Below are 122,154 nucleotides of genomic sequence, written 5' to 3'. Positions count from 1 at the left end.
TGAATGTTCTGCTACAACATTTTAATGCGCTCCCTGCTTCTCCCTGCTGCTTTGTTTCTGGGCTCCTTGTGCCCTCTCACACTTGTTTATCTCCAGGGAGTCCTGTTATCTCCTTGTGGTTCAGCTCCCTCACGTATAAATAAGGATGATATTTAAGGATACCCCACAATCCTTAATGAGTATTTAGTAATGGTGTCAGTAATTTAGTGCCAGTAAGGCGAAGCATGAGGCTGGAGCCCATGCTCCTGAACCTCCCAGATTCAGGAGGCAGCACCTCGTTCCCTCTGGTGAAGGCACTTGCACAGGCCACACCGCAGGTGCACATGGTCCCTAGGCCAGGCGCGGCTTTCTGTCTGCCCACCTCACCTGGGAATCCTGCTTCTGGTAGCACAACAGGGGCCAGAGAGGCTATGAGAAGACTTGGTGGTGGGAGAAGCAGGACTGGAGGTGCAGGAATATCCCCAGGCCACACTGCTCCTCATGTATGGCAGCGCAGGGGCAGGGTGGAAGGAGGCCCTGTGGAGGGGTCACATCTCGGGTGGCTTGTGCAATGCTGCGGGGCTTTGGAGGAGAACCAGAGGGCATGCACGAGCACCAGCCCCCCTTGTACAGCTATTTGAGTAGCAGAGGTCCTAGCCCAGCAGTCCTGAGAGTTGTGCTTGAAGGTTCTCAGATAGGCCCTACTTCTACCTCATGCCACATCCCAAACAAGACAGACCAGGCTTTCCCCTCCACCTTACTTGGTTATTTCCTCCCCAAAGATTTTGTCTTGGTCTCTAGTGCTCATTCTTCAGGCTGCCTTAATTTAATATCCCAGTCCTTCATCTTCCTTTTTATCTCACAAATACATTCGCTAACACATCATCCATCCCTGAGCCTAGAAAACAAGACAAGTAACTTCCACCCACCAGAGAAATCCATACTTGTTCTATGACTCAATCTCTTCTGCTTCCTACCGAATGTTTGAAAACTGAGGCCCCCTATATTTTGTCTCTGAAAGCTGTGCAGCTTCCAGAAAAGCAGCTTTTCCAGGTTCTGGCAAGATACGTCACCAGCTGCACAGGACCATGAGGAGAAGCACCCAACTGTGGTTCACCTCTCCACCTGCTCTCCATCCTTCCTCCTTTCCCAACCCCTCTCACAGCCCCACACTCCAAGCCTCCCAGCATCCTTGCTCAGACATCTCCACCCTTCTTAGGGCCCTCTGCATTGCAGCTGTGTCCTAGACAAACGGCAATTTGGTGAACCCTCACCAGCTCCCTGATACCCATGCATTTGGGATTTCTCACACATTCCCTCCTGCCCCCAACCCTTTTAGGCTTCTTCCTGAGTCCCTGACTGTCCCAGGGGAAGTCCCTTTGAGGAAGCCAGTAACAAGCTGGGGAAACATCCTGCACAAAAGCTGTTCATTCGAAGTTATTCATTATTCAGGAAAATGAGTAACATTCCTACAGTGAAAAGAATCAGGTTAAAGTTCCCACAGAAAAGACGCCCAAGAAATACTCAAGCAGTAAGAGAAAAGGGATGCAAAATAACTATCCAGCTACATAGCAGCACCTGTTGTCTGCTAGTGTGCAAAGAGATGATGGAGGTCTGGAGAAGGAAAAATTTCCTTGAAGGCCACTGCCTAAAAACTGGTGGGAACATGCTTCAAGAGCTTGGAGCTGGTGCACCTTGTGTTGTCTCCTCGCACAAAGCTTGTGCAATATCACAGTTCTGGTCTGTGCACATTCCATCCTATTTTCCTATTAAACAAGGCCTGTGCTTTCACACAGCTGATAAGGAGACACCGCGGGACACCCCTCAGGCTGGGAACATCTCAGCATGCAGGGTTACAAGATGGCCAGAAGGATTGGCCAAGGAATGACCCAGCAACATACTTCCTAAAAGTACCTTTAACTCATGTGCACTCTGAAGTAAATCCTTTTAGTTATTCTGATGTCACATGGAAGCTGTTTTGCTTCCAGATCGGGAGATAAAAATGACTTAAAGCTTGAAACCCTAAAAACAAACACACCTCATCTTATATTATAACCAGGCAAGTCCACCTGAATGTGCATGTGTCTTTATATTATATACTATCCTACAAAGCGTGGCCTCCCATGAGAGGCACCTGATCATGGAGCTGAGCCTCCTGACACCACCCACAACCAAAGCAGTAACTGGCAGCAGCCAACACCTTGCTGGGAGCTATGAGAGGTCTGTAACAACAGCTCGTGAGGGTATGCCTGCCATTCCCCGATGCAACACAGATTCTCAGTAACTGCAAATTTATAACCTGTTAAGACTTATTGCCTCTTAAAGCATCTTAAAGGAGGGGGAATGATGACCCAAGAACATGCGAATGAGCCCAGACTTCTCCAGTTTCTTCACTTCTTCCAAACTGTATCAATACTAAGAGGTAGAGCAAGAAGTTTTAGCTGCGTAGAAACTCTATATAAAGTATGAAAGCTCAGAAAGCCAAAAGCCTGCATGGCTGGTGGCTGAAACATTTTCTGTCCTTTAAAGGATGCTGATCACTAGTTTCTGTGAGGGCTTAGGGCCAAGACCCACGCTGTTAACCTTGTTGATCAAGCTCACACCTTTGGTGAACCTGGATATATTCAGCCCACTGCTGTCACCACCAGGTTCTTGGAAATTAATTTCCAGGACAGTTACTTATTTGTGTTTGCTCCTTAGAGCTCCCCAAAATATCCCTCATGTATCACAGCTCTTTTTTTTTTTTCTCAACAATTTACATCCCTGTTTAGTTTAACGCTGTAAAGCCATATGACCAAACTGACACTTGCTGAATAAATATGCTTAATTGTGTAATCCCACAGAACAAAGCAGAGGCTTTGCCTTGAAGTAAGCAGGTCAGAGCAAACAGGAAAGGAGAATAATTTGGCTGTGAGTATTTTAGAAGCCAGGGGAGATCTGGGGCTGGCACATGGTCAGGAGGAGAGAGGAGTTGTAAGAAGCAGCCAGATTTCACTTCCAGCAGGCAGGGGAGGGCTCCAACACCCTTCATCATGCACAAGTGAGCTGGACTGCCTTGCAGAAGTGACTATGCTTATAAAAAATAAAGCTGTACCTAAACAGTCTATAGACATATGGTTCAACCTCAAACATAACCCCAGGGAGAGGAGCCCAAAGCACATAGGTGCAGGTTGTATTTCAGGCCATAGCTACAACAGGTCTTTTGCAAGACTCCGTTTCTCTCTGCACCATCTCCATTGTTGCTGCTTCCCTCAGCACTGCAAGGGGAATAAAGCTACAGAAATCAGGGCTAGCATTGCCTCTACTATTAAGAATGTTAACATAAAATTGCTATTCGAGGTTGCTCCCATAGTCACAGTTGCTGGCAGAGGCAGGAGGACATCAGCCACTGCTTCATTTTTTGAGCCACCACAATACAACAAATGCTTTTGGGGACCTCCAAAACCCAAGAAGGAAAGAGTCTCACAATAACTTTATCATCCTGCAAGAATATTGCATACAAAAAGCAAAGCAAGCTCTTTTAAAAAAAAAAAAAAAAAAAGTGAAGCTATCAAAACAGTCAAGCACTGCTGACTCCCACCATGAACTAACCAGGTGCATACCTTGCATTGACCCTCCACACAAGGCAGAGCTCCACCAGCAGGTACCAGACTCCTCTGTCCTCCTCCCCATGCCCTGTAGGATCCATTTTGCTCCAGGGCACGTCTATTCACCACACAACCTCCTTCCTAGAGCTCTCCTCTCCCTCCCAGCCAGCTGGACTAAGTGACCTGCAGTCTGCAGCCCAGCCTCACGGCTCAGCTTGCTTCCTCCACCACAGCCTGCGCTAATAAGCAGCTCATCAGCACCCTGCAAAAGCAAGGGCCCCTCCAGTGACAGCGAGCACTGGGGACTGGCCAAAGAGCATCTGCCTTTCTTCATACCTGCAGCAGATTAAAGGGGATCCAGGCCTTTCAGGTTTTACTTCAATAGCTGTGAAGCCACTGCAGCCTTCAAGCGTGATAACAGCAGGAAAACATGAGCATGGGTCTTACAGGTAGCAACAAACACAGGATGAAGTTTTCCTCAAGCCAAATTACACCCAGGTGGGTGCAGAGGTCACCTGTGCTCCCAGTGGGCAGCAGATATGTTACTCGCTGACCACAGCCCACAGGTAATAGCTTCAAGATGCATGAGAGGAAGCATGATCTTGGGAATTTTACTGCCATGCAATTCCTGTGGTATTCATTTGACAAAGCTAACTCCATTGCATCCTAACCTACAGTTTGCAGTGTTCCAGGAGAGTTACTTGGATCAAAGTAAAGGGAGACAGCAAAATTGTGTCTGCTGGAAGAGGACAAAGCAGCAGCAAGGAACCAGAACCAAAGCTGGAACCCAGCTCTCTCGCTGCCGTGTTTAATGATCTGGGACAAATGCTTGCATCTCCCCTTTTCAACAGGGATTGCTGAGAAAGTGAAGATACGTTTTTGTCTGATGCTCTGAAATCTTAGTCATCCACTGAATCACTTGAAATGTCAATGAAACCTCCCTCTACTGCAGCGTGTGTGTGTGCACAGTGCCTTAAGAACAAGGATGTGTTTGTGGAAACATGAACTACAATTTCATCTTCTGCATGACATGCAATTGCGCCTTGGCAAGCATTCAGGAGGCAGACAATATGCCCCTTTCCTAACAGTACATTTATTGCTTTGCCTGAAACCTAATGGTAGAAGATTACTACAGGACCCCAAACCACTGTTTCCTGCAGTAACCTGTTTGCTGTTCAGAGCCAATTTACCCGAGTTGGCTTCTCTGACCTGTTTGATTATCTCCTCTCTAACCTTAAACAATCCAGCAGGATTTTCATTGTGATCTGAGACTGAGGCAAGAGAGAAAAAAAGTCTCTTCCCCAGGCAAGCTCAAAAGAATCCAGCTGCCAGCTCCCTCATGGCAAAGAGCTTCCTTCTCCTTGCTTGTACTCAAATGGGGTTCTCACAGCATTCATGGTTATTAGCCCATAGTTAAAATCAGTTGCAGAGCAGAGTCGTACCTAGGCTATCCCACCCTGCTTCAGTTTCAGTTTTGCATATACAGTAAGAAACACCACCTGAAATATTCAACCACATGTGTTTGCATGTGAGTTGTTGCTACTTGAAATTAGACAGTCTTTCGGAAAGTTAAACTCACAAAGATGCTATGAGAATATTATATTTTTTTGCTGTAACACCCTCAGTTAGAACATCTCCTTGGTTTGGCATTGCTGTCAGGAGTATTTTTCGCTTTATAGCACAATAAGTCATGTCAGAGAGCTTTCCTTTTCACTCAGCATTACAATGTGCTGCGTGGTCAAATTGGACCCTGGAGCAGAACGTGCTGGGTTAGTGGGCAGCTCTGTGCCTTTCACATGCAATGTATTGCTTTTGTAGGTGCTGAATTGCTTTTTCCAGTCCTTATAAGTTTCCCCTCTAGGTCACTTTCTATTAATTGCTACTTCAGAAGTTTGTTGTACTTGGTAAATTCAATGCTCCTTCCCAGGCACTACTGTGGCAGCTTGTTGACCAAAGTCCTTCTCCCCACTCAGGACATGCACAGAAACAAGCCTCCATAGGAGAACCCCATGTTGGAAGCAGACATCATCCCTGCTCTGCATATGATGATCATATGCCATATTCAGACTCCTTGCAACAATGCCTGAAACAGGCTTATGAGCTCAGGAAAGGGATGCAGAACTGCCCATTCTTCCAGAAGCAGAAATTGAAAACAAGGCTCCATCCATGAAGAACTGACAGGCAGAGGTGGGTGCAGCACGCCTACCTCTTTGATCCTCCCTTCTTGCTCTAGAAGCTTGCTCCGATTGCCGTGCCAGTGGCCAGAGGACCAGGGCTGTTCCTGTGAGATCCCCAACAGGAAGCAAAGCAAAGGGCATTGCCTTGAGTGCCAACGGGTGGAGAAGTGAACCAGGTCCTACAAAGGGATGAGTCAGTGTTTTCCCAGCTCCTGAAAGCTAACACGCAGGAAAAAATATCACCGAATGCTGAACATCAAACTGAAAGCCAAAGCCGAGCTCTGTGAAGCCCTTCTAGGACAAAATGCACCCTGCCCAGAAGCAGGGAGAGGAAGGGAAGGATGAGAGGTGTCCACACCCGCAGTGGGCTGAGGAGGAATGGGGCTTCTCTGGGCAGGAGGGACTACTTAGATCCTTTTGCTCACATAGGGACCTGGCCCCCTTCCCCTCCCTGTTTCAGCAATTTTTGCGAGTGCTGAGCTGCACTTAAGAATTGCCAAGAATTTAGCGTCTTTCTTTTTGTGGCCTCTGCTACTCCCCTCAATTTACAAGGAAGCAAAGAAAAGTAACCATCACACACACCATGGCAGCAAAGCCCTGCTTCACTGCATTTTAGCAAAGATTCCATACAGTATTAAAAGTACACTTTATTTTCTGTACAGTTCTCATCCAAATCTCCAGGCAATGTCCATTGTGTGCCCATAAAAAGTTACAGATAGCTCTATTGCCATGAGACAGTAACTGTCCCAAAAACTGTCCGTGAGGGACACAGAGTGACAGCCATCAGTCAAGTGCTGATGCTGCTTTCTGGATGTGGGGAGGATGGTGGGAAGGAGGGAGAGGGGAGGCAGTTCTGCTCTGCAGCTGAGTCTCAAGCAAACAGAGCTATGGACTGCTCCTCGGGGACCAGGATACACCCCCCCAGTTCATATCATCGTTCATGCTTAGTGTTCAAGTCGTTGCGCTCAAGGGTCACCCCATTTCCATTCCGTGTCACCTCCTTCCTGTTCCAGTCCTTTTCCATGTAAAATTCAGCTAACACGGGGCAGTGGTCCGAAGCCACCCCGCCCCAGGACCAGTTATCAGGGATCCATGGGTTTGTGAGACCTTCTCGCACAACAGCCCAGTGGCCTGCATGAAAAAGAATTGCAGAGAAAAAAGATTAATGTGGAAGGGATGTCGGGATTTAAACATTTCCACAAGCTTGCAAAAGAACTAGTCAGTATGCCCAATAATTGAAGGCAGCCTCACCAGTAGCCGTAGGAAGTCACTACACACCAAGTGATAGCCCTCACATTCAACACGCACCGCTGACCGCACACAGGTTATAACACCTAACCAGAAACTCTACCTGTGAAAACCTTTTTCAAGCTGCGGCTGATCCAGATGTTGTCCAGTGACTTGGATCCTTGAGGGTTCTTTGTGCTGATATTGGTGAAGGTACTTGAAGGGACCAAGTGATGGAACTTCTCTTTCCTCAGTATGTCGTGGTCACTGCTGTCGGGAGCCTGGTTAAAATCTCCCAGGATGATCACGTCTTTTTCTCCTGGAAAACAAGAAAAATGGAAAGAAAAAAATAAATGAATGGAAGTAATGGATATCCGCTCCTTAAATTCAAGAAGGGGAGATAACGGAAGGAGGAACTATACAAATACTTTGTAGCAAAGCTGACTTTACTCTGAACTACTGAAAGTAATGCTGTTTAAAGCCTTTTTCACTGGCTGTTTACTCATGGCCCTTCTGTTCAGGACAATAAAAACCATCCAGTATGTGTTTCTTGTTTGTTTCTAAATATTATCTTGATTATACTGGCATCCTTTGCCTGCTGCTCACAGACAATGACAAATTCAAAGACTAGCATTTCTGGTCTTAGAGGCTTTTATAAATCTGTGACTTTGTAAGCTTATTTTTTTCTTCTTCTGCAAGATATACATATTGGCTCCAACCTGCCCTGACATTTTCTTTTTATAGCTTTCCTGTAAGAGTCAAGGATATTTTTGTGATAATTCCTGGAAGACACAGTCTTTTGCTAGTATAATATCAGAGCCCCGAAAGTGCAGTGCTCCTTCTAAGCCTGTGCAATGAAGAAATGTCAAAGAAGAAGCCTGAGTAGCAGCCTGCAGTCCTGATAGCAGAAGATTAGTTCACAAACCACACAGACACTCACTGGCTATAGAAGCTTTCATTCTCCCAGATGGCTGAAGAGATACTATTTAACTTCTGATGTCTTCAAATTTGGCTAGGGCTGAATTTCCAAAAAAAAACATGGAAATGACTTGAAATGCTCATCCAAAAATCCTATCTTTCTGTGGAAATATGATTACCTCACTTATATTTTATTTCCAATCCTAATTGAATGAGAAAGGAAACACTGGACCTTAATTTTATATCCATAGCATGTGCTCTTCAGAGCTCCACAACTGTAGACAGAGATATCCCAGCTGTGCACCAGGTAAGAGGAGAATGAACATGCCCCAGTGCTCGTCTCAAACCCCTGCCAGAAAGGTGCGATGAACTCCAGGACTGTGCTAGCTGAGAGAAGACACTGCTGCAATGCTGAGCTTGGTACTGGGGAAGGAGAAAGCTGCAACAAGGATGCACAAATGCACCAAAAATTATAACAGAGCTGACTTCAGAGAAGAAAACTATAATTCTCTGTAAGCCCCTTTGCTTCTTTGCTTTCTGGGGTTGAAGTGTGGAGGGAGAGGGGTGGACCAAGTGATTGCTCTACCATATGCATCTCTCATGGATAAAGCTATTTGTTGTCTGCTGTTGCTGTAGAAGTAGCTAGCCAGGAGAGGGAGCACAAGTTAAACAACAAAATCTATTGCACTCTGCTTCCAGTGCTTCAAGCAGGGATTGGGAGAGGGCAGGAGTGCAGAGAGATTGATGGCTTATGACTTACAAACAAACAAACAAACAAAAAAAACTTTAAAACATGATGCTTGCTAGGATGCAGAGGGGTGATGAAAAAATAATGAAACTACTTGTGGTTTTTCTGCCCTTTGCAAGCCACAAATCATACTGAACATGACATGATATTTAAATATTATTCTACAAAGTGTTGGTGGCAGTGACTTACCCACCTCTAGAAGAAATAAAAAACAAACCTAAACCCAAGTTATTTTAAGCTCCATCAAAACCCAAATGAAAATCGGTGCTTGTCTAATGGGGAAGGACCAAATCCCCTGGAGGGAATTGGTTTCCTCTCATGACCTGAATAAAGTGCTTGAATGGTGCCTCCAAAATGTCACCCTACACCTTTACAGCTCACATCTTGGCCAGATGGGCTTCCCTTCCTGCATGATGCTGAGCAGTATGCTTGCTGGGAGCTGGCAGTTTTGCATGCATCTCACTGCAAAAAACCCAAGATCTCTCACTTGCCAGGCCCAGGATGATGAACCTGATGACATTACGCCCGGGTGCCACGAGGCTGCAAGGAAATTGCATCACAGGGCAACCGTAACTGGCTGCTCAGATGTGACCATGCCGCTGCAGTCCTTCCGGACTAATGCTTGCTTAATGGCCAAGGCAGCAGTTGGCTTCTGCCATGTTCTCAGCGTGGCGATATAAAGCAGTAAGGCCACTCTAGAAAGCTCCAGAGCATATCCTTAATGCAGATTACAAATGGCAGGCAGCCAGGAATCCTAGCAACAACACCTCGATCCTGCACGAAATACATTTCCTTTAGCAAATCCTCCAGCCTTACGTGAAAAATATATTAAAAAATCATAATCACAAGTGGAAATTTTAACTGACTGCTCAGTTCTGAACAATTTAAAAATAGCAGAGGATAAAACAACCAACACCTAGACATGTCTGTGGAAGCAGGTACAAAGTCAGTCTGGAGTATGCACAGGAAATGAATCACTGTATTCTTCACTGTTTTAAATTTTCTCATGCAGAACAGCTAAGCATAAAATCCTAATGCAACATAAAGTGGACAGAGATGGAATAGATGGGGTGCAGCAACCATTAGAAGCTGAAACCCAGTTTGCCAGCACATCACCGAGGGAAAGGGTCACTTCTGGTCCCCTCTGCCAGAAGCTTCTGGGGTTCCACATCGCTGCAAATCCCTGGAAGAAAGGCTGTGCAGCCCGCCTGCGCTGGGCAGAAAAAGCAGATGACACCAGTGATTGTCTAGATAACCGCCAGCTGCATTTCCCCTCATCCTGACTCGCTACTTCTGCCAGTTCCTATGACAGCAATACCGCGAGCAGCAGCCCTGCAGTTTCAGTCTGATCTGCCTCCCGTTGCCCCTGACGGACACCAAGCAGCCAGAGCAAAGGAAACAAACCTGTCCGGGTCCTTCTGGGTGTGCCCCAGAAAAGAAAAGCCCTGCCTTAACTCTGGTCCCCTTTGTGGCAGTGGCTGAGCACTGCTGCAGGGGCACCAGCCCGCACATCTGATCAGCTGCGTGCCGCTGCAAGCAGCTGAGGGACTTCCAGTCCACAGAGACAAAGGCAACCACCTGCAGAAAGTCTGCGGTGTTGAATTCTGCTGTTCTGCAGGAACTGTGAAACCCTCCTTTGTTTCACAGCAGTCCAAAGAGACCCCTGTAGGACACTTTCCCCAGACTTCCCCATGTCCTTAATCAGTCCCCTAATGAACCAAACAGCACACCCTTAAACACCCAAATCCTTCCTGAAGAGAGTGAAAACCAGATCATGAGAAGGATGTGACAGCACGTCAGCTGGTAAGATTCCACCTCTCAAAGGTCTTCTAAGCCTAGTCCCTGATGCATGGGTAATCTATGCAATATGGACAAGCCAGATGGGAGAAAATAACTAAGCCAACACCCTGATCCCTGGGTCCAGCACATCCAGGATGGCGTCTTTGTGGCCATGGTCATCACAGTGAAGACAGGTGGAATGCTTGAGAGAAGGCAGAAGGGTTGCTGCTGAGTTAGCTACTAGCAGCAAACAGACACTGAGTCCCTCTGGTGCTGCTGAAGGGAAAGAAGAAGGGAAAAGAGATGCCAGGATCCGCTTGTCTGATGGGAGAAATATGAGGACACCACTGCTCTGGGGAATGGAGACATTACACGAAACTGTGCATGATAACTACATTTCCTTGGATGCTCACGTGCCCCTTTCTAAGAATGAAAGACAGCAAATAAGGTGCCTGTTAGCAAAATGGGATCAGAAACTCACACTTACTGGAGTAGTCACAGGAAAATCAGTCTTAACCATATTTTATGGATTGATTTGGGAAAAAAAATGAAGGATGGCAGTAATTTTAAGCATGACATTGATTTTGGCAGGGTAATTCAATACTGAAAATAACGTGAAAAACCATTTGTTTATGAAACAAGACCTGCACACCACAAGTTTGGAAGAATTTGAAGCTCTTCTTCTGTGACAGATTAAGTCAAGAACAAATACATTCCGGTAACATGCCCACCATATGAAAATAAAAACACAAACTAAAAAGAAACCCTAATGTCAACAGTCTAAATTTAGATGCAGCGGAAATGCAACTCTGTTGACTTTGGAAGTGCTACACATTTATCCGTGTCCTGATTCAGCCTTCTGGGATTAAACAAATGATCCTTTTGTTTGCCTTCATCCTTTTCATTTTCAAGGTATGTGGATAAATACTTAAATTCATAACACTTAAAAATAGCTCTGACAGGACTCTTGCAGCTTAAAAGGAAAAACAATAGAACATGTATAAAAACTGTAAATACTTCTTGCATTAGGATTTTAATGCTTCCAAGTGACCAACCTTGCCAAACTGTGCAAAGTGGAAAACATGAGTATAACCTTGTAACCCTTTTGTGTCTTTGTTAAGCAGTAAGCAAAGGGCTAGATTTTTCTATTCCTATGAAAAGATCACCAATATAAACACCACTTTGTATCTGAAACCTGCTGTTCTGCTCCACAGGAAACAGTTTAATCTGCAAGCCTCAGAATAAGAAGCAATTCTTAGAAATGAAGCAAAGAATTTCAGCTGTCTATTAAATTGCTCAAGTTGAGATCTAAATTCTGGTGTCCCTCATCTTGGTGTAAAACCAGAGCAACTTACCTGAAAACAACAGGATTATTCTGCATATTACACCCATGTACGAAAGCTAGTTTCTGGTCTCTTTTCTCATTAGCAGGCACCTTCTGACTTGCACTGAGTTTTCCAAAATACATCCAAATATCCAACAATAAACATAGAACCAAATTCTTTTGGAAAAAAAAAAAAGGCAGATGTCTTTTTCTTTTTTTTTTTTTTTTTTTGGCTGAACTTCCTCTAACACTACCATAAAATCACAAGGAGTTTCACTTGAAAAGTGGAGTCAAAGCCAGTAGGAAACCCTTTTCTATTTGCATTAATTATAATAGATTAAAAGGTAATCAACAGAGAAAAAACACATTTGCCACACTGTGAAGCATTCAAATAAAGGTAAAGACAATCTAAAGTTGATGAGGATATTTTTGAAACCTGCACTAAGACAGTTATATATATATTTTAAATTCTTCTTGATTAGGCAAGATGACCAGTGTGCGTGTGCTAACTGGAAGGAAGACAACATCGTACCTTTCAGAGTCTCCTGCAAAGTCTGTGCAAAGGTTGCTAGTTTGTGGCTGTCGTGGTTCTTCCCTGTATTCTCCCCTGCTGCAGATGCCAAGGCCAGGTGAAGGTTAACCAGTGTCAGATCATTCTTCCCAAACTGGGGGAGCAAGGAGCGAAATCAATAAAGGGCAAGGAAGGTCACAAAGCAAAGCCATACACCTATTCCACATACTTTCAGTACTAAATCCTGGTGACTAGGACCCACTTTGCTCTGCACACAGTGTATTTTGTTTTGTCTTGGTGTTTTGGGAAGACAGGGAACACATTTTGCACCTCTTCTTGCAACAGCCTAATATCCTTACAGTTCTGGGGAAACTGATTTTTGTAAGCATGCAGCTTCTTTCCACAGCAGTTGCAGTGAGAAGCTGACTGCAAAACCAGTTGTTAATACGCTATGAATAATGTCGTCATCATTACATGGACTAATTACTACTCTCCTATGATTGGCCTTGGCCTGTCACAGAGATTAGCCATGAAAAATAATGCATCTTGAATTGGGCAGTTGGCTTCCTGCAATCTTCTTGTCACCTTCTGGGACTCACTTTATTGTGTGGCACAAATAATACTTACTCCTAATTTAACTTGTCTATATTTATTAGAAACTTCTCTCAAAGCATTACCAGAGATGTCAAATTCCCCAAACCAGAACTCTCCATCACAGCCTGTGTGGAGAAGGAGGCTGTATGTTCACTCAAGCATATGCAGAACAGCTTGGAAAGAGTCAGTTTCCAAAATGCATGGGTTTCTTGTACACAGGTACAGCCTAGTGAAAAAGCTTTAAAATGGAAACTCTACACTATGCCAGTGATGTAAGAGATCAGCCCGAGCCTCTCAGGAGCACAAAACCTTCTGTAAACATCCATTCTGCCTACACTCACCCCATCTCCACCCCTGATGTATGGCACTGACCAGAACCACAGAGCTGTGGTTGCACGCTGCTGGATACTCACCTCTTGAAAAGCCAGAGCAAGTGACTGGTGACTTCTGTCACTCTATCAGACTGCAGACACTACCAAAGATCCCCCCAACATACCCAAATGCTCCCTTGCAGCATGGCTCCCTCCCACAGGAGCAGGGGGAAGGAATGATCCTGGTGATCCACCCTACCTATCAAGGCCCACTAAGCACCTGATTTTAATCAAGCCATGAAAAACTGTTGATTTGATGAAATGGATTAGTCTCATGCAAGTTTTTATCTGTTAGTAGACTGTGCCTCTTTCCAGCTTCTTGTCCAAAATTTTTAAATAAAAGCTCATCTCTGCAAGGGTCCATCAGCACAAATAAGTTACCTTGAAACGTGCAAGATATGGGTGAGGATACGAGTGCTTCCCATTGCCATTAGTCTGTACATTCTCCTGAGAAGAGGCATCTTTCAGCTCAATGCCAGCTGTTGTATCCCAGAGGAACCCAGAGTATTCAACTCTCTGCAATTAAAGCAAGAGAAGAGGAAAAAAAAAAAAAAGATGGTAAAAACAAAATGTTCTGCCCAAATGCAGTCTCCTAGATGAAACTTTCACCCAAATGCCTCAGTCTCAGTCTCACTGCTGGTATTGGAGTGGCGTACATCACTCCCAAAATATGCAGAGGTGGGGAAAAGTTTCTACCCAGGCCTGGCACCTGCTGAGGGTAGGAAGTCTACCTTGCTGTGCACAGGTGTAAGGGAGAAACAGCACCCTAGATTATCCGTAGGAGATAACAAGAACAGGAGGAAAAGCTCCTTTATTTTGCCCTGGCCAAAACCCCCACAAGATGTGGGAGGGACAGGCAGTCCCAATGGCTTCACTGAAAGCCGAGCACACCGAGTTGAAATGCACATTGCTTGGCTACTCACAGCCACTCGCACTTGCGCGTTGGCTATCAGACAACCAGGTAACCTGAGCACTGCGTGCTCCAGCCAACAATTTAATAAGCTGTTTTATCTTACACAGGTAGAGCGCATTCAGGACTGCTGCAGCAGTGAGAGCTAAAGCTGCAGCCTCCTGTGTGCATGTGTGGACTGATACACGTCCCTCATTTCCTGCTGTTCCAGGCAAGGAATCCAATTCTTCTCGGTGTGGTCAATAATAAGGTAGCTTGTTGCCCATAAGAAAATAAGGATTTTTTTTTTTGTCTTACCCTGAGCAGGAGCCTATGTCCCCAGCATCGTATCTCTGCTAGTGGCAGACATTTACAGGAAGAGCATAAGGGAAGCTGGGGGGTGTAGAGGCTGATGTTTGCCCTGACAGGCTCTTCCCAGCACCAGCACACTGCTGCAAGCCATCTTTTCCCGTTCCTTCTCTCCACACCATACACGATTTTACAGACTTCTGTCGTCACCAGCTAAAAATATCCAGGCTCGTTCAGCCTCTTGGCACAACATCTGGTCTAGACCTCTCAGCCCTGTCAATCTTCTCTCTCTCTTTTGCAGCTCAAGTGCTTCATGTTCAGTTCTCTGCTCCTTTCATCCCAGTGTCTATCATCCTTCATGCTTTTTTGGACTACTTGGGACCATGGCATTCCCAGAAAGCTGTCCGCCCTCATTACACCAGCAGCAGTATCTAATTCAAAGCCTGTCAAGCCTCTCCTCTCATCACACAGACAGGATTTGCCTTGGTATCATTCAAACCTGTTTCTCTTAGTGAATCATAGTTAAATCCATCTCAAGGAAAAGTTTTCCATTTCAGCTGCAAAAAAACAAGTATTATATGCTCTGCTGTCTTCCACTGAGCCTTGAAAGAAAGTATTAAGGTTGGCTAAAATCTTTTGGTAGCCCATTTAGCGAGTTTTAGACTTGAAACTGGTGGAATAATTTTGTCAGTATTTTAATGTCTGAAAACTGAGTAGGCTACAAGAAAAGATGTAGAAGAATAAAACAGATGTCAGCAGCCCCCCTCTATTCCCTAGCTCCAGATTTTCCATCAACCCAGTGGCCATTATCAGTGTTTGGTAGAAGGCCAAATGACTGGGATGAGTGGGAGCACAAACCTATGCACCAACCACTATTTTGCCTTATTTAGCCCTGCAGAGAGTCTCGAGATCACTTTGTGCCAAAGATGTGATATATTCAGAGTACCACTGCATTATTTCATTGCATTGTGTTTGTGTACACAACGTTCAAACCTAATGAACCCATCAACTAACCTACGGGGTAGAAAAGGCTTTTTGGCTTAGTGTAGGGTGCTGTAGCATAGCCAGATTTCCCTTCTGTAAAAGCACCTAAAAGGAAGAGTCAGTAAATAACATTTCTATTCTTAGTTTGGCCACAGATTTCTCCCATAATCTGGGGAATCCTTCATCCTTACATCCCTACCAGTAAAGCAAAGTACATGATGATTTTTAGTTACTCAGTCCACAGTCAAAACTTTCATTGCTATCTCTGGAAACACAAGATTCAAGAATGAATCGACTAAGGACTCCGGATTCAACACAGAAACTCTGAGACAATTACTAATCATTGTTGGAAAAAAAGACAAAGCAAAGGGAACAACTTTGCACAATTTCACATATCGGTTTAAATTCCGTGCTCTAATGATCTGGTGTAAGAAGAGGTTCCAAAGTAAAGCTTCCAGCCAGGAACAAAATGCTCTGAAGGGGATTTGCTGTCTGCATTGGAAGTAGAAGTGTTGTTCTGAATTGTGTAAAGCTTTGGACCCATTCAGACCCTTAGTCTTTCTATTGGTAGGTACAGGACAATTCTTGTGGTGCTCAGGTGTTTTCTGTTGTTGTTGTTGTTCATGTTTTATATCCTTAGCACCCCTGAAGGGAAAGCGAGAGATCTCCCTTGGGAGAGACCACCTTTGGGTACCATTAGTAGAATTCAGCCCCATATAGCTATACCTTGAATATTGTCAAGGGTAGAAGGCACAACCCTCACCACCTTGTAAATTAGTACCTTGTTGCAGTACGTATATATATTCCCATGACAGACGATGCTGCAGGGAAAAGCCTAGTGCAGCAAGTTGCTGATTTTCAATAGAGTCCAAGGCATATTTCAAAGATACTTGTATGGCACTTTAGGGAATGTGCAAGATAAGCTCCTCTGCCAGAGGAGGAGAACATGCTGAGCAGCTCCTCTGTAGGCTCTTCATTTGTAAATTAGAAAAACTGGAAGCTCTTCCAAATTCCAGCCAGTGCTGTATAACAGAGCAAGCTCAGCTGACCAGCAGAAAAAAATCAGAAGTACTGCAGCATGTCAGGGGCAAAACAATGGGCTCTTTCCTTGTCCTAAAGTGTAGCCTTTTTTCTGTATTTCTGTACTGTTTTTACCTGTTATACTTCCCCCAAACACATGGACACCTTCCTCCTTAAAAGTATCCCATGGACAGGGGAAAACAACTCTTCCAAATAATCAATAGCACAGTCAAACTGAATGCCATATGAAGAATCAGCTTTAAAAAAAAAAAAAAAAAAAGTTGCAAACCTTGCCAAAAAGATTAAGAATATGTCCTTGGTTAAAGGGAAAAAAATTGAAGCAAAAGTTCAAACGTAGGGATTAATGTACCTTATGTAGCTGGCCCGAGGGCTTTTCGGAAACAACACCCTTCCAACATCCTCTAGGGCCCTTCCACTTGCGGATGTTTGGCAGCGTCGGCTGGTTCAGCTCCATACAAAACTAGAGAGAGAGACAGAAAAAAAAAAAAAAAAAGATAAGCTTCCTAGGGCTTTAAAAAACCCTGCAAAAAAGCACGCAAAGAGGCATTGATAAGATACGCTGTGGAATACAGGCTATAGTCTCTATTGAAATGTTAAATGAAAGCCCAGCTACAAATCTGAGGTCAAGGAAGCTGCACCAGTGTATGCTAGCTACAAAACTTAAGCTCTAATTTTTCAGCAGCACAATAGCCTAGGCCAGCCCTGGAAGGGGAAGCTGGCTAACCCAGAAAGAACAAAAGCACACTGAGCAGACATGAGGAACGCAAAACTTATGCCCCCCAAGGTTTGCGCCGGAGGTGGTCTGGGACCCATCCCAGGGACTCATCATTATTTGGAGACTGGGTTAAAACGGCGCAAACATGGCAAGCAGAACATATTCTAAAAGTGCCTATGTTTCTTCCTTGGGCTCTTTCCCCCCCGAAGTGCTGTTGGGAGAGCAGCAGGGGGGCTGCCGGGGGCAGGAAGCCCCCATGTAGCAGGGCTGGCTGCTCTCCAGTGCCCACATCACCCTCAGCCACGGGGATGAAGCCAAAGGAAGGGCGGAGGACAGACCCGACAGCCAGCACTCGGCTGACAAAATGATTTTGGGGTGTCACGGCAAACGCTTCAATGGCTCAAAAGCCGTTTGTAAAAAAGCAATGAGTCAGTGTGGTGAAGGCAAGGAAGCTGAGAGCTCAGGCTAAGAAACCTCAAACAAGCTAATGTGTTCGAGGGCACACTGCGGGTACTTCAAGGGATGATAAAGGAAGGAGAACCTCAGTGCTACAGGGCACATTTCAACATCTGCATTTCAATGAGCAAGTAATAAACTACTGGCATAAAACACATACCAGACACAAACCCTGTAAACTGCTGCAGGAGCTCTGTGCAACATTTCCAGCCTTTCTGGAGATGCTGGCAATAGAAATGCTGCCGCTTCACATGGCATTTTGCAGCTGTGCATGTACAACATACATGCTGTAATACCACCATATGCACCATACGCTGCTGTATTGTGGTATGACAGATGCTTTATGGATGCTTGAGACTCCCTGTGCAGAAAGGGATCGGCTGCACATTTTCACACATAGCAGATCTTTCTGGTGCTCCCCAGAGATGTTGGTCGTCCTGGACATTGCTGTACAGCCACAGAACTTGGACACATTTACATTGCCAAGCATATGGTCAGAGCTATAAAGACTGTGCAATAACACCCAACAGATCAAGGGTACTGGGACTGTGGACACCATGGAAAAGACCCCACATCCACTTGGCTAAAGTCTTGCCAATGAAATTAAATGAATTAAAAAAAAAAAAAAAGACTATGCCTTGGAAAACCTGGAGCCCCTTTATACAGATGCTATGAAATACTTTTTGCCAGAGGGTTCAGAATAAAGCTTAATAGGAGGAGCTAGAGCCCTCTGCAAAGCTACTGTCAGGTCAAGACAAACCCCAGCTGGATGCTGGCAGGGATACCAGGCATCAGCACACCCTGGCTGGGCAGAAGTGCGTGCACACAGCAGCTGTGGCTTCAGGGAAAGAAGCTATTAAAAAGTAATCACTGTGAAACAGTAAGAGACTTTCGATGTGCATTTTCTTTTTTTTTTTTTTTAATTTATCTGACACTGGAAGAGCTGCACTGAAACAGAGGTTTTCACAGTGAAAGAACATCTTCAGACAAGAGCTTGTAACCAAAATGTCAGCCCAACAGAAGCAGCGATTTAACAAAGAAGGATTTCAAGGCAAACGATAACCTCCTGTACACAGTGATGGTTCTCTGTGGTGGGTCATGCTTCTGGCCAAACACAGTTTGAAGAACTGTAGTGCTAATCTGCATGGATATAAACGTTTCTGATGTGGGTATCAGCAAAGGATGGGACAGCTGTTCTCCATACTGGAACAGGGAATGGCTACCCCCTTTCCAACTTACCAATTGTTCTTATTCACATGTCTATTTCACCTTTTGTTTCAAAAAGAAAAATCAAACCCTGCTCTTTTACTAACTGCCTTGTCTGTAAATTCAGTATCCTGGATGCTGAAGCTGTAAGCATTTACCTCTAAAACACATACAACCCAAAAAGAAATCTTTCTTGTCTTGAAAAGCCAAGAGGCATTTCACACTCAAAAGAGAAAATGTCTGGCACATCCTGTAAGAAACTTTTCTGAAAAGTAGAGATTTGTTGGAGCTTCTTATTCAAGATGCTGCGTACTGCATCACTGCTTGTTATATAGCTTCAAGCAGTGCTAAGGCTGTGCTGGTTTATTAAACAACGAGGCACACAGGGCACTTGCACAGCCTGAGAACCGAGCTCTGCTCTGGACTGAAGGCTAGGTGAAATCATTAACACACACACAGTAAGTCATGGCAGTAATAATTATCATTCCTGATATTGTTCTGCTGACTTTAAACTGCACACATTTGCTGAATGAGTTTTCTAACATTTAAATAACTTAAATCAGCAACCATGAGGAAAAAATGAAGTTAGGAGTTCTACTGTAAACCAACAAAAGAGTTAACTTATCACTGGGTTGCAGCTGCCTAGTGGACAGCACAAAGGATATAGCAGGGCTGAATAAATACTACAGAAACCATCGCTTTATTAAAAAGAACATCTGCAATCAACTAGTTTGAATATTTTCTTTCCTCCAAATTGATTTCCTTAAGGCCCTGACTTAACTTTGCTCAAAGAAAAAGATGACAAATAAGATTATATGGTTTGTTCAGAAAAAGGCATCAGCCTGCTCTGGGTGTTTGGTCTGGTGCTCTGCTCTGGTTGTTTTAGCAATTGAGAGCATCCCCTACAGCAGCTGACTTTAATTTGTGCCCATTTTTCAGGGCTTACAGGCACACAGATTTTGAAGCTCTTGTGGAGTACTTGCTTAGGTCACATGCTCTGATGAAGTGAGAAGGGCATTTCTTATATCACATTGTTCTGCCCACAAAGCCCAAGAGCAAACACGATTACAGTTTCCCTTGTACAGTAAAAATCTACAGACAAGCTCATGGCCTACATTGGGCATGAAAAAACATCCTTTCTTCTTTTGCAAAGTTAGATCTGTATCAATCCTTTTGGGGAGCTTTTTCTCATGTGGTATAGAAAAATCAAAATGAAAATTTAAATCAGAACATTTTCCCCAAAAATCCTCATAAGGAATAAAGGTCTAGCTTTTTTTTTTTTTTTCCTCAAGAGCCTTTCAGATTGCAAGTTTCCTGAAATGAAATCAGCTTTCTTTATTAAATCCTGTACATAACCGAGTCAAAACTCAAACAGATACTGCAATATCAACAACACAAGGGCCCTTTTACAGACTCCCCCTGTATCATACCTATGCCTTTGTGGTCTCTCTTGCAGCTCAGTGCTAAGTGTTTTTGGATAAGCAGTGCCTCCAGGGTGTGGGAATGCGGCAGCACGCAGGCTCCAGTCACACTCTAGGTAAAAAGCTGTCTGCCCCTGAAAGGTGACCCCCCTGCAACAGCCACCTGCCTGCTGCCAGCATGTGAAGTGCAAGGAGTTAATGAGAGCCACCACTCCCAGAACTGGGGCAAGCCCCATGGCCTTTGCTCGTCTTCAACCCATCATTTACCCAAGAAGGGAGGATTCAAAGACGTAACTGCTCTCCGTTTCCCCTGATAAGGAGCCCGTGCCGACTGCTCCTGGCCTCTCCAGAAGCAGACAGGTACAGGAACGAGCTTACACAGGGCAGCTGGAAGAAGCTGAGGAAACACACATTAGAGTAGGAACAGGAGAGGGAAGGCACAGTGTCTTGGACTAATTTGGAAGTAAGGAGAAGAACGCATGTTGGGCTGGCACATGCTGGGGATCGTAAGGAATTACAGACTCCCTATCACCTCATGCCCCTCCCCAGGGCGCTCTAAGCACTGCCAGCAGCAGTAACTATTTGTGCATTAATTAAGGTTAACTCTCTTCCAGTGCAGTAACTCTGCACGCTACAAGAACTGCCAGCAAGCAGCCGGCAGTAACCCACAGGCAGATCTCACATCCTGTTGTTCAGGGTGCCCTGGGTAATCTTTGCTTTCTTTTGAGGTGCTGTTTGTGCAGCCACTCCAAAATCAGGCAGAGTAGGCCTGACAGGCACAACACCACTCCATGCACACAGCTTGCCCCATCAGGTGTAACTTCTACAGTACAAGTGCTGGGGACCACACCGAGATGGGGACCTCCTTTGAGGTGAGCATCCTTTGCCTGAAAAGAGGTTGCACTACTCCTTTACACACTTAGGAAATCAAAGGTGACCCAGGAAAACAATGCCTTAGGGCAAGATGTAAAAAGCTAGATGTAAAGCTAGATGTAATTGTGCGTTTCTTATCAGCCAGTGACTCCTCGTCTGTAGATATTTTAATTTCAGACCTGGAGTCAGAGCACAGGCTGTAAAGAGAGTGAGGAAAGGAGGAACTGTAAGGAGGAGCTTCCAGTGTTAGCACATTATTATGGCACAGTATGCCTTGTCTCAGTGCAGTAATCATCGCCTGAACTTTAGAAAGGCACTCAAGGCAATTAAATGTTTATTTTGTTTAATTACCACAAATGCTTTCAGGCCAAAAGGACACTGCATTAAATGTAAATAACAACTTACTTCTTCAAAGCAAAGATGATTTTAGTTCCACTTAACAAGGAGGAGAGAAGAGAGCTTAGGGAATAAACATTCTATTTCTGAATGTTAAATATGCACAGTTCTTTTATTTTTAACAGGCACTAGGGGGAGCAACTTTAATGAGTACAGGAGATGCATATGAAACTTCTATCAGTTCCTTAGCATTTCACATATGTTAAGAGATGGCACATTAGTAAAGATTTGACATCTCTGTGGTGAAAGTGACTTGGAGTATGAGTTCTGAAGAGCACAGGAGCTGGCAATAGCTGAAAAGGAGACTTTCACCAGCAAAAACAACAAAAAGATGTATAACTATACAATTAGGTCAAAATTCTCCACCTTTTTCAAAGCCCACCTACCCTCTCCAAACCTGATTCTTCTGGCAACAAAACTCCCATCCTGAAACATGATCTAAAATATTCCAGATAGAAGATGCAACAAAACTGACAATGGCTTCACGAGACCATCTGGTGCTGGCACTATTAATCCATCCTTCAATATATACTTCCACTGGGTACTCTATATAACCTAAAAATGTTCCTAGAATTAAATGCACGCCATCCTTTCTTTTCTTTATAAATCCAAGAGTGGACTGTATTTCTATTTCCAACTGAAAAAGCAGACTTGAGAACCTACAAACCTTATCCAATCAACCATCTACAGGACACAGCTACAGCTGGTGCTCCCTAATCGAGCTTGATCCAGAAAGCTGAGAGCAGAAACATTGAGAACATTTTTGAAATCAACACCTTCAGTTTTCACTTAAAGCGCCCTGATTTGACACTGATGCTCCTAAAGAAAAAGAGCATTTTGTTAGATCATGTTTGAGATGAGGAAGAAGCAGAGTTAGTGGGGGGAGATCTTTGTGGTGGTTGTATTTTCCTGGACTCACTGCTGAGGCTGGGGTAAGAAAACAGGTCAGGGCTGCAGGAGAAAAGCACTTGGCATCCACATCCCCGCAGGCAAGAGCAGCTAAGCAAAAGGACACAGAGGAGCATCAGGCCTTGCGGTTGTGTCTGGGTTTTGAATAATCAAACATAACTGCAGGGAAGGAAGTGTTATTATGGCTATAGCCTAAAACAGAATCAACACTGGATCCTATTTCCTACTGACAACAGCATAGTCTCAGGCCTTCCTTGCTTGTTTGCCTTACACTGAAGTGTATCCATATCCTGTTTGCAGAGGTAGCCAAAAATTCTGGACAAAAACAAGTAGATGAACACAAACACTGGTGTGGGGGATGCACTTGCAGATGAACCACATAAATAGTGCAGAGGAAATAGAGGTGGTCCTGTGTTAAGCTATAATGTTTTATACATGCCCATTCAATTAGTCCCTTCCAGGAAGACCTCATGAAACGTTTCATAATATTTATTGATTGTGTTCTTCGAGTATTGATATTACATAAAGGCAAATAAAACTTGGCAGGTGGAAGACAGCTAGACCGATAATTATTAGTGTTCCCAAAGGAGAATAAAACTCCACAGGCAACAGAGATCTCAGACATATCAATACATTTCCTTTTGGAAAAGATTTCTCTTTCTCCCTCTTGAGAATAATTCTACAATGAAGATGTCAGTGAGGAAATATATATTTTTTTTAAAGTGTGGTTTATAGAAGCCAAGTTATAAAGTTTAGGAGAAAAATTCTGTGACGGAAGTAAAGATAAGGAACAAATCTACTGAAAATGTCACAGAGACAGAACTACTCTTGGCAAGGTTATCGACCCGTCCTGTCATGTTAGCGTGCCCTGTTTGCACTGTGTCATTGAGACCTGACATTCTTTACTTACTGGTTTGTCGCTCTGGGAGCTAAAATAAAACATTGATGATTGAGTAAATGCTGTCATTCTCCACACTTTTCACAAACATTATATCTAATGAATCCTTCAAATGGCTCCATCACGAGCAGCAAGACTGAGGCAGAGCCCTTCAGCACCAACCATTCAGCCAAACCCCCTAACCAGCACCTGGCTTCACACATAAAGCTGCACCTGCAGGCACAACCATCACCTCTTTGTGTTTGTGCAGACTATGGGCACAGAAAGCTCATTTGTTGTGACAACATGCACATACAAACATGGACATGTTGGTAAATATGAGAGCTCCCTCCTGACTAGATGTAATGGGAGTTTTTCATCAGCCAGTTTCCATCACCTGGCACCGGCTGTTCAATCCATTCCCACTCTCCCAGTTAGGTACCCAGGGCTTCCTCTTGCAAAGGGGATGCTGGGGGCAAGCCAAGAGAAGACAATGAGTTCAGAAATGCAGGTTATACCTGTCCTTTTCCAGTCTCCTGAACACAGACCACATGGTGGCAAGCAGATGACTTTTTCTGCTTGGGATCCCAAGTCGTGGCCTGTCATAAGGGAGGCACCTACAGCTTTTCCATCAGTTTGAGCATAGCTCAGTGGTGCCTGGAAAATGTGCTGCTTCTTAGACATCAACCCAGTATTTCTGACAGACACCCATGAAGGAAGGATTTCCTTCTTCTGAGGATCAGATTCTTCGCTTCCAAATGAGTGCTTCAAGCACCATGTCAAGGACTGGAGAGCAAACATCTACCAGCCTGCAGCCTCGCTGCCCAGCGAGGTGATTCTTGTCCTGAACTCCAGGCTTTGCTGCAAAGACCATTTCTAAGCTTATTACACAAGAAAGGAAACCTCCTGGATTGAACTCCTCAGAGGAGACAGGATGAGGAAGGCACGTTTTTCAAGCCAAGCTATGTGCAGGCACAGGCTAGAAACTGAAGTGCTGAGATTGGGGTCATTCTGGGCATAACTCTCGTTACCAGAGGAACACTAGAGCAAACCATTAAAGGACTCTCAGTCTTTAAAACAAAACACATCACCCTCACAACAGGTATCTGAGTCCCTTAAGGAATCTGGCCACATTTTGAGCCAGCCCATGGATTTGAACCAAACTGGAACACGAGGCTCCCTTCTGCAGCTGCTGTGTTACTCACCCATTGTAATTTATGAATGTGCGGGAAATAATTATGCTGATAAACTTAACATTATCTCAATTATCAAAAGTGTGTAATGATTTGTTTCCATACACGAACCTGTTTGAACCAAAGCAAATTTTTTTTCTGTTAGGTTTTACAGGATCAGTTGGGGAGTGGTAGGAGCATAAGTTTGCACTCCCAAGTGATTTGTTTTCCTTTCTGAGCACTTATTTTGGAAAAAATCAACCATGAGTTTCTACACTGTCCTCCCAGATGAGCTCACCACAGTCACCCAACTGCTTATTTTTTTGTAATACCTGAGAGGAAATTACATTCTTTATCTTTGATTATATGATTTTAAAAAAAGGATTGTAGCCCATAAAAACAGTTCTATGCTCGTCTTTTAATCATGGTGTTCCTGGGACAACAATTTAGATCATTCACTGGCACCTTCATCTAGCTTCATTCCAAACAAAAGTTATTATTTATATAAACAATGTCTTTTTATAGGGCTTGAAAAGGAAGACACGGAAACCTTTGGTGCAGAACAGTGAAACAACAACTGAAAGACGGAACTATCATAACACACTTTAAGTGCCAGGGACTCTATTAAAAAATCACAGGATGCTCGACTACCTATTGTCAAAATGGGCTATGAAACATCTTTCAGCCAGGCTGCCATTTCATGGGAAACAGTCTTCACGTATTTGGTAGAAATATAGGCTGTCTTTTAGTTACGAAAGAGAACACCCATATTGGCCAACCTGTGTGTAGGAGCAGTTTTATGGGTTTTCAATTTCTCACATTTCCATTATACGCTGAGCTTTTTCCTTGTACTTCATGGGACAGACCCATTTTGCAAAGACATTTCCTGAAGACTTCTTTTCCTACCCTTGAGCGCTTTTTTTAAAACATAATACCGGAATTGAGGCTCAAGAGCTTGTCAAGGATGGTCCATAAAGCCTTGCAATTAATTCAAATGAGTGTTTTAGTCTGCGTAAGTAGGCAGTATAATCATTAACAGCAATAATAGCATGCTAAGGGAGCTAATATGGTACAAAGAAGAATAAAAAAAGAAACCTTCATGATTACAAGCGTACCTTTTTCATCGAGCTGCTTTAACAAGAGATGAGTGGATGAGTTCAAGCAGTTTTCCTATATTGTTATAAAGCTGTCTGCTCAAGCAGTTGGCTGTGCTAAAATCATAGCCACAACACAGTTGAATTATTTACTTGTTACCATATTGTCTGCTGTAAACGTTCAGTTGCTTTTTCACATTTTTTCCCAATCTCATTATTTCCAAATGAAGAAGACAAGTTTCATCTTGCTGCCACTTCAGCCATCAGAAAAAAGCAGATGCACCTCTCAGGGAACACAGACGTATGCTTAGGAAAGTATTACTGACATTATTAAAGCAACGACGGCTCAGATTTTTGTCTTTTTTGGGAGATACTATACGTGTACTACTATAGACAGTGCCTCAAGCAGTGACCAATATAGAGCTCCAAGTCTTTCACAAGGTAAGGTATTGTATGCTCAGCCAGAGCACGTGTACTTCATTTTGTACCACCACAGCCACCACTCTGCAGGGCCACAGCTTGCCCAGCAAATGTTTGGAAAGCTAAACTGCATGCTCATTTGGATTAGATATAAGGCACCAGATAACCACAAGTCAGTAGCTGTCTGGGAACCCTTCTTTTATTTTTAGTTCCTTGGCTAAAAATAAAAATGGCCCCCCATTTAGTGAGCCAATGCTTTTGTCATGCAACTGGGAAGCTCTGTGGTGTGGTGCAAGACCATAATACGTGACAAGGACCTTACTCATCCTGCACTCACTGGGACTACATAAGGTGAAAATCAATTCATCAGAACCCAGCCCTTAACACAGAAGGCAAATAAAAAATCAGCCTATGAAACATGAGACCCAGGAGTGATAAGAACTGGTTTCTTGTTCACCAATTAAAAATAAACAAACCAAGCCAGAGAGCTATTTGCCACGATCTGAGTCTCCTTACCTGCACACTGCCTTGAGCCAAAGGAAAGGAGTATGGGAAAAAATGTGCTAATACAAAGGAAGAACAAAACCAAAGGGGAATGGGGAAATCATACAGTTTTGAGGGTTATTAATCAAGGAAAGCTGCTTAAACACATAACGTAACTAAGTCTCACTCTGCCACACTGGTAAAGTCTACTCATTTCCAGAAATGCAAGTAAAGTGTTGAGGTTTTTGTCTTTTCTTTTTTTTTTTTTTTTTTTTTTTAACTTTTGGGATATACGTGGAGGTAAAGATGAACTGGACTGTGCTGATGTGTAGAATGAGAAGGAATAAAAGCAGCGTGTTATGAGAACTTCACTGACAAAAAGGAAAATCGAACGGCCCTCATTATTACAAGACCACAATTTGGACACCTCCTCTACAGAGACTTTCATCAAAAACTGTAATTCACAGGGCATTTTACTTCCATCCATTTTTTTCCTACTGTTAGAATACTGTTTTCCCCAGCTGATTTACATCTCTGTTTAGAGGAAGCATTCTTTCCCATGATAAGAATACAAAAACAAGGAAGAGAAATGTAATATGACTCACAACCATTGCCAGTCTCAAATATAATTCCTTCAGGCATCGATTACACTACATTACAGGACACTGTGCCACCTTCTCTAAAGCTATTTATATCTGTCTTGTATCCTATTCCATTACTTCTTTCTTGGATGCTTATTATTAGGAGGATCACTTACAGGCATTAGGACATGTAATCTCACCTTTTTTTTAATCTCATACACTTTTTCTAAATTATTTTTCACACGTCTACTCCTTAATTTAAGGAGTCTGATTTGACATTCACTCCACTCTGAAACAGCACATTCTTTATTTAAAGGTTTGCATGAGTAATAGATGGTCTACTGTCTTCTACCAGTAGCACCTTTTCAACTGAGTCCAGGAGACTGCCCTCAAACCCTGACCAAAGCTCTGCTCAAACAGATGCAATGTACTCTGGCTCTCTGTAGGGAGCAAATGAATTACTTAATCCACATAAATAAACAAAAAATGATTTAGGCTGATATTACAAAACTTTTGCTGCCATGCCAATGTATTAAAAAGTAGGGGAAAAAAAAACACAGACAAAAAGAACTTTCCTCAAAACTGCTGACTGCTCAGAACTGGTCCTGTTCTATGAACTGGCTTTGTCTTCTACCATCTTATAGAAGAAAGACAGGAAAAATCAACAGATTAAGGACTCTTCATATTACTTCTACCACCCACAAACTGAAGTTAAACACATGCTAGCGTTTGTAAGTACACATTTTTTGTTTCTCCTTGGTCTGGAAGTACAGAGAATGATTTTACTAATGAATAAGTTTAGCTTCTGTCCAGGGACAGAATTAGATACCTACCGCAAACAAACAAAAAAACAACAACAATAATAACAAAAGCCAATTAATATAATGAGCAATCTCCATACCACTAGTTCCTAGAGACACACAGCCACGCTTTGGGGGAGAGTAACAGTGCCACTCCTAAATGACATTTTAAGAGCAACCCATGCTCTCCGTGGCTCCCAGTGATGTGTACAGCATTGTTTCATGAGAAATAAGATGGGAAATGCAACTAGAGAAAAAAATCCAACCAAGATCAAATAAACCAGTGATATAAGTAGGTTTGAGCCTGTGCTTCCTATGCTGCAGAACACATTTCATTTATACCCATATGAAGTCTGGGTGGGGCTTATGCCCTCCCCAGGAATCATTCTGACAAAATCCATGGCTTCTGGCTCTATCCAGCTGAAAATGGTTCAATGGCATAGGTACAATAACAGGTTACTTCCCTTTACCCTGAGATTTCTGGACCCAGGGGATGAGGGGTAAGTAAAAGACTGCGCCCTTGGGTATTACCTGCACTCAGATAAAGAAGCAAGAGAAAGGAAAGAGAAATAGAGGGAACCATAGGAAGGATGTTGGAGAAAAGAGGGTAAGTAATAGAGAATAATGTGAGAAAAGAATTAAAATAAACTCAGCCAGACAATTTGGCTCTCTGTTGGAATAATCTCCTTTTACTGGGAGCAGTCAATCACTGCCTCCTCGGTGGCTCCAACGGAACAGGGCAGGAGTACCAACCCCAGCTGATGAATCACGAAGTTGAATTAGACAAAGGGTACACAGGGAGGCTTGGCTCCCCCTCTCCTCTCTAGGAATGGGGAACAGAAAAATGAGGCAGCAAAAGGGCTGGAAGAGACTGAACAAAGGTCCTGAGTGAGTCAGTGGCAAGTCTCCTATAGGAGACTTCAGTGGCAGCTCCCAGGCTTGTGCAGGCCAGAACCCAAGGCGTAATGTTTGCCTGCAAGGGCAGCATTTACTGCACGACCAGCCACTCTGTGCGTTTGCCACGGTGATGGGCCAGATAAATGTCCTTGGGTGACCAGCTGCTCCATGTCAAGGCACATTACAGTGCCATTTCAACTGCCCTAGCAAGTGGACACAAAAATATTTATATCCATGCAAGCAAGAAGCCATGTGCCTATGCTTACCCATGCAAATGGAAAACAGGACCTCTCTTCCGAACACCACAAAACTCCTAGGGATAACCTTTCACAAATAAACAACCTGCCCTGCTCTGAGAGGGATTTTATAAAGAACAGAGATTACAATGGGTTTAATCACGATTAAACACTGATCTGGCTCAATCTACTCAAAAGCAGACAAAAGATAAATAAAAACCTCCAGCAGATGCATTTCATACTGGAAATTCTGGAACCTCAATTGACGTCATACTTTTTATGTTCAGATAATATCTGGAGGAAACAGTACACTGGATCAAGAAAACAAAAGCAAATTTCTAGTTAAAATTCTTCATGTGCTGTGTAGAAAGGCAAATGCAACATCAGGGAATGCTGTAGTGTTTTATAAACTCATTTTTCACAGTAGCTGAAATGCTGCTGTTAGAGTGACGCAACTGGAAAGAAACAAATTCTCCTTTTTGCCCTGATCTCTTGGGTCTTATCCTGTAAAAGTGGACATTACTCACTGTGCTCACCACTCAAAGGCATTTTGGTGATGCGACCGATAGCCCAGCTGAAGTGCACACAGCACTTATACACCAATGCACGCAGGAAAACAAGCAGAAGGAGTTGGAAGCCACAGTGCAATTAGAAAACTATGATCTAATTGCTATCATGGAAATGTGATGATACAAATCACACAGCTGGAACACTTGAATCGGGGGCCACAAGCTTTACAGAAGAGATAGGCAGGGAAGAAAGGGGGCGGGGGAGTGTTGCCCTCTGTGTTAAGACACGGATAGATTGCGAAGAGCTGCCTCTGAGAAACAGCCATGGACAGGATGAGAGCTTGTGGGTAAAAGTTAAGGCTGGACCACCAGAGGATGGGGTCTGCTAAAGGCTGCCTGGCCGAGGGGAGCCTGTTGCTGAGGCCTTCCTGCTTCAGCTACAAGAAGCGTCACGCTCGCAGGCTCTCATCCTGATGGGGACCTTGACCCCTGGATGTCTGCTGGGAAAGCAGCACAGCAGGCCGCGAGCAGCCCAGGAGACTCCTGCGGTGCACTAACGGTAACCTCAAGGCCCAGGTTTGTGGCAAACCAACTAGAGGAGAAGCATTGCTGGGCCTGGTGCTCCCCAACAGACAAACTCGTTAATGAGGCTGAGACTGGAGGCAGCCTGGGCTGCAGCGACCACACCATGGCTGAGTTTGTGATCTTAAGAAATATGGGTCCAGCAAAGAGTGAAGTCAGGACCATGAACTTTAGAAGAGTGAAATTCCAGTCATTTAAATAATTCCTGGGACACTGTCCTTAGGGACAGAGGAACTGGTCAGAACTGGCAACTCTTTAAGGGCACTTGGAGTGCAAGAGCTCTCAATCCTCATGTGTAAGAAATCAAGAAGGGAAGGCAGGAAACCGGGATGGCTGTACAAGAACCTGCTGGGCAAACTGAGGCACAAGAAGGAAATGCACAGGCAGTGGAAGCAGGGACATGTGGCCTGGGAAGATGTGCAGAGATGGGATCAGGAAAGCCAAGGCATGGATGGAACTGAGCTTGGCAAGGACTGCAAAGAATAACAAGAAGGGATTCTGTAGGTACATTGCTCAGAAAAGAAGGAGCAAGGAGAGTGTGCCCCCTCTGATGGATGAGAAGGCAGAACTGGTAATGACAGACATGGAGAAGGCTGAGGTACTCGACAACTTCTTTGCCTCGGTCTTCACTGCTGGTCAGGCTTCCCACACCTCTCATTTCCCTGAACCTGTAGATGGGGGCTGGGGTGCAAAGTCCCACCCAAGTGAAGAGCAAGTGAAGAGCAGATTCAAGACCACCTGATGAAACTGAACAGCTACAAGTCTATGGGGCCTGATGCCATGCATCCCAGGGTCCTGAGGGAACTGGCTGATGTAGTTGCCAAGCCACTCTCCATCATATTTGAAAAATCATGGCAGTCAGGTGAAGTCCCCAATGACTAGAAAAAGGGAAACATCACTCACTGTTTTAAAAAGGGTAGAAAGGAGGACCTGGGGAACTACAGACCAGTGAGCCTCACCTCTGTGCCAGCGAAGATCATGGAACAGATCCTCCTGGAAACAATGTCAAGGCACATGCATGACAAGGAGGTGATCCAAGACAGCCAGCACAGCTTCACTAAGGGCAAATCATGCCTGACCAAGCTAGTGGCCTTCTGTGATGGAGTGACTACATCAGTCAACAAGGGGAGACCGACCAACGTCATCTACCTGGACTTGGCAGTACAGATCCAAGGCTGACTGCAGTTAATGGAAGCATCCCTACCAGTTTCAGTTTGGTCTCCAACTCTGCATCTGCCTTAAGTTTTGCTTTTACTGAAATAAATACTGTGAAGGTTTCTGTTCACCTTCAAGTCTCCTGTGCAGACCATATATATACATGGTGTGCTGGGATGGTTTATCACAAACTAAAGAATGAAGTAAACGTCCCCTGTAGTGGACACACAAAATATGCAGAAGTACAGAGCACTCCACCTCAAGTGTAGAGAGAGAACACCTTCACCACTTCCTTTTAAACATACAGGTTGGAGGAACACCTAACACAAACTGAAGTATCTCTGCTGAAATTTAGCAAAAGTGAACTAATTTACTACAGCTGAGAACGTGGCCCCAGATTTTTGTCAGTGGTGTGTTTGCTCTTATTGTGAAGAGAACATACCACGTCTGCAGCAAAACAAAGACAGAAGTATTCTGAGGACAACTCTCCCTACACATTCTGCTGGCATCAAGCATCAGTGACAGCATTGTTTTGGCATACTTGTTGCATAGGGAAAGGCATGACAGATTTAAACACTAGAACAGAAACCGATGTGAAATGTCACCTGGCTAAGCAGATCAACTTGTTAATTACCTAAACAGATTTATTTTTTAACTATAAAAACAGCATGTTTCTCAGGAAAATTATTTTTTCCCCTTTGCCAAATAAATGCAATTAACACTTGCCAAGTACTCTGGAGTTCTTCATCTGCAATTAAGGACTTCACAAAATTAGACTGGGTAAAGCATTCAAAAACACCTTGGAGCAATAGTGACCCTGGAGGTCTCTCCCAGAGCTGTGCTCCTAGAAGAGGAAATGATGCTTCTTATGGGATCTTCTACATGCTTCTACAATTGCCAGCACACCTGTGTACTCAAAACATTTTTCTCTGAAGCCTGGGTGGCCTTGAACCCTACTGGGAATGAGGCTGTCACAGAGGTGAGCCATCACTTGGCATCTCACCGCCTGCGTTTGTAGCTGCCCCTGGCAGCAGCGGCACTTCTGAAGCAGAGGAATGCGAGCACGTCAGCAACACTGTCCTGTGACAGCCAGGGTGAGCTGGGTTAGGAAGCAAACATCCTCACCCATGCCATGCAAGGTACCTGCTGGAATGGTCTGACAGAATACGGCCAAAATAAACACAAACAAGCCTGTCTTCGACCCAGAATTTTCTCCAACTAAAGATGACTCTTGTTCTTGTTGTGTGACCTGGTTCCATTTCACTGAGTCCATTGATTATTTTCCTGTTTGCATTAATGGCATGCTGGGGTGCATACAGGTGCCAGCAGCACCCCAGAGAAACAAACACCCAATGAGCAGCACCAAGGCTCAGACAACTTTGTCGAGAGCCAGGATCTATAATTAAACCCTGTCAATCATCCCTTCTGTCTTGTCAACTCTGGATGTAAATGCAACAAATCATGGTAGATCTTTGGCTTAAGGGACCACTTGGCCAAATTTGCCCTGACACACATCAGGACTTTGAAAATTAAACAAACAGTATTTGCATAACACAAAACTTCTCACAGTGAGATAATTTTCAGTGGCCAATGTGGGAAAAACATATGAAGATAACGAACTATATAAGACTATGTATAACATAATTGATTTTTTTTTCCATAAATAACAGATATACCACTTTTGAACTCAACTGCAGCACCCCACTAAGAGCACAAAGCCTCCTGCAAAATACCTGGGGGGGGGGGGCTGCCACCTTCTTCAGACCCCAGCAGTTCAGTAGCAGCTCCCAGACTGCTTGCAAGCTGCCGGAGCTTCAACAGCCTGCTGCTTCACGTGCCTCCCCTCCCAGCCCGTAATAACATTGCAAACAGATAACAGCAAACTGTGTTTTGCAGTGCCAGATCATTTTCTTATGCTGTCTGAAGACCCTGAGGACACTTGCTACACATGCACTTCACTGTGATTTGATTTAATGGAGCTACTCTGCAGTACAAACACTTATGTGAGCCCAGAAGTCTTTTCAGAAGACACTGTTGTTCATCAATGTGTTTTTACTCATTTTGAGTTTTCATGCGAGTATCAAAAATATGTAACATCACTTGCAAAGCTGAGTACTGAATTTTAGAAATAAACAGGTTACAAAATTTTGAAACCATCATATATAACTGTAGTCAAGGAAATATGATATTCTATAAAGTGTTGTACAGGAAAAACACATTTAGGTTATTATGTCCATAGATAGCTTAAAGATTTTTTCCCTTGAAAGTACAGAAGATCAATCTTGTAATGAATATTACAATATTATTTAATAATATCCTGTATTCCTGCAATACAATACAGATTAATGATTTATGAATACAAAATTCAGCACATATTTTCAAGCCTGATTTTGGAAGCAGGCAGGACAAGGAATTTTTTTCTAGCCTACTTTTTTTCTTCCTTTATTTAACAAATAAAGACAGCCAATTTCTTTGAACTTACATAATTCCACACTGTTGTTTTCCAGAGGGCTAAACAGGCTTTTTAATTTCTTTAAGCTTGGCATTGTATGAAAGTAGATATCAAATATTCAGAGAGCTCAGTTTAGAATGATCATTTTTCTGATGCAGAGCTTTTCTGAAGAGCTTCCTGCAAAGCTACAAACAATGGCAAAAACAGCAATTCCCACCAGGTTGACGTCACTCTCTGGCCAAGCCTTGTTTTAGGAGGCCTTGGGCCAAAGGGAGGTTCATGCCTGACAAAAACGTGAGAAATTTATAGGGTATGAGATATCAGAGAAGCTGACTACTGCAAACAACTATAATTAACCTATTTTGCAAAAGGAGTGTTTATGAACCTTGTCTTCTTCACATGTAAAAAGCCACAGTATCACCTTCCTAGCCCTCTGTCACTACCGTTTAACAAAATCCAGCTACTTCTGTCAAAATCAAAGTTGCCCAAAGCCAATGAAAAGCTCAGTATGGCTCCTCCTCGATGCACTGAGCGCTTGCTGTTTGCAATTCCTGTTATCCCCAAGAGGGCTGACGGATGGCAGGTCCCTCACCTCCTCAAATACCCAAGCATAAAGCAGCTCCCTGGTGCAGACATGAGGAAAGCTCAGACTGACATATCATGCACTCGGCTGGTGTCATTAGGGCGGACACGGAGCACATTGAGCAGCCAGCTGCTCTGATCCTTTATCACTAAGTTAAACCACATTTCTTTTCCAAGGCACCTTCTTCCATTCTCTGTGTTCAAACGGGGCTCCTGAGACGCTCTTCCTTCTTCAGACATTCATTCTTGTCAGTTCAAATCATCTACCTCTCCAAGCTGTTAGCAAGGATTGATTTCGGGAAAGCCGATATGGGCAGACTAGAGGCATTGCTTATTCCAAGTCCATTTTAAAATCAGAAAACACCAAAAGCATGCAGTCAACTTCGACAAAATGTCACCCCCCTGACTTCATGTCCTATGCAGCTAGAAAGAGGTACCCCATGAAAATCCACGAAGTTAAGAAGCCCTGCTAACACAGAGGACTTTATGAGTTCCGGTGAATTATTACTGTTGTATTACATATATTTTTAAATACCTTTTCCAGTGCTTCTCTATCGACCAGCTCCTGCACAGCCAAAAGCTTGATACTGCAAGAAAAAAACACACAAGAGAAAAAAAGAATCAATCACACCATTGCAAGCATAACAGAAACACAAGTAAGAGCAGAACTGAAGTTCTCTTCTTATTTTCTCACCTCAAAGAAGTTTATAGAAGTATAGATAAAAAAACCACTCAGGATATAATAAACTAAAGAAAGAGAGAAACAGTATTACTTTGCTTGATTTAGCTGTTCCAAAAAGATTTTCTGCTTTCCGCTTTACGAGCATATCTGAATTCACTTTACAGAGAGCCTGCATTTATCATTACGTTTTTAATACCCCAAATTAATACTGAAGGACCTTCTGAATGATGAGCACAGGGAAAGAATCTAAACATTTCTATCATTTTTAGTCAGCTCTGTTCTTCAGTATCAACAGGTTTCAATGAGTCTCACAATAGTCATTCCAGGGAATTTACTGTATTATAGATGAGGTACTGTACCTAAGGCATCCCAGCTAAAGAAATTTGAGGGAGATAGGAGGGAAACATACATAACTGAAAGTAGGGTGAATAGACAGTAATCAATAATCATTGTCCTTGTAAAGCCACTTGCTAAGCAAACCCAAATTTCTTCATTTACTGAATCATTTCTCTATAGGCTAAACTCTGCTCACTGAATTGCATTCCTTTCAACACGACTCAGTTACCCAAGTAGGATTTTGCCCTGTAAGACAGTTAACTCAGGTAAAATCACTTCTAAATCAAGGTATGTAAAAGAACCTTGTTCCACTTCTGCACTTTCATGATCGGTTTAATGAGTAATCATAAATTACCCACTCTTCTTCAACTTCAGTTACTTGCACGTGTCCCCAGTTACTGCAAAAGCCCAATCCTTTCCAGGCTAAGGAATTTCAGGAAGAGATTTTATTGCATCCCCACCAAGCTGAAAGACTCCCAGGATGGGTAGGAGCCTGAAAGCAGATGAAACTGTAGAGATGTTCTACTACCAAGTACATTTAACTAAAACATAAGAGCACAGCAGGAGGAGGGCCTATTGAACATTACCCATTCTTTTTCAGTCACTGTAGACTTTTAAATCCATTCCATGCTGAACTTACCACTTCAGTCTTTTCCATTACAAAACAACATTTTTTTTCCCACCAACAGATGCATGACTTAGGTAATGACCTCCGTTACCCAGTCTTAAAACTCGTCGTTTAGCATATTATACTTACAGTCCTGAGGATAACTTCCTTTACTCAGAGATACACAAACATTTGTGTTGCAGTGGAAGAGTCAAATGATGCATACAAATATTGTTTAAATTACTCTCATGACTCTAGACAGACACAGGACAGTAAAAAGCTCCTATTCAATACTGTGCGCATAGCTGATGTAGCAGTCTGTCAAAGGATTTACTTTGCCGTGTACTACAAGAAGTTTTATCAGCCGTTCCAAACCTCAGAGCAATGTTGAATAATTCTTGAACATCCACCAATATTCTGGTACATTAATTATGTATGTCCATCCCGTAACGGCAGTCAGCAAAACATAGCTTTGGTCGTGTCCTTCTACTGTATTACAATGCTTTCCATTACAAGTATTCACAGCCTTAAACCGTAAACACGCATGTGCTTTCACTTTAATGTACTTCCAGTTTTCAGATGTCTTCAAAAGCATCATAAAAAGCCTACATCCAATGAATTATGAATAGCCCCTGGCTGTGCATTCCCAGTCTGTAGAGCCTATTATTGCTAAGACAAAGAGTGTTAGAGATGGTTCAGAAAACAAAGGGACAATCAGGAAGAAAAGGTACTCCACTGAAGTAGAACTGCCACAGTAGCAAGGTGCACACGATCTGTCATGGCATGGAGAACACCCTACGCCGCACATACACATGCCAGCAGGACGGGAAGGGGCTCAGGGAAAGCACAAAGCCGACACAAGGCGAAGTCTGCTGCAAAGACTGTTTCAAGCCCCTACGTGCGTAGTGAAAGCTAACATTTTGCCATTCCCTTTCACAAGCTGTACAACAGTGTCTTTTTAATTATGCAAATTACTTTTGTGTTTTCCTTTTGAAGCCAGCAGTTGCATGAGACTTTGAACACTTCATCATCAAAAGGTAGAAAATATCCATTGAGATTGCTGACGCTTCTACCAATTTACCGATCTATTTTACCAACATTAATTATCTGACACTCAATAGCTGCAGAAGAAAGATGAAGCAGACTGCCAAAATGCAAACACTGTTTTCATTTGAGATCATCATCTTATTGTACACCCCTATCCTCATTGCCATTTACAGCAATAAAACCCCACAAGAATTCCTTCAGCTGGCATGCTTTTATTTAAAACAAAGTATACTGAGTTACAGAAAAACAAGTGATAAAGAAGGGAGCATGAATCCTTTTCACTTTACCTCATTATATTTACAGGGATACTGTCCTCCTGCTCAGAGGTGAAGAGACCCCCACAAAACATTTACATCCTGCAGAGATACTGGATATACAGGGCCAGAATCAAATCTGAATTAAACTCTGTTACACGATTTGCAATAACAGTTTTCGTGGCCTGTGCGCTTGACTCCTGCTGAGAAAAAGACTTTCCTCTACTGTTCTAAACTTACAGAGATCAATGTTTTCCCCGTATTTTCCTAACGGTCCTCGCTGTTTTCCACTCAGGCGTCACCTTCATACAGCCAGCCACAAGACACTTGTTTCCTTGAAGCACCGGCACCGATGCTGCCTCTGCCCCTGGGTTACAGTTCACTGCCTGGAAAATTGCTCTCGATAGCCATTTATTTACTGCTCTCTCTTCCAGCGACTCCAAGCAATTGTATGTGCTACTTCATGCAATGTTGGCTGAGAAATGCAGCTTCTTTTAAAGCTGCTGCTTTGGGGGTTTAACGCTTTGGAAAAAAAAAATCATGCTGCTTATTTCAGCTATTATTTTTATCCTACAAGTAGTGAAAGCAGCACGCACCCACATACACTGTTTGTGGCTTATGCGTTTGCTGAGGATTTCAGAGTACAAGGGAAAATGGCTACTTAGCACCTGGGGGACAGCTGATAACACAGAAATGCGAAGACAGGTACTGAAGGATGATGCCGAAGCCAGAGCTGTCTGTACAATGCTACGTTTATGTGCTCTGTTTACATACCCTGTTGTCATTTCTTTCAGCCTCACCTGCGGTATGTGAACAGTAACTCATAAATGAAGTTGTAGAAAAACGTATTTCCTCAAGAAACCTTTTGGTTACCCGCTCTAACCCACCAGCTTTCAAGAACACCGTTAACAAAGCTGTACTGCAAGTAACCATACCGACATGATGAAAGAGTGCCTGGTTGTATCCGAATCTGTATTAAAAGTACTTACAGACTCAATTACTTTCCACAATCTATTTTAAAAAGCTACTGAAATTAATATCCTTGCACCCCAGCACACTCAAGATACTTGAAAGCATGCAGCAATCAGGATGAAGAACTCTCCTACAGCAGTAAAAATATGCAAACATGATGTGCTGTCAAGGAAACACGTGACTTCTTTTTTCTATTTGGCCGCGGGTGACACACAGCATTTTCTCTCTAAGGGAATTCCTTCAGGCTTCCAGAAGATTAGTCATAGTGCTGAGTGAATGCCTATAGCTACAGAGCATTTCTACTCCTCAGGGCAGAGTTGCAATCCTTCCCTAAAAGTATTCAACTTCAAAACAAGTAGCATTGGGTTTCTCTCTCTAATCCCATGTACCCCACTGCAGGAATAATTAAAGCCTTCTTAGCAATCCTTAGCACTACTGCAAACTTGCTGACAGGTTCCTTGCTGGTTGGGGCATTCCTGTTCACCATGAGCCACCATCACATATTTGCACAGCCCTTCACCTCCCAGTTTGAGCTCTTCACCTCCCACTGCCCCCAAGTCCCACTTGCTCTTGGCATGAGCACAGTGACCTGCACCTGCTGAGCCGACCACACTCTGGAGGTGAGGTCCCCATTCATTGCAGAGCCTGGTGGTTTCAGGAAAAAGGGAAAGAGGAGGGAGTGAGGAAGAGCAAGTTGGGTGATCGCAGAGTCCTTGAAGTGTTTAACACATCACAGCATCCTGCAGAAGCAACTAGGTGCTGTGAAGGTAAAGCAGCAAGTCACCACCAGAAGGGTGGCACTGCCGGAGCCTGCACCTGAGCTCCCCATGCCGCATTATCCTGCAAACAGTCAGTGCACGGTGAGTCTCCAGGTGTGCCAGCACAGCCAAATCTGTTACTGCTTTGCTTTTCTGTTTCAGCTGCCAGCCTCCATAACCAGCTCGGAGCAGCAGAGCTCCCTGGCCAGCCAGCACTGGTTGCCTCCCTCCCGCTTGTGGGTCCATTAGAGCACACAGCTCAGGGCGAGTAATGATCCTCTGCAGTCATTTCTGCTTTCAGCACCAGCCCACTCACTGAGCTGGGTTTCTCATCTGGCAGTAACGTGAACTGAGAACTGATCTCAGTTTGCTTTGCAAGCTTATAAACCTTTGCTTGGGGCCCGAGGTTTTCCAAAAACCTCATGCTCCATATCAGACCATAAGCCTGAATAAAGCTAACATCATCAAGAAACGCTATATGGCTTCTCTTAGTTCTCTGGCTCCTTCTTCAGCATACAGCTGTACCAAATCCCACTTCATCTAGAATCACAGACATTATTATAAATAGCCTATGCAAAAACCACTCGAGCACAAACAATTATTTTAAGCATTATTAAATCATTCCCTCCTCCCTCCCATAAAATTTTCCTGTTTGTTCTTAAGATTAGATCCCACAACCATGGTCCATGGAGAAGTTTTATGGGTGATTTACATATCCTAGAATCAATCCTTTTTAAGCACCCAGAATAAATGCTTATAATGAAGTGCTTGATGACAGACTCACATTGGGGTTAATGCAAATGAATAGTCCAAGACACCCCTCCCGGCCTCCATCATCAAATCTGTATGCTAAAATTGCTTTTGCATATGTACACAAACTGACCTTACTCATAAATCAGTCCTGGGGTAAGAGACACACATGAGAGTCAAAAAATAAAAAACAGAATGAAAAAAAACACAGCTCAGCTGTGCTAACAGCCCTTGGTACCTGGAGGGGGCTGACTACTGAAGCGCTCCCCATCAGCCACCCACTCGCAGCTGTGGTCCCAGGGCTTGACTTGAGTCCCCAGGTCCCTGCCAAAACAGCATGCTCTGACTCATCTCCATCCAGGCCAGCCTGCAGCCCCAGCACTTCCTTTGGTGCTCGCCAGATGACAGGGTGAATAATGAGGAGGGTGGTGGTGCTTATGGGCTGTGGAAGTGGCTGCTGCAATTATGAGTTTACTGTGATGGTCATGAGAGGGGAGCACAACCCCACTGCAGCCAGCTGCTGACAGTGCGATGCTAGGGACCGTGATGAACTGGGTTTTAATTGTTTTAAATACAGACAGAAGCAGAGGCAATGACTGCATGCTTCTTTGGTAACGGTGGGGAGAGATAACAGCCAAAAAGTGGCACACAAACAAACAAACAAAAAACACAACAGTACCAACAAAAGCAGGCAGAAGAAAGAAAAAAAAGCACGCTTAATGACTTTGATCCTCATAAACTTCCTCCATCTACCCATATGAAGTCTGACAGGGAAATAAAATCAGTTTCTCCTTTTCCACTAAAATCATCTGTGTCTTCTCAATCACTCCTTAAATGGAGGGAAAATTTGTGCCTGCTGCCATGTCTAATGGCTGCTGGAAGCCACCAGAGAGCTCGTGAAATACACCGACAGCCCTGGATGGGAGTACCATGCCATATTGCTTGGAGACTAGCCACCAGGTAATGGCACAACAAAACGACTTGGAAGAGTCTCAGGAAAAAGTATTTTTACAGTAAGGAGAAATTAGGATAAAACCTGCGAGCCACATTTTCTTTTATAGATATACACATGTACACACACCCATCTATTCAGGGGTATTCTCTCGCAGTTTCTTATTTTGGATGAAAGCAGCTGTTCTTTGATGCCTTGGTCACCATTGATTTGCCTGCACAAAGGTTTAAAATCAAAAAGCACATCAAGGCTCTGCAGCTGGGAACACAACCAGGAGTAAATGGAAGGAGCAGAGAAGTTGAAATCCATCAGGCAAATTGCCAGCCTAATGCCTGCTGGACAAATGCTGCTCCCCCGATGTTTGCATTCGCGAATCCTGTTACGTTGCGTGAGTGGCTGGAGTATTTGTTACAGAGAGAAAGGAAACTGTAATGGAACTAAAAGGGGGAAAACATGAATTATGGATGCTTAGTACTGAGCATTAAAGGGTGAAACAGCAGCATCTGAGAAGCAGCAACAGACTGGAGAAAAAGTAAGTAGTTTAGTGCTTTTTTTTTTCTTTTTTTTTTTTTTTTCCAGCGATTCCCTGGGTCCCATGGTGCCCTCAATCCTCTCTTGCATGCAGCTCTCTCCTTGCCATTCTCTTTCCTACATCTGCAGTAAAACAGAGATGGGGCCATCATTTTGTAGGACCAATGTACTTTATATCAAGGGTCTGATTTAGGCTTAACTGATGCTTTGGTTTCAGCATAGCTATGCTGTTGCAATAGATGATTCATAAACCCTGGTCTGCATGTACTCCCAAAGCACGAGTGCAAAAACAGAAAGTTGCAAGAGCAAACTTCTTCCTGGCTCTCTGGAAGGCAGTAAGACATGCTTGCACAATGACCCAAACCACAACCAGCAGCAGAAAGCACGAATGCCCACGTGTAACAGAATCATGGACTGCTTGAGGTGGGAAGGGACTTCTGGAGGCCAACAGGCCCAATGCCCCTGGCTCAGGCAGGGCCGCCTGGAGCATGTTGCCCATGACCATGTCTACGTGGCTTTTGAAGATGTCCAAAGAGGAGACTCCACAACCTCTCTGGGCAGCCTGTGCCAGTGCTCTGTCACCTGCACATTAAAGAAGTGCTTCCTGATGTTTACACAGAAGCTTCCGGAAGTTTAAGATGGAAAATGAGACTTGCAAGTCTTCTTTACCTCCTCTAGGGAATGCCCATTCCAAGCTCTCTCTGAAGGGACAAAATCTGTGCTGCCACGGGCATTTCTTATGTCAGTAAGAGAGCAGGTCCTGCCTTACAGGGAGGGGAAGAGGCTCCAGATCCATTAGCACCAAGGCAGAATGGCTGGATCATGATCCAAGCTACAGAAGTAGAGCTTGTGCACCCAGAGGTCTGTCTCTATTTCCAGTGATAACAAATTGTTGGCAGAAAATACATTACTACGCCTTGTAGTATAGTGTGCTGTTACAATAAAGGTGAGATTCACCACAAAATTAAGAGGGGAGCTGATCAAAAATCCTGAGTTCTCTGTGACTTTAAAGATAATAATGTCCATAGTAATATCATTCTTTTCTTGTCCATCTATCCAGAAAAGGTATCTTCTGAATTGTGAGACACTGATGCTCAACAAAAATTATAGGCTTCTCTGTTGTAGAGGGGATTAAGACCAGCAGGGAAGATCTTATTTACCTTATCCTCCAGATAAAGGATTACATCTCAGACATTATTCTTTCCTTTTCTGGAAAAGGGGGAATGAGACTGGACATCATCAATTCATTTCCACTTGCGTAAAATCTCTCTTTCTGAAGATTCCCTCAAACTTTTAAACCTGCGGAAGTTACAGAAGGAGCATCCTTTTGGGTGCACGCAGCAGACGTGTGGACAGAAGTACTCTACTTTCATTATGTTCACACATTTGCTATCCTACCTCAACTCAGAGTGTGGAGTACTGAACACATGAGCCCAGAGCTAACTGCACTTTCCAGAAACTCTTTGTTTGCTAAGTTAGAGGCCATCCTACAGACTTTTCTTCTGCTGCCATCTTATTTTTTCCTATTCTTCCCCAACTCTTTCTCCGCAAGCTGGTGCAATGCCAGGATAGTGGTAGCAGTAATAAAAGTAAGCGTTATGGAAGGTTTCCAAAGTCCTTGGAAGAGATGTTGGTTATTAAGGGCTGAGATACATTGCACTTGATTAAACAGAACCAAACCTGATTCCTGAGACGCAAAGGTTAATTAGACAAATGGCTCAAAAGGATCAATCTGTTCTAACTCATTACTTGTTGATTTTTTTTTTAATTCTAAAAGAGAGTTTAAAATAGACTAGGCAGTTGAAAACAACCCCCAAACTCCCAAAAACATGAGATCAAACCATGGAAGGCCTCAGACTGCCAGTAACTCAGTGATTATAGAGTAGTAGCCTAGTGAATAAAGAGCAAGCAAATCAAATACATATATTAAATTATACTGAACACAGCAATCTTGTCACCATGTATCTTCTAGCAGGGACCAGGTGCAGACACTGGCAATGCAGATTAACTTCCAAAATCATTCAAAACTCAGGGTGGGCAATCCAGGAGGCTTCTCTGTCACCACTTCCACCTACTCCTTCACGCATTACTCCTGTGCCAAGGACTTGACTACACGATAATTCAGGCAGCACAAGGGAATACTACTGCAAGTCAGAAAAACAATCTGATGACAGTCATATTTACTCATGAAAAATACACACGTTATTTCAACTCCTCTGTGTCAACTTGCTTCTGGCGAACAGTAAACCAAAAAAAGTTGCCCATATTAAGAAAAGGGAGAGTGTGGCTTTTAGTTTCATTTGTATTGTGGTAAAATGTATTCTCCCTCTTCCATATTGCATTTCTCACTATATTTAGCTAGGAATAATAATGTCTCCCTTCAAAGTGGTTTGCCTTATATCCAGTCGTTTTGATACTACAGAAAATGCTTTGTACAATGTTCACAGTTTTAGGATTATTACTATTTTTAAAAAACTTTTCAAAGCAAGTCTGTTTCCTTGTAACTCTGCAGGAAGACACAGGCTTACAAAGAGTGTTGTGTTTGTGGCAACATTGATTTCTTCTGAGTCATTAAAACTGGACATGGGCAAATTACTTAACTTGCACTGAATTATTCAAATCTGTCCAACAAGGGAGGAGACCAAGATTTAAAACAAAAATTAGAAGCTCATAAAATCAGAGGTGACTTAGAGCTTCCAAATATAGGCATTATATTATGGTGTAAGTGGTGTCTGGCATTTGGCTCTTTTTCTGGATCTTCTGAATCATTCCCTGCTTGGGTAGGGCCTCTTCGTTCCAGAAACAGCACCTTTTCCAATCTAATCTCACCTTACTGCAGCAGTGGAAAAACTGACTAGTCCTTAATTAAACCAAACTGGCCTCTTTGGGAGAGGGCATAACAATATGCTATCGTTCTGCCACGAAGAACAAAGCTACCAATAAAATGTGGGGGGCTTGGGATGCAAAGCAATTAACAGGGACTCTATTTGAAGAATTTACCTTTGTGTCTCTGCAAAAGGGAGTTAAACCTGGGAAGCAATAAAATGTGTTTTGAAAGAATTTGCCTTCCTTACTCCAGAAGGTATGTGAAACATATGCTATCAACCTCTTATGTTAAAGTTTCTATTGCCTCCTTATTCACTCTCTGAAACTTAAGGCAATATTACCTTCTCATACGTGCATATGTATGCCCATTTAAAGACCTTACAAAGGCACCCACTGGAAGCCAGATCATCTTGTTAAATGGAGGCCCCAGAACAACGTATGGTTGGTGGTACGTGACCCAGAATCAGCTGGTGGTATCCGAGTGCCTGTAAAGTTTAGCATGGCCTTACACAAAGAGTATTGAAGCTTCCTGGCTGAATCTGAATATAGAACTTCAAAGTCTTTTGTAATACGCTCTTAACAAAGACATTGACCCTAAAAAAGTTGGCTCCTACTTTTAAGAGGCTGGCAGAGCTCCACAACAATCGTGCATTTCATATGAGTATTTTATTCAGAATACTTTACACCAAACTAGAATTGGTTAAGCGGTGGAAAGGCTGAACACCAGGGATTAAAACAGGAGCACGTACGCAGGAGGTGCTCAGAGAAATGCCATGAAGTTGCTGAGGAGAGGCACTGTGATGAGGGGAAAGAAGCACTACAGAAATCAAGAGCAATGCTTCAGTCGAGTGTATTTTCCTCTACAGCTTTTTCATGAGCAGTTTCTGTTGTCTTACAAATTCAAAGACATTTCCAGAGAAGGGATAAAATATAGTGTGTCATTACAGCAGGTAGAGAATAAAGCAGAAAATGCATTAGCAGACAGACTGTATGTCTTAAGGATTTCCCACTGTATGGCTAAAAGCCCAATGGACTTTATAGTGTGGAGCTCAGGGAGCTCACAACATGACTTCGATGCTACAGTGCCCTGCAAGAGCATGAGGCAGGCCTCCAGCACCCACAGACTTTCCTCAACCCCTGTATTTTTTTCACCATCCTTCCAAAAATCTGCATACTGCACCAGAAGCCATTTTGGCTTCTTCAGTGATATTAAGGAAATGAACAGTAAGGCACGGGAATTAGCAATCATAAAGTGTTTGCTTAAGCGGTCAGGAGGTACTCTAAAAATATACATACACATATGCAGGCATATACATGCCTCAAGATCATCGTGGCAGTTTACTAACACCAGCATCAAAACCAGACATTTAAAGCAAGAAAGAAGCACAAATACAAATGGAAGTATTTCTCAGTCTCAGATAACTCCATTCCTTCTGTTTCCAGCACAGTCACCACCCGCGGGCCTGACCAGTAAGGTCTCATCCACAACCTGTATCGGGTACGATTAAGACAAATAACTGCGAATCTACCAGGTCTCCTGACAGAATAACACTCCTGCATTCTTGCCCTGGTGAAAGGCTCTGGTGCAGGCCTAGCCTAACAATATAAAGTTTCCACTTCAATGGAGCTCAGCGTGTCAGTCAGCACATCTATCTCTGGCACAACAAACACGGATGGTGGCAGGATCGACTGCTGACAACTGGGTTGTTCTTCTTATAGCATCTATACCATATGGTGGAAAAAGGGACGCGATAGACAAGACTTCCTCAAAACTGTTGTTTGGCTAGCCCACTTTCCTTAAAAAACAAAACAAAACAAAACAAAAAAATTTGTACCCAAGATTTGAAGGCATACGAACAGGCATGCATCCTCCTAAAACTGAGGTCAACTGCACATTCCGAAATGTGAAGTAAAGAAATTAGAAACTGTCAAAAGAAGCAGGCAGAGGGAGCAAAGGCAAAAAAAAAAAAAAAAAAAAAAGTTTCCCATACCAGCAAAGACAGAAAGACAGCACTCCTCTGTTTTGCAGGCACCCAAGCCTTTGACATCCAGACACGCCATTGAAGACAACTAAATTAGACAACTCACAACTGGAGTTGGTATCAAATCATCCTGAGTTTTGCTTCCACAGAAGCTACACACTAAGGTCACCAGAAAAGCTAAGGCTGTTGTAGTCAGAAAATAACCATCAGATGATGCTGAGGTTACATCTGCAAGAGCCCACAGAAAGCACAAATGAGATAAGAAAACCAACTGCCACAAAAAGGTGAGAAGCTAAAAGCCAAGAATTAATTACAAAAGTATCCTACCAGCTTCATCTACAACATAGCATGATACTGCAGCGAAGTGGAGAAAGGAGCCTATGGGGCATTGGGAGTGTCATTTATAATGTTTACCCAAATGGCAATCCAGTCGGGCTTTCTATCAGTCCGGTTATTTTCCCTGTAACGATGGCTCTGAAGAGCGACAGGGGCTCCACGAGGCTCAAGCCTCAGGTTAGCCAAAAGCCACAGCCTCACATAGCCTTTGCCCCGAGTATCAGAGTAATGCAGAAAGGTTTTAACCCCCCAGGGGATGCATCACATATCTGTAACTCTAACCCTGGCGAGAATGTAATCCTTCCTCTGCTCTCAAAGTCAGGCAAATGGCTGACTCAGTACTCTCCCAGACAACTGCTTTCTTCCACGAAGCATCTGCTCGGTTTGCTGGCAGGATTTTCCAGCAGAGCTATACTAAGCAGAAGGGACAGACCACTCAACACTCAAAAAGAAAGCACACAACAAATGTATAACAGAGCATGTTACGGCCTATTTCACAGAGTACTACCATTCACTTTTCCCTACTGCATCCTAGAAAATTCCTGGAAACTGTGTGTAGTGCAGAGAAGAATCTTCCATCAACCAAATCCTGAATTTCTGTCTCCAGTAGTACCACAAACACAGAAACATTGGTCAGAAGGGGCCATCTGAGGCAGCAAGCCCCTCAAAGTCACTACTATCACGAGGAACTGTCCTGAGGTCAGCTGTGGCCTCACCCAGTTGAGTCTTGAGAACCTCCAAAAATCATAGAATCATAGAATCATAGAATATCCTGAGTTGGAAGGGACCCTTAAGGATCATCAAGTCCAACTCTTGATACCGCACAGGTCTACCCAAAAGTTCAGACCATGTGACTAAGTGCACAGTCCAATCTCTTCTTAAATTCAGACAGGCTCGGTGCAGTGACCACTTCCCTGGGGAGCCTGTTCCAGTGTGCAACCACCCTCTCTGTGAAGAACCCCCTCCTGATGTCGAGCCTAAATTTCCCCTGCCTCAGCTTAACCCCGTTCCCGCGGGTCCTGTCACTGGTGTTAATGTAAATGTGAGTAAATGTGAGTAAATGTGAGTAAATGTGAGTAAATGTGAGACACTACGGCCTTGAGATAACCTCTTCCAGTGTTGCACCAGTTTCTGAGTGAGGAAGCCAACCGCCCGCTTGTAATAAAGCAAGGGACTATTTCACCCACAGTGCTGGGATATGGGTTTCTTGTTGAGCTTCATAAGGCTTCTGTTGGCCCAGTCATGTTTCTCCAGGATCTTCTGGATTGAAGGGTTACCATCTGCCACTGTAGCCACTCCCCTGAACTACACACTGTTATACAGCATAAAAATGTATTACTCATTATAAAGGACAATTACCCTGCGTAGTAAATACATAGTACAATAACAGTCTTTAGTGACATAGGAATAGCTTTATCTGACTAGACAGATGAGTCAAGTAATATACTTTTTCCCCCTGACAATGACCAGTCTCTTCAAAGGACGTTGAGACACACAGTAAAGAAGCCAAGCAGCTTTTCCACTTCCCCCTGCCCCATCCCCATCCCACATAACGGGATGTCACCGCTGTCCATATACCCTTCTCATCTGTTGGCTCCCAAGCTTCCTGGTCAGTGAGCTGCTGTTCAGACTGAAGTTGCTCTCCATGGAAGATTTCCCACGTGAAACTTTTCACTGGCAAATGCTACAGAGGGGATGTGTCACCCACCAGGAAACCACAGTCACGTCACACCCGAGGAACAAGGGGGTTGCCTAAGCATTTATTTCAGCTTCTCCTGAGCTCCTGAGCAGTAACGCATTTTCTGGCATGGACTTATTAATGTGCCATATTAAGAATTCCCTTGAAGCAAGCACAGCTGAAAGTTTTTCCCTTATTCTAATATGCACGTAGGAAATAGCACAGTTGAGTAACTTTACATTCACTTATCACGGCAATCTTTTTTGTTCTAGTATCTCATGACTTTGAGACCAGCATGAACCTCATCAGTGGAAGAGCCTCATTAAAATGACCTGAAAAAAAAAATATGACCTGAAAGTAAAATGTAAAGTTGATCTCATGGAGGGTATCATTGAAAGTGTTAAGTTGTGGAATATTTATATGTGGAATAACAAGTTTCAAATTAGGAGTGTCATATGGGTACCTAACCAGCTTATGTTGCTAGCATTAATGGGTGCTGTCACAAAAGCGGATTAACCATCCTTCAGTCAACGACTGCATAAAAGGCGTGTACAATGGGACATGTAGTAACTGCTTTCCTGGAGTTGAAGACTGTGCATGGGAGCAAGGCAGCTCATGGTTTCTTCTTGGTCAACACAGTGGTGGTTCTCCACCACAGCTCAGACAGACTGTCATCAATCTGGGGACCTTGTGAGGATAGAACAGCTATGAAACCAGGACCACATGTAGTTTTTAGTACAATTTATGCTAGCTCAAGGGCATCAGTCATGACCTCCCCACTTTTTTTTAAGACAAATACAATTGCTGTATTTGTCACAGCAATAAAAAAAGCTTAACACACCGCAGTGTCAGTCTCCAAGCGATCCAATCTGATAAGCTATCGCACCGTGCAAGGAAATGGGTGGTGTGGCCAGGCCTTGACGGAGTACAGCAGAGCCACTTAGCAACACAACACAACCTCTCAGCACTGCCAGGCATCCCATTCCCCACTCTAGGATCATGTCTGCCCTCCTGGAAGAGCCACGTGGCACAGCCCTGACCCCCCAAAAGGAGCATCAGCACATGCTGGACCAGGCACCGAAGAACATAATGTGGCAGACCTGTCCCCAGGTCCCTTCCCTGCCACCGAGCAGCTTTCCTGACAGGGTGTTTTCAAGTTGGAGCCTTTACACGCTGCGACCTGTGCATCTCCACGTGGTTCACCAAGGTGGCAAGCAGCACGGCCCCCAGCACGTATGGCTGGGTGGCCAGAGCACAGTCTGACTTTCTCTTGAAACTGCAGATAAAATGGGTTAAGCAGTCACCACTCCCAATCAGTAAGCCACGTTCAGCAGCTGTTTAAGTGAAGCCAATTTACTTCACAGACAGGCAGCTCCCAGATTAACCTGGATCAGCACTGGGCACTGAGAAAGAGGAACAAACAGCTACAGGGAGGATCTCAGAAACACATGTTTCTTAAGCAATGCTGAGAATATGCCTGAAGCTGCAGAGAAGTGAAGACACTTGTCCAATATCACATCAGAGAAGAGACGGAGATGGGACAGATCCAGAGAGGCTACAAACCCAAGCCATCCCCTTCTCCTTTTAGACCACTTCAATTTTTAATGTTTTGTTTAGACATTTCACAGCATATGAAAGTATATACATTATGTAAGTGCTAATTATATAGTGCAAATGACTCCTACTTCAGATTTAAGGGAAGCTTTAATGCAATATCCATTACTTCAGCATTTACTCTTTACTACTTGGGTCATTGGTTTGATTTTTTAATAGCCTCTGTGTTCCCCTACCCGCCCCCCCCCTTTTTTTTTTAATTTGGACAAATATTTCCTAGCTATAACTCTGGCTACAATTTCGGGCAAATGCTGGTTTGTAAGGAGTTTTTAAGGTGGAGGAATCAGGGGATGTCAAATGAACAGAAACCTAATGCATCTTTGGCACTACTCAAAAATGGGGCACGTGAAACTCAAAACTTAAAACTACATGAGACATAGAGCTAAACTTAAGTTTCCTGTGAAGACCTAGCCATTGCTGGTAGTTACTTTTCAGAATAAGTCTAGCAGAACCAGGTTCATTTCATTGGACAGGTTTGGCTGACATTCAGCACATGGTTGACCAGTGCTAGGTTAGAAGCACGGGAAAGCACTAGCAAAAACCATGGTCTCCCTCTCAGAAAGGCTCAGGCAGGCAGCAGCAGTTTTAGGCTGCCTCTTTCTTAAAGTGTGTCAAATAAATCCCCAAACACTGAACAGCTACAGCTTAGTCTTAAAAGGTCATGCACTATTTAAAAATAAAAAAAAAAAAAATTAAAAACAGGATAAAATAAAACCCAAAGCAGAGCACCTAAGGAATCACACAGGCTGGGAGGACTGCAATCAACATTCATTTCATTAGGCAGCTATGGAGAAACATGGACACCTACGAACTGCCATTGGGGCTCAAATTCATACAGCATGCTTTCTCCGTACATAAGCAGGGCACAGCCACATAAACAGCTACTACAAAAATCTGTAAAAATGACCACTGCATGAATTACAGAGGACTATGCCTATGGGGGAATTTGCTCTCACCGGCTGGTTTGTGGGTGGTTTAAGCTCTAAAGCAAGGAGCACTTGTCATATCTGCTTCACCAGGTGTGTAACAAGGGACAATAGCTGTGACTGTGCTGGCAGCTCTGTCACTAAAGGTTTTCTTCTAGAGCAGACACAAGTGAACTTCAAAGCAAAACCCCAAATCCTAATTTTGAAAGGCTGAGGTGTTGTTTTTCTGTTTGTTTTTAAAAATAAAATAAAATAAAGCCTCTCAGAGGGCCACAAAAAGAAGACTTTGCTGCACACATGATTCTTGCCATCTTCTGTGCCTCGCTCACGCTGCATATCACAAATGCTTCAGGTGCTTTGGATCCAGACTGCTGTGAACCCTGAGCAGAGTGAACTCACTGAACTGAAGTAACCCCCTGCCGGCAAGGATCCAGCCAGACATCTTTGGGGTTACTAGGATTCATGTTCAAAGAAGAGAAATGCTGTCTCTCTAATAAAAATAAAAATTGCCAAAGGCACGTCTCAGCATTCGGTCGGATATTATGTGGTTGGGATTGCATTGCCACAGGATTTAATAAGAGGAAGTTCTCTTATCTCCCTTGGTTAGGCAGAAAAAAGAACCCCACCAACAAAAAACATGTCTTTTCAGCTTTAAAGAGAAAAGAGAAAAGCAGCTGTCATCACACAACCTCTGTATTAGTGGAAGTACGAGAGGAAAATAAAGTGCCTGGCATTACACAAGTCTTAGCAGTGTAAGAAAGGTTAATAGAGTTTATTGGACTTCTAATAGGGATAATTATAGCATTTCTGCACAGCCCGTATGCATCAAAAAGGTAATTTCATTTGTTTTCCTATTTATTCTTCCATGACTAAATTCAAGGCTTTCTACCTCCAAAATCATTTTCATTCATGAGCCAATTACCAATTCCCTTCACCATTTACTTTGACAAAACAAAGAATTTTTATGCAGCTGTGTAGCATATATAAAGGTACAGAAGATTCAAGACACAGCTACACGTTAATTTCTCCAACGGTATGTCTTTTGTTTTAGTCTTGGTGGCCAGAACATCCAAAGAGAAGGAAAACCTCCATGCCTTATTCTGCTGTTAGAGAGTCCACGGAGTAGCATTTTGTGGGGGTGCTGTCTCCATGCCAGGCTGGCTGCTCTTCGAGCAAAGTGCCAGCAGGGCTTGGGACTTGGTGGTGGCTGGAATGTCCTGACATGGACCAAGTGCAACGGCTAACGTTGTGACAGGAGGAGGAGGAAGGAGATGGCAGGCCCAAGGGGATGGTCCTTAGAGGATATGGCAACAACTCTGTCATACAACAGACCTGGCTGTGGCTCCTTGGATGTTCGCTGTCTTTCAATAGTTTAAACAAAAAAAAAAATTATTCAAATGTTAACTCTGCTATGGTCTATGTACGTGAAATAATAATAAAAAAAAAATCATCCCTTCCCCTGTGCCTTGAACCCCAGTACTCGGGGAAAGACCAGCCAAGTCACCAAGCCTGAAGGGGAAGAAGAAGAAGAAAAAAAAAAAAAAGGAAAAAAGGCAAAAATGTCATCATTCAGGAGTACTTCACTGAAGGAAAAAGCTGAGGACAAGATTGCAATTCGGCATCTCACTCTGAATAAGGTCATCTTGAATTGACACCATCCTCTGGGAAAGGAGCTCAGGAAAATGAGCATGTAGTGACACAGGAAGAAGAAGGCTATGTGAAAGAAGGCTACAAAGAGAAAAGACAGTCATCATCCGTTCCTCTTTCAGGAAGACAAGAGGAGATGACAATGCACGTAACAGCTCAAGATGCAATCACACAGAAAAATGTTAAGAACAGCTTTCCCAGAAAAGCAAAGTGTAAGAAGGGAGCCGAAAGGAGCATTTCAAACTTTCCTTTTGCTGTTCGAAGAAGAGCAAGAATACGTCAGGCACAAACTTTACTCTTAGCTCTGAAGCACGGTTTAACAGTTGAGATGGACAGATAAAGCAGTGCTTGGAAAACTAGGATGGGTTATCACAGGAGCACATCCTCAACACGGGTGCTTCCCTTTCCCCTACAGAGGGCTGGGGACACATTCCTCTTTCCCACAGCCCCAAAGAGCAGTGGAAGAATCACAGAACGGCTCGGGTTGGAAGGGACCTTAAGGATCATCTAACTCCAACCCCCCGCCATAGGCAGGGATGCCACCCACGAGATCAGGTTGGCCAAGGCCCCATCCAGCCTGGCCTTGAACACCTCCAGGGATGGGGCATCCACAGCTTCTCTGGGCAACCTGTCCCAGTGCCACACCACCCTCACAGCAAAGGATTTCTTCCTAATGTCTGATCTAAATCTACCCTCTTTCAGCTTAAAATCCCCTTTAGATAGGACTCCTCATCCTATCACTGCCTATGGCTACATCCTGCCTTCCCAATGGCTGAAGAAGGGCAGAGCCCGTGGGCCGAGCAGGCAAACAGCCACCAGCAACTGCTCGCCTCCTGCCTAGCAAAGAAACCTGGACTATTTGGGTTCAGCTGCAGGTTTATGAAAGGCAAAGGCTGCTCTCCTGGTGTGTACACAGCACTGGCGGACTTCTTCCTTGCTCCCAAAGCAGTCAGATGAACCTGCGTTGACTCACCACACAGCGAGGGAGGCAGAGCTGGGGTGTCAGCCTCCTGCGATGAGTAAGCAGGGATGATGGGCACACAGGCAGTGTGAAGAGGAGTTTGGTAACCTCATGGGGTGAGCCAATGCTCGGCTGGGATCAGCCCCCTGTCAGGAAAACACTGCAGTGAAGAGTTGGTCAACACTGCTGCCAACAAACTCAATGCCAGCTCAGCCCTGAGGAAACCTCTCACGTGGCATGCAACCCACCTGCAGGGGTGTCTGGCTTTGGCTTCCCTCTCTCCCCACCCCCATCCCAAAACACAGCAGTGTTCAAAAGGCAGTTTCAAGAAGGGGAACACCCATTTGTCTACAGGATGTGAAAGGCAAAAGGGATGTGGGTTAACTGGAGGGGGTGCAGCAGCACGCCTCTGTCTGCCAGGGCCTTGCAGCCAAGTCAGCACACACGCCAGACAGCCCAGGGCAGACGGCTCCTGCGTCGGCTTCACTGGATGTGGGACCTGGCTGTGAAACATCCTGCCCCCTTCCAGCCTTCTCTGAGCAGACAGCAGCTCTTTCCCTTCCACCAGGCGTAGCTGCAAGAGGTTTCAGTCTCTGGATCACAACTGGCCACACAGTTGGTAGATGTAGCTCCAATTAATCCTGTTATTATTTCTATTTTTATGGGCTATCTTCATGGTTTTTGAACTTTCAGAACTGGCAATGACTGAAGGTTAGGGCCCAGTCCTGTACAGGTGACTTCTATATCTGTATGCCATCGATTTAGGGTGGAGCTGGCTGGTATTCATGATTAAAACTGTTCACAGGTTCCAGTAATTCGGAGGAGACACCCTGACAAACTGCTGAACTGTGTGTGTGAGCTCCTCCATCACACCTCCGTGCACCTCAGACCACATCCCACTCCACATCCCACTCCAGCTTCCTCTCTCCTCACATCAAGTCCTTTAGCACAGCACATGCCCACACATAATAAATAATAATAAATTTGTAATATTTATAAATTTACAATATTTATAATAATATCTATAATTTATAATAATAAATAATAATAAATAAATGGCACATGCCCACACATAATAAATAATATCAGAAGGTGAATGAAAGGGAACAGAAGTACAGCCTGGTGTACTGGAAGAAGCTCTGACACTGAAGGCAGGAAAAGGGGAAATAACCTAACTGGGATAGATTTGCTTTTCATCCTTTATCTGCTTTGTCTCCTTAGGCTCTCAAATGCTTCAAGAACTGTACAAAATCTTCTGGAGCAGCAACTTTCACTCCTGATACCAGTCAGGTTAATCTCAATGCCACCTGAGATCAATAATACAACTATCACAACATCATGGGATTATAAATAATGTAATCCAAGCTTCCAAGGCTATATTTCTGTGCTAAAAGATGCCCTTGTAAAGACATGCACATATAGAAATATATTTTTTGCCCAGCATTTTGTTTTCTCATTGTACTCGGGTTTGGGAAGAAAAAAGGCTGGTTCAGTAGAAAGTCCTCCCCTCCCTGTTCTATTAACCTGCTTTTATTTCCCCTGGCTACCTGCACACAAAGAAATAGCAAACCAGCAGCAAATCCTCCAAATGACTGCAAGCAGGGTCAAGAGAGAAGCACTGTTTCTTCGTGCTGAAAACCAGAAGGCCCACGGTGCCAAAAGTTTGTGCTTCTTGATGGTCGGCCAGCGAGCAGAGACATTGAGCCCTGCCCAGAGGCAGCCCTGGTAGCTAAGCATCACTTGGAGAAATCCATGGAGCCAACCACTCGTACCACCATCACGCCATACAACTGCCCTCTGCCTTGGCTCATCGGTAATTCAGGGTTACGTTATTCCCATGAACTGCTGCTTGTGTTTCTGCACAGAAAGCAAACAAGAGAACATGCTATCCTCCATAAATACCATATTCTGCAAGGAGGAGGGGATTAGGGGGAAACAATGGTGGAGTGTCTTCAGCAAGCTGGAAGCAGTCCCAGCTTCAAACTTCACAATGACACACAGGAAGAAGTTCTGAAAGCTTCCCAGTCAAAGAGTACCCCTGCGTGCCAGGCTTGGGGATGTCTGGACATAAGAATGGCCTTTAAAGCATAAGGACACAAGAGCACTGCACACAGACAGTGCCTGTGAATGCAGAGAACAGTGGCTCAAGCTCAGCTTTTTTTTTTTCTTCCTCTCCTTTTCTTCTCTCTGGCATTCAGAGTTAATTGTGTTGTCCAGCTTCTTAACCTTATTTAGGTCAGAGGCTTCAATACAAAACAGACTTAGAAACACAAACCTTCTGTGGGAATGAGAAAGCCTGCTTGGCCAGAAGAGGAGCTCCCCAGATATTAAAACTGAAGTACCAATCATACTTCAGAAAGCGATGATGGGAAGATATAGTGCTTCATGAACTGGGTTGGGCTCAGCCCAGCAGTGCAAAATCATACCTCATGCAGCTTTACACAGGCTCCCCACGTTATGGAGAGAGCTCCAAGGCCAGTAAAGTAGCCCTTAGCACGCTACGTGCATGACGTGAATCGGAGTCGTGTCGATGCCTACCAATATGTTCCCTGGGGTTTCACCCTGATGTTCTGCCAGCTGCTGCGACTTCATGCCTTCCTCCACCCCGGTGTGCTGCAGTACACTTTCTTCTCCAGCCTGAACAGGTGATAACCCCCAAAAAACGGTGAGGAAGTGGCAAAGGAGGTAACATAAGGCACCCCTAGTGAGCATAAGTGAGAACATCGCACTCTGAGCCCTGGTGACTGTTTTCCTGGATCGATATTGGGCTTAAAGTAATATAAACAGGGCTCTGGTGTTTTTTCCTCAATGGTACTTATGCACCTGCTGGTCTACAAAGTACATGAAGTGGAAATTACAGCCCTTTTACAACACTATTCTCATTCCCATTTCTTGATTATTCTGAGGATAAACTAATCATTGCTCCACAGAAAGCATTTCAGGTTATTTGAAGAGGTGTGATTTATACTGGTTTTGTTAACGTGACTGCCTCCTAAAGTTATGCAATAAAATCAACCTATAAAAACAACCAAACTCATGATTTAACACCTATAGGCAATAACACAGTACTAAAATATCGAGACTGCCACTCAGCACACTCATAAGACAAAGCGACAGTATTGAAAAGGGGATGTTAAAATAGGGTGTCAGTGAAACGCGCAAGTGTTTGATGGGCTGCAGCAGACAGGAGGGTGGAAACAGGGAATAAGGAAACTGTATGCAGACGTGTCATTAAGCAGCATTTTACAAGTTCAATTTGTTTCCCTGCTGGAGTTCAGGTGGCACTAAATGGAGGAAAGGTTCAACAATTCTCCTTTAGCATCAATTATTTTTGCAGTGGGAGAACTCCACATGCCCATGCTTCCCAAGCTGCCTGTGATGGTGCATGGCCAAGCATCGCCCTTCGTCCTCGCACCATAACAAGGCAGAGCAGCCTGCCACAGGAGGAGGGAAGCAACTGGGTTTGCTGAACAAGGAGTCCCAGGTCTACGAGTCTCAGTGATTTCTACCAGTCCCAAGTTACCACCTGGGAGGTACAACTTGAACCAAACACCAGCGGTAATGAAAATGGCAGCAACAACCTCTGTGCTTTCTTGGGACAGTGGATTCAAGCTATTGCAAGACCTTTGTTCCCAGGTACTGTGAAATTGCCTTGAAGTAAATATAGTCTGCAAAGTTTATGGACAACATTTGATCAAGTCTTTAGGATACAATGACCCTTGGAAGATCTCAAAATTAGGGAAAAAATCCCTGGGGAAAACAAAAAACCAACAGCAGAATAACAATGTAGACACTTGTCAAGTCTCCTGCAGAAAAGTTTTCAGATCATGCTTAGGTTCCCAATGGAAAACACACTTATATACCAACTAGGACAGTACTTGCACTTAGCGCTGCTCTGGCTATAAACTCCAAACAATACCCTAAAATGCACCATTAAGTATTTTTAAAGCCAGGCCATAAGGAGTTTTGTATGGACAACTTCAGACATATTCCTACAAATACCAGGATTTAGCCAAATCAAGCCATATCTACACACTGAAGATGAATGACACCACCATGACAGAGCTGATATTCCTTCAGTACTTTCTATTTCTAAGAGACATGCTTAATAGCACTCTGTTTTGAAGAACTGCTAGACAAAAAGATCTTTCTGATACAAATTCATCAGTCCTTCCTCCCAGAGTTGATGTCTCTAGGCACTATCTTTAGTAAGACAAGATGCATATGAAACACCAATTGTGAAGTGTCACTGCAGCTTGGCAAAACCAGAAAGGCTCAACTGAAGGCAGCAAAATAGTTCTGGGTGGTTGTGCTGCTCAGCTCCGAACGTACATACAAATTCCTTTTAGGCAATCACTCTTGCAAGTTAAAAATAATTCCATGTCCAACATGTCTGGAAGTTAAAAGTCCCATCTGAGGAAGTTTAATCCCATCTGAGGAACAGAAATCAAAAACATAACTACTTTCTTCCTTCAAAGCAACGGTACAGGAGCCTCCTCTGTTTGTCAGAATTTGCAACACCCTCCAAAATAAAGGCCACATTTTAGGCAGGTTTTGCCTAAAACTTGAAATATCTTAAAAGACACTGATTTTCAAACTCCCTGCCAAGAGGCTTCAGAAGAGGAGAAAGAAATACTGCAGTACATCTTGGAACAGAAGATAGTGTTAGAATGATTTTGAGGAAATATAAAGAATGATCAAAGGAAACCGAGTTCTTGGCCTCGCAACCAGGTGGGAGATAACACAATTCAAGCCTAGTGGCTTGAAAACAAAGGCTTGATCAAAACATATTTGGGCTAACTGGAAGCACTAAAGGTGTGGCAAGACAATTTAAAAGCCAAGTGAAGCCAGCAAAAAGGCTTTAGTTCAGTAGGACTGGAGAGAGGATGAAGGAGGGGGGCACATTCAGGTTAGAAGCGCAAGTGTGAGGGTCAGATCAAAGATACAGGCAGTTTCCTTTCAACTTGAGAATCAATGGACAGATTACTGTATATCTTCTTACTTTCACTTGCGTTTTGCCTAAACTGGTGCACAGATGTGCACTTCAGAGCTCACAAAATCAGCTTTACTCCAAGCGGAAAAAAAAAAGTCAAAATGGGACTGGAAGCTCCTTGCAGCAGAAGGTGAAGTGAGACAAACCACAGCAAAGTCCTAGTGCTCTCGGTTTAAAAAAGAAATGGGAAATATCACATGCTTTGATAGGGCTTTTGCTTGTGCAGTACGACCTTTATCTATAGGTAGTTTTTCCAGCATGTTTATGGCCAACAGCTCTGTGTAGAAGTTGCACAAATATCTATTAAATCCATGAGCTGTTGACTGAGGACTGTTCAGCCTCAGAACCTCTATATTGTCCCTTAAGCCACGATTTTCTTTTCTGTGTTAATATTTCCAACACAGAAATTGGAAGTGATTAAGAGCAAGAAATTTAGATTTTTTTAATTATTTTTTGGTAACCAAAGGACAATCTTTTTCAACAGATCCCTGTGAGATATGTTGGAAGCAACCCCCAAATTTCCACTAGCTGGATTCTTGCCTCAGGTACAACTCCAGCCCCCAGTTTTTGGGTTCAAACCTCCCTCATCCCGTTCTGCTGCAGAAAACGGAGGTGTGATGCCATCCTGCTCATTGCTCAACACCATGTTTTCCTTAGGGAGGCCAGTGCAGAGGACAGTTGGCAGTGCTCGTAGTTCGGTCTGCATCGATTATGAACCGGGAATGTAAACACAGGGAGAGATAAGGGAAGGAGTAGTACAAAGGAACAGCAGGAAGATATGGATAGACAGAAAGCCCCAAACTGCACTACTGTTGCTGCCAAAATCATAGCTAAACTCCAGCTGGCCCGTATAAAGGTTGCAAAGCCCAGTCAGGTGCTGCGGCAGCATTTTCCTGTTTTCCAATGACATTTATTTTCACTCTTAATTCAACAGCAGCTGTGACGTTTTATAAGCGGTGGGGATCTTGGGCCGGTGCAGCAGACTTCCTCTTCCACGTGGCGTGGTGCTGGCGTGTGCCTTACCAATGCCACTCATGCACACCACAAGAGGAGAACAACTCAGACGCATCACTAAGGTGGCCCTTGTGCTGGTGGACCCCATCCCTGCCTGCAGTGGATGAGCCACTTCTGCTTACACCAGCTGAAGATGGCGTTACCACCGGAAAAATCACTACCTTGTTTATGAGGCAAGCGGTTCTGAATCAGATGGTAGGGGTTGTTCCCAGCTAAAGATATCCCCCCTGTAGGGATTCACACTTTTCCACATTTCTGTCTGCTTACAAGGAGAAAGGAGGAACAAGGCAGTCACTTTATGCATTGTGACCATGGAACTTCCTTCATATGCATTAAAAAGCAACAGATCTGAATATTTTGCAGTTAATTTTTCAGCACCAAATTAGAATCGCTTCTGGCACAGCGTTCTGTGATTCAGTGGCATTAAGCTAGAGATGAACTTGGTCTTATTTGCTTAAAGATAACACACAAAGAGACCAAACAGGAGCCCTAAATTAGCATCTGCTGTGTATGCACCAGCAGGCCACTTCCAGTTGAGCAGAAAGCTGGCTAACATTTACACCAGCCAAACCTCAGAGAGGTCATTGACCTGTAAGTGCCATGAGAAACACTGGAGAAAAGGCCATCGGAGCGGGACAGCACACGCTCGTTGTGACCACAAGCGCACAATGGACAGACCAGCAAGGGAGAAGTGGAAAAAACTCGGCTATAAATAAAAAGGAGCCGAAGGAGAACTCCCAAAACAAAAGCAACAGCGTCTTTGCGCTGTATCCAGGAGAGGTTCATGCTCTTTTCCTCTTGTTAGGCGAAAAAAGGGCACATCATTTTTTGCATGACTAACAGCGTATTGCAAGCACAAGGGATTTAGGGCAGGAAGCCTGCCACCACACCACAAAGCAAAATCCTTGTTGATCAATTAGCTGTTCGCTAACCCATTAAAAATTAGCTCAGATGTGAGCAATTTGGACAGCTGCTGTAGCTAAATCCATACAGCAGCTAGACAACTTCACCTGAAACACTTAAAAGAAAAGGAAAAGGTAAGCTGAAGGAAACTTCCCAATTCCTTCTCTTCCTCCTCATCCATATAAATCTAAGGCATGAATTGCTCCCAGGAGTAGCTTTGTCTGGTGGGGCTTACTCCAAAAAGAGTAGGGGGGCATTATTGCACTGCCTCACAGTCCCACACGGACATGGGGCAGACAGACAGCCCGCAGAGCACCAAGATGCCCTCATGAACCAGATGTGAGTATGCCAGCATTAGCTAGAGGAACCCAAACCTGCTCCACATGAGCTGGTTGGGATGCTGCAAACAGCCCAGCTGTCTCACAACCCAGCTCCCAGGGGGAGAGAGCCATGGAAAGAAAAAAGGTTAATTAGCTCGGCTGGAGCACTGGAAAAATGCAGCACAATGCCTGGTCTGAAACTCACCTGAATTGTTCAGAATAAAGCTGGGTGTCTCCAAACAGCCCTGCGTTGTCCCGTGTAGACAGTCACTGCAATGAATCAACAAGCCCTGGAGCGTGGTCCATGCAGAAATGCAGTACTTGAGTAGGGGGAAAATAATAACTCAACATATAGGTCACTGGGGACTGCCTGCTGGACTCATCCCGCCGCAGACAGAGCGTGTTTAATAACCACAGTATTCCTGGCCAACACTAGCATCTATGACAATATGATCTCAAATGTACTTTTCCATATGAATTATTTTTTCTTATTATTTATGCGCTGCTCAACTTCTGGAACATCTGCCCACGCAGGGGGCATAATCAGGGTAACCATTTTTCTCCAGTAACCTCTTAATTACCAGCCTCTATTAATTTTACCAGCAGCACTGAAAATAACAGTGCAGGGCTGAAGCCTGGCTCCTGCCTTTATAACCTCCCCAGCATGAGGATGGAAACGAGGTCAGCAGGGCTGATCTTCCCAGCTGCTCTAAAATACTTGTCGTGCTTGAAAGCGGCACCCGACTAGACCAAGGAGTGGACGTGCTGCCCACACGAGGGGAGGGAGGCGAAGACAAGCCCTGGACAGAGGGAAAGCACATCCTCACCTCTGGCACGGGAGAGGAGCTGCTCGGGAGGTCTCACCTGCACCTTGCCAAAGCTTTTGAGTGCTCAGACACTCCTTTGCCAGCAGCATTATTCTCCAGTGAATCAGAGCCTGCTTTGAATCCTAGCTGGCAAAGTCCCCCCCTTGTAAAAAAAAATAAAAATGAAAAAAAAATCTGGAAATGAGGAAGTAATTGTGTTCCTATTTTTAACCACCGTTATTAATAACATGCCACAGTTCTTGTCTCCATTGCCCCACCATATAATAGCATTGAGAAATTACTGCAGCCTGTTGTAATTATTTCGTGAGGCCACTGTGCCTCCATATGTCAGCTTACACCTGCACTGCTACAAAGAACAAAGCCGTTTAAAAATAAGTTATATGCACGCTATAATCTGTGTCCTGTCAACTTCTCTCTGCTCATCTGGCCAAGCCTGGAAATTGTTATTTGGGCAGGGCTCCCAGTGACTTCAGGGAATGCTAATTACAGGCTGGAGCAGCAGGGCTCTCCTACCAATGCAACGGCAACAGCCACAATGAGCCGAGCTCCGGCAGCAAGAAGGGTGCAGCTGAATCTGTAAATCCAGCCTTTACGAAACGTCCCTGCTTAGCACAGCTGGAGATCACAGCATTAGCAGCGAGCCAGGCCAGCACCTGGCTGCAGAGACAGTGTTTTCCCCTAGTTAAGCATGGCTGACTGAGTTTCCACTTCCATGATGTCAAGAATTTGGGGTATTCAATTCCCATGTTCGTAGCCCCTTGGCTTGGCTTGCCCCCATCCTTTCCTGGTTAGGACAGCAGCACCAGCATCTTTTGCCTTCAGGAGTGCTCCTGTTGCTCTTCTTAAACTGCAGCTAAAAGACTACTGCTCCCAGGGCTGTACTGTGAGCTCCAAAACCGCAGAAGAATCACAGAGCGTTAAAGATTTCTTCTTACAGGATGCAGCTCTACGCGTAGATACCTACTCTGCTTTCTATACTTGGGCAGCATAACTTTTCTGAGAAGCCGAGCAGGATGAGGTTATAGCCTTGTGGTCCCTGAAGCAGGCAATAAAATATTGGTTACTAACTTCACCTACCTATTAGCACGAGTTGACTGATCCGTTCGATATTTGCTGTGTAGGATACAGCAAATCCTGCACAATCTGCAGAAGTAATTTGGCAGCTCCGATTTACCAGAATACCTGCAATCTGCAACTTGAATCCAGTGACGTGAAACAAACATGTAGAATAGCCCTGAAGGCGTGGATTGAAACTATGCAGACATTAAGTGCTGCCAGATGTATCAAGTCCACACGTTGGAAATTTTATACATATATAACAAATGCTTTCCTCGCTGATCCGTTCCATTTCAGTCAGGCTTTGTGGTACAAACAGCAGTGGCAGGGTAAGATTAGAACAAAAGTCAGGGGAAAATAGGTTTTATTTTCCATGGATAAGCTGACCTTTGACTACACCGCTCCTCCAGAGGCATTCTCATCTTTAAGGGTGGCACACAGGTAAAAATGGCTGGTTAGGGACAGTTGCTCAGATGTTCAAGGAATACACTCAGTTACACACGAAAGTAAGCCAGATGCCCCGATCACCCTTTAAAAGAGAAAGTCCCTGCAAAGGTCACAAGGTTGGAGGACAAGAAAAAAAAACAACAATAACAACAAAACCCGCACAAACCCAATGGTTCTTCTGCCACCCCGATTTTTGTCCTCAGAGGTATCATAAGATGCAATTTAATGGCTTGACATGCATCTCTACTTGTAGCATTCATAAAGAAACCTCTTTGCAAAGCACCCCTAGAAGATACCATCTAAAAAACCCCTTTATTCTCAAGTTTTTTCCTGAAGTCGCAGAAGGCAGGATTTCCTACACATTACATAAGGAGGGGAGGGTGCATTTGTTCTTTCTCAGTTTAAGACTTATTAGCACAGTCGAGTTACTTGAGCCAGGCCTCTTTCCTGCTCTTTTATTGCAGGGGAATTATTCTTGGCAGGGCCCCAGCACAGCATTAGTCCGACGGAGAAAAACCAAACAGACACAGAAAGAGACGCAGAGCAGAAACACCTCAGGGCTCTGCCGGGTTGCCGAGAGTAGCGGTGACAGGAGAGAAATGACAAATGCAGCCTGGTGCCAAGCCTCCGAAGCATGCAAGAGCTACTGCTACTACTACTAGACACTGCCTGTGTGGGGGATATGTTCCCTTTCCATCATTCTGCTGGGAAACACGACCACGAACCGGCAGGCAGGTGTTGGAGGTCCACCACCTCATCCTTCCTAAACAAGGCACCCAGCACGAGAAATAAACAATTGCCTCCCATAATCATTGCACCATCCCTCAGTCCAGGCTCAGAGATGTGACATGAAAACAAAAACCTCACCCTTCTGAACACAGAGGAGCGATGGACAAGCATCTCTCCACCTCCTTTTGCTCTGAAGACGATGAGAGGATGCTCTTGGGGTGACTGCTCACCTGGGCACTGAGCTGGAGGACTGCCTCCTCGCAAGAAAAGCTGCCTCCCCAGCCCTGCCACGCCATGCACTGTGCCTGTCCCACAGGCAGGTTTCACACTGCAGAAGCAGCCACTTTCTCCTCGTCCTTGGTCCCTGTGGGCTCTCCCAGGCTATCCTCTCAGCTCGTTTGGGAAGAGGTGTTGAACCCAAGCATTAGAAGGGGAATGCCTGTCTGCCCGCTGCCTCTTGGGAGGCAGATTGGGGCCGAGCTTCACCTTCCTGCAGCAAGAGCCCCGACACAGGTCTCTGAGCAAAGGAAAGTGAGGGACAGCATACCAAATTCTTACCTTAGAGACTTCTCCACTGCCATCAGACCCAGCTGAAGACAGCTAACGGGTCACAATGCTGGGGGAGAAGGGGCTGGTGTGTTGGAAAAGGTAACAGACATGAACCAACAGAGAAACCATGCCAAGATGAGAGAGAAATCGCAGCGAAGTACAAGCCTTACAATAGCACCTGTGTTTGTTGCTCTACAGCAGTTTGTGCAACAGGTGTTAAGGCTTTATTACACACACGTTTTTGCATCAGGAAGGGCTAACTGCGCCAACAAGCTGAGCTTAGCAAGCAGCAGAGGGAAAGACCAACCTGACCCGCTTGACACCTGGAAGGAGCCGGAGCCATGGTCCATGGAATGTGAGCCCCAACCCTAGTGCCTCATCATCTTCCCACCACATGCTTTTTTAAAATTAATATTATTTATTTTTCGAGAGAGTGAGGGTTCTGGCTTTCAGACTGTCAATTTCCATTTACTCAATTGCAAAGTGTCATTACAAGGAAAAAAAAAAGATATCTTCAAAAAGTTACCGCTCGGTATTGTGAAGTACAACTTCCACCAGTTGGAAAGCCTCCCCCACAAAACGTGCTGGGGAACATGCACAGCTAATTGCTGCCCTCAGCTACAAGCAAACTTTCAAGCAAGCAATTAAACTAGAAGATGCATCCCTAGGGTGCTCTGTGTATCAGTTGGCACTACATGCACCTGTATCATGCTTCTTGCTGCAGTCACGCAGCACATCCCAGCCAGAGAGAGCAGTCACGGGGTACCACAGCAGTCATGAGCTCAGTTTATGGCCAGGAGGGACAGGTTTCATGCAGGTATGGATGAAGAGTGGAAAGTGTTTCCTTCCCTCGGGTAGGGGACAACCCTCGTGTTCTTCTGTTGACCTTGGTCAGAGGAAACATCTCCACTGGGGCTGCAAATCCTCTCCATGAAGAAGCTCGGTGCATTTGATCTGAACTTGCCATGCCAAACTAATGCTACATGTTTTTTTTGAGGTGCAAATAAACTGTTGATGACTTCTCCCCAGCCTCTAGAGCAGATGGCAGCTGGAAGAGGCGACCTGCAGCCTGCAAGGAATGCCAGCTCTGTCCTGCCTTAAACAAATCCCACGTTTGCTGTACCACGTCTGCAAGAAATGCCACAGGTTTGGGCAAATTCACCCACGTTTGATACTTTAATCCAATTAAGGGTCATGCTCGCCTCCACGTTCACCATGTTAATCGCTTCTAAAATTACTCTCTAGTCCTCTGAATGAAAATACCTCATTCCTCCACTCCAAACACAGTCATAAACATAGATCCTTGTAATATAAGAAAGAGACTGAGGACCTTGCTGTATTTCTCTATTTTCGTACCGCAGTGGTGGATTTCAGAATAGCTTAACAGTAGCAGTCATACTCACTTATTTGGAATACATTCCTTTTGCTGCTATTCTTAAGAAATTTAGCACTTTGGGGAGTGTGTGGAGCATATTTTCCCTCCTTCAGCAGATTACTCTGTGTGAAGTTTGACCTTTTCTTGCCTTTTTTTTTTTCCTTAAATAAAATAAAAACAAATGAAGGCATTGTCCTCTTCCCTTCCTGAAACACTGCTTTCCCAGTGCAAAGGCTGCCCAGGGCTTGAAGAAAGCCTCATCTTCTGGCCTCACCTGGAAATGAGCAGCAATTTCACCCCTTGCTAACGCCTGAAAGAACAAGCCCAAGGGGTCTCAAAGCTATTTGAGGTGAACCAGACAGGAGGGAAAAAAAAGCCACAAATAAGAAAGAAGCACTAAAACCAGCTTTTCAACTGGCGTGAAAGTCCCCAGACAGAGATCTCCAGCCCAGATTAAGATTCTTTGCTGCTCCTTTATGTTTTTAGAACAGTCTTCTTGACATGCTCTACATTTATCCTGGATTTAGAAAGCTATGGGAGGCAGGCTGTCACACATTCTGCCACAAAGCAACCCTCCAGTCCCCGAGACCACACAGGACCGCACGGTACGAGCACGCAGCAGCATGCTTATTTACATGCAGATGGCGGTGCACTAAGTGCATTAGCAAGGCTGCCAGGCAGATGCTCCCACAAGCTAAGCTGTCAGGCTAAATAGCCTTCAGATCCACCAAAAAAAGCTTTGCTGCTCAAGTTTCCAGCTAGGACCAAGCATGGGCCATCCGCTGAGCTCCTTAAGCACACACCTTCCGCACCACACTTATTTTGGTAGGCTGAAGCACTGGTAAGCCCTGTGCAACGTTGTTTTTTTGACTGAAGAAGCAAAAGATTAGTTTCTCCTGCTGATTATCAACAGAAGTTGATTCACCTGGGCAAAGATTAGTCTCCAAGTCATTTTTATCAGTTTCCAGGGTCCAGGAAGCTGGGGCAGGGAGGCAGACCATGGACTTCACACACACAGGCAGCTTCTGAGCTCTGCAAAGTTTGTTTTACAGCTACAAAGCTCCATGGACTGCAGCTACACAGCACGAGCAAGAGGAAATTCCTTCCCACTGCTCCCTGAGGTGCTGAGTAAGTAACATATACTTTTATTCCTGCATTGTGTCGACTTCTCTGTTCCCACATTTACTTTCCCAGGAAGCTTTCACAGGCCTGTCTGTGGATGCACATCACTCACTCATTTCTTTCCAACTTATCACAAGTGTGGTCAAGTACAGAGAACAATTGCCCCATGCTCTCCCCGTGTGATTGATGGTATTTGTGCAATTAAATGGAACAGCATGAAAAAACTCCTTGTAGCAGGCTCCTTTAAAATTTCAAAGTTTCAGAGAGACCATTCACACCCTCCAGTACACCCGCATACCTGCTGGGTTAAGTTGGATAAAAAGTACCATGCAGGCTAAAAAAAACCAGAAGCAAAACAAACAGTTATGATCATGCTCCGCATGCACATGCAGGTTTATTTTATATGTCACTTTCTTTGCTTATCCTTTTTAACAGGCAGATTGTTTTGGGTGCTCCACCAATGCTGAAGATGCAAAGTGGCAGGCAGTTAACACTTCACCAGACAAGGCCCTAAGATGAACAAAGAAACAGAAATCCCCAAAGCCACTTCTCTTTCAGAACTGGGGATCTAATAATCCTAGCTGGGCTATCATCTCCATTTTGGCTATCGAGCAGTCGTGGCTGGAGGGTGATAGACGCTTCCTGCGTTGGAGCATCAGGCACCCAAACAGCATGCAGCAGTGCAAGGGGGAACGCAGCACAGAGGTGTCCCTGCCCGGGAACACTGTACCACGACACAGGATGCCAAAACACTGTTGCTGTCTTTCTAGCGTGCCTGACCTCTGCCACCACACTGACAACAGCTGTCACGCAGCACGACAGGACAGTACTAGAGAAGGACGGGGCTCTCAGCACTCCCAAGGATAACAGTTTGTCAGCATTTCCTTTCCCCACCATATCCCCTCTTTAGTAGTCTGAGAGTCACCTGTCTGTACTAATTTCCAGCTAGGAGTTTGAACAGAAGACAGAGAGCAAAGTTTCCCAGTGCCATAAAGTAAACACCAGACACAGTGGGACAGATTTAACACATGGAAAGAAGAGGGCAAAAGTTACTGCAAAACCCTCATTGCATTCTTACAATTCTGTAGAAAGCAGAGAGTATAGCAATGAAGTATTTTGGCAGAGATACCCCCAGCTCTGCTATGTGCCTACTTTACAAAAATTGCTCTTGGCTTCTCAACCATGAACAGGAGAAGCACTATCCCCCGTTGGTTGCAAAGGTCAGCCCAGCCACTGACCACACCACAAACAGATCTTGCTCCGTGCCCATAAACCCAGTGAAATCGGGGCTGGCTGGCTGCCCGGAGCAAGTGTCAGCAGCCCAGCTCTCCCCAGCAGATGCCCTGCCGCCAGGGCAGAGGGAAGATGCAGTGGGTTGCACCAGCCTGGCACAGGGGCAGCCCAGGCAATTGCCCCACACCTTGCGGATGAACAGTGCCCCCAGATTAGCAAACACCTGATGACTGCTCATTAATGACCTGTCATCCTCATGAGACAAGCTGTGGCATTCCACGCTCATTACACTGCCCAAAACAACCTGAGTGTGCTCTAAAGTCTTTTGATTTCCCCCCCAATGAAAAATGGGTCCAAGGGAGGGCAGACTACAGCCCCAACACTGAGGTTAAGGAGGTCACCACCCAAACAAAACTTTCTAGAGAAGAAACGCTGGAAGGTCTCAGCTTGGCAATGAGAACATAACTCCTGCAAGGCTCTGAGAAAGGCAAAAGCAGCTCTGTATCCAGCCTCCCAAAGTGGCACTAAGATGCTCGGGAAAACAGTGAGAAACGGGGTATACACAGAGCAGCCCTTCTCCTGGTATTCCCTCCTGGCTTCCAGTAGGGAAGACAAGCCTGTAACTTGTTCAAAAGGCTCGCGCCTTGATGAAGAACCCATCCTCAACCACAGTAACAAGTCTTAACAGGCTCACTGTGACCAACCATAACAGCTCAGTCTTTCCCATACTGATGAGCGTAAATACCCATGCACATCCTCAGGTGGTCTATCCCCTTCCAAGGACTATGGTGGCTCTACCATGGGACAGTGACTACAGCCCCAGCATTAGGACTCAATCAGAAATCCACCACAAGAAGCAGGAAACATTTAATAATCCCAGGAAGAAATGAGGCATGCAAGGTACTAGGATCACAATGGGACACTGCACTGCTTAAAAACCCAAAGGCATTGACCTACGATCCCACGGGAAGCTGGGACTACCGGACAAGCACTGCCTCTTACCTGTTCTCCAGCAGCGTCATGCACACAACCTCCCGCACACCCGGGTTGTTGGCCTTCTCAACGGAGCAGCTCTGCAGGTTCCAGGTGGCCACCCTCAGCACGGGTCTGCCGTCCCTCAGCCCCCCAAACATCTCCACCGATGGGCGAGTGGAGATGATCTGGGTTGGGCCCCCAGGGGGAAAATCCAAATCCTCGCTCTGGAGGCTCAAAGAAGTGGGGCTGGGATGAGGCTTGGCCGTGAAGTTGAGGCCACCGTTGGTGTTTGTCGAAGGGGGCCGGGACCCCTCTGCAAAAATCTGATGCCTGATTTTGTCTAGGAAGGAGGAATTGATACAGTTCATCCTCACCAGGTCCTCAATACTTTTGAAGGGCCCGTGCTCCTTCCGGTAGTCCACGATGCTGTTGGCAATCTTCTCCGTGATGCCACGGATGCTCATGAGCTGCGCTGGTGTGGCGGTGTTGATGTTGATCTTGGTGGCGGACAGGTGGTGCTCCGAGGCCGGGTCCTTCCGCAGGGAGCTGGGCGAGTGTTGCGCCGAGCTGCCCTTGCTGCTCACGCAGATCTCAAACTTCACCTGCTCCAGCTTGGCCGCCCCGACCCCGCTGACCAGCGCCAAGTCCTCCACCTTCTTGAAGCCGCCGATGTACTCCCGGTACTCCACGATGTTCTGGGCCACCACCCGGGTGACCCCCGGCAGGGTCATCAGCTCCTCCTCCGTGGCCGTGTTGATGTTGAGCCTCTCCTGGTTGACGAGGATGTTGCTGAAGTTGCACGCCGCGCTGAACTTGCGGCTGTGGCACAGGTCGCCAGGGTCGCGGGGGATGGAGCGGTGGCAGCCCAGGTTGCCCCCCATCTCACCGCCACCACCACACCGCTGAGCTGCCGAAGCCGAGGGGGGCTGCGAGCCCGGGCCTCATGGACCCCACGGGTGCCTGGATGGTGGGGGACAGACCCCAAAACAGTCGGTCAGCAAACACGGAGGGCTCCTGCACCCTTCCTCCTCCTCCTCCTCGGGGTCCACCAGCCGCCCGCTCTCTGTCCGCCAGACAGCGGGGAGAGGCGGCCGAGCTGCCCCCGCCTCCGTGCCCGCCCCAGCCCCGCGGCTCCCCTGCAGCCCCCGGCGTCTCCTGCCGCTGCCCGTCCCCGCCGGCGGTACTAGGAGCTCGGCGGCAGCGCCCGCCCCTCGGCCGGCCGAGGCGGGGCCTGGCACCGCCACCACCTCCATCACCGCCTTCCCGGGCGGAGGAGCATGGTCGCCATAGGACGTCCCCGAGGGCGCTCCGTGCACCTCGCCACCTCCAGGGGCACCCCGTGAGGGCTCAGGCCCACCCCGCAGCTCCTGGGGCTCTCCCCTCCGCAGCTGGAGGGGCAGGAGTTAGTTACCTCTACAGGTTTTGGTTTGCTTCACTGTGCTTTCACGCGCTTGGGTGAAGTCTGCACGTCTTGGTGGTGGTGGTTCAGACTGGGGGCACAGCTTGAGCCATCGGGACAGTGATCCCCAGGCTGAAACCCCCCGCAGACTGCTCCTCAATAAGTTAGCATATCTGCCTCAGCCCTGGTCTGCCGTGCACCTAGTCTTCCCCTGGCAGAGAGCACCGCTGTCCTGCCCTGAAATCCTTGCTGCTTATCACCTGTGCGCCTCAGCTGGTTTTAAAGAACCTCATTTGTGTCCCAAAAGCTGCAGCAGCCCACTGCCGTCGGTGTTGTGTAGGTAAAGCCACCGAGGTGTTTACCTGGCTTCTGTTGCACCGAGTCCCATGCTGGGCTGGCTGCAGTGCTATCTGGAGCCAAATGAGCTCACTCCAAACCAGCTCGACTATGCCCACACAGAAGTGACTGCAATGTCAATGAATCCTAAATATAATCGGTGGGTGTAACTGCAAGGAAGGGGGAGGAAAATTGAAAGAAGGAGCAACATATGCTTGCAGATGCCAGCTACACACCCCAGTGCTGACAGTTCACATACGTTTCATTTATCCAGCCAGAACGTAGTGCGTGAGCATTTTCAACATCAAGGATCTGGACTGGCCCTCTCACAAAAAAACCAATCAGCTTGCAATAGTGGCTTATATATGCATTTTCCATGGTAAGTTAATGGAAATTATTTGGGTTCACCTGAAATAAAAAGCTGAATTTATGTAGCTTCTTGATTAAAGGGAAGGGGAATGTGATGAGAATTAGGGAGTGCAGGCTGCACCAGGCTTTTAGCTTGCATATGGGCACTGCTGCTGTGACATTTGCACTAGATATTCTGCTGCAGATCGCACATTTCTCTTCTCTCTGCCCAAGCAATAGAGTTAGCAAATTATCATTACTGGAATGGGTACTTGCTGCATTAGGGCACTGGCTCTTTGCTGACTGCTGGAGCGGTGAAAGTGCTTGCTTAGGTGATTAAATGCTTCCATGTCTACTGGAAAGTGCTCTGTGCACTGCGATAACAGTGGCCAATGCAGCAGAAGTCATGCTGGGCCTAATTCTGCTGGGATGATACTAGCACAGAGCTGGAAACAATTAACCACTCATCTGAGTATTCTTTGCGAGGCAATATTATTACTGTAATAGCTCCAGAAGCTGTTATCTCAATGGAGGACATACTCTTCCGCTTTCTACCATAGGTTGCTTAGAATTGATTCAGGCTCATTAAATAAGTTTTGAAGCTGAAAAGCACCAAAATCTATTTGAGGTGTGCCCCCGTGACTGCAGGCAGCGCCAGGTTTTCTGCATTTCAAACAGAAGGCAGGAGCATCTCCAGAAAGAAGATGACAGGCGTCACTCCTGTCCAGCATTTTCTATTGTCAGCAACTACTCAACACGTTTTGAGTCTGCAGCATGAAAATAATATGCAAGGCTGGACACAGCTGCATTGTGGATGAGTATGCAGAGCTCAGGGTTATGCAGTGGGTATCCCATCACCTAACCCAGAGTATGACCTATACTGGTGGGGATGCAACAGTGAGTAGGGAGGATATCACTCCATTAGCCCTTTACCCTGATTCTTTTTGGCAAGACTATGAAAAGGAGAGTTGCAGGGAGTTTACTGAGCTCTGAGTCAACTTATGACACATCTTGGTATTCTCAGAAAAGTGCCAAAAGATGTGAAAATGTACAGCTTTGGTCTGTATTTTAAAAGGATTAAAAAAAGTTTAAAAAAAAAATATACTGTCTTGATATCAGTGTTAGGCAATCCATTACCATGGGAGAGCTAACAACAAGGTGTAGCCAGTAAATGATTGAAAAAACAATGGCAAAAATTACTGACAGCCAGTGCAGGCAACAGAAAATAGCTCTTGTGAAACAAGAGTAGATATTACGGTTTATCTTCAACCCAATCACAAGCTCAATGATTGATCACAGTCTGCAGGTACACAGCAGCTGGCAGGGACCCTCCCCTGGGCTGCTCACCACCTCATGTGACAAGAGGCCACAAATCTGGGTTTCCTGGACCTTTGTCAGCCCAAACAGGTTATAGGGCTCCAAGACGCTGTGGGTGGCTTATTCCTCAGAATCTGCAGCTTACTGCCGACCAAGCAGCTGGCTGCCCACCAAGGCTGGCTTAAAAACTTCTCAGCGCAGGCAAAATGAAATTTTGCCATGGTGAGGATGTGAAGCTGAGGAGCACCTTGAAGGGCCAGGTGGGCTTCCAGAGTGAGAGGACAGGGAAGGACCCCCTCAAAAGACCCTCACTAGCAGCCATCGCCCATCCCACGTAGCACTTTCATATATCAGTATAAAGCACAGCAAAGTGGGCAGTGAGGAAGTAACTATTTTATCACTGCCCAACAGCCATTTGTTGAGCTTGGGCTCACTCTGCCACTGCCTAGAGCCCTCCTAGCTGCTTCTAAGGCAGAACTGCTCACACCCTGTCCCCCCAAGCAGCTAGCCCAGGGGTGAAAGGTTCCTGGGCAGCTGAGTGGCGTAGGGACAGGCAGCCAGCCACGTGGGAAACCCAGGGGTAGGGCAGTGTCATCTGCTTGCTGGCTCTGGAGTTATTGCCCAGTAGGAGTTGCTCAAAGAGGAAAGAAGAAAACGAACTAAACTTATCGATGAGAAGGAATTTCTCCAACACGTTCAAATTAAATGTTTAAGAAGGATATGGACTTGCCTAAACCCAGAACAATGGAGTGGATGGAGATATTGCTGATGCAGGTGCTGCTGAGCAATGTCTTTTGACTGAAGTCATGCAAAGAGTCAGCCTGGAGGGCACTACATTTTTAAGGCTTAACTTCTCAAGATTTTAAGATGGCCTTAAAATCTATCTTCATATTTTCCAAGATGTATCATCTATGTTGCAGAGACTCTAAACCAATAAGCTGTTCCGTGAAGGACAGAAGGAGCCAGGAGGTGTTGCTCAAGAGAATACCACAAAGTTTGACTTCAGTCTTCAGGCCACAGCTGCGATTCCTACCAGCCCGCCATGTGATAGCAGTGTCTTTTCCAGCTCTTGCTCACACAGCCTTTGGGAGTCAGGGGCTTGGCACTGCGGAGCAGTCATGCATCATAGACCTCAAAGGAGAATCACATGAGGATGGCTGTTACCGGGCTGTTCCAAGTATAAGTTGCTTGCATGTGTCACCCTTTTTAACAGGTTTCCTTCTCGTGCAAAGAAAAGGTGCCCAGGAGGAAGAGCACTTGCAATGGGATCATTCCTGCTGCAGATTCCTCTACTGGAATTCTTTAAAATGCCACAACCCCACTCAGTGGGTGGAGGTCACAGGGCCTGGGCTCCATCCAAACCCATGGAAAGAGTCCTTTTGCCTGCAGGGGAGGAGGAACTGTAACGTGCTCTCAGGAAGTCACCCAGAGAGCATGTTCTTAGACCTGCTGCACTGGGCTCTTAACGGGCAAGGACTTGAACAGGAAACTGAATAATTGCAATATTTGTATTTTTATTAAAAGGACTTATTAAAATAATTGTTTTCTTCTGAGAGTGCATCTTCAGTAACACTTGTAACAGAGGCCCAAGGCAGAAAACAGACGGATTTTTTATTAAGACAAGTGATAACAAGTACGAGTTAGCAATTTCATGAGCAGTGGAACTTGAGAAGTCTGATTTCTGATGGCTCTTTCCTCTGTTGATTTTCTGAGTTATAGTAATGACATTGAATATACATCAGTGTCTCAGCAGTGTCATTGATTCGGATGTCTCTGTACTATTTGGCCATTCATTTTGTGGCATTTGTAGGAACTTGGCATTTTTGAGACATTTAGCCTCTCTGTCAAATTTGCTTGAAATTAGCCCACATGCTAATAAAATCCTTGTGGAGGGAGTGACACGCAGAGTAGCAGGGAACACAATCACATGAATGTTATTTTCTTAGCAATCCAATGTCTGTGGTGTGAGCTCTTTTTCCTGTAAGACATTTTACATGGCTGCCAAATTGGTTGCAAAAAGATTAAGTGATGTCATGGGCGCTGGGTTGCCAAGTTACGGGTGTCACATCCTACAGAGAAATGCTACCTCAGAAGGGCGAGCAGAAGTGACTCATCTTCATGCCTCAGTTAGGTCTTCCATTTGGTTGCTGTTGGGTCTGAAACCCCCATCTCTCCCTCCCACAGGAGATCCTAACCACTGGCGCACTATGCTCTTTCATTAGTGCATGGTGGAACAGCTCATACTGGAGGGAAGTGAGAGCGAGCCACATCAGAGAGGACGTTCTCCTACAGGGCTTGGGATACAATTTTCATTTTCCTTAGACAGCGGGGGAATTTCATTTTCATCCCCCACATCTGAGGTGGCACTGTTAATTACTCAGGTATCCGTGGGGTCACAGAGCCAGAAAGGAATTCGAAAATACAGGCCTTCCTTCACCGCAGGCAGACACCAAGGCCGTGTCTACAGAAGCAGGCCTCCAGTGGTGGTGGCACCTCCTGAACTTCCCAGACTAGAGACATGGCTTACAGTAGACCCTTGTCACAGCTAACGTTTTCTTTGAGGCCCAGTCTAGCAGATCTCTTGTAAAAATGCCCATAAATCACCATTTTGTGATTCTGGAAGGGGACAGAGACAGGATTTGTGACTTGTGATCAAGGTATCTCAGTAGTCACCCTGGACAAGACTTCAGTGGTTCCACCCAGAAGCAAGTGTCCAGCGGATTTTCATGAAAAAAAAAAAAATGTGGGCAACAAGATTTTAGGCATCTCAAGAACTAAGCATGTTTAATACCAGAAATAAAGATAAATATTGAAGCCTACCTCCTAACCATTTTGTTATTTCACTGAAGAAATTATTTTTTGCATTGTTTATCATTTATAACTTACTTGTAGGTACTTTATTACCTTCTACTAAATGAAGAATTAAAACATCATCATCAGTTTTCTTGTTCAAAACATAAAAAATGGTTAACAAAATACCTTTCATGCTTACTTTTGACTTTTCAAAGAGATTCATGAACACTAGTTAGTTATTTCATACAAGCAGCTTTTTAGCAGAAAGCAGTTCTGCAGCTATTAAATTAGCGAATACAATTCTGCTCAGCCTTTTATATTACATGTAACTTCTGCTATTTGGGTTATTTATTTTTGTATGGTTTGTTGTTGTTGTTTGTTTGGTTTTTTGTGGTATAAAAACCACTCAGTCTCTACTTCTTTTTCACATGACTCGTTGTTCTTTAGATCCTGAAATTATTCACAGAAACAAAACTTGGACCCATAATTTTCCTTATATGTAAGGAGCAGTAAGGTCTGCGTGTTGTTTGCTTGTGCTAGACTCATTTGTTTCCTGTCTCTGTCTCTTCATGTGTAAATTTCTGTTTGTTAAGAAGAAGAAAAAAAAAACACAAACTAGAATCATTTTTTCCTTCAGCCCGAGTCTCAGATGAGATCTATAGAGAATAGAGCTCCAGTATAAATGCATAGCTCTGTTCAGGATCAGTTCATTCATTTATGAAATTAATATGAAATATTTTGTTTAGGACTTTTCACATAAACATAGCATCTTGCTTACATTAAAATCTTTTTTGTTCTCTGCACTACTCTCTTGAGAAAATCTCTCTTAAGAAAGTCTCTCACATTTCAAGTTCTGCACCAACAATTAAAATGGTTTCATGACCTCAGCCACTCCCAGTAGACTTTGAACTTCTCTGGGGAACCTCCCAGACAAGTGACACCTAGCTGCATAATCATTACAACATCTTCTGGGGAGGTTTAATCTAATTCCCATAGGACAAAGGCAGAGGAAGGATGCCCAGAACGATTCAAAACAATGCCTGCTGATTTACCTGAGCAGGTGGCCCTGTGCTCTTGGTAGAATTAACTGGCATAGTTGTCCATCTGAAAGTCAGGCTTGTTCAAATGAAAACATAGAGGAGGTAGGAAAGCAAAACCATAAAGAGGTCTTCCTCTAGAATCAGGCCATATAGGATGGCTACTTAGACGAGACAGGTGTACTCAGATCATCATCAGCTGGTGGAATTGACAGCAGAGCACCTGTGGAGCTAGTTTGAGCAGTACTGAACCACTGAAGGACAGGCAAGTCCTTAAGCACCTGGAGCTGAACAGCACTGATCTATTTAAAACAGAAAATGAAGGCCCTATTAAGCCTAACTTTGATCCCTGGAAAGATCCTGGCACAAATAACCACTGTAAGTACGTTAGGTGATCAAAAAATAAAATCAGCATGGCTTTACCAAGCTCACTTTTTTCTTTATCAGGGCAACTGGCTTGAGGGACTGGAGAGAAGCAACAGATTGATGATAGAGGATGGAAGTATACTTACAAAGTTTGTAGGTGGCACCAAGCTGAAGGGCCTGCAAGGACTTTGGCAGGTGGGGTCAAGTTTCCAAGTAGTCTTCACGGATCAGAGGGATGTTCCAGAACTGATAAGATGAGCTTTGGCAGAGACCTAGGGAAGAAAAAAACACAGCATCCATGCAAACTGAGGAATAACTGAGTCACAGATGGGTCAGGAAAGGCTCACAGTATAAACAGGAATCATCAGTGTATCCTACTGGGTAGAGACCAAAGGCTGTTTCTAGCTGATCTCATTAATCCTGATGACGTGATTAGGAAGATAGCTATGTGATGACACAATTACAGTCAAAAACATGATGCTTAGAGCCATCATACCAAAGAATTGATGAATTACTAACTGCCAGATATTGTACAACTCACAAAAAACAAATGGCTCCTCCAAAACAAATCCCACAGCCCTGAAGATTTTACTATTTTAAGCCTAGTTGCTGGTCGTTGCTGATGCCGAGTAATATATACTCTGGTAAACAGCCTAATTGAAATCACAGGGACTGTGAAGTACTGTTGAACACGAGTAAAACTTGATGAACATAGCCTGAGGTGAGGAGTTTGCTGACTAAATATGGGCTTAAATTACATAGGATATTACAGTGTTCTTTTTACAGTGCATGACGTTATCAGTGAGGTCACACCCAGAGCTCCAATCCTTTTTCTAGCCAAGTATTACCTGTTTGAGACAGGCTTTTCCAAAGTTTGAAGAGTCATGAGAAAAAAAATAGCTGTTGCCATTTTACGCAAGCTTTTGTGTTATGTCAGCAACATGAGCTCCCCACGCTCTGCAGCATATTCATTCCTATTCACCTGGTATATTTTTTCGCATGACAACATAAAAACAACACAGCAGATATTAGATAGCTGTACTTTCTACACAAACGTTGCTCTGAACATTGTAGGATGTAGGTTTTTCCTTTGATGGATTTTCAGACTTTGCTGTGGTTCAGAACAGTTCCCAGAACCTCCTGCTTTAAAGACAATCTCTCTAAGTAATAAGAAATTAGCTTTAAGTGTTTCCCCCAAATGTCCCAAAGCAGGCAGTTGATTAATTCCGATTTCACCCTGCACAGAGCCATGGCACACACCCTTGCCACCTGGTAGGTGAGCCACATTCCTCCCCTATTAGTCATGGAGCATGTCTGCCTTTAACCTAGCAGTGGCAGGCAATTATGTATGGGACACGGGGTGCTCCTCCCATGATTCAGGAGACTTTCGTGTCTCCTGATGCTGCAAGGTGCCATGTGTCCCTACCCCGTCACCTTCCAAGTAACCTCAGGGGATGCTGACGTGTCACCAGCATGACAGAAAGAAGATGGGACACTCAGTGAGGATAATAAGCTCAGAGGAATTGTTGGGCGAATGACTGTGCTTATGCTGACTAAGGCTCCGTCCCAAGGGTGCCAGTTGCTGACCGACTGTGTTTCTCATGTACATGTACAGGCACATGATGCTTTAGCAACCAAACACATCTGGGAAGACAAACACTGCTCCTTCAGTATATATACCTATATACTATATTGCTATCCCAAACTGGATGTGAATTCACTCTACATGCTGATACAGGGCTGAGTGCATGGTGACCATCATGCCTGGGGCTTCAGGAGCCTCTTCTGGATACACTGATTCCCTTGGCCTGCGTGACATCCAGCACTACCAGGCAGTCATCAAGCTGTCCACCGTAGCTGGATGAGTTTTACCTCTCAAACTGTCAGATATGAGCTACTCAAACTAAGCAGTTACTGTTAGGTGCAGTACAGCCTTCGTGCTGCACAGGAATGGGGTGACTGATTTATTTTTTTTTTCCTTCAGCTTTTTCCATTGCATATCACTGTTTGCCAGCATTACTCCTAATAGCATAGGACAGTATGATTTTAGACAGCCAGGTGAAAAGACAACCCAGTATAGTCTCTAACTGTTTTGGAGATTATCTATCAATAGAGGTCTGCATATTTCTAATGGCTTCTGGCCCAGCTCTGGGAGGTCTTTGGACCCAGGTCTGTCATTGCGTGCTGTGTATGAGGATCCGCCATCTGCACTGCCCTCACTGAATCCAACTTTCTCTAGCATCAGTATGCCTAGCTGGAGAGCAGGGGATTGCCCAACCTGAGGAAGGGTATCAGCACGTGGCCTTCACAGGGTGTGTTTGAGATAGGCAGCCATGTACTCTAGCAGTTGGCAGGAACAGTAAATGGCATTCACATCAATTGATCCTGATACCATCTGGCTTTCAAAGGGCTAATTCTGCCAAAGACAAACACTCAATGGTTCTTGCTGGCTTTGCGGTAGATTGAAAAGAAATAGGAAGGAATTTTGCCCCATCTGTATGCTTTTGTCCTCACTGCTTTTAGATAAGGTCACACAAATTTTCCAATTCAATTTGGATTTAAGCTGGTGATTGTTTAAGGCACAATGATGACTCTGTATCACAAGAACAAATGATGAAAGAAACAGTATTAGAAAAGATCCCTCAGATCAGTGAAGGCGCTGTAGTTTCCCCTTTCTTAAGCTTTGAATTTCATCTGGTTTTCCCAAGCGTAGGCCCTGACAGCAGTAATTTGGAGCGCACTGCCCAGTAGAAACATTGTACCAGCTACTAAAGGATATTAAGACCTAGGTGGCCGCTCACAGACAAGTTCCCAAAGGTGTCTGCAAGCCCCTCAGCAGTGCCAGGTGCATTCTTCCCTTTGGACTTCAGGCAGAGTTAGAGATTCCCAGGAGACCAGGCCAGGCTTTGTGCGTGGAAGCAAAAAATCAGGCCAAGAATTGATCCTACCTTAAATCAAGTGAAAGAACAACAAACAAACAAAAGTAAAGAACTAAACAACAACAAAACAACAACAGCAACTTATATAAGGGCCAAAATAGGGGTGTCTGTCATTCTCCAGGAAGTTCCTGTTACATCCTATAAAGCATGTTTTTAATTAAAATGTTCAGCAAGATCGTATCAAGTAGTTTCACTTTCTAGAACTGGAACATTTAATAAGAAGTCAACTGTAATCTTGATTTAAAATGTTGAATTAAACTTTTAAAAGAAACTTAGGGGAATATCTGAATAAAATTTACTTTATTAGAAAAGACCTTCTTGCTAAAAGTGTCGGACATTTGTGACAACTGTCAAACAATTGTTCCAAACTCATTGTTCAGAAAACCCTAAGGCAACTTTTAAGGATTTTTTTTTTTCCAAAAAGTCTTGAAAATCTCTAATATTTGACTAATATAAGCTGTTAAAAGGAACAGATGAAGAACCAGCTGAAAAGGGGTTCACCTCACTTTACTGTGTCACTTTGTAGGGCCAGATATTTAATATTCACATATCATTGGATAAAGCTCAAGGGCTGCCTACAGAGAAGATATCCAGCTCTCTCCGTGCTGTCTTCTAAGCTGCCTGTGTCTTCACTTAACAACTCTCTTATCTGTATGATGGTGTCACAAGTGGCTCCTAACCAGGCCCACTGAGAAGCAATTAAGATCCAGGACCAAGTTACCCAGCAGTTTTCTTTGCTTCCCGCCTTCTGTGCCACCTACTTGCCTTCCACTTGGTATACACTCCTACTCTTTATGACTGTGCTCTTTACAGCTCCTTATATCTTGGAGCTATCAGTGGCAGCAAATCAACAGAACGGGTTGAAATGGGTGAGGGAGAGACAGCATCAGACGTCACAAGGGCTTCTCTCACCACCCCAGTCCCCTTGCAGTTGGGTCAGTTTTATCTCCTCTTCTCTGCTCTGCTCATAAGTCTCTGCCAGATCACTGGTGTGGTTCTGTCCTTCCTCACTGTGCTACTCCTGTGGCCTACTTATTATTATTAATAAGAGTTATTAATAACCTCTTTAAATGCATTCCATTTCAGCAGAAAATTCTGAGCAATCTTCACCCCCCCACACACCCAGATATCCCCATGAGAGTGGTGCAGCCTTGGGGTAGGAGTCCGGAGAAGCTCAGAAATCTACTTGTGGAGATCTTTAAAGCCCAACTGTAGATGGTCATGAGCCACCTCATGTAGTTGAGCTACACCTTTACTGTAACTAGGGTATTACACTACGTAATCTCCCTTCTAACATAAAGGGAGTTTTGTAGAAGACAGTGGTCTGGGACTTGTCTTGGTAGACAGAAGCTGTGGTAGAGCTTGGTGAGATGTAGACAGCACCGCTATGGGAAGGAGAAGAGGTGAATAGAGGGTTGGGTGGTGTGGAACTGGTACTCTCATTTCCATTCTTGGCAGATCCTTTGGGATAACCATCCCAATTTAAGCTGATGAACTAGCTTCATCTATACTAGTTGAATGATATTTTTGATAGTTAAAGAAGATATGGATAAAACAAACAAACAAAAGCAAACAAAATCCTCATCCATTTGCTCTCACATAATCAGTGTTTTTTTTTTTTTTTTCCTGGTTCTTCAGAAATTGAAATAAAAGTCTGTTAACACTGTACAAATAAATCTGAAAGTCTTCTGTCAAAGCTTATTGGAGATGGTCCAGCAGAGAGACTCCCCAGTCAAGGAGAGTTTGTTTTGTTTTGTTTTTCCTGAGAAAAGAACCTCATCCTTCTGACAGCAACAATCACAGAGCTTATATTCTGCTGTCACTCCGCAAGATACATGGGGTTAATTTTAAGAGAGAAAAAACAAATGGCTTTTTTTATTTTGCCATTTATTTGGGAGAAGTTTGATCACATCAGAACAATGGAAGTAAAGAGAACTCAAAAGAATTATTTGTCTTGTAAATGGAATTTGATGCAAAGAGCAGGCTTTAATTACAGAAAGTTGAAACAATGTTTCCTTAGCAAAAAGTTTGAGGTGTTTTTTGTTTGTTTGGGTGTGGTTTTGTTTTGCTTTGTACTTATTGTTAGTTACTATGGGAAGGGATGTGTGTGCTTAGGAATCCAAACAATTATAGTAGGATTTTAGTTCTGTCAACTACTTCATAAGAAATATCATCGACAACAGGAAGATTTCACCTTAGCTTATTTGTTTTAAGGGCAAAATATAGATACCATGATGGGTTCATAGTCATTGGATGACATACTGCATCAACACAGAAAGTGATAATTGCCTTGCCTTCAGGAGGCAGACCCTTTCTCCATTTGAAAGCACAGCCCAGTACAGAAGACTTAATACAAATAGATCTCCATCTCCCACAGTAAAAAGGATCTGCAATCCCTCAGAAGAAGAAACATCAAATACCGGTCACATTAAGATTCTGCTCCATACTGGATGAAACTGTCAGTTCTTCCTAGCTTGTAGTTATTATAGTTGGTAACATCTATATTAAATAATAGCATTATGACTAATTGTGTTAATAAGATAGCCCCTCGATACAATACATCATTCTGGCCAGGTTTTCAGGTTTAAAATGCCTACAGTTTTTTCCATAGCTATGCTTTTCTGCATTTTCGTGGTCACATCACAGGCTGGGGACATATGTACTGGTTCCTGGCATCACTTTTGGACATAGAGGTTCCAAAACTTGAGAAAACTGAAGGAAAGGAAGTAAACTCCCCCACTTTTGGGAGGCTTTCTGAGTATGAAAAATGCACGCTGTATTTGTTAGAGGCTGAAGTTGAATTAGCATTTAATTGCATTAACATTTAATGCTTTAAAATGTCAGGAAAAGGCTGGGAAAAAAAAAAAAAAGAACTCAGAAGAGAGACAGATCTGAAGCACGCAAGTTTAAACGCCTGATTTGGATTCCTGATGAAGAACCATCTCCACTTTTCTTGCCATGCTGTAAACAAAAAATTAGCTTGTTCCGTCTTAAATGCCCCCACCATCAGCTTTCTAAACAATTTGAAGCTAATCAAATTTAACTACTCTTTCCAATTAATTTTGTTTCCCAGAATGTTATTTGATAATGTGAATTGCAATGGAAGTAAAACAGAGCACGCTCTTCTGAGGACTCAGGGCTGTCAGACATGCTCTGCTTGCCCTTAGCACCCGCCTGTGGGGAGGAGATGCACTCGAGCTGCTGTAGCAACCATCGCCATGCCTGCACGACTTGGAGTGACTTGAGAGAAGCTGTGCATGCTCAGTGACTGTGTTCTTTGAACTACATGGCTCAGAAACTTGTACCTTCAGGAGACCAGTGATCCATCAGGCTGAGAAGAGACCAGATGTAACAGCCTGCGCTTCCAGCTGAGAGAATAAAGGAGCTGTATACATTTACAGTCCCTGCTAATGGAAGAAGTCTTATGCTGTAGCTTTTTTAATCATGAAATTACTCTAACCAGCAACTGTACAGAAAAACTGTGGTTTAAAAAGGCCAGATGAAGTCTTCTGCAAGGATTCTCTTGAGGATTTTTTCCTAATTATTATTATACTCTCAAATCTGAGTGGGAATATCTACAAAGTATAAGCTGTACCAGCTACAGCCTGCAAGACACCAGAAATCAATACAGTCCTAGAAGGTCCAGTAAAAGCATGTGTTTTTGTGTTCCTTGGGAAATGCTACTCCAGCAGTATCACATTGCTGAGAACTTGGTACTTCATAGCAAAATGAACTTGCACATAGAAGAGAATATTTGCAAATTCATAGCGATATTCATTTTTAATGAATACACTAAACACTGAGAGCTTTGTCTCTTCACTTCTGTGCCCAGCCTATTGCCTCTGTAGTAAGACTCTAGGCGTAGGAAGAACTGGAATGGTGCAGAGGTGTCTCAGCATTTCTGTGCTGGAGAGATTTCAGCGTTTTGGTCTCTTCACTTAAGAAATTATTTGACAGTAATGGATATTAAGGAAACTAAAGTGTCTGGAAGATCTGAGAATAAATGTTTTTCTGAGTGGGGCTAAGGACTGTGTGGGTTTGATGAGTATTTTCACTGAACAGAAAGCCCCAGGAAGGACCTCTCGCAGACTGGGATGAGCAGGGCAGTGTCCAGAGGACCAAGGCAAATGAGGCAGGTTACTATAGCTTCACAGAAAGTATTTCATCTCCTCTTCTTTCTCTTAACAGCAAGGTTCACGCCTACTACGTATGCCTCATGTACTTCCAGAATAGGACATGCAGGGAGCAAATCCTTTGGGAAAATACCAGTGACGGTCTTTCTCTAAAAACTTCTGATGATCCTAGGTTACTAAACCAAATGCTCAGAGGTACTTGCTCTGTTACGCTTTTCAAAGGAGCTGGGCTGAGAAGCAAAAAAACTAACAATGGGGGATTGCTGGGGTTCCCACCACCACCACGCATTCTTTCTAATCCAAGCACCTCAGGAACATCACAGAAGTCTTCATGGCATCTTTATTGCAGCTGGAGGTGCCGTTAACTTCTTTTTTACAACTGAAAAGTTAGGGAATGTAATTAAATGCCTGAAATCAGAGCTTGATGTGTCTCAGGCTTTCCCCTTACCCCTGGAAATACTCCACTGCATATGCTAAATGCAGACAATCCTGTAAAGTCAAGCCAGACAGGAGAGAAAATGTTGAGAAGCATTTGTTTTGAAATACATCATCCAGACACTGCATTATTCTGCATGCATCAAAGAAAATATTTTCCTCCTTCACCAACGACTCCTGCCAGCTCCCTGGTTTCCTAAAGCAATATCCATAAATTTCTGGAATTTCTGTACGGACATGAAAACAAAATATTACTGTACTGCAACGTCTTTTGGCATGAGCATGTATCACATTTGAATCATTGCTTGTAACATTTTTATTTCTGGACTGTGAAATCTTGGCCACCTGACTCTTAGATTAAAATATTAATAAGATAAAGCTATATACCATAAGGCTTCTCAGATAAAAAGCTTAGCTGTGAAAAGGCTTCTTCTTATCCATTTTTATCCTTGACTATGTCAGAGTGAATTGTAGCATCTAACTCTTCAGCTAAAACCCCTATTCTGTATTTGATCCGTAACAAATAGGATAATATTTATTTTATTTTGGAGTTTAATTTTAGATGAGGTGACATGCAACAGAATGAAGCACAGGCTCTGCATAACTGTCTCCTGCTGTGTGATAAATGACAGAGTACAACTGAGTAATGCAGAGGCAATTAAAATAGGAATACCCCCCCCCCGGAAGTTTTCACCCTATAACCCCATAACTAAGGGGACCCAACCAACCAAGTGAATACCAACAGCTTCAGCTACGTCCACGCAGCATGCTGTTCATATATAGCCATACTGCAGAGTGTGAGGGGGAATAGTCCAAATGAGGAGAACTTTGGTCTGCTTCTGTGGGAGCTGTTATTTTTGCCACAACACAGAGGGGCCCTCCGTACAGCAGCCTCCCCTTACCTACCACCATCCACGAAGGCACTTGAGATCACGTAGTGCAGCCAAATAAACAGGAAGATCTTTCATGAGGTGGGACATCACTCTCCATGCAACAGTTCTTTCAAGCAGCTGCTTATTTTGCTGTGAGTTTAGTCTCATTGGTTTTGCTGACTTAGTGATCATACATGCACACTTAGGTGTTGGCATTCTTTTTGCTAGAAGTCATCTTCTTGCACCTATGTGCATTATGACAAACAAGCATGCAGCAGTTATGGGCACCGTCTTCTGGCAGAGACAGTCTGTGCTGCAGCTATGAGGGGATGGATTAAAATAAATAGATAATTGGCTGTGACAGAGTAGGGAAAATGTGGAAATGTTAAATCTCTTCCTAGCTGAAACTGTAGGGCAGGAAAGGCACTTGGCAAAGTCCATTTCAAAAGCATATACAGACAAAGCGCTAAGATAACCCTGACTCCTAGCTTAATCTCAGTTAACTAAGGTGCCATATAGTCTTAACTGTGACAGTATCTACATTATCTCACCAAGGCACTGAAATTAGTCATAAAACAGAACACTATAATTCATTCTGTCAAAGCTATTTTTGTTCACTCGGAGCTGTTTTTACAGACTGACATAATTGGACAATAGGTATGACAAGCCTTTATTGTGATGTTATCTTCGCAGAGCTAGAGACTTTGGTGTAGGAGAGGATGAAAGACAGACTTCTGCCAAGCAACACGGCATGGAGAAAGCCCACCTAACCTGGGGAAACCAGGACACCATGTTCTTCTTCCTGTTAAGCCAATACCAATCCCACTAAAGCTGCCTCACTGTAAGGCTGGTGCAGAGTCAGAGCCAAGGACTGTAGTGATGCTCCATGCTGGCAGTTTCCCAGAACCCAGTTCTAGACAGAAGGCATGGGCAATGTGGAGATGGGTTGGGGGGGGGGGCGGAGGGAGGAAGAAATTTCTGGTTTAAATATTCACTTTTTGGATAAGCTCCTGCCCTACACAGCTGTCTTTTCCATATTCCCTTTTACAGTCCCACCTGCACACCTGACCATACACAGCCACACACTTTCAGAGCACATGGATTATCAGATATCAGCATGATGGGATACAGTCATCTATCAGAGGAGAACATATACAATACACCACACAGCTTATCTTTACTGAGCCAACCAATACCCCAAAAGAACAAGTTCTCTGTATTTCAGCATTATCAGTGTGCTCTAATAGTTATGTTTTTATAGGGCTTCCCATCCTCGAGACAGACTGACTTCTTGCATTGCCCTTGCCGTGGAAATCAATAACATGCAGCCTCATTTCACCGAACAGGCAGCTCTGGCAGGGAGGTTAAACTAGAGCTCTGTGGCCACAGAGGGCTACATTATCTGCTGCTTGGCACACCAGTCTGTGTCTCAGCAAAGCAGCACCTACATGGGCACGAGACAACCAAAACAAAATGGGCTATTTACCTCCTCCTGGTCTGTGCTGAAAAAGACTTTGCAAACTGTTCCTTGCTTTGCTCTCAGAAACTGCTCACAAGCAGCTGACAGCTGAGGCTTAAAAACCACACTGATTAGAGATGGCCTGTGCTGAGTTAGAAAACCTGATGCCTAAAAAAAAAGCCAGCGAGGAGCTAGCATCCTGTTAGACGCTTTCCCATAGCACCTAATGAGCTGGCTTTCAGGGGGAGCTCCTCATCTGGCTGAGATTGCCTTGAGAGTTTTTCTGAGCAGAGATGACTCCTCTGTCATCCATCCCGCTGTGTTTAGCCCTGACTAGGAATAATAGGGGCTGCTACAATGCAAATGAGAAAAAAAAAATCGCTCTATATTGCTGGCACCAGGAGAGCTCCTGGCCCTGCAGTAAACACGGTGATGATAATTCTCTCAGCCCTAATGGGGACCACTGAAATGTCAAGGCTGGTAGCTGCCCTTTCCCTCCTGATGTGATAGTTAGCCCCTGGAAGGAAAACAAATTACTGAGGTGCTCCTGTCTGACAGCCACTAAACACCTCATAAGGGGTGAAAACTGTATGCTCAGCATTGCCAGGTAGATCCTTAAAGCAGCTGGGGTGTTGAATGGCAAGCTGCAAAGCGAGCTCCCATGGCACACAGCACCTTTTGCTGAAGGAAAGCTTCTCCTTTAAATAACTCCAAACCCCCAGGCAAATAATGGTTTCCATTCTCAGTGCTTAGCTGTACTGTTTGGGGCTGTGTAGTCTGCCTGTGTTTATAAATAACCCACTTTGTTTACCAATTATTTTAAGTATTTTCAGGAAGGGGAAGGAAGAAAACTCTGGGAATATTGCAATTGCCTGTCTGCCCTCATTAGCCCAGTAATTATTTCACTGTAATTCAATTGTTTCTTGTACTCAGTTCAAGATAAGAAGACAGCAACAGCAATAGTAGCTTATGAAGTTCCTCTTTCTTTCTTTTTTTTTTTTTTTTGCTTCTTTCTCCAAGGCTATTCATCCCTGCCTCTGCATCACTCCCTCCTTGTTAATATACACATCTTGGGGGGCTTACTGCTGTGCATTGAATCAGAGTTAAAAATACTTATCTTCCTTTCTTTTTCAGTTTTTTTTTTTTTTTTGAAACCCAGATCAGCTGACATTTTTCGTGGTGGGTACTTGGTGAAAGCTAAATGAAATTTGTCTTGTTTTATTCAAGTTAATAAAATCTGCAAACGTGGTGTTACCTATTATTGAAAACTAGGATGCTTTAATACCCACATCTGTGAATACTCAAGACTGTATCAAAGCAAATGCTTTGAACTACACACCAGCTTTTGATGCTCTTTACTATAGCAGTGGAAGTAGGAGACAGAAATGTAGATCCCAGGTGTAAGAGCATTCCCATCAGAGGTAGAAATGGCCCGAAATATTCACATAAGTTTGGAGTTTCTGAAAAAGACCAGCTTCCTGCTGCTTGGGGCTTGAGTGGACTTACTGGGCAAGCCGAGCAGATAACCAGGGCTGCCCAGCAGATGCACAGTGTCTGAAAGCAACCAGCTGTCTTCATGGCTTTGCCATGACCAGGGGTACAACCAGAGCAGCACCTCCAGGAATCTCCTCTCCACTTTGGATTCTCCACAGCGTCCCAGCATTCCCGTTAGTGCATACCACAAGGCCCTGTAGGCAGTGAAGGCAGCCCCAGTAGGCAGCAGCTTGAGGAAGGGACCACCACAAGATGCTCCGTGGTGAGCTGGAAGTGAGAAGAGCACAGTAGGGTGTGCTGCACCTCTGCTGGGCACCCAGCACTCAAATACTGAGGCTGTCTCCTCAAACTATCCTGATTTGGGTTGGGGGGGGGGGGGGGGGGGAACAAAACAAAACAAAACAAAACAAAACAACTTGATTCTGCTACTAGACTCAGATAAAAACACAGTCATGAAGGAAGGGGGGATTTTAGTATAGCTCCTCCTGTTTAAAAAAACAAGTTTCAGTGTCAGCTTGGTGACACAATTTCCTCAGCCAGGTTACGTTGGACTGAACAGTTTTCAAATTGTAGCTTCACTTAATTTTAAAGCTAAAATGATGAATCCTCCTGCTGTTGGACCCAGATCTTCATTTCAGAGCTCAAGGAGTTCTCCTTACTTGGGAGAGAGCTGTATATTCCTCCTGCTGACACATCTACTCCCACTTACACCTCAGCAGAGGAACAGCATGGCGTTGCACTTCTTCTGCAACAAGGACAGAAACTGACAATTTTCCGTATGTATTTCCTTTTTTTTTTTTTAATTATTTCCCCACTTTTTCAACCAAACAGCAGCCACATCCCTTCCTCTGCACCGAAGTCTCCATGCTCAAGTCCATGTCACTTAAATTACCTCTAGCTTCAGCGACCTTCTCCGTGCATGTCTGATGCCACCACACCTGCAGGGTGCTGAGGCTGAACCTGCAAAGGGCAGCCACTGGTGAAGTGGCAATAGGAAGAGGCAGAGAGGCAGGACCGATGGGGAAAACAGCCCTGGCTTCACCATGAGTAACTGCACACAAGGAGCTGCGAACTCTGCTCGAGTTTCTCAAAACTTCCACGCATTTATCTCGGTCATCAGCATGGCCTTTCTCAGAGAAGCTGGGATGTTTTGGGAACGGCGCAAGAGGAGGAAACTTTCTCTGACCTCACCAGCGTGTCCTGGAGCGGAATAAGAGGCATTTGGGTTGCTGGTCAAGGCTTTCTGGATTGCCAAGTGGCAACTTGCTTTAACTCCCATAAACACTCCAAATCCCAAGAGGTGGGGAAAGAAGAGGAGGAGGAAAGGAGCAAGGAAGTGAGGGAAAAAAAAAGACCAGGAGGTCTCTTGAGCACCCAAGAGTGACCGAGTACTCATTTGCAGTAATCCATTTCAGTGCCAAATCTTCTGTTAGCCTCCCTCTCTCCTGAGGCTTTTCTGGGGGCTATTTTTAACTCACATTGCTGTTATGAGCTGGTAGCCCATATCCTTGCAAGCGGTGTTACCAGCCCCACCACGAGGGCTGGGGTGAAAGAGGCAGAGTAACCAAGAGAGGAAGAGGAACAAGCCTTTGGTTTGGCTTGGGCTGGCTGGACCAGAGAAATATCTAAATGGGGATGGCAATGCCTTTTTAAAAGAATATTTGGAAACTACCAGGACCTCTGAGATGGGCTCAGCCCTGTCTCTGTACATCTGCACCTAACGTCAATGCCACTGGCTGTTCCCACCAGTGTCTCATCACATTGTGCGTGTTTGCGCTGCTTCTCATGCAATGAAGCTCTCCTCAGAGCCACACGTTTTTCCTTGCACGCACTACACAAGGGAAGTGCTGGACCTTGTTAGCATATTGCAATTTCTCTGTGACACTGCATTTCCAGGAAGAGTTAATATCCAACATCAAAACTGGGAATAGCTTATCTTGCAAAGGAACAAGAGGGGCAAACGTCCTTGACTTTATGGAGTCAGTGCTGTTCATCTCTTTGCACTGAGCCCTGCCTTGGCCGCGGTGAAGGACATCATTCTTCATGTTCTGAAACTGCTCGAGTTGACTTCTTTCGCAGATTTTCCTTCATGCTTGGTGACAAGCAGAGAGGACCTGCGTGAAGAAGAGAAGCTGACCCTGATGGCAGCAGCCTGTGCCTTTGAAGCAGGGAGAGCTGCTTTTTCCCCATCTGTCACTGGTGACTTTCTGAACAACCTTGGCATGCAGGGGGGTGACAACCATTGAGACCCAGCTGAGCACCTTGCTACAAAAATGTTGTTTCCAGATTTACTGCAACAAAAGCAGGGAAGTCCAGCATAGTGTCCTTCCCAGAGAGTGAATAACTACAGTGAACACCCCCCAGCAGCAGCAGGATTGCTGCTGATTTTCCCATACTCGGACTCTATCCATTTAGTACATCCCCACTTCTCTTTTCAGCCCTACAAATGTGAATCATCTACAATAGGAACCTGTAGCATTTGCAGTATGTCCAGCAATGTTGCACAGCAGCAGGATTATCCTGTAGGATATCTGAACTTGTCTGACCTAATTTCAAATCCCTTCAGATACGATGAATTGGAAAGTTCAGCTCAGATTCATGCATTTCTGTGTGCGGAGTGATAAAAAGTAAACAGGGAGAAAAAAATGCAGGGGAAAATGGTACTCAGCCTATGAAACAAACCAGATAAAAATGATCATGAAATTAGAAGCCAAGAAGGGAAAGAGAAACTCTCTAATAAAACCATAATAATCCATGCTGTGTGCATGTTACCTCTTCGAAGGAGAAGGAAAGGTCATTTTATCCCCATGTCATCATCTGTCTCCTACCTAGAACATGCTTCCATTGTAGATTAAGGGACCACTGTAGAAACCATAAAATAAAACATCTTGGAAGCTAAACAGATTTGTAAACCTCTTCAAAAAGTATTTAGAGCAGTTTGTAAAGACCTACATTCATAAATACCTACTTGCAGTACCAAAATTTGGCGAGGCTACAGCAGATGAAATCATGCTTTCACTGTAGAAGGCTTGCTCCTTTGTTTTTCTTTAAATCAATATTCCTGAGACTATTCCCCAGCAACATCCCCAGCCAGCCTGCTTCCCCATGAAGTCCTGACTCGGGACATCCCCAGCTGCTTACCTGCTCTCAGGTCACAGATGACTTCTGTGCAGCTTTCCATCCACACCAGGGGGTGCGAAACTCAGCAAGGTAGGTTTTCCATGTGGAAAACTGATTTATGGTGAAGTGAAACAACTTGCCTAATGCAAGCAGCTCCTGTCTAGGGCTGGCAAAAAGGCTTTTGTTTGAAGAAATACATTTCTGAACATTTTTACCCCTGGCATTCTCATCCTTTTGGGACACCCACCCTTGAGCCCAAGATATGTTTATGGAATAACCTTTTTCTTGATATTGGGCTTCACTGTCTACTCTCACCTTCCACAAAGCTCTTAGGAAGGAGCCAATTTATTACAAGCATGGATTCCCCATGGGTTCTCCTCCCTGCACCAGGTCAAGCTGATTCAACCCTCTGCTTCAGTCACCTTGTCTATAAAATGGGACTAAAATAATTCTCTTGCTTATAATAAGGGTTATTATTTGATTTAGAGTTTGCTTATAATGAACTTTGAATATCTTATCAATTTGGTGAAAGTGCAAGATGTTGAACTTTATTTTGCTTGAATTTGATTTTGAAATGGCATCATGCACCCTCAAGACCACTCTCCTTACAGAAACACGGTATTACTTGACAAAAATTTCAGTAAGAAACAAACTTATCCTATTAATAAACAGAAAATTAGTTCTATTTTACCAAATAAACTCTTTCTCTTTCTCTTGAGATATATTCCTCAAGTTTTTATCATGATTTATGGTAAATCAGTAAAATGACTTCATTAAGTTCTTCATGGCTCACACAGCTGGTGTGTTATGGCCTGGTCTATAATTAAGCATTTTATTGGTGTAACAGTGTTAGAAGTGTGTTTTCCTATATTAATAGCAACAATAAAGAATGAAAGAAAGTGCAGCAAAAATCCTTTTGCTAATGCATTTTGCACGTTGTAGGGAATGGATGCTACCTATAGGTTGTAGGATAAAAAAACTTGCATGCAGGTAAGATATCCTGCACAGATGAGGTGGAAATGAGCCCAGGACACCTATACCTGCATGCTATACAGCACTTCACTTCAAATGCTCCTTTGTAAGAAAGCTGTGGTTAGAAATGAACCTTTCCTGATCCTTTTCTCACCTTCCCTAGGAAGGATACACTTGGTGAAACACGAACAGTTGGACAGTTTGGGGGCTCACCACTGATAATCCCTCTTTTTCACTTGACACCTCTGATTTCACCTTCTAAATTGCTAAGGGAGCATAACTGCTTCCTGATTTCTGATGGTTTGGGCAAATTCCATCTCCATTTCTTATCTAACTGTGGGACAGTAAAGGTCATCTGGGCTTTGAGGACACGCTCCTTCTTGGCTCTGACTTGGAGGCAGGAGGGATGTGAAAAAACCCTCCTGCTGACTGAAATCCCACCACATCTGTCCATTGGATGGTTTTCTACAGCCTTCAACTTTCACAGTTTCCTGAACCAGTGCCTGAAATCTGCCTCAGATAGCTGAGCTTTTCCTGGGGGAAAGTTAATATTTCTATGAGCGTGTGGTGCTCTGGGGAGGGGTCAGTCCCTTCACTGTGGTGCGCACAGCCCAAAAGTGCAACTTTAAAAATATAATCATGTTATTACTATGGAGTCCAGCACAGCCTGGGAGACAGCTGAGCATCTTGGCCCAGCTGTCTCTTGGGGACGTCTCTTGGGGAGGACCAACCCTGCAGTGTGCTGTGGTGTCTGGGACCACATGGTGGCCTCTGGCAAGGCCAAGCACAGGGTTGGGCTTTGGTGGTTCCCTGAAGCTTCTCCCCAGAGGACTGGAGCTGCTGAGAAGAAACCTGCTCGTCCTGTTCAAAACTGTCCATTAAATTCACATTTAAGAATATCTTCAGGGGTAATTCAGCAATATCTGTAAACGTGGATTACTGCCTTTGTTAATATTTTATGATTTCAATTAGTCATTTATATTTTTAGAAACAGAGACCATAAAAAATTTAAGACATTTTGCTTCAGTTCTGCCATGGCAAAGATCTTTTTCTCTAAATTATATTTTGTTAGAGCTTTGTACATCTGATGAAAGGAACTGTAGTGAAGTTAGAACAGATCTGCCTCGTCTCTAGTTTTCCACCAAAATATGGTTCTACCTGAGCGTATGGCAGTGTATATAGTTTCACTAGTCAAGCAGAAAATTCTCCTCTCCAGATCTCCTGACAGCATTGAATGCCCTAAATACTTCCCATTTCACTCACTGTGTTTCTCCAGGGCTTCTCCTTTTCCTACAAAACAACATACCTTACAAGTTAAAGCCATACATACGTGCTCCATTATATTTAAAGCCCTCCTAGCTTTTCCATCATGTGAGTATCCCTGCCCCATATATTTCCACTGCCTTGGGCATGTTTCAGCACAAGGGCAATGAGCGGGATGTCTCAGAGCCCAGAGGGGAGCAGCAGGAACGAAAAGTGCTGGTGGCATCAGCAGGGCATGTGGCGCAGATGGCACCCCTTGAGCTGAATGCAAACTATGGGCCATCTTCATCTGTGTTTTTTTTGGGTGGCCCATGGTGCTCCAATGGCCAAATATATTCCCATAGCCTGGTGCTGAGCCCAAGGGCTGCTACTGCTGCTCCAGCCCTGGGGATGGTGGGGGGCTGCAGGCTGCCTTTCTCCTACATGGGCATTATGCTCCGTAGATCCTGCAGGGAGCCCAAAAAGTCACCTAGCCCATGGCTACCAGCTCACCCACCCTCCCTTCTGAGAGGCTGCAGGGAAAGGGGATATGAGCTGGTGAGCCCTGCAGGCGTTCAAAGAACAGGGGCCATGATGATCCATTATCATTTCTCTCTTGCACATCTGATCACAGGCAGGTCTAGATTTTGGTCTGATAAGCTCCGAGCACAAAGACGACCCATGGCCATCAGTGTTTGGGTCAGCTGTGGTGGATGACGTGGTCTGAAAATTTCAAGCAGCGTTACAAAGGCTGAGCTTGTGCTAGTCCAGGGCGTGAGCTCAGTTCAAGCACACAGATCACTTTAATATCCCCAACACCAGAAACTTTCACTAAATTTTATCAAATATAATAAAAGCCTGCATTCCTTGTGGCTGGCAGGCAGGAGATGGATCTGGGAGAGGCAGCACCTGAACATGAGAGCTGAGGGTGTCACTGCACTGCATTTGCTCCCAGCTTTTGGCCAAACTGGGCAGACTGCTAGTTTCATGAAGATCCTACTCAAATGCAACTTACCACATTTCAAAAGATTTTTAATGGGGAGTTGGAAGACACGGTGCTGATGTGATGTTTCCCAGGAAGGGGGGGATGACTAAAGTTTTCCTGGAATCCAGCTAATTGCTGATTTGAGAACGGGCTCGGCCCACAAGCATAGAAACTGCAAACGCTGGCGACATCTCTGCTCAAGAGGCAGACAGAGGATTTCAGACAGCAACTCATCAGGGTTGTGGATGCTTTTGGTAGCATGTGGCTGTACGTTATTGGTGCTCTGGATCTCTGCAAACACCCAGCTGGCCCACAGGCTGTAAGTGAAATTTTGGCACTGCTGCCTTTCATGCCCCAGCTGTTCAAAATCGCGGTGCAGTTGCAGGCAGGAACACATTAGGTAGTTTTTTCCCTTGTAATGTTATTGCTCACAGCTGCTGGAATTGCACATACTCTGGGTTTCAAATATAGTAAGTATACGTTCACTGTATATCTTCCCCAGCACTCCCATTTTTCCACAGCTTGCTTTACATCCTCCAGGTCCACATTCTTCCTGGAGCTTTACATCAGTTTCTAAAACAGACTGGAAGATCCAGGAGGCCCGTGGTGGTAAGTCACCACCTTTTAAGTTCAGCGAGTATAAGGTGAAGGAATACTTAGAGCACTGCCAATTATTCCTCTAAAGTGCTCCCAATCCTTTTGTTTGGCACTTGTGGTACACTGAAAGCATCTGGGAGGAAAAACGTTTAACATGGGAACAAAGGGAAATTAAAGAAATCACTAGAATATAAATCTTCACTGACTCTGCCCAATCTGGCAGGATCTATCCTTTTTAAAACACTTCAAGGCTTACGCTCTCTTAAAGGGAACCTCATCTACAAGCCACAGAATTACAGCCAAGGTTAAGACTCACATTCATCCCACAGACCTTAGCCTCACAGTACAACAGGAAGGGAAAGAAGCACAGAGATACAGGCAGGCCATGATTTCCAGCCACATACCCTCCCTGCTGTACACCCAAGGACCACGCTCAGAGATGCGCCAGAATGTGGGAAGCCCAATACCAAAAATGGCTTTTTCTATGAAGATACATCAGGTGAGCTCCAATGACAGGTGTTGGTCCTGTTGTACAATACTGCAGCCAGGAAAGGAGGAAAAGTAATTCCAGTTTGATGTCTGTGTGATAGGACAAACACTGTGGGACCATCCCCACTGTTCTGGATGGATTTCTCCATTCTGTCCCTGCTCTTCTTTGCATATTTTTGCAGTCTAAAACATTTCTGTACTGTGTGGGTGACAGAGCACTGGCACAGGCTGCCCAGGGAGGCTGTGGAGTCTCCTCGGAGATCTTCAAAAGCCGCCTGGATGTGGTCCTGGGCAACCCATTCTAGATGGCTCTGCCTGAGCAGGGGTTGGACCAGGTGACCTCCAGAGATCCCTTCCCACCTCAGACATTGTGTGAATCCTTGAAAAGAACCACAGGGTGAGAAAGCAGCTCTGGGCTTTTCATTTTAAATCTCCCAAGAACTGCCTCATGCATTGATGAAACAGATTTTGCAAATGTCCTTACATCTGATAACAAACCTACACAAAGTTGTCCCTACGCTTAATGATACGTCTGAATGCTGCTTTCCTGTCAGGGAGTTGAAAAGGATCTGCTAGCTTCCCTGTGCTTGTTTCCCCTCATAATTGATGAAAAAAATCTAGTTTCGAGCTACTGAGATTAGCTGGTCAACAGTACAGGGTCAGTCCTTCCAGCCTCCATCACCCAGGGCCTCGGCCAGGGAATGTCACTCTGATAAAAGAATTTCTCCACCTTCTTTATTTCATCATAGTTTTGCTGGTAGACCAAAAAAAAAAAAAAAAGAAAAGGAATGACAACATTGAGGTTAGAGAACACCCCCAGAGACTAATCCATCTGGGAAAGTTTTGCCACTTATGTAAATGGATAAAAGTTACACTAGCAAAACTAGGCCTGGAAGGGTATTTATTCTATGTGCTTTGGTTTGTGGTTTATCTTAACCTCCTTCCAAAATGGCAAACTGGAAAAAAAGCAGTCTCAATTACATACTGAAGTAAGCCTCTGTAGGTATGTATATAAATATTCATATTGCTTCCTTCCAAAGACAAAACCTGAGAAATATACTAAATAATGTATAATATAGGTCTTAGGACAAAAGGACACAATAAATGCATATTACAAGCCCAATTCTTTGCTTGTCTAAAGTGGCAAACTCCTGGAGCTGATGTAACAGTGGCCATGTACATGAGAATTTTGCCCATCTGGTTGGCCACATGAATTTTAACAGCATTTTCAAAAAAGTGTAACATGCAAAACAAAATGCCCATTTTATGTTTTTGCTTTCAATTAAACATGGTCACCCCATAACAGCTCTATTTCCACCTTGGCAAATCCTCATCCTTCTCCTATGCCCCAAGCCCCTGTGTACTACCTGGGACCTCATGTCCTGCTGGGACAAGACCATGTCCGCCTGGGACCTCATGAGGCTCAGGCAGGACCAGTGGCCCCACAACAGGTACCCAAGGAAATATATCATTGGGGTAAAAGTGAGAACTTTTCTTGTGCCTGTGGGACAGTCCTTACTCTTAGTCTGCTTGAAGGAAGCAGGAAGCATCTAACTGGGCTGCTGGAGATGCTGTACTGGCCCCACTAAAACCACCCAAAGGACCCTGTTTGAAATTCATCACCTTGCCCTGCTTTAGAGGAGAAAGTATCAAAGTTACCACCTTCCCTTCCCGATTCCTACATCTGCTCAGTGACCTTTGCCAAGGCATTTCACCTTTTACTGCCTCTACGTCCACATCTGCCAAGATAAATGGTAAGGAAACATATGGCATGTGAATGCTGAGTGCCATAGGAAGCTTATCAATGAAGACACTGACAGTGTTAATCAGCAAGTGAAGGCTGGGCAATAAATTACCATTGCTAAAGAACTGTTGCATTTTGCAATGCTATTTCTCTCCAAAGTATTTGTTTCTAGCTGGAAAGTTTGCAGCCCCCTCACATATCTGGGAGAGAAGTTTTACTTCTCTACTAACAAACAGCACAGAGCTGAAACACTCAAGATGCTCGTATTTCACTCTGTGTGTGAGACCTTTAACAGTATAACCTGATGGTGATGGCAAACAGGTAAAGGAAAAACACGTTCAGCTCGACGCACGGGTTTTCATAGCAGCATGACCTGGGAAGGGGGAAAGTGCATGGCATGCAGCAAAGCAGCTCCTCAGGAAGCTGCAGGGAGCTCACTTGTGCAAACGCTCTCAGGGCACACATCGTGGTGACCACACGTAGCCACTTGTACAGCAAGCTCTAAGAACAGCCACACTGCACTCCCAAAGCTGGAGAAACACCTGGGCACGCAGGGGACAAACACCCTCATTGCCTTACCCATTGTGCGCATCATTGGTCAAACCTGCATTGATTTATAGCCCACTGTAAACGAGGATCAGCAATGGGTGGAGAGACATTTGTCAGAAATTACTGAACACCAAGAGGGAACATTCAATCATGTATCAAAGCAGAGCCAGCCTAGGGACCTGGGTTTACAGCTAATAATATCACCTCCTGTTAACCTCCCTGCTGTGCAGAAGAGGTTTTTGCAGAGAAATCCACCTGGCTGCAGGGCTTTCACGCAGTGACTTCTCTGCTGCATTCAACAGCAGGAGACAAAAATAGGAAGAAGGTGTGAGAGGCATAATTATCACTGTTAACTTTCGCTACAACCAGTCAATTAGGATGAGCAGTGACCGCTTAATTCATTCAAAACAACACCTGTTAGGAAGGAAACTTAACTCGAAGCCTAAGAATGAAAACCAGAAAGATAAATAGACCGTATCATGCCCTTCAAGCCACACACATGGGATTGCAGCGAGTGGCAAAGCAGCCCCATGCAACGCCTGGCCGTGGCTGCATGGACCACTGTTGGCTTCTGTGGCTTGGCTGACTTTGTGGTGCCTAAAATTGAGAGAAGGATGGCAGTTGAAAGGAAGACAGCACGAGCAGCTTTTCTGAGCACACAGGAAAATGCGAACTTGTGTTAACCTTGGCTTGGGGAGGTAGGGAGCCCACCACTGCTCCTTGCCCTGTGGCTTCCTACAAACCTCTGCTGCGGGTACAGCATTTCCAGAGGCAACTGGGCCAGCTGGGAAAGCATAGCAACAACTACCAGGAGCTGAAAACCTTCTCTATTTCCAGTGATCTTATCTGTTTCAGCAGATGTTATGTTTTTGAGAACCCCAGCAGCCGCTGTTTGGTGACTGAAGGAACCTCAAGCCCTAGAAAAGCTGTCCTTTAATCGCCGACTCTCGTTTTCCTCTTTCACCATCAGGTGCTGGGAGAATTAATTTGAGAAAGTATCTGTCTGGACAGTGCTCAAGCTGCAGTAGGCAATGTAGCTGGATGCCACCAGAGAAGGATATCAAGAAATTAATTCCATTTCTCTCTGGCTCAGTACACACCCATTTAACCAGAAATGCTAGAGGAGTTTTGCTAGATGCATAGATGCTAGAGCAGAACTTCCAACTTGGCAATAAATCCAGTTTCACACTACATGAAAAATTTTGGGAAGAAATACACCTTAAAACATCTTAAGTGTTTTCACATTTTTTATTTATTTTTTATTTTTTTTTTTAAGGAGAATATTTAAGAAGATGTGTGAAAAGGTTTGAATCATCTGCATTTACTGAATCCAGCAGTAGGGCTGATACAAACCTTGGAAAGAGCGTGCCAAATATGTGTATCCTATTAGATTTTCAGCTTATTGAAAGCACATTTCAGAGACGGAAAGCAGGCAATTGTTATGGTTGTATTTGACAAACAAGTCTTGTGAGATGTAAATTAAGAAAGCCTGTTTCCGAGATCTGCATCCTCATTGTGCCATGTTATAGCACAGAGGGAACCCTAGCTTGTGCAATAATGGCAATGAAATATTTAGATGTACCCAACGGAGAATCAAACTGTCATTTTTCAGCTTTGGCTCTGGATTAGATGCTAGCAGGAGCTGATTTTCCTGACGGGAGAGCAACACTCAGTCACTGACAGCAGAAGAAAAGATCATTTTTAAATCTGTTGAGCTGCATGAGTCTTGCAGTTGCTTTGCTACTTTTTTTTTAATTTTATTTATTTAATGGATGCTACATGAAGGTGGCAGACTTAAAATGAAGAAAAAGCCATAGTTCTTCACTCAAAGCCTCGCCAAGCTACATAGCCAGAGGTGGGGCAGTGCAGCGGTGGGGTCCTGTGCACGTAAGCACAAGAAGAGTGGCGCAAAACCACCCCTGAAACACACAGCCAAATGTAAATAGTTCGACAGATGCCAAAACTGCAGGTGGATCAGCCCTAAGATCATCACCAGGCCAAGAGCTGCCAGGCAGCTGTGGCTCAGAGGCTGACACTGACCAAGAAGACATTTGATTGCATTTTTCCTCGGGGATCTTATCACCTGGCTTGGCTCCTGGCATCCCAGCTTCTGACACCTTATCAGCCTTTCTCAAGCCAGAAGGGAAAAGCTGAGCCACGGCCAAAAAACAAAACAAGGGAGACAGACTGTTGTGGACAGGCATTAAAAAATAAAAAATAAATAAAAGAGTCTTAAGCTGCTGGATTAAAGAGACCATGGGGCTTTTAGATTTAATTGAAGCACTTCTGTATTATCTCAGTGACAAAGCTTCGCCAGGATTATCCTCTGATTTCCAATCTCATGTCCATGTTTTAGGGCTACCTTCAGCTGGTGAAGTGATTAAGGCAGCAGGCAGGCACTGGGATCCTGCTCTGCACAAGTCAGGGTCAGCACCTATGTTTGTAACAAGGGAAAAAGTCCTTAGAGTGTTTAGATGTAAAGATAAAGGAGCAGATTGTAATGATTTGTTATAGAGTCACAGAAACCAGTTCTGGAAGGGACATCAAAGAAGTCACATCCTCAAGGAATATGAATGACCCACTCTCAAAGATCTCTAGCCATGGACCTTGTGCAGTGCCCCAGAAAATTAGCACCTGTGCAGAAACTTGTTGGTTTTAATGAATGTTTTCTTTATTTCTGACACAGTGTCTGGGCTCCTTTCTCCAAGATTCACGTACAAAGGCAGGACAACAATGACAAGGCGCTATAACTGGATCCTTCACTCCTCCAGGCTTCCCCAGTGCGTGTCTCCTCTCATCTTTATAAGCACAGTGAGCTGGTAAGGGTGTGACAGGTTTGTAAAGGCCATCCCAGCCCAGTAGGTGAGATCAGACCTCCAGGTAAGCTCCTGGAGGTTTAAGATACCATTTTCTTCTGCTTGGTTGGTGCCGTGGCTAAGTCCCTACATCCTACACATGCAATAAATAAAAAACTTCTGAATTTCTGAGCAGTAATTTAGTACTGGCTCAGGACTTTCCCTGGACTTCACTGGAGAAGAATGAAGTGTGCAGTGAACAGTGCCCAAGTAATGTCCCAAACACGTCCTTCCCTCACAAAGCACATAATGTTATCAGAGACCTCCGAGTGCCTTGCAGACATAAACAGCTGCGAGAGCTGAGCTTCCTCCAGCATGTGCCCTGGGAGGTATCATTCATCTCTGCTTCTATGCAATTTGCGTCTCTTACCTATGTAACCATTTGTCTCCTGCTTTTCGCAAACATTACACTGGGTCAGAATAGCAGGCTATTTAGAGAACAATGGCTCCGTTGTGCTGGATTTATAAATCACTGCTGATATGAGCACTGACAAGTACCGATTGCAGAAGTCATTTGTATCTATATATGTGTATGACATCTAATAATGTTTTGTTATCATTTATAATCTCTTAAAATACATGTTTACCTGTGCACCTGCAGGTGTATCTATATATAGTTCTCTGCATTTATTTGCCAACTTGGCACCCCCATCAGCCTCCTCTTAAAAACAGCTCCAAGGCCCCCCATTTCTTTATCCTCCCACCCAAGTCTCCTTCCTTTTCACTTCACCTACCTGTCTTCACTCACCAATCTCTTGTCCCCTTCACCCTCACCTAGCCTCCAGTGCCCCACTGACGACAAGCCCTCAGTTAGGCTGTCTGCACAAAAGCAACTCCGTACACCTGTGGCAGAGGCAGTAGCCACAGATGAATAGGAAAATAAAGATATTAGTGTTAATTCTTTCCCTGTAGACACTAAACATAAAATCACAGAATGGTTTGGGTTGGAAGGGACCTTAAAAAGTTAATCTAATTCCAACCCCCCCTGCCATGGGCAGGGACACCTCCCACCAGACCAGGTTGCCCAAAGCCCCATCCAGCCTGGCCTTGAACACCCCCAGGGATGGGGCATCCACAGCTTCTCAGTGCATATATTCTCAGGAAGGCCAACAAAACAGAGCAGACAAGCATCATCTTTCTAAGCCAAGCCAAAAATATGTTCGAGCAAAATAACCCCCCAAACTCCACGACAACATAAGGAATAGTTACATATTTTTTTCAATCCTTATAACTTTGAAACATCTTTCCTGATTTTAATAAACCTCACTGGTTAACCTGTACGGGTGAACTAAATAGAAAGAACATCTCTTTTATCGGCAGACAGGTTTGCCTTTTACCCTGGCAGAGTCTGCATCTCTTCTTAATTTCTCCCCAGCCACCGGCGGTGCAGAAGGGGAGGCAGCAGAACAGCCGGGTTTGCTCATACACGACTTGCTCCCTGTGGAGCTGCCCTTCCCCTCTCCGGTGCCAGCAGATTGGAGGACATGCTCTCCCCACCGCCCCCCTGTGAGCAGGCAGCAGCAGCTCCTCAGCCACCCACGTGGCCAAACGGGGAAGGCAGAGGGACGGGGGTGCAGGAGGGCAGCACAGCTTCAACCTGGCAGGCTTGCAATGCAAAACGCCCTCGCTGGCATCATGTAGCCAGAGCCAGCTGTGCACTGGGATGCAGCCCCAGCACTTGACAGCAGCGGATCCGGGTAAACAACCCCAGTCAGCCGTCAGGAGGGCTGGCATAGCTCGGCAGGGTGTGAAGGTATGCCCAGGGGCTATAATTAGCAAGTAATTCAGCCCCATGGGTGAATGGACCAAAGCAGCTGGTGTCCCCGTGCTATAAGCAGCCCCAAGGTTTTATTTCAGATGAGGTCTGGTTCCTTGGACTCGGTGTCCCAGAGACCAGATGGGTTTTGGGGCGTGTGTGGATGCAGTTTCTGGTTTGGGTCCCTTTCCTTATCTGCACAGGAGAACTTCAACTAGCTCTGAAACACCATTAAGAAACAAAACGGGGCAAATTCATCAAGTGGGTGAATCTCCTGGAGGCAGTGGCGTTACTCAAACGGTCAATACTACCCTTCATGCTTTTCTTTGTCGCTTTATGAAATATGTAGAGTGACAAATAGCTGTTTTGACTGGAAATAGATTTCACCAAGGAAACGTTCACCAATTTTAGCACCCATTTGACCTAGGACAAAAACAGCAGCAGCACGGATCCGTGTCGGCCGCAGAGCAAAGGGAAGACTGAGCAAATTCTTTTAGTGGTTTGCATAGCTGAGGCCCCAGATGGCCACCGCCATCCCTGTGCTATTAATAAGGACTATTTTGGAACAAATGATCATTTCACAAGCAAACAATCTTATTTATTAGCATTATCGTTGTTACAGCCAGCTGCAAGGTGTTTCGAATCCCTCGTGCATTGCGCCGCAGTGCAGATGTATCCTGACCAAGAGAGGCAGCGGTGCAAGGCAGGGTCATGAGTTAGCCTCTCTGCTCAGTTATACTGCTGGGAAAAATCTCATGGCACTTTTCTGCCCACTTGGCTCCTTACTGTAACGACCTGCAGCAGCCATTCTTCACTGCTAACGATAGCAGAGACAATGCTGTTCACATTATCTGGGTTAGCCCCCCCAGGTATTGCTGTTTTCCTTCTTGGTGTGTGCTCTGCAAACGGGCTTTGACAACTCCGAGTGGCAGAGCTGGTCCCAGCTGAGCTGGGCTTCAGTCTACTTGTTGCTTTTTATAGGTTAAGCTCTTGCAAAGTGATGTATTCTGGATGCTGAATAAAACCACAATAATAATAACAATAATAAAAAAAAGATGGGAAAGCAGGGAGGATGATGAAGCAGTGTCAGCCCAATATAGCACACTGGGGAGACAGATGCTCATTTCAAAGCTATCCTGAAACTTTTACTCCTTCAACTTTGTCACATAAAAAGGCAACAGTGGAGCTGGGGGTCATTGTTTCCTTATATGCTAATATTGTCATTCACTTTACTGTCAATTAAATGTCTTCTCCAAAACGGTCTTTTGGCCTCTTAGTCCTCACTGGCATGAGGAACTATCAGAAATGATAGCACAAAGCCTGATTTTCAGCCCAGATTTCCCCACCATAGTCCTGCACAGACCACGGGTGTAACATTGGAAGGGTGAGACCTAGCACTCCCTGGGATGACGGCAACCATTTCCAGCCCCATCCCAGGCAGGAGGACGATGCTCCCCACAGCTGGACTGCTCCAGGCATCCCGGCTTAAAATCCAGTGATGGAGAACAGCAAAGCAACCCCACCTCCATCCTGAAGGCTGACTGCCTACTGATTTTGCAGCATCTGTGAAGCCTTTTGTGGTTTGGGGGAGAAGCCAAAAGCAGGCTTGTAATGGACGTTCAGCCACAGCCTTCAGCGTAGCTTGGCAGCTCTGATCCTATAATAAAACCCAAAGCACACGTGATTCTACAAAACAGCACCGTGAGCTTTCTATTCCTGTCTGCAGTATTTTTAGTGAACAGAGCAATTTTTAGCCATTGTGGTTTCTTTCTCATTTGATACAAAGAGGCTGTCAAAACACAACCATCTGCTTGCAGTGCAAGGAGCAGTCGGTCAATTCGGACAGACACCCCTGACATTTCAAAACAATAACTGCTCAGCAATCAAATTCCTGGCATGCTGCGAAATGCAAACATGTGAAACTGTTACCTATGACAAACATTTCTTCACTGGATCTATCACAGGACCACAGTGAGGAAATCCGAAGAGGAGGGAAAAAGTCAGCATTTCTGTTGTGCAGACAGTTTAAGGGAAAGGAATCCTAAACCTTGGGCAGATGTTTGTTTTGCATTGTGGCAAACACGTTTATTTCCTAAACGCAGAGAGATTACAGTGTGATCTGCATTTTTGTTTAAAAATACTTCTGCCACTGTCTGGGCTGCAGCATAAACAGGATGCGTTGACATTTCGGTCCATCCGAGCCATTCGCCACGGCAGGCACATGCTTGTGCTCGTAAATCTAACTCGCCTCCCCAAAATAGATCTCCGTCACCCATACGGAGCCGGCGTTGCCTGCTCTCAGCTTGCTGGGCATCAGGAAACGTGGGGATGGGAGGCTCCACGGCGGCAGCCAGCGAGACTGAAGGCAGTGGCCAGATCCAGGCCTAGGGGACACAGTGCTTCACAGCCAGAGCCCGAGCTGGGCATGCCTCTCCGTGCCACTGGGTTAAACCCTTTCTGGCCAGTCACCAGCAGTTATCAATGCCTGGCCATCCCTGCAGACATGGAGCAGGTCTGTTCCTTGGTGATTCATCCCCACAAATGTCACCAAGAGACCAAGATGTTTGTCTTTGGCTGCTGTTTATATCAATATGAACTTAAGAAATTGCTAGGGACAATCCCACTTGCTTAATTTTTCTCCATTAAAAGAAACATGACAAGAATCTTGCAAACCCCTTGGGCACAAGAGCTGTCTTTGCCAGCAACAGGCAGCAGCTGAAACACTGGTGATTTCCCAGAATAAAGTCATTTAAAATCTACACAGGAAAACTCTGCTGGGTCTGGATCCGAGCTACTGCTACTACACTTCTGCTTTCCTCTATCAAAAGCTGCCCCTGCTTAATCTTCTTAGAAGACGTGTGCAATCTACAAGAAGCCTCTGCTCTTATACTTCCTATCTTCTACACACTGACGGTGACAAGGCCACTCTCCCAGAAGTGGCACTGCCTCAGTGTCTGCCAGGAAGAGCCAAAACTTTCCTTACGACATGCCTTATGCAGTGCAAGCATCTTCCCTGTAAATGCTACTGCCACAGGTCTTCAGCAACGAAAATATTTTTTCTTCTCTATTTTCCTGAGCTCTGACCTGACACAGCACATGAGGACATGCTTGACTTTAGGATGCCTGTGGTCACACTGAAACCAAGAGGGCTGCATCCTTTTAAAGACTTGTCCTTTCAGAGTTATGGGGCTGGTACTTTGGTCTCCCTGCGGACTGGGACTCTAGGTTTCCAAAGCTCTCAAATCAGATTTCTTAGAAATAAATGTTTCTTGGAGCCCACCTTGACATTAAACACAACCTTATGTATTTTGCCTACTAAGACTTAGGTCAATGAGCATATTCAAGTGCTTCTCTGCTCCAAGACCTTATTCAAACATGAATTACACGTAGACCCACAAAATCCAAGTCTGTTCCCACATCCCAAAGGCACGATGTGTATAGCCGAAGGTAGCCCTGGTGGCTGCAACCACATCAAACTAAATTATGTATCCCACAAGCTTGTGTTCCTGCTGAGATTCTCAAAACTCTGGTGAACAAGTTTACTGTCTCCAATGGTGGCATCCAATCAAGCTCAAACAGTGTAAAAAGGTGCTGGGAAAGCATATTTCACTCAACCTTCATCTCTTTAGCAAGCAAAATTCCCAGAGAGCTGTCTGGAGTTTTATGGAAAAGCCATTTGCCAATGATAAATGCCTTGGCTGTGAGAAAAATTTTACCAGCATATAACAACTGTAAGGGCTAAGAAGGAAAGTAATTGCTTAGAAAACGGCTTCATAAAATGAAAAAAAGATATTTGTTTCAACTCAGTGAGCATAAACTGCCTGTTGAATGAACAATCTTCTATTTTGTTTGCTTCTTTCTGGTTAATGAATAACCAGATACGCTTGGTTTTCAATATGTGGGCAATGACTATAAATACTATGGTCCCTTGAAGCAAATCTTTGCTCTCCGTGTTTCAACCCAGAAATTGATGGGGAATGCAAAGCTACTGCACATTTTCTTACAGGCAGTTGCAAATCCTTTACAAAACAGGTTTATCATTAAATATTCCTGGTGTCTCTCCTCCCCAAAACTACCTTGTACTCCAGCATGGAGTGCTCCAGTTACATGAGTATCTGTGTAACAGATCCTTTATGTTTTCCACATCTCAATTTTGCATGCAAAGGTGGTCTATAACATACAGGTGTATCTGCTAAAACACAGCAGGTGCTGAAAGAGGTGAAGGAGAAAACCCATAGAGTTTCCTAATCATTGTAAGGCTCGCACAGGTGCCCCATATAGACTTGGATGTCCCGGCATCAATGGAAAGAGAAATATCTGCTCCTATAAGCCCTGAGTGAAGGTCAAGGGAAGCCAGCTGGGATGGCTAGGATGCTTCGAGTGGGCTGGCAGGTCAGGAAGTGCACTTGGGCTTCCGCTGACAGATTTTGGCTGAGCTGGCAGGTACTAGAAACATAAGATGAGGAGGCGGCGGCAGCAGCGGGCAGGAACACTTGACCAAGCACAGTGTTTACTGCTTTGAAACAAAATATGGGAGAGGAGGTAGGCCCAAACAACACCTGAAAACCCTCACCCTTTTCTCTCTAGCTTTCATTTAGAGCAAAGGAAAGTTTTACTGGGAAGATCACAATCCAGGCAGAACTGGCTTTATCTCCAGGAGGTGTTCTACGTGCTAATGTCTTCTACATGCTAATGTAGAAGAACATCCACATTTCTCTCCTCAACCCAGCTTGGCTTTCACCTATGCATGACCTAGGAGTTTTGTCACATCAGACTTCTGGGTTGGGGGCATCCAAATCCAAGAAATGCAAAGGAGAAATGGAGGGTCTGGACACTGATGGAAGGGCATCAGCTCTCACTCATGACCCCAGCCTGCAGAGGAGTGCTCGAAAATGCACCCTCACCCCCCTGAAGGGGGAAGAAAGAGCCAGGCATTTACTGCTGCTTTTTTTGCTCAGATTAGGATGTTTTTATGCCAGTCGCATGTTTTCTGGTGAAGGATGGGCTGCTTCACAATTTTCAATGCCAGGAACTGGCAAGGCAGCGAAAGCAAAGATGAAGCTGGCATCCAGCTCTATGAAACGAGAGTGCCTTTTTCCCTCTCCCCTCCCACTCCTTCCCTGCACCAGATGTCAGCCGGGACACACAGAAATGCCTGCCATTCCCCCAGCATGCTGCCTTGCGGTGCAGCCAGCTCCCCACCGGTCCTCTCCAGCAGGGCTGACGAGGCATCTGTGCTCGCAGCTCTCCATCCTCCTCCTCTCCCCTCTTTCACTAGCCTGCTTGTTATGCGTGGCAGGGGTGCCATCCTGGTATGGATAGCAGATATATAAAGGCTGCATTAAAAAAAGCTTAATAAAAGTCAAGGCAGAGAGGAATAACCCCAGAAGAGCTATACCAGCAGAGAAATATTAATCATTTCTGATTAATTTCTGCCTTCCTTTCAGCTTCAGACAAGCAGAATCTCCTCCTTTCTCTCCCCTGCTCTGGACTTGGTGGTGTTGGGTTGGTTTGCAACCAAGAGAAACGCCACATGGAAGGCCACCTTCAGAGCATCTCCATCTCACATGAAAGCGGAGCACATCCAAAGGCAGCACAGGGCAACCCACTTGCATGAGACTGCGAGCCTGATATTTATCAGGAAGGCTTTGGGCATACAGAGAGCTCTCTGCAACCAGAGATGCCTGCAGTGAACAGGGTTTTAAAGGGGTGGGAGTCTTCCAAGCTGCTCAGCATTGGCCTAACACTGCTCCCAGGAATGTCAGCTGGAATTTCACACCTGACTCCACTGGGACCAGGTCAAGCCAATGCTTTGTGCTTCCCAGACTCTTTCCCAGAGCTTAGAAACTTGCTGCCAACCTGTCTCTATCCCCCAAACATAGCTCTGTATGGGATGGCACTCAGAAGATGGGGTTTTATTCCCTCCCTCCAAGGCACAGAGAGGAAACTGAAGTCCTCCAGGACCAAAGCCTACATGGAAGCCTTGGCTTGTGAACCAGCCCAGGCCCAGTGATAGAAATATCAGCTAGGGACAAGCTGAATTTGGCAGACACTGTATGATGTCTGTGGCTGAGGAACTTTAGCCTCTTTGTCCTGAGGAAACAAGACAGACTTTGTGCACAGCTCTGGAGAGAGAAAAGGAGAACACAACTGGAATGCAGGGGTGCTCTGCCCATGGGGAGGGCAAAAAAACATAGGGGTCAGAGCAGGGGAAAACAAGTCTGTGTGAGTTCACCAAGCACAACAGCGAGCAGGAATCATGTTCAGGAGATCTCTCCACCAGTTACGGGTGCTCTGGAAGAGGCATCACAACCTGGCTCCTAGGGTAACTTTTTGCCACAAGCAGCAGCTGGGGGGCTTTGCACAGGGGCACTTCACTCCCAACACAAGCTTGCATCCCACCTCGCAGGGAACCTACACACAGACCCAAAATCCCTTCACTGCACAGCTTTCCCTTCAGGCAAGAGCAGGTCATGGTCATGGAGAACTGCTCTGAGCAGGGACATGAGATTAAATGGATTAAATCTACTTCCCCCACCTCCACCCCTCCTTGCAACAGCTGGTGGAGAAGAGCACGGAGAAGGCCAAAACAGCAGTGAAGATGTAGGGGCTCTGTGGCCTTGTGCCGGTCACCCTGCCTGCTGCCAGCTGCCACATCTTGGCCTTTGTTTTCAAAATAAATCAGTGATTTAAGATGTTGCCTTTTTATGGGTGCCCAGATTAAACACTGCAAAAAGATCAAAGTTTCAGAGGGTGTTTGAAGTTTTGAAAAAGCAAGATCCTTGCAGGGTGCCTCCAGCTGGTTACCCAAATGGAAAAACTGAGCATTTTACCTTTTCTTACCTTCATCCTCATCACTGGCTAAACAGCAAGATCATACAAAGAGCAAATACCCAGAAAAGTAAAAACTGGTTGGAAAAACACATACAAAAATAGCAGCAGTGACCATTTTGCAATGCAACAGCTGCTCTTGCTTTAGAGCAGCAGCCAGCAGGGGGGTCTGCCATGCAGAGCACAGGATGGAGACTCAGGAGATGGGAATTACTAACCCTTCATTACCATCCTTTCTGCAGGCTTCTCCAGCTGAGAGATGTGCCTCTGTTCTCCTGCAGCATCCCCGCTGCTGCAGAGCTACATGTGGTTAGTAACTACAGAGGATAATAGTAGTAAAGGTGAGGATATATGTGGATATTCCTTTCAAGGTGCTGGTGCACTCCTAACTTATTGCTCAGGCAGGTAGCACACTGTTTCTGAAATAAGGACTCCTGAAATGCAAGCTTGCAGTAACATAACCTTCCCTTCGCACCTCTATTCAGCTCAGAAGGGCCTTTGCTCCCCCACATGACATTTCCAGCTCCAGTGCTTCACTAATTCTGACTCAGTCCTTCAGAGCTGCCCAAACTCAGAGAAAACCTTTGCAGGTAGAGCCAGTGGCCAAGCTCCTCAGGCCTGGCCATCCCTGGACTATTGACACAAAAGCGGCTCTGGTCCCAGGAAGACTGGTGGCACTTCACCAAAACCTTCTGCAGGGCTGAACTTTCCCCACATAAATGTTAAATAACGCTCTGGCCAGCCACCAAATGGCACTTTTATCTCCTGAACAGCTTGTTTATCATCCACAGCTGACCCACTGACTTTACTTCAGACCAAGGGCAACAAGCTCTCAGGGTTATTGCGAGAACATCAGGTCTCTGTTCACTACAGGGATCTCAGGCATGGATGGGGTGAGAAGCGTAATCCCTTCAAGTCCAAGGGCCCTGATGATGGCCTGGGCAACCTCTTCCATGCTCCCAACATCAGCTTGCGATGGGGAATGTGCCCCAGCATCTACAGGCTGATGTGTGCTGAGGATAAAACTTGGGTGGGCTATTGCTACTGCCACTGCAGCCACAAGCATCCCAGGTGCATCAGAGCATTTGTTTTGTCATCTCCCCCCCCCCACACACACACACACTTGTTGTGTCTTTTTCTGTAAATCATGTGAGTATTTCCACTCTAGGAGGCCGGAGGCACTGAAGCAGCACGCTGGTGAAGCAGCAAACAGCAGAGTGTGTTGCTGGTGACTCTGCTTGTGAGGGACGATGGTAATACCCACTTGTCTTTTCTTCCCAAACCACAGTCACTTGTTTTTGCCCTAGGATTACACATGGGGCCCACTCCCCCTTGCAGGATTATCCACAGGGTGGTGTATGCCAGCTGCCTGCATGTTCACACGGGGGGCTGGAGGTGAGCAGATGTGCCCCACCTTCCCCTGTCTTTTTGCAGAAGGGTTTCTAGAAGCCCCCCAGACTAGATTTTGACTGTGGAGCATGCTGCAGGGCATAATGGCTTTGTGAACAATTCAGCAAATTGGAGTGATAGAGTAAACAGCATTTGTCGAGGCAAAGCCAAGGCAGGGAGACATGGACAAAGGGCTTTATGGGACTCAGGATGGGGGAAAGTAGAGTGAAGAAGGAGAAAGGTTCAGACTGGAAATAAAATAGTAAATTATGCACAAAGGACAAGTGAAAATGATAGCTAGCCTGTCACTGCTGATCCAGCCACATGTACTACAAATTTACTACTACATATTGGGCTACAGCTTGATACATCCTCACTAGATAAAGGGAAGGGGGGCAGCAAAGCTTTCAAAGTGGGATCACAACTTGCCAGCCCCCTCAGTACAAGAACAGAAACCCCAGCTTCCCCATCAAGCAGAAACAAAGGGGTTTTTTTTATTATTATTATTTATTTTTATTTTTGCAAACCCAGGAGTTCCATTAGTGGCATACAGAGATCTGGAGTCAGGAGGCATGGTGGAAAGCTGAAATTTGGGCTTGCCCCTAACTCTACTTTACCCAGCAAGGGCAGCTGCATCACTGGCTGTTGTAGTCAGCAGGAGATGTGTGTGTACGTGCACATGTGGAAGCATAGGCATCTGAGAAAGGTTTCATTTCCCTGCTGAGAGATGCACCGAAAGTATTTTTGGGAAGCCCGACATCCCCTTGGCATGCAAATCAGCCAAGCAGCCCAGCAATAGCTGAGGCAGCCCATCTTTCATTTTTCACTTTTCAACAAGATGAGGTAAACCCCAGGTTGGCCTCTGCAGTCAAGCTGGGCTGTAAGAGGGAGTCCCCAAAGATCCTGGTCCAACCAGGATGGGCCATGTAACTCCTCCATCACCAAACTGCAGGGAAATCAAGGAAACCAGCTGCTGTTTCCTGCCTCTGAACCACTGCTGCAGCTTCCTTGCCCCTCAGCTTAAAGAAGTTTGAGAGTTTGGCCTCTCTGGCAATTGTTAAAATTCCTATTGTAAGCAGAAATATGTTATCACAGAGCAGAAAAAACAGGTGTGGGGCATTTGGGCTGAAGAGCACGCAGCCATCCACCCACCAAGCAGGCCTGCTCTGCCCACAAGGCAAACGAGGCTCTCACCATTCTGCAAGATGTATCACACCTCTAAAGCTGCAGGGCTTGCCACACGGCAGGGCCTTCTGCCTCCTAATGCCTTCGTCTTTCATTTGAAGTCCAGAAGTCATTACAGTCAGGGCTGCACTAGGTATAAATTTCAAGCCAACAGGAGTCTTGCCTGAGAGCTGTTGTTTAGCGGATGCAGCTGTGTTTGGGGTGAAACAGCAGGGTCCAAAAGCTGCCTGCTACCATGCCTTCATTAGGTGGGGAAGTAGCAATGGTGCTCAACAACATCAGCAGTCATTTATGCATCTGTAGGTAATGAACACCCTTGCGCTAGCTGCTATTTCCATCTTGTGGATAAAGATGTTAGTGAGCTGTGAGTCACACTTCTGCACACAGAACAGCAGTGCCCTCTGGTTCACACGCTGCTCCTGAAACCGCCCCAAATGGGTGATGTAGGTGACCAAGCCCCCTGGAACAGGGACATCAGGGTGAGCACTTTGTATGGCTTCACTGCAGCAAGGGACACACACACTGCTCAAAAATCCTGATGGACCCCTACTCAGCTTCAACAAGAGCACAAAGACACTAGACTACCTGTCAGGTATTCTGTCTTGCAGTAACTTGCAGCTCACCTTTGACTTTACAACAGCTCAGCACTTGGAAGAGGCTTGCAATGAGCAGGCACTTGCAGCATCCTGCTACCTTTGCAAAGTGCTTTCTCTGGGAACACCACTGTCTTCCTCCCTCCATGGCCGGTGGCACCTCGATATGCCAAGGAGCCGTTGCTGTACTCCTACCAGAAGGTGACTGACAACATTTTGTTTCAGGTGGCATGATAAAGGACCACCAGCAGTCAGCCAACACTCTGATGGCAGAGGCAGCTGCTTGAGGCTTGTCGCGGTGCTGGGTCTGATGACCTGAACAAAGCCACCGCTTTTCTCCAAATGGTGTCATTCAGGCACTCCCTCTGAGCAAAACCCGCCTCCATTGTAAAAGGTTGCCCCAGAAGTCAGAGGAGATACCGCGTTCATTGACTTGGTAAGCAAACAGAGCAAAGCTAAGCCCACCTTGCATCACCCGTGGCCAGCCAATGCTCAGGTGGAAAGGAGAGCAGGAAGGCCAGTACCCACCCCACAGCTCTTCTCTGCTCCAGCAGGCTCGGACAAGTGACCCCTCCAAAGGACACAGCTGTCAATTGCTTAAAGAAATGCAAAGTTCAGATGACTGCAAAGGACTCACCTCACTTGCCAAAAAGTTACAAAACGCCAGTGTTTGCTGAAAAACAAGTCTGCACAGCTCACTTGTGAGAAAGGCATGATGCCAGAAGGCAGCGAGCAGGGCAGATGAGGAAAGACTGATTCTTGCCTAGACAAGACTGATTTTTTTGGCTAGCTTTGGTGTCACTGCCCCAAGAGAAGGGTGTGGGGTCATCTGCAGCCCAGGGCTGGGGACAGCAGTGGCCCTGGGGTCTTGTCCTGGCTGGTGAGGCAATGTTTGCTCACACCTCGCAGAGCAGGCCCGGGGCAGCTTCTTCCATCGCCCGCTCGGTCAGACAGTGACTGACCTCAGCATGGGGCTTTGAAGTCTTGCATCGTCTTTTCATTCAGACAGATTTGGGGATGAAGAGCTGGCTGCCAGGAGCTCACCATTCCCCTCCAGCCAGCAGGGAAGGCACAGGAGCATTGCCTACGGCAGCAGCACGTTTTGCCATTGCAATGTTGGTGTGACAAACTGCTACTCCCCTCTCTGCCCTTGAAGGCAACACAAGGCAACAGCTTTCCCCTCTGCACAGCACCAGCAGCAGCTGTTACTTGTCACTCTTGTAAAAGCAAATCAACACCACTACCCAAAGCCGGTGTCCAGAGCTGTACGTAGGTCCAGTGAATGAAAATCTCAGTGGCCAAGGGGACAGAGCCATCAGTGCCAACACAACTGCCTACATCCAGAGGCTCAGACTGGCTAGAGGCTCCTTTGTGCTGGACACAGCAGGAATTACACAGGCATTCTGCAATTCATGGCATGAAGACATGACCGCATCTTCCCCATGTGATCTGTCCAGGGAAGAACAACAAGGAGCACAGATAGCAGTGCTGGTGTGGATGACATTCACCCCAAAATCCCACCCTTCAGGTTCAACCACTTAGTCAATGCAGCTCCAGAAGTTTGAGGGCAGAGCTGGAAATTAAACCTCCACCTCCTGACCATGAGGAGGAGGTCTCGGATAAGGTTTGGTGGAGATGACAGGGCTTGGATTAGCAATATCTGCCGCCTTCTGAGCATCGCTGGGATGCTGAAGCAGCAGGGAGGTACCCATCCCCTGCTCCCCTGGGGTTGTGCACAGCTTTGGTTCATTTTGTTTTTACAAGGACAAAAGGGATGGCCAAGCCTGCAGAGTCAGAAGGAGAGGACAGTCCATGAGGAGCTGTTTGCACTGGTCCAGCAGAAGCAGGTCAGCAGGCATTGCAATGCCCTGAGAACCACCCACCCTTTGCCATTCAAATTGCCGTGCTGGAAGCTCTTCTTTTACTGGGAGGAGGAAAAACTACAGAAGGCTCCAGAATGCAGAAAGCCACTTGTGCCACTGGCCAGGAGTTATGCAGCCACGCAGAACTACCTAGGTTGGAAGAGACCTTCACAATCATCATGTCCAACCACCAGCCTGACCTGCCAAGTCCTACCACTAGACCATGTCCCTTAGTGCCATGCCCACATGGAATTATGGTGTGGTTTGGGTTGGAAGGCACCTTACAGATCACCCAGTTCCAACCCCAACACATGAACCAGGCCATCAGGGCAGATGAACTCTTGACTTTCCCTGTTCAGCTGCACAGCAGTGCATGTATGGGTACGCAGCTCCTTGCATACACCAGGGTCAGGAGTGCTGCCAGACCCACCTCAAGCAGCTCTCCAGCAAAGCCACATTCCTCAGTGTGGTTTGGCACATTAAGAAACCACCCATCCATCCCCCAAGGCTGCTTTTTGAACAATTAATTTCAGCCCCTCTCACCATCAGTAAACTATTGTTCTTTACTGCTAGCTGCAATGCTTTTTTGGACAGCCACTGAACATCTTACAGCACCTCTCCCTCCCAAACACACCATTTTGCTCCACACAGAGCTACACACCAGCTGCCCTGCAGCAGGCATTTAAAACCCTAGAACTTGCTTCTTCTTTTCACCACCAAGCCCTACAACCCACTTGTACTTTGGTTTCCATTACAAGGACAGCAGCCCCCAGACACATTTAGGAGGTAAAACACACTGTGTGAGGGGCTGTGATGAACCACCTTACACCCAAAATCTTTGTCAAAGAAGGGCTTGAATCTCAGCACGTAAAATTTAGCTTCTTAGGCTATATGGAACGAATACAAGAGGCAACAATTTAGGTCTAAAATCTTCCTTTTCTCCCTCACTTAGAAGGGCTTACCTGCCACTCCTGCCCTCAGATACTGGAAATCTCTCTCCTGAGGTCACTTCTCTCCTGAGGTCACCACTGCAATAACACACAGAACAGAGCAGAAACACAGCCACAAAATAACAGCCTCTGGTTCCCAATATAACCTGAGCTATACAATTGGCAGCTGTTGGGGATTACATCCCAGCTGATGGGGGTCAGCAATCACTCACAGCTACCACCCCAGGAAGGTGCTGGGATCTTTGGGGTTGGGGATGAGTCTGAGCCTTTTCTGCTTTGCCCTGTGCAGCTGTTGGTGTGTTTCCAGAGCTTGCACAACCCCTGCTCTGTTCTGTCCAGGAGAGGTGATGTACAAGGCTTGGGAGTGCCATCCGGCCATCTCCCACCACTGAGCAGGTGTGCTAATTAAACAAGCTATGCCATTAAACACTAAGGAAGATGCATGGCCTGGAACAGTGTGTTAGTCTCCCAGCAGGGCATGAGCCATCATAAATCAGTGCTTGCTTTACCATGCCTGCCCAGAGAGAGCATCCTCAGGGAGCATCCCCGCATCCATCTGCTGCCAGTGACCAAGAGGCGATCAACAGGAACATGTAGGAGGAAGAAATTCCCATAAACACCACTGTCTGCTGCTAAAATTAAGTGGGAAGAGTGCCACTCCCTAATGTACGATTCCTTCCTGCGGTGTTCCTCCTGCCTGGCTCGCGGCAGTGTGGTGAGAGCGGCTCGCTGAGATGGAGGGTGAGGGCTTTCCGCAGCAGCTGTCCCCAGGGGACAGCAAGCCGACACTACATGGTGTTTCGATGGGTTTTTGTAAAGGTGTTTGGCTTCTCCTGTCCTTTCCCACTGGTTAAGATAGCCGGGGCCAACACTGCTGACCCCACATCAAAGCACAGAGTGGGGCTGTGTCCCCAGCCCAGCTCTCAATCCTGGATCCTCCAGGCAGGAATTTCCCTTCTTGTCTGTTTTGGGATGGGATCACCAATGCTCAAACAGGGATCTGCCTCCGGAGCCATGCTGAGCTTTCCAAGGCACCCAGATCCCACTGTATTTCAGCAGAAGTTGGAACCAAGCTGAGGTTTTGGGGAAGCTCATAATGTTTCTACCCCAAAACCATTCCAGCCCTAGACGTGGGCACACTCATGGCCCTCAGGCATCCTTGCTAGGGCTCTCCTCACCTCCCCATCCTGTGATAGCAGGGAGAAATACCCCAGTTAGGGCCTGGGCACTGCTCTGCAGGCAGGGTGAGCGATGCACCGAGGTGGCTGGGGTGCTACCTCCCTGTTGCTGGAGTCTCAGCCACCTTTTTTTGCCCTGTGGGATGAGGCATCGGCCAGAGAAGGAGACACCAAACTTGAGGTTTTAAGAGCCTCCTTCTCCTGAGCCAGCTGCAGAATGCAGGCCCTACATCTACTGCATTGGTGCCAGCTGTGGAAAGCAGACCTGCCTCTGAACCCAAGGGCAGGTAACCACAGATGTTGCTTGCTTCGCACTAGGGTTAGCTGGTGACTGCATTTCAGATACGTTTGTCACAGGCTGATGACTCCCTGAGGTAGTAGCTCAAGACCCAGAGCTGCCAAGAACATAGAGTTCATCCTGCTGTGTCCTTGGCTCCAGCCCTGCTACCTTCCCCGGCTCGGACAGGGGCCAAGCGCTTCCTCTGTGAGGTTAAAGAGAAGTTCAGCACTAATAAATCAGCCTCCCAACACTGTGCAACTAGTTGCTTTGTGCTCCTTGCTGGGCCTGAGGAAGCAACCCTCATCTTTACTACGCCAAAAGCAGTGGCACAGGAGGCTTTGTGTGAGGCTTCATCTCCACTCAAAGGATGGAAACTTTGGTCAGTGTCCAGCACCCAACAATGAACCCACCATCTCCATAGGTAATGAGGGGTTCACAGAAACATGGAAGCTGCAATGCAGTTGTTTCACTGCTTATTTGGTTAAGGCTGGCTGGGAACTGAAGTCATTTGGGAAGCTGGTGGAGGGCCATCCCCCCTGCCAGGTGTCACCTCTTCCATGGGCACCATGTGCTGAGCACCAACCACATAATTTTGCAGTGCTGTCCATTCAGAAATCTTGCAAGCTTTTGCCCGAGGAAGTGTTTTTGCCTTCTTGTCCTGGTGTTTCAGACAGAAAAGCTGGTGCCCCCCTGAGCCAGGAACGATGGTGGGCCCATGGCTAGGATGTCTGAGCTGAGCTCCTACATGGCATGGACCCAGCCGCGGTGTTGCTCTGTGTGGTTTGCTCTCTGGGGTTGGAGCCAGCCCTGGGTGCTTGGAACCGGCCTAGTAAACAGAAGCTGATAAGATCAGGAAGGACAGTGAATGTGGGTTGAGGACAAAATGCAAAATCATGGTTATTTTTCTGATAAACAATATCTGAAGGCTGTCTGTGGCCCTTTCTGCACAAGCCTCTGCACCTGCACCCAGAGTCAGGCTCTTGACCCAGCCAGATGCAGAGCTGGCAAAAAAACAGTGAGGAAGTGATGGGGAGACAGACCTCCGGTAGCTCTTGGCACCCCAAGCCCAGCCTCCCCATTCCCACACCACTGCCTCTCTACTGGGGCCCCTGAGAAGGAGAAAACCATGCTGATCAGCAAAATTTCCACTTGCTTGCCAGGCTGCGGTGCATCACCTCCTGCCCATCTCTGACCCTGCTCTCAGGGGACCCACAGGGATTTAACATCCCTGCCCAAAATCCCCCCTATCTGAAGGCAGCCATCCCCTAAAACCCAGCTCATGGTGCAGCAAACCAGCTCAGCACCCCCAGCACTGAGCCCCACGCTGTGCCCATCCCACGGGGCTCAGCAGGGCAGAATGCTGCTGGCTGCGTGCCCACCACGGCCAGCCACAAATTCAGGCCCCACTGCCCCATAAAGGCACAACCACAACAGCAATGACCCAGGACCCAAAGGACGCTGCAGGGACACCAGAGCTGGGCTGCTGGTGTGGGATGATGAGCAGGGACGGCACATGCTGGTCCCCAGCTCCCGAATTAGGTCAGTGGAGTTGTAACAGCTGGCAGCGGAGCTGCCTTTCTGCAGGAATTAGGCATAAATGCGGCTCTGAGGCTTTGCTGTAAATGTGCCAGGACGGGGCTGGCGGATGCTGATGGATCTGAACACCTGCGCTGTGACCCTTCCAGCCTGAGCGGTTTGCACTGGGACACCTCCTGGAGCTGGAGCCCCTCAAGCTAAACCGGTGGGTTTAGCTGCCACCTTTGCAGAAAGCAGCACATGGAATAAAAGTAGCACAGCCACGTCCTGCTGAGCTCCCACACAATGTGCCTTCTGCTCTGCCATGAGCTGCTCCCTCCCTGCATTACCGATAGGGTTTGGGAGCTCTTGGCGCTACAGAGCATCCACCCGCATCACGGCATGGAACCAGGGGAGCTTTTATATCCCCCCACAAACACACAGCATCTCCACTTAAGCAGACAATTGACAGACCGCAGCTTTGCAAAGACACAGGCCAGCCCTCTCAGCCCCAGAAGTGCCTGTGCAGTCCAGCCAGTCACAGGGACATGCACGGCTCAGGTTGTCTCAGATAAGCCCAGAGCCAGTCCAGTTCCTCCAAAACGCGACTGTCAAGTCAGTCCAGATGGAGCCACAGCTACCACTGGGGCCACAGGTTTTGAATGCTGGTGCAGGAAGAGCATGTGGAAGAGGAACTGAAATCGTCAAGTAGGAAGCAACAGGTGTTGAGCTCGTGCCTTTTATTGTCATGGAATATTTAATTTCTAAGTAAATGGGAATGTTTATTTGTGTCCATCGCCATGCAGCTGTATTACCACAGCTCCACGTGGCTGGGGATTGTCCTCATAGATGAAAAGATCGGCACACATCAACCTGGTATTTACAAAAACAACATTAACTTTGAGATTGTGTTTTAAAAGGAAGAGTTTGAGGCAAATGGAAAACTAACTGAAGAGTAACGCGAATCCTGTCCCAGAATGACAGCCACTGCAAGAGCACAAGATGAAAAATAAAGTGGAAGCATTTCTGTTGCCAGTGCCCACAATGAACTACTTAAATTATGTTGCGATTTAAGAAGCTGGTCTCCTCAACACTTTCAAATGTCATCTGCTGGGCTTTGAGGCATTTACTACTGACCACCCATCTTTATGCACAGAAATATTTTAGTAACCTTTAAATCCTCTTTGTCTCTTTGGGAATTTTCAGGACTTTCTGGGCTAGTCTTTACTGTCTGTATAGCTACAGAGATGACCTTTTGTTGTACCAAAACCTTGTAATCTGACTTCATTTTCTGGCTGCTTCTTTGTCCATAATAGCCTCACTTATTTTGTCAGTTCTTGTGTGTTTCAAAAAATATGTAACCTCACCTCTGGACCTCAGGGTTGTCCGTCAGTGCCCCAAATGAGATGGCATTTACAGACTGTACTTTTATGGAATATTATTCTCTGCTTTCTTGGAGTTGAAGCTCACTATGTAGATTTTGCACCATTCTATGCAGCAACTCGTCTTCACCATTAGCAGCTACTGCCAGATCTGGACGTGCCATGCAGAATTGCACTGCATTCAGAAGGGGAGTTGGTTGGTTGGCTTTTTATTATTACTGTTTTTAAACATCCAATTTTTGCACATCACCTTGTTCCTCATCCTTTATACCCAGGACATTTTGGTTTTGCTAGGCAGAGGCAGAGAAGTGGACCATAGAGATGCTTCAGAAGAACAACAGACACAATGGGAAGGTAGCATGTGGAAGAATTTAACTGATGTTCTTTGAGTAATCAGAAATCACACTACTAAAACCACACTTATATGGAACCTGGCCCTTTTGCCTGGATCCCTTTTTTTGCCATGAATGCCCTAATTTTAGGCTTCTTCAAGCAGTTTCCATTTAAAAAAATTTTGGCCTTCTCCCTTTTAGGATTAGTCCTAGATGCCTGTCTAGATGCTGGGGCTAAGTCATGACCAAGCTATCAGCTCTGGGCTGATTACAAATTTGTGGTCCCAAGGATGGCGATGAACATGGAAGCCTGAGAGCCAAGGCTGACAAAACCTGTATATCTCAGGTCTAAGGACTGTGGCATCAACACGGTGCCAGGAGATTCCAGGTCAAAGCTTGAATCCATGTTTAAAGAGCTTTGTTTGCAAGCCAAGGCCCACAAAACTGTACTTTGTGAGGATGCTGAGATTTCATGGTGGAGCTAGACAGAACAGTAGTAGCAACTCCATCAACGCACTGTTAAAGGAAATACAAGAAATTCACTGAAGAAGAGGAGCAGGAGGAGGAGGAGGAAGGTTCTGGAGGAGAGAGGTGCCACTAAGCACTTCCCTGCAAGGAAGTGTGGGTATGGGAAATTGCAGATATTTTTCCAAATCATGCGTTTAAGAAGCCATTAAAAGACACACATGAACATCCTTGTGTTCAGTGAAAGCTTTTTTTCTGCATCTTTCCCCAACCTTGTCAAAGCTGTCATGTATGAAAAACATTTGTCAGCGTGCATGGAGGCATTCCCACATGCCCTCACACCCCACTGACTGTTTCCAGGGAAAACCATTTGACCAACAGGAAAAACAAAACAAAAACAAAACAAAACAAAACAAACCACCTTCTCTAGAGAGGGACTGCAGCCCACTGCATTTCCAAAGGCCTTCCTTTGGAGTCATTGGCAAGCTGCTCCTGAGAAATGTAGGGGCTGCAAACAGAGCCCGCTGTTTCTTCAGCTCCAAGAGAAAGAAAATAAACCCTTTGAGAACTTCAGTAGAATTTCATACAGTAGAGGATGTTGCCACCTGCTGTTTAAATACATGCAGACACTAGTTTTCCTTGGCTTTCGTGGCTTTTGGTCATTTCTGAGTTTTTGCAGCCTGATAAGCCTGGTCAGTGGTGGGGAAGTATTGCATGTTCCGGTCAGGGCACTAACATTTAACTTTCTGTACTTCTAAATCAGCTTTCAGCAGTTTCTCTTCCACTGTACCCTGGCAAACACCATGACCTGTGAAACACTCCCTCCCTGCAGAGTTTCTTCACTGCACTCAGGATTGCAGATAGGTCGGCTATCACAGCAAGCAGGCATCAGCAAAGTCTCCAGAAGAGCCCAGGTAGGTACTCAAGGGCCACGTCTGCTTTGGTGCCTCTTCATAAAATCATAGAATCGTTCAGGTTGGAAAAGACCTCTAGATCATCTGGTCCAACCTTTAAGCTAGTACTGACCAGTCCACCACTAAACCATGCTACTAAGTTCTACATCTACATGTTTTTTGAAGACCTTCAGGGACAGCGACTCAACCACTTCTCTGGGCAGCCTATTCCAACTCCACACAACCCTTTCTGTAAAGAAATTTCTCCTAATATCCAACCTAAACCTCCCTGGTGCAACTCGAGGCCATTTCCCCTCATCTTGGTACGAGGTGAATGTCTTCTGGGATGATGAAGATAAAAGCTGACCAAGTCTTGGGGGTCTGAAACCAAACCTGAGACAGAAGTGTTTATTATTATTGTTGTCGTTTTTAAAGAGCTCTAAAAAGTGCTTAAGCTAAACACACTAGGAGCAGGTGTTGAACTGCTGCCCTTATTTGCAGAATTAGGTCATAGTATTGAGGATTAGAGCAGTCACAGCTTGGTATAGGAAAGGAAAGGAAAGGAAAGGAAAGGAAAGGAAAGGAAAGGAAAGGAAAGGAAAGGAAAGGAAAGGAAAGGAAAGGAAAGGAAAGGAAAGGAAAGGAAAGGAAAGGAAAGGAAAGGAAAGGAAAGGAAAGGAAAGGAAAGGAAAGGAAAGGAAAGGAAAGGAAAGGAAAGGAAAGGAAAGGAAAGGGAAAAGGGAAAAGGGAAAAGGGAAAAGGGAAAAGGGAAAAGGGAAAAGGGAAAAGGCTCATATTTTGTGAGAGGGTGGCTTGGTGGTCTGGAAGAACCAAGACAAATGCAGCCTGGGCTGTTCTGCAGGCACGGCTGATGCAGCAGCAAGGCTGGATTGCTGTTCCCCCTGGCACAAATTTCCCTGGGGAGAGAGCCATCAATTACACGTCCCGAAGAGAGCTTTGGCTGCAGACGCAGTCATGGTGCTGGGGAGGTGACAGCAGGGCAGAGCTGGGTGTGCTGATCCAGGGCACAACACAAAACATCCATCTGGGGGACCAGGGGAGAAAATCCAGCAGAGCTCCCTGCTCAGTAAGGATGGAGATACGAAGTGTAGGAAATCCGTCTGATTAAATCTGAACGTACTTCTGGCTGCTTTCTGTAAGGTCTCAGGGCAGGATGGAGTTACACAGCTACTCGCTTCTTTTCTTTAGTTATCTGGGAGTTGAATCAGGAGACTTTTTCTGTCAGCCTTTTTCCTGCTAGGGCATGGTCACCTTTATGGCTACTGCCCTCACCCAGTGACCCAATCCCATGATAATTTCCCATCCCCCAAATGACTTCCACCTCGGTTGCTTTTTAGGATTTATATATATATTCTTAAATGCCGGGCCTGGCCTGGCGGCCTGTG

The 122,154-nt window shown here is 45.2% G+C and overlaps 1 protein-coding gene and 1 long non-coding RNA gene across 2 annotated transcripts; both read right to left on the bottom strand.

Annotated features, from left to right (window-relative positions):
- Positions 1-6,370: 6,370 nt before the first annotated feature.
- On the bottom strand, positions 6,371-69,843 carry EEPD1 (endonuclease/exonuclease/phosphatase family domain containing 1). Its single transcript, XM_013194350.3, has 7 exons — positions 68,684-69,843; positions 34,790-34,841; positions 16,788-16,898; positions 13,597-13,731; positions 12,272-12,404; positions 7,095-7,289; positions 6,371-6,874 (listed from the first exon to the last, which is right to left on the bottom strand). The coding sequence occupies exons 1-7, from the start codon at positions 69,535-69,537 to the stop codon at positions 6,675-6,677; spliced, it is 1,680 nt and encodes a 559-aa protein (XP_013049804.2). The 5' UTR covers positions 69,538-69,843; the 3' UTR covers positions 6,371-6,674.
- A 3,558-nt stretch (positions 69,844-73,401) lies between these two features.
- On the bottom strand, positions 73,402-101,588 carry LOC136790105 (uncharacterized). Its single transcript, XR_010829368.1, has 3 exons — positions 101,475-101,588; positions 76,399-76,524; positions 73,402-74,740 (listed from the first exon to the last, which is right to left on the bottom strand). It is a non-coding gene; the product is annotated as an uncharacterized lncRNA (long non-coding RNA).
- Positions 101,589-122,154: the final 20,566 nt, after the last annotated feature.

This window comes from Anser cygnoides, chromosome 2, assembly GCF_040182565.1.
Source record: "Anser cygnoides isolate HZ-2024a breed goose chromosome 2, Taihu_goose_T2T_genome, whole genome shotgun sequence".
NCBI lineage: Eukaryota > Metazoa > Chordata > Aves > Anseriformes > Anatidae > Anser > Anser cygnoides.
Note: the sequence above shows the minus strand (reverse complement) of the source record. Positions and strands in the feature narration are given on the sequence as shown.

Bases quoted from the DNA above. Each gene is read 5' to 3' on its own strand.
- EEPD1 (XM_013194350.3), bottom strand. From the start codon at position 69,537: ATGGGGGGCAACCTGGGCTGCCACCGCTCCATCCCCCGCGACCCTGGC. The intron at 34,842-68,683 runs GTAAGAGGCAGT...TTTTTCTTGCAG, and splicing joins ATGACGCTGCTGGAGAACAG to TATCAAGCTTTTGGCTGTGC. The intron at 13,732-16,787 runs GTACATTAATCC...CTTTAATTGCAG, and splicing joins CCTCGGGCCAGCTACATAAG to AGAGTTGAATACTCTGGGTT.